At 41.3% G+C, this 144,179-nt stretch overlaps 3 pseudogenes; 1 reads left to right on the top strand and 2 right to left on the bottom strand.

The window, feature by feature from the left end:
• Positions 1–8,918: 8,918 nt before the first annotated feature.
• Positions 8,919–22,107, top strand: LOC129014537 (ATP-binding cassette sub-family B member 10, mitochondrial-like; annotated as a pseudogene).
• Positions 22,108–47,318: 25,211 nt separating this feature from the next.
• On the bottom strand, positions 47,319–82,360 carry LOC129014660 (putative HERC2-like protein 3; annotated as a pseudogene).
• A 3,200-nt stretch (positions 82,361–85,560) lies between these two features.
• Positions 85,561–125,912, bottom strand: LOC129014536 (uncharacterized; annotated as a pseudogene).
• Positions 125,913–144,179: the final 18,267 nt, after the last annotated feature.

The raw sequence follows: 144,179 nt of genomic DNA, 5'->3' as shown, positions 1-144,179 counted from the left end.
GGAGGAAGGAGGGAAAGAAAGCGAGTGGGCTATCTCAATAGAACAAACACGAGTACAACTGACAAACTATTTCAGTGAGTCTTGGAACATATGGGCAGTTTGAGGTTCTATTTAATGTGTCAAGAGCTACTGTGTTTTCAAGATATTTTAGTCAACTGGACTTAGTCATGATTCATACTCTCCACAGCATCATAAAAGTTTCAGTTTGTGCCAGGGAAGATAAACTATTTTGAAGTAAGTTTGAATTTCAATGCTACCTCTTCACCATGTCTGCATAGACACGACCTTATTGTAGTACAGGAATTTTGACACTTTCTTTGATTTTTGTCCATGCCATGCATCTCTCGAGTCCTACAGAATCAAACCATGTTCTACCATTAAAGAAGGGTTTCTTTTCTAGTTCATAAATATTTGGGTTTAGAGCAAAGGAATGGGAACATATATTTAGAAACAAGGCAATTCGTTTGACATTTATCTGATTGATGGCATAAAAAATAAAGGAGAGGTAAAGAGTGAAAGAATGAAATGTTTTACTTCAAAAGGTTATCATTAAAAATATGTTGTCCTTAAATTCTTAAAAATTCTATAATTTGAATGATGCTTCTCCAATATTGAACACTGATATTTTTAAGGAAACTCATAGGGCAAACTTGATGCTTAAGAATGTTTAATTTATATTCTCGGTAACTGCCTACATTTTAGTTTTATGCGTGTTGCTTAAGATTTTCAAAACATCTAATCTGAGGCAAATATTGAAAATGAGATATGCTCTTTACAGTTGAATTATCTTTCAGGATACATTTTAATTTATTTTATTATCCAGATAATTGGAATCCTCTTAATACCCTAAAATGAAAGTAGTTTAAGAGTATGAATTGTCTTTTTTGTTACTAGCCATGTGATTTTAATTGGCAGTATTTCAATTTTACTTTTAGCATCTAATTATCTCCTTTTTTTCTATTTTTAAGTGGTTATTTGAATAACCTGCCATAGTCATGACTGTTAATTGACTAAGTAGCAAGTCATAATTTTAGAATTGCATTCCAAACTTTTGCTAAGCAACAATTTTGTGCAAAGCTCTGTGCTACACACCAGAAGAAACATAAAACTTGATTAACGATCTTCATGTTTCTAACTATTTATAGTCACCGCTCTAAGAAAGACAAATATACACACAAAATTAGAAATTAGCCAAAATATTAAACTTTCATAATGGAGATATAAGCATGTATTACAGATTCATGAGGGAGGGAGAATATGTTGGGTGAAATACCACATGAAAAGTGAGTCACTGGAATTTAGCCACAAAAGGAGTTGAGTTTGGTAGGTGAAGGGTCAGGGACACTACAGGAAGAGGGAGAAACATGAACACAGACACTGAAATATACAAAGGCGTGATATATGTATGGAATGGCAAATAAACTAGTATTCTCTGCGGTCTTGGGAAGCTTGGCAAAATGAGAGGAAAAATAAGATTTCCCACACCTTGTAATAGTCTTCGGATACTGCTTTAAAACAACTGAGAAATTACTTACAGTAAATGTGTATAACTGCAAAGCTCTTAAAAAGGGGGGTCACAGTGCCAGAAGACATCTTTTGGAAAAAAACTGTAGTGGCTGGATGAAGAGTAGGTGGCTGGCCCAGCAGATTGGAGGAAGGGAGATACATTTGGAGGTGTATGAAATGTTTCTAGGGAAGCATAAGCTTTCCTGATGCAATGTTAAAGGAAAGGGGGAAAGAGCTGCCAAGGTAAAATGTAGCTCCTGTTGCCATGGCTTGATCACTAACTGGTGTAACAAATAAGGGAGCATATGAAGGATTAAAGATGAATGTGAACACGAAGTCTTCGAGGTTCAGTGGCTTCAGAGATAGTGATGCCTTTAACAGATAAAGAACACAGGATGATGATTAGGTCTGTGAAAAATACTGTTTTAGGCAGGGGAAAATAATATACATTTGAGGGTTTGGCATTTATCTGATATGAAGCCTCATGGTAGATGAGATTTTACCAGGATAGGAGGTAAAGGATAAGAGAATGAAACAGATGCTCCAGTAAAGTGCAGTGAGAAAGAATGAAAGGGATGTATGGAAAATGATATGAAAATCTTATTTTAGAGATTTTGTAAGAATAGAGTTTAAGGAAAAGCAGCGGTCATCAACAAATTTGGAAATTACATAAAGTCGAAGAAGGATGGAGATTGAAAAGAGGTTGACGGATTTGAAAAGCAGATCATCATGAGTTTGTTTTTAGCTTTGATTCCCTGGAAGCTGAGATTGGAATTCTTGCGCATGTGTGCTCTCTGCAGAAACTTCTAATGTTACTCGGGAATCAAGACAGGCAGAGGAGCAGGCTCAGATGGAGATGAGGTTCAAACTGATTCCAGTGGGACCTCTAGAGTGTGAATTGCACCTGAGTTTTCTCTTGAGCTAAAGGCCTGGGCTGTAGAACCCTATGGCAAGTAGGCATTGGCTATGGACAAACTCTGGAGTGGCCAGTGAGTGGGAATATAAACCTCAGGAGGCAGTTCTCTGCATTCAAGGGTGATCATCCACTGAAGGGTGCAGAAGTGAATCAAAAAGTCCTGGAAATTTAACCATCACCTCTCTTTTGGAATAACCTTTGATGGTGTGTGGTTTTTGTTTTGTTTTGCTTTGTTTTTGTTTTTGTTTTTTTAGACAGAGTCTCACTCACTCTGTCACCCTGGCTGGAGTGCAGTGGTGCTATCTTGGCTCATTGCAACCTCCACCTCAGGGGTTCAAGCGATTCTCCTGCCTCTGCCTCCTTAGTAGTTGGGATTACAGGCACCTGCCACCATGCCCGGCTAATTTTGTTGTGTGCATTTTTAAATTAATTTGAGTAAGAAAAAAATAAACTGTAATTTTCTGGAAACCCACGTCTTTTAATATTGAAAAGAGTTGTAATTAAATATTTCTGGGGAGAAGATTTGAAAAACACAGGACTTATTCATATAACCTAGCAAAATATGGAATTATCATTTTAGGGTAGCTCTAATAATTACTACACTGTGATCCTCCACAACAAAAGAATGCTAGTAATAAGCTTATGGATTCCTCTTTTATACTATCACAATTAATGCCTTTAATTTTTGAACTCTGAGATTCTGTTTGTATTTTTGTTTTAAATATAGTGCAACTTTTTAATTTATTGGCTTCTTAGTGTCACATCTTGACACACAACTGTTAGATTTGCCTTTAACCTAAAAATCAGTAAGTTTTTTTTAGTTGTTTAATCTTTTTCTATCCTTATTAAAATATAATTGACAAAACTACATATGTAACATTTACTGCTTAATGGCTTGATACACATATGTATTTCCATTGTGAAATGACTACTATAATCAAGTTAACTAACAAATCTACCACCTCACATATGTACCTTTTTGTTGTTGTTAAGAACACTTAAGATCTGCTCTCTTAGCAAGTTTGAAGTATACAATACAGTCTTATTAACTATAATCAACAGTTGTTTAGTCACTTAACCTTAATGAGTAAATATAGTTTGCCATAACCAGGAAGGCACAGACAAGGGCTTTTGGCCCTTCTTCCCCAACTTTGTTCCAGCACGAGAGTTAAAGAAGAAAAGAACCATTCCCTCAACAGTGTACAAAGCAGTAATAAAAATGTTAAACAGTATTACCATGTCTGAGTGCCTTTCCTGTATTTTCTAACTTAACCTAATAATAACCCTTTTAAGTGTCATCATCATTCCTAAAGAGATAAAACTTGGTTAAAATTTAAGATTTGTCACTTACTGCATGATTTGAAAACAGTTCTTTAAATTATCTTAGCTTTCGTTTTCTCATCAGTAAAATAGAGATAATAGTAGGTACCTCATAGGGGATTATTAGATCACGCTTAAAATTGGATCATAGTTAATACTTTAACTGGGGCTTTAACCATCATCATTTACATCATCCCTATCCCATTATCTTTCCTTTTGGCAGAAAGGCATATAGTGAAATCTATGCAAATTAAATGTACATATGGGAAACCCTTTTTTGCAGAAGGCATTGTGGGGCTCCCTCTACATGATCTGAAACATACCTATATGGCTGTAAGACACTTGACATGTCAGCTACTTTATACCCTGGCACGCCCATGTGACCTACTAAATCAGACAAACACACCAGGTTCTAATATACAGTCATATTCATTTTACAACTTTTCAATTAACATATAATCCTAAATTGCATGCTTTATGTTGAAGAAAAAAACAGCATCTAATATACCATCATAGTAACATATTAAATCTAGTTTAACCTGATTCTCCCAGTGTAACAATTTTGAGTTGCACGTAAGGGTTTTACTGAAATTTTCATTCTTTTATTGGTCATGGATTAGTAACTTAGTATTTCCTTAGAATTGATGTAAGCATGTAAACTGAAGTTGATGATCAAGTATACCTTTATAATAAGCTGAGCAGCTTTAGGCACCTAGATCTTTTGTGAAGTGCAAGTTCACCGAGAGAAGTAATTAGTAGTATGAGTAGGCTTCTCCATCATTGGCTTTTGAATGGCTCTTTACGAAGACAAAAGGAAGGAGGAACTCAGTGTAATTTCTACCTACTTGGATACCTCTGCAAGTATTGTCAATGGTTATTTCTCCTTCAAGCATTCTCCCATTTCCTTTCATCAAATTGGCCAATCTCATCTCAAATCCTCTATAGAAAATGTTGAAGTTACTCTAGGGTGAGATAACAGTTCTCAATGTTTATGGGAATTGAAGAGGTTTTGGGAAAATGGATAATATTAATGGGAAAAAATTAGATTGTTGGAGTGAAGATTAAGTTCAGAGAGAGAATGTATGCTTTACTATAATTTTGTGCAACTGAAATGGGTGTGAAAACATCATTGATGATTAGTAATAATTACTAGATGTAGTGAGTTTTGAAAGACTCCTTTAAGGATGGCCATTAAATAGGTTTCTGTATGTACCTTTATTATAATTATGTATATGTGTATATATGTTTATATACACACAGATTAGATAAATTATGGCCTTTACTGTAAGTACATCATAGAGTTTGATTGAAAAACAAATTCTGTCAAAGAGCAATGACGTAGAATTAGGCATAGTTTACTTCCTGTCAGCTGCTGAGTGTTACATTTCTGATTTAGAGGGGAGAAATGTTCTTTTTCCATAAGATTTGATGTAATATTTCTACTTTGGTTCCAAATTTCTAACCTAAGAATAAGAAGTAATTAATATCAAAAGAATAATGAGAAACCTCATCCCTGGTTAAAATATATATTTAGTAAATATTACAGGAAAGAGATACAGGATTATTTAGAAATAGAATAATAAAACAAAACTTTCCTTATCCTTTTTGGTTGTATAATCAGAAATTACATCTCCTGGTTAAATGATCTCTGAGATTAGTTTCTAAAGTAAGAGGTATTTTGACAGGAAATTTTAACTCATTTTATTTTCAAAATACATATCTTATAGTGACCATAAATCTAATTTTTGAAGAATATTCTTCATAGTCTTATAGTAGAAAATATAGCCTTGAGTGCTGTACTCTCCATTGCTTTGGAAAACATCATTTTAGTTGAGCAAAATACTTTTAATAGTGAGGTATTGATGTGGCCCTTGGCTGTTATTATGTAATCATGCCATGTAATTTTCTGTTCTTTGGAAAGTGATGAAATCAGTTCACAGTGATGGAATGGGCTGCTTCTTTTCAGTCCTAAACTTTTCATACACAAATCATAATTATTAATTGGAACTAATTCCAGACCATGTATTTAAATGCCAGTTTTCATGTGAATGCCAATTTTGTCCCTTATTCTCACCTTGAAAACATAACTTGCTCTACTCTATTAGGAAGAAAGCACGAGGCTGTACTGTGTCTTCTCAGTTCGTATGTTGGATAAATCTGGCCAACAGTTTGTTTATTTAATTATTGATTGAAATAATATTTATTGGATGCTATTGCACATCAAAAACTAGTAGTAGAAACTAGGAATTTAAAATGTAAGTGGGCTTAATCCTGTCCACAGAAGCCTATAGTAGTGAGGGAGAGTTGCAGTAAATGCAGTGGGAGAGACATACCTATGGGAATAGGCCTGGGAGGGGCTCCAGCCTAAAGGATGGTTTTCTGGGGGAGGTGGGCCTCTAAGAGTTAGAAGACCAGAAAGTGGAAATGGAGGAGAAAGAGAAAGCAGAAGGGAAGAAAGAAGAGGGTAGAAAAGAGGATGTTTTAAAGTGATTCAGCTTCTTTCGTAAGTGAGGTATATCTATTGTTAACTATATTTGGGAAATACAATATTTGAATTAATCTCTTAAACCATAGTAGCAAAGCTTTCCAATAGATTCTGAATAACATCATCTTGCTTCTGAACCAGGGACATTCTGATGATTGATTCATTAGGAGTTCTATGGACTTGAAAGTCAATTGTTATGCAATAATTTACAAGTTAGGACAACTTTAGCTTTGTATAATGAGTAACTTTAAGAAAATCAGATATTCCTGAAAATATATTGCATGCAGTATGGTTAATTCTACAACTTAATAATATAGATTGCTGGTATTTTATTTATCATCTTGAATCCCAGAATCCTTAAATGTGAACTGTTTTTAGAGGTGAGAGGGCAGATCTACAACTGCCATGGAAAAAATAGTTTTGGCTTATTGAAAGGAGGTGGTCAGCCCCTTTAGCTTATCCTAGTAGCTCTGCAACTCCTTCCTTCTACCTATGTGCTGCAAACCTATGGCTCTTTTTCTGATGTAGTAAAGAATGCATTGGCTTCTGCTGGGTTTCCACATACATGCCTGTTTCAAAACCATGTAATTTTTGCACACTGCTCCCTGCCCTTTTAGTATGATGACATGACATATATTTCTACACTCAGAATTACCAGGGCTTTGTGTCTGAATTTCCAGGCTTGTTTATCCCAGACACTGCTCTATAGAGGCACCGTCCTTCCTCAGAAGGCTGCCTTGGAAAGAAAAATGAGTGAATTTCCATCCATTGCCTATAAACCACACATGGTTTAATAGCTCTATGCACGTTTAAAAATATATTTTATACCTTGCAGTCTTTTTTTATATCTAGCCAAATTCTATATTCAGAGGTTTTTTTGGCCACACCTCAGTAAATAACATCATTAAAGCTTGTGTATTCTGTTTGAATTATTGGAGCTTTAGAGCCTTGCAGGCTTACTGCCCTTTAATGTATGCTCTTGAGTATCCATACAACACAGATTGAAAAGAGTTGCTTTAACTCAAAGAAATGCGAGTTTCTAATAGAACTTCAGGTACCTTCAAATGGCTATTGAGCTTTTGATCGAGGGAAACCTCCAAAAACTACATAATCTATACAAATCTTTTTATGCTTAATATCAGTTGTGGTACATTACGATGCCTGTATCAGAAGAGAGTGGTTATTTTTATTTTACTAACTTTGATATACACAAAATGATGTCATATGATCATGGAATATTAGAGCTATTATGGGACTAAGAAATAATTCACACCTTCAGTGTAAAGATGAGAAAAGTGAGGGAAAATATTGTAAAGGATATTGCTCGCTGTCTCACAGAGTAGAGGTGAAGATGAGTCAGGCATTGAGATTTCTTTATTCTCCCATCCAGTATATGAAACTGGCACTTAATTATAATCTTTTAAATGCTGATTACTTGTATCTTTCAACGGAGGTTTTTTGGATCAATAATGTTTGAAAGTTACAACACTATAGGCCGGGCGCGGTGGCTCATGCCTGTAATCCCAGCACTTTGGGAGGCCAAGGCAGGCAGATCACGAGGTCAGGAGATTGAGACCATCCTGGCCAACATGGTGAAACCCTGTTTCTACTAAAAATACAGAAATTAGTTGGACCTGGTGGTAGATGCCTGTAATCCCAGCTACTTGGGAGGCTGAGGCAGGAGAATGGCTTGAACCTGGGAGGTGGAGGTTGCAGTGAGCCAAGATCATGCCACTGCACTCCAGCCTGGTGACAGAGCAAGGCTGTGTCTTAAAAAAAAAAAAAAAGAAAGAAAGAAAGAAAGTTACAACACTAGTGTTTGATTGAGATACCATGACTCTCTCACCTTCAAAGGTTAGCGATGCTTAACCTTCAATAACCAATGATAATATCATTAATTGATGATAATTAGTATCATCAAATTTACAATAAAACCATCACTATATTTCTGACATCCATGCTTTTTGCCAAATCTGCCTGAAACCTATAGAACAACCCGGGGCTAATTTACCCCTCAGGTGACATTTGCTAATGTCTGGAGTAATTTCTGGTTGTCACAAGAAAGAGTTTTCTGGTTCAAACTGTCAATAATATCAAGGTTGATAAACCCACTAAAGGGATTTAATGCTGCCCTCTGCAACACTTATATGTAATAAAAGACATGTTTCCTATACTAGTTGAAAAGAAGTCTGATCTTCCCTTTTCTATTGTATTTCAAACTTTTAGGGTTGTCTCTAGATTACATTATGTCATATTTTCATGAAGTGCTTCAAATATTCTCATCTATGTTTTATAGAACTTGATCCTCTTCCTTTTTGTTCAAAGGTCTATTTTAAGAAGTCTAACCTCACACGAATGCCAGTGCTTTTCCTTTGTGACTTTTCAAGCTTCATTTGTTAGATATGTCTCTAGATATATAGAAAAAAGTGTGATTGTTGTATTTTAGATTCCACCATTGATCTACACAAGAAAAAAATTGTTTTGTGTTTTTTGCATTTCCTGGTATTTATTTGTGTTTGGGGCTCTATCCTTATTAACTATTAACAATTTCATGGGATGATGAATAGTAATTTTTTATACATTGAAGAAATATTGAGTCCAGGAAATAGAAGCTAGACACATAACTGCCCCTTTGGAGTTGAGCCTTCTGCAGGATATTCATAAGTGAATTTACAAACAAGATGTGATATGATGATAAAGAATATGGAAGGCATTACAAATGGACATAAAAGGGCCTATAATCAAGGCTTGAGCAATCAGGTGAGGTCTGAGCTGACACCTGACAAGTACATGGAGGTAAATATTGTTTCTGGCAGAAAAAAACGTTTTGAACACATCTCATTTAGAGATGAGATACAGCCAGTGCCCCAGAGGTACTGAATACGGTAAACAATTGTAGCAGGATGATAGGTATTTGTGTATGTAAACAGACCTAAACATGGAAAAATACAGTAAAAATAAAATCCAAAAGGTAAAGAGAAAATACACCCACATAGGGAACTTCCCATGAGCGGAGCTTTCAGGACTGGAAGTTGCTCTAGGTGAGTCAGTAAGTAGTGAGTGAATTTGAAGACTGAAGACATTACTGTACACCACTGTAGACTTTATAAACACTGTACACTTAGGCTACACTAAATTTAGAAAACGTTTTCTTTCTTACGTAAAAAATTAACTTTAGCTCACTGTGACATTTTTACTTTACCAACATGGATTGTTTTAATTGTCCTTTATATTCTTACTTTAAAGCTTTTTTCTAATTTTAAAAAATTATTTTTTGTTTATATTTTTATATTATTTTGTTAAAAACTAGGACTCAAACACACACATTAGCCTAGGCAGACACACGGTCAGGATCGTCGATATCACCGTCTTTCACTTCCACATCTTATTCCATTGAAAAGTCATCAGGGCCAATGACATGTACGGAGCTTTCATCTCCCATGATAACAGGACCTTCTTTCCAAATACTTCCTGGAGATCCCAGGTGTCACTTTTTTAGAAATATGTCCATGGTGGTTTACTTATTGTTTTTTTTTCTCTCCTTATAGATTTGCTTATAAGCAAATAATGCATCATGAACATTTCTCTCTATTAAGGAAAATCTGTTGCTGTTGGTGTCCATGTTTTAAAACTTTTCATGGAGCTTGTTGAGCTCTGCAAAAGTTGCACCCATCACTGCGTATTTTCTTGGGAGTTCGTCTTCTCTTTTTAGGTTTATTTACATCAGCCTCACCATAAACATGTGAATAATGTTTGAGCTGTAATGATACTTCAGCTAGGACCTCAACAAGCAATAGGAATTTTTCAGTTCCAGTATAACTTTAAGGGACCCACTGTGGTATATGTGATCCGTCGTTAGCCAAACATTGTTATGTGGGGCATACCTATACTTTTATGAGATAATGCAGAACTTGGAGAGCTTCATTTCAGATATTTTCATTATGAAACATTTGCTGAGTACCTACTCTAGGACAAGCACCATTCTAGGCTTCAGAACAACAGCACTGAACCAAACAACTGAAGCCTCTGCCGTTGTGTAGTTTACATTCTAGAGTGGTAGTTTATTAGTATTATTCATCTATGTATGCAACTTTTCATTAAGAGTTTTCACCCTTGTATATGGTCAGAATGGTAAGTACAAGTGTTTTCATGGACTGAGCAATGTAACGATTGGTAAATTAATGGAATTTTTTTAAAATTATAGAAATAATAAGTTGATATTAAGCTAAAAGTTGTCTTTAAGAACTTTGATACTCAGTCTCTAACTTTTCAAGTTATTCTTTTGGGGTTTCTCTTTCTCATCTGGGGGTATAATGCTTGATGTGGATGAGACTTTATGCTGGAAGAATTTTATTTCTTTTTTCATTTAAAATATCATAGTTGACGTGGCAGATACACTGATCAGCAGCATTTAGAGAAGGGTAACTTTTTAAATCAGCATGGAAAATTAAGGTACATCTTAGAAAAGTGATTACTCTGCCCTTATACCAAGACACAAGAAGACTTTACACTGGCATTGCAGCATGGAGAGATTTACAACAGCTTTCATTGGTTTAGATGCGGCTAAAGAATTAACAGATGATTGGTTGGCATTCTCAAAATGGAAAATTTAACAAACTCCTAGAAAGGTAATCAAGTTATTGTCTGTATATTCCTCACACCTCTGAATGATGAGTGTGCTTTCCAACATCAACATTCATGAAGCTGACTTTGAAATATTTAACTTAAAAGCATTTTACCCTTCTTTGAAACCTTATTTAAAATGCCCTGATATCAGCTTAGTCCTGTTAGAATAAAAAATAAAGTCATTCAAGAAATTTACACTAGAGATAACCGTTTCTAGGTCATAACGTTTTATTGGATACAATCAGAAAATGTGGTGTGGTTGGCAAACCCTACATTGGGTTTTGAAATTACTGTGCTACCAGTATGTTCCAGCCAATGAGAACCTTTCAGCCATCAGCTTTTATTGATTTGTATTCCTCAGAGTAACATAAATAGCTTTCCTTAAGTCTTCCAAGTTCACTATGGTTATTTTTTTCCTGAAATTTCTGCTGTTAGAAGGCTTATTTATTTATTTATTTATTATTTTTTGAGACAGAGTCTCACCCTGTTGCCCAGGCTGGACTGCAATGGCGCTATCTCGGCTCACTGCAAGCTCCACCTCCTGGGTTCAAGCGATTCTCCTGCCTCAGCCTTCTGAGTAGCTGGGACTACAGGAGCCCGCCACCACCCCCAGCTAATTTTTGTATTTTTAGTAGAGACTGGGTTTCCCTGTGTTAGCCAGGATTGTCTCCATCTCCTGACTTTGTGATCCGGCTGCCTCGGCCTCCCAAGGTGCTGGGATTGCAGGTGTGAACCACCGCGTCCGGCCTAGAAGGTTTATTCATGCACTTACTCCGTGGCTTTCCAAGCCCTTCATGGTTTGAGCTTGGAATTGGTAGCAACGTTCTATGAGCAAGCAGGAAAAAAAGAGGTGCTATAACCAATTATTCTATAAATACTTATAGTATGGAGAGTTCTGCAATCACAACAATACATTTTAGCTTTTTCAGAACAAATAAAGATATTGAAAATTTCTTCCTTTTCTATTTTTAGTTTCTGTGGGTGCATAATAGGTATATATATTTATGGGGTATATGAGATATTTTGGCACAAGCATGCAATAGGTAATAATCACATCATGGGAAATTGGGTCTACATCCCCTCAAGCATTTATCATTTGTGTTACAAACAATCCAATTAAACTCTTAGTTATTTTAAAATATACAATTGAACGATTGGCTCTAGTCCCCCTGCTGAGCTATCAAATACTATAATAGGTCTTATTCTTTTTTTTTTTTTTCCGAGACGGAGTCTCACTCTTTCGCCCAGGCTGGAGTGCGGTGGCGTGATCTCGGCTCATTGCAAGCTCCGCCTCCAGGGTTCACGCCATTCTCCTGCCTCAGCCTCCCAAGTAGCTAGGACTACAGGGGCCCACCACCACACCCAGCTAATTTATTTTTGTATTTTTAGTAGAGACGGAGTTTCACCCTGTTAGCCAGGATGGTCTCAATCTTCTGACCTTGTGATTCGCCTGCCTCAGCCTCCCAAAGTGCTGGGATTACAGGCGTGAGCCGCGGCACCCGGCCTGCCTTATTCATTCTTTCTAGTTGTGTTTTTTTTTTTTTGTATCCATTAACCATTTCCATTTCCTCTCTTCTTCCCCCTCCCCAGACTACCCTTCCTGTCCTCTAGTAACTATCCTTCCATTCTCTATTTCCATGAGCTCCATTGTTTTGATTTTGAAAGATACTGAACATTTCAACCAAGAAAGGCAAAAATAAGCAAGTACTCCCTCATCCAATCACACTAGAAATTAAATTCATTTTTAATAAACAACTGAAATATTTTTATTGCTTATTTTCACTTTTAAAATATATATGTGAAATCTAACCCGCAAATTTATACTGTTAATAGACATGTTTTCAACATTTGTTTAAAAATATGAGTTAAGTTTCTGGACTTACCATATGGTGGTTAAAATGAGAATTCGGCACTTTCAAGTCACACTTGAAAAATATGAGTTAAGTTTCTGGACTTACCATATGGTGGTTAAAATGAGAATTCGGCACTTTCAAGTCACACTTGATTTTTTTCTATTCTCTAAGATGTTAACTATTTTATTTTACCTGGAAATGTGAATAAATGTATTAAATAGCAATCTCATTGCATATACCAATTGATGGTAATTAAATTGAAGCATGTCTGTTACTATTTTTAAAAGATCCTCATTTGAATTTTTTTTTTTTTTTTTTTTTGAGAAGTCTCACTCTGTCACCCAGGCTAGAGTGCAGTGGCGCGATCTCGGCTCACTGCCAGCTCCGCCTCCGGGGTTCACGCCATTCTCCTGCCTCAGCCTCCCCAGTAGCTGGGACTACAGGTCCTAGGCTAATTTTTTTGTGTGTGTATTGAGTACAGACAGTGTTTCATCGTGTTAGCCAGGATGGTCGCCATCTCCTGACTTGTGTTCCGCCCGCCTCAGCCTCCCAAAAGTGCTGGGATTACAAGTGTGAGCCACCGCGCCTGGTCTGTCTTATTCATTCTTTCTAATTTTTATTTTTTTTGTACCCGTTAACCATTCCCACTTCCTCTCCTCTTTCCCCTCCCCAAACCACCCTTCCTGTCCTCTGGTAACTATCCTTCCATTCTCTATTTCCATGAGCTCCATTGTTTTGATTTTTAAAAGATACTGAACATTTCAACCAAGAAAGGCAAAAATAAGCAAGTACTCCCTCATCCAATCACACTAGAAATTAAATTCATTTTTAAAAAACAACTGAAATATTTCAATTGCTTATTTTCACTTTTAAAAAATATATGTGAAATCTAACCCTCAAATTTATACTGTTAATAGACATGTTTTTAACATTTGTTTAAAAAATAGGAGTTTAGTTTCTAGACTTATGATGGTTAAAATGAGAATTCAGCACTTTCAAGTCACATTTGATTTTTTTTCTATTCCCTAAGATGTTAACTATTTTATGTTGCCTGGAAATGTGAATAAATGTATTAAATAGCAATCTCATTGCATATACAAATTGATGGTAATTAAATTGAAGCATCTCTGTTACTATTTTTGAAAGATACTCATTTGATTTTTTTTTTTTTTTTTTTTTTTGAGAAGTCTCACTCTGTCACCCAGGCTAGAGTGCAGTGGCGCGATCTCGGCTCACTGCCAGCTCTGCCTCCGGGGTTCACGTCATTCTCCCAAGTACCTGGGACTATAGGCGCCCGCCACCATGCCTAATTTTTTTGTATTTTTAGTAGAGACGGGGTTTCACCATGTTAGCCAGGATGGTCTCGCTCTCTTGACCTCGTGATCCGCCCGCCTTGGCCTCCCAAAGTGCTGGGATTACAAGCGTGAGCCACCGCGCCCAGCCTTATTTAAATTTTTTAATCCTGTTTTCAAACTTTATAGTCTAAATTTTGGAAAATGCCACGGTGAAATTTGATAAAGACAATAGCTACTAGATGTTGACAGACTTTATCTTCTATACCGGTGAGTTTTAACATGCTTTTCTAACTAGCTCCTAGTAACCATGGAATGAAATTATAGAACAGGTACAACTTCAAATTTCATTGGCTTTTCAGCTCTTAAGAGAATAGTCATATCTAAGCAATGAAATTTTGTTTAATCTACCTTAAAATATCTGTAAAATGTGTACTTTCCCACTAGCTATTAAAACCATGGCAATCTACATTCAAACATGCATATAAAATGAGTCATCTTTTCCTGCCATTACGGAGTTATGGAAAATTAGTCCTAATGCCTATTTTATACGAAGCATTGTACTTTCCTACTGTGAAAAAATAGTGAAGTTCTAAATGGAAATGTGAATGAGAAGCAAAATTGGCAATATTCTCTAATAATATGAAATTAACATGTAGAATCAAATCCTTGATTAATGCAACCAAACAAGTTACTGCTAGGACATAAGAAATAGAAAGCAGGCTGGTTTTTCATGATATAGTTGTCAAGTTTCATGGTATTTCAAAATGCCTTAACTCTGATGACGTCAATTCCGCTACTTCTAGATCTCTGATGCCGGCATGACCTATACCTTAAACATTATGATTTTCTTGGTCATTCAGTCTAGTACTGAGTTTTCAATTTTAGTTTTTTTATGTATTATGTATTGAGGGAAATTGTATATGAATGCATAGATTTTAGATATATAATTCAATGACAAATATATATAAATTCATGTAGCCAAAACCTAAATCAGGATATGCAATATTTCTACTTGCTAGAAAGTTCCCTTTGTCCACTTTCAGTCATTTCCCAGCTCCAATAGGCAACGTGATTTCTGAAGTCTATATCCATGTATTACTTTTGTCTGTTCTTGGACTTTGTATATTTTGTGTCTCACTATTATTGTTTAATATATATTCTTGAGGTCCTTTCATGTTGTGTGTATTGGTATCTCATTATTTTCATTGTTAAGTTCCATTGTTCATTGTTTTCATTGCTAAGTAGTATTCCATTGTGTAGATATACACATTTTTTAAAAATCTGGATTTTTTTGGATGAATATTTGATTTTTTTCAAAGTTTCTACTATCTTCAGTAATACTGCTATAAACAGGTATGTAAAAAGTCTTTTTGTGGTCATTCAATTGATCTTGTGTAAAGGCCTAGGAGTGAAATTGATAAATATGAAATATTTTTATGTTTAACTTTGTAAGAAACTGGATTAGTTTTCAAAAGTGTGTATTTTATTGTAGTCTTCCATCAGCAAATTATGAGAGGTTGAGTTGTTCACCATATGTTCATCATTTAGTGTTGTCATTTTTTTGCATTCCACAATTAGTAACTCTTTGTGGTTTCAATTTGTATTTACACACAATTAAAGATGTTAGGTGTATTTTCATGTGCATCTTGGCCATTTGTATATCTTTTTTTGAAGCATCTGTTCAAGTTAGACATTAGGATATCTTTTTCTTATTGATGTGTAGGATTTCTTTAGTAGTCAAGCTCTTTTTCAGGTATATATTTTTGAATATCTTATTCTAGTCTGTAGCTTGCTCTTTTATTTTCTTAATATTTATGATTATTTCTTTTTCATTTGTAAAGACACCTTGTGAATATAAATTTTTGTTCTCTATGTCCTAAGAAATATTTTTTTCTTGAAGATGGGGCAGATTTTCTCCTATGCTTTATATCAGAATCTTTATAGCTTTAGACTATACACCTAAATCTATTATATACCTGAAATTAATTTATGCATTACGATGTAGGGCTTAAGGTTTTTTGTTTTTTTTTTGACTTAGGAAGTGGTTCCATCATTTGTTAGAAAGATTTTTCTTTCCAATTTGAATTGCCTTGGTGCCTTTGTTTAAATTGAATGATCAAATATGTATTTGTACATTTCTATTCTTCTCTACTAGTGTATTCATTTTCCCTTACACCAATGTTGCTTTGTCTTGTTCAGGATAGCTTTTGACAAGTTTTCAACCAGGAATAATAATTTCTCCCAATTCATGCTTCATTATGGTTTTTATCTTTCTATTATAAGTCTTATGCATTTCTATATACATTTTTAAAAACAACCTATCAGTTTTTTCCAAACAGCAGATGGGATTTTGATTGAAATTTAATCTAATAACCAAATTGAAAATTGGCATCTTAACATGATTGAGTCTTCTAATTTATAACATGGGTTTAGGTCATATATAATTTTTCTCCGAAATGCTTAGTAGTTTTCAGGGTAGTATTATTGTATACATTTTATTATGTTTTAATGTTAGCAAGTACAATTTTAAAAGAAATATAATTTATTTTCACATTGGTCTTATGTCTTGTTTTATAAATTTCTTATGATTTTATACATAAGTGATTGTGTTGTCTGTGCATAAAGATTTCTATGGCTGTTTTTTTTTCTTCCAAATTTTGTATTTCATTCTTTTTTGTTGCTTTTTTATTACTGGCTCAAACCTCAGTACAACGTTAAATAAAAGTTACAGGGGCATAATACTTGCCTTGTTCCCACTGTTAGGAAGAACACATTCAATATATAGTCATTAAGTATGACATTTGATGTATGATTATGTAGATGCTCCTCTCCAATATAAGAAAAGGTTTGCCTCTATTCTTGGTCTACTCTGACATTTTATCAAGACTACTTATATAATTTTGTCAGTAGAATTTTGTACATCTATTCAGATCACTATATAGAACTGTCTTTTTAATGCTATTAATCAATTCAAATACATTGCTTAATTTTTGGATGTTAAAATAACTTTTTATTATCACAGTAAACCACAGTTAATCATTATATATTTCTTATATATTACTAGAATTGATTTGCTAATATGTATTTTTAAATTTTGCATCTGTGTTTATAAGTTATGGAGGCTTATTATTGTTTTTGGTAATGTCTTTACTAATTTTTCAAACGATGGTAATTTGATTACTTTATTTCCAATTTGCGTGTCCCCTTATTTCTTTCTTTTGACTGATTGCTCTAACTAGGACTTGCTTAGGACTTCTAGTACTATGTTGAATAGCAGTGATGAAAATGGGTATCCTTTTCTTGTTCCAGGTCTTAGAGGAAAAGCTTTCAGTTTCCCCCCATTTAGTATGAAACTGAGTGTCTGTTCTATATGCTTTCATTATGTTGAGGTGTGTTCCTTCCATACAGTTTTTTCAAGGCTTGGATCATGTAGGGGTGTGGAATTTTATCAAATGCTTTTTTAGCATCAATTGAAATTATCATACAGTTTTTGTGCTTCATTCTATTGATATGATGTGATTTGATGTGAGATGATGATAATGATTTGCGTATGTTTAACCATCCTTGCATCCCTGGGATAAATCCCACTTGGACATGATGAATGATCTTTTTAATGTGTTGTTGAATGCAGTTTGCTAGCATGTTGCCGAACATTTTTGCATCAATGTTCACCAGGGATATTGGCCTGTTGTTTTTTATTTATGTGTCTTTGGTTTTGGTATCAGAGTAATATTGTCCTTGTAGAATGAGTTTGGAAATAGTCCCCCCTCCTCTATTTTTCACAGTAGTTTGAGTAGGATTGGTATTAGTTCTTTTAAAAATATTTGGTAAAATTCAGGAGTAAAGCCGTCGGGTCTTGGGCTTTTCTTTCCCGGGAAACTTTATTTTATTTTATTTTTTTTTTTGAGAGGGAATCTCGCTCTGTCGCCCAGGCTGGAGTGCAGTGGTGTGATTTCGGCTCACTTGCAAGCTCCGCCTCCCGGGTTCACGCCATTCTCCTGCCTCAGCCTCCTGAGTAGCTGGGACTAGAGGCGCCCGCCACCACGCCCGGCTAATTTTTTTGTTTTGTTTTGTATTTTTTAGTAGATACGGGGTTTGACCATGTTAGTCAGGATGGTCTCCATCTCCTGACCTCGTGATCTGCCCGCCTGGCCCTCCCAAAGTGCTGGGATTACAGGCGTGAGCCACCGCGCCCGGCCTTTCCTGGGAAAATTTTGTTTCCATCTCACTACTTATTGGTCTTTTCAGGTTTTGGATTTCTTCATGGTTCATTCTTGCTAGGTTGTATGTGTCTAGGAAAGTATCCATTTATTCTAGATTTTCTAATTTATTGGTCTGTAGTTGCTCATACTAGCCTCTAATGATCCTTAGAATTTCTACAGTATCAATGATAATGTTGTCCCCATTTTCATCTCTGATTTTATTTAGTTTTTTTTTTTGTTGTTTGTTTTTTTTAGTGTGGTTACAGGTTAGTGGTTTGGTTTATCTTTTTTAAAAAACGCACTTTTCATTTTGTTCATATTTTGTATGTTTTCATTTCAATTTCATTAATTTCTGCACTTATCTTTATTCTTTCCTTTCTTCTATACTTATTTTGGGTCTGGTTTACTCTTGCTTTTCTAGTTCTTTAAGATGTATCGGCACCTCAGGCCCAGCAGAGCCAGGGCGGCTCCTGCCGGTAGCCTGCGTGCAGCCCGGCCAGCCGCGCCCCGCGTCCATCTCGCCGTTCACTGCCCTGAGGCTGGCGCCGCCATGGGGCGCGGGGCCGGTGCTGCTCTGGGGCACTGGAGCCGCGCGGTGCTGGAGAAGCCACGCGCCGCTGGAGGGAAGCTGCCGGGGCGGGGGTCTGGGCGGCTCAGGGGGCGGCGCGGGCCTCGCGCGGCTCCTGGGGTTGTGGGCTCGGGCGCCTGGCTGCTGCAGGTGCCGGGCTCTTGCCTGGCCGGGCGCTCCTCGGCTCCCACGCACCGGGTTCCTGGGCGCTCCCATCGACACTGCCTGGGCGGGGATGAGGCCTGGCGGCGCGGGCCGGCGGCGCCTCCGGGAAGGATGGGCGGCTACGACCTGCGGCGCCTGGACTCTCGGAGCCCGGAAGCTCCTGGGGCTGGCGTACCCTGAGCGCCCGAGGCTGGCAGCTGCGGTTGGATTTCTCGCGATGTCCACTGTTATCTCCATGTCTGCCCCTTTCTTCCTGGGGAAGATCATGGATGTCATCTGTACCAACCCCACTGTGTAGACTACAGCGACAACCTGACCCGCCTCTGCCTTGGCCTCAGTGGTGTGTTTCTGTGTGGTGCTGCCGCCAATGCCATTGGTGTCTACCTCATGCAAACTTCAGGTCAGCGCGTTGTGAAGAGGCTGAGAACTTCATTATTCGCCTCCATTCTGGGGCAGGAGGTTGCTTTCTTTGACAAGACTCGCACAGGAGAATTGATTAACCGCCTCTCATCAGACTGCACTCCTGGGGCGCTCAGTGACTGAAAACCTCTCAGATGGGCTCAGGGCCAGGGCCGGGGCCGGGCTTCTGTAGGCATCAGTATGGATGTTTTTTGTCTCACCTAATCTGGCCACCTTTGTTTTGAGTGTGGTGCCTCCAGTGTCAATCATTGATGTAATTTATGAACGATATCTGCTGAAACTGAACAAAGTCACCCAGGATTCCCAGGCACAAGCCACTCAGCTAGCTGAGGAATGTATTGGAAATGTAAGAACTGTTGGAGGTTTTGGAAAAGAAATGACTGAAATAGAGAAATATGCCAGCAAAGTGGACCATGTGATGCAGTTAACAAAGAAAGAGGCATTCGCTCGGGCTGGCTTCTTTGGAGCAACTAGGCTGTCCGGAAACCTGATTGTGCTTTCTGTCCTGTAAAAAGGGAAGCTGCTGATGGGCAGTGCCCACATGACCATGGGTGTGAACTCTCTTCCTTCCTAATGTATGCTTTCTGGGTTGGAATAAGCATTGGAGTTCTGAGATCTTTTTACTTGGAGTTGATGAAAGGACTGGGTGCCGGGGGGCGCCTCTGGGAGCTCCTGGAGAGAGAGCTCAACCTGCCTTTTAACGAGGGGGGAGGGTTATCTTAAATGAGAAAACCTTCCAGGGTGCTTTGAAGTTTAAGAACGTGCATTTTGGCGATCCCGCTCGCCCAGAGGCGCCCATATTTCAGGATTTCAGCCTTTCCATTCCGTCAGGATCTATCACCGCACTGGTTCTGGCGGTGGCCCAAGTGGTTCTGGCAAATCAACAGTGCTTTCGCTCCTGCTGAGGTTGTAGGACCCTGCTTCTGGAACTATCAGTCTTGATGGCCATGACATCCGTCAGCTAAACCCAGTGTGGCTGAGATCCAAGATTGGGACAGTGAGACAGGAACCCATCTGGTAGACAACATGAGAGACTTTAATGCAAAACAGTGTTGCAGAAAAAAAAAACTTCAGAGACTGTATGAAATATGTAAACCATATATCAAGTTATTTGAAAAATACCTATTTTTTCCAAAGTGTGTAAAATATTGCTTTGAAATGTACCTGTTCTCAAGATCTTTTTATTCAGAGTTTTAATAATTGTAACTTTTTAAATGTTTATAGCACTGAAGTTATTTTCAGGTTTTGTATTTTGTTTTATTGTGGAATATTTTAATTAATATAGCATGGCATCTCATTTTCTTTTGCCTGCTGTTAAAGATGGAAGCTATTGTCAAATGACAACTTAAAAAATGGAAGTATAAATAAAAAGCCTGATTATTTTAGGCCAGTTTACCAGTCACTGTGTAATTCTTCTGGTAATAGTCTACCTACTTTAAGTCTAATTTTACTAGATAGAGTAATGGAAAATGAAAATTTAACCCTTTATTCCGATAATCTCATGAAGCAAACCTAACTAACATCAGCTGGAAAGAAGAGAACATTTATGTTGCCCGTCTCCTGTGTCTTCAAAGGTGTAAGAGTTGAAGACTACGTGTTCCTATGGGAACTATGTTTGAATATGTGCAATTTTCAACATTCTGGCACAAGAAAACCTGATAAGTTTTTAAAAGGGCAGAAGCTTATTTTTTGAACAGGAAAACCTATTAAATTCACATGTGTGTATGAGTACTTCTGGGAAGCAAGGGGTGAACTGCTAGGTATTATTGAGAATGAATGATTTTTGCATATAAGTTGTTTGAAGGCATGTATTTTGAAAAAAAATCTGTTACAAATTTATAATTTCAAAACAAATTGAATCTTATGATACTTTTGGAATTTCATTAATAAGGCTAAAATCTGAGGAATATAACTAATTTTCAGCCTTAAGACATTTAAGTTTGGAAGTCCTTGCTATTCAACAGAATAACAAGAAAAATGTATCACTCTTCTGAAAAGATATTAATAAGCCCTTTTCTTTTATTTACGGTTATAGTTTTATTTACAGTCTCAAAATTCCTAAAGCAGTGCTGATAACCATTGAATTTGCCATATTTTGTATTCAGTGCTGTTAATGTGCTGTTGCCTCAGGAAAAATTGCTTTTTCTCCATTGATGAGGCTAGACCCTAAGAAGTAATTAAGTCAATGTAAATCAAATGGAAGTTTTGCCATGAACTAAGCATTTATTAGTTCCCTGATTAGACTGGAAGAAGAAACCGCTATTTCATGATAAGCATGGAATATTATATTTTATTCTTCGTAATTAATGAATAAAATTGAATGAATGAACGTAGTGTTTTCTGAATTAGTAAACGGTACATCTGTGACAATCATTTTAACAAGCTCTACTTGTGTTCTTTATAAAGTGTGATTTTCAGAAAGCAAACAAAACACAATTACAAGGTTGAATCTGAGGAAAATAATCCTTGTGCCATGGAGGTATTTACAAAATTGCATTTCATTGTTATGTTTTATTTTCTGATGCATGATGTTCAATTATATCTTTAGGTAATACTTTATATCATAGATTAAAATTTATAGTGAACTTTAAAAAAAGATGTATCATCAGGTTGTTTATTTGAGGTTTTTTACTTTTTTGATCTTGGAAATTATAGGTATAAATTTCCCTCTTATACTGCTTTTTGCTGTATCCCATAGGTTTTGGTATGTTGTGTTGCCATTTTCATTTGCTTCAATAAATTTTTCAATTTCTTCTTAATTTCTTTGTTGAAATTGTAAGGATCATTAGAGGCTACTATGAGCAAACATACGCCAGAAATTAGAAAACCTAGAATATATAGATACATATAGATACAGAAATATTCACATTATGAATTTGTTCTTAACCTTTGGTAATTTGTCTCTTTAAAGAACTTTCAGCTGCCAAATTCGTGGGTATGGAATTGTCCATAATAGTTATTATCATTTAAATATAGAGGTTCTGTAATGATATTTCTTCTTTTATCAGTCCTTTTTTCTTAGTCTTACTAGTATGTAACAACTTTATTGATCTTTCCAAAGGAATTTTCACTTTGTGAATTTACTATTTACTTTCAATTTCATTTATTTCTTTCATTACCTCTGTTATTTTATTTTTTTCAAATCATGTTTTGTTTATTTTTTCATTGACTTTTAAACCTATGTATTTTTCCAATACAAGAATTTAAAGTAATAAATTACCCTCTCAATTTAACTCTACACCACAAATATGTAGCTGTTATTATCAACATTTTGTTTTATTTTATTTTTTTAATTGGCACATAATAATTGTGCATATTTATGGGTACATAGTGATGTTTCAATACACATAGTGTATATATTGAATTACCCTGATGAGGTGATGGTAATTAGCATATCCATCATTGCAAACATTTACCATTTCTTTGTTTTGGGAACACTCAATATCCTTTGCTAACTGTTTGAAACTATATAATATATTATTGTTAACTATTGTCATACCATAGTGGTCTAGAGCATTAGAACTTATTCCTCCTATCTAGCTTTAATTTTGAATCTTTTAACAAATCTCTTCCTATCCCTCTCTTCCTCTTATACTTTCCAGCCTCTAGCATCCTCTGTTTTAACTTCTATAAGATCAAAATATTTTAGCTTCCACATATGAGTGAGAAGCTGTGATGTTTAACTTTCACTCACATAATACCCTCCATTTCTATGCATGTTGCTGTGAAGGACAGGATTTCCTTGTCTTTTATGGCCGAATAGTACTTCATTGTGTACTATTTCCCTCTCCTCCTTTTTCCCTCTCCTCCCCTCCCCTCCCCTCCCCTCCTTGAGATGGAGTCTTGCTCTGGAGTGCAATGGTGTGATCTTGGCTCACTGTAACCTCTCCCTCCCGGATTCAAGTGATTCTTCCACCTCAGCCTCCCGAGTAGCTGGGGAGGTGCCACCATGCCCAGCTAATTTTTATATTTGTAGTAGAGATGGGGTTTCACCATGTTGGCCAGGCTAGTCTTGAACCCCTGACCTCCAGTGATCTGCCCATCTCGGCCTTCCAAAGTGCTGGGATTGCAGGTGTGAGCCACCGTGCCGGCCTATATACCACATTTTCTTTAACCATTCATCTGTTGTTGGATCCTTAGGTTGATTCCATATCTTGGCTACTGTGAATAGTGCTGCAATAAACATCTAGGTGCAGATGTTTATTCAATATACTGTTTTCCTTATATTTTTTCTAAATTATCTTTTGATTTCTTTTATGAACTATGAGTTAAATAGTGTTTCATGTTATTTACAACTATTTGGGGGTTTCCTAGGTAACTCTTATGTCATCAATTTCAAATTAAATTTTATTGTGATCAGAGAATATATTCTATAAAATCTAAAACTTAAATTCATTTAAACTTACTCTTTGATTCAGCATTTGGCCTATGTTGGTGATGCTTTCAATACACAAGAAAACAATGTATATTCAGCATTTTAAGTGTAGTTTTTATAAATGTCAATAAGCTCAAGGTGATTTATAATGAAGTTGAAATGTTCTATAGCCATACGAATGGTTTGTCTTACTGTTCTATCAGTGATGAGCAGAGGGATGTTAAAATCTTTAATTATTACTGTCATTTATCCATTTCTCCCTTCAATTCTGCTTTTTCCTTCATGAATTATGAGGCTTTATTATTAAGTTGGTGTCCCTTTCATAATTCTGAAATGGGGGCATTTCAGAATTATGAAATAACCAATTCATCAGAGGACAATTCCTGATATTATTGTCCTCTGATGAATTGGTTATTTCGTGATTATGAAATGCCCCCATTTTCTCTTATAATGCACCCTCTTTTCCAGTCTACATTGCATTTTGCTAATATAGCCACACAAGCTTCCTAATGCTTGCTGTGTATGTGGTTTATCTTTTCTTATAGGTTTACTTTTCACCTATGTGTGTCTTTATGTTTAATATATGTCTCTGGTAGACAACATTAGTTGGGTCTTGTTCTTTTGTCTAATATGACAATCTCTACCTTGTAATTGGATAATTTAGTTCATAAATATGTTAAATGAAACGTGTTGCCACTTTTAAAAACTGTACAATCTCTTTCTTCTCTTCTCATATTTTTGTTTAATTGTATTTTAAGTATTCATTTTAAATTGCATAGATGAGTTAGTTGCAATGCTTTTGTATTGAGTTATTTGTATTACAATAATCATCAATTTATACTTAATCTAAATTTTACTTAGAGGTAATTTTTTACAACTTCATATACAATGTAAAAAACTGATGACATCCTTTTTCTATTTTTACATTCTCTCCAGTGATTGATAGTGTTGTCCACTTTGTCAAATCAAAACAAGGCAACATTTTCCTAAAAAGTGATCTGTGCTCCACCTATCCTATTCATTTGCACTTTTAGGGCAGAAAACTATTCTGCATGATACTATAATGGTATATGAATCTGCCCAAACTCATAGAATGTATGACAGCAAGCGTGGACCCTAATATAAACTATGGACCTTGGTGATAAGGATGTGCCAATGCAGGTTGATCAGCGGTAAGTTATGTGCCACTCCAGAGGAGAATGACAGCAAGGGGTCAGGCTGTGCCTGTGTGGACACGATGATGTATGAGAAATCTTTGTATCTTTCTTTCAATTTTGCTGTGAACTTACAGCTGCCCTAAAAATAAAGTCTATTTAAAAAACCCAAAACAACAACAACAACAAAAACTGATGACAGTAACATTTCCTTTATTCCTCTGTCTTTTGTGATTTTTTTAGTGTAAGTTTTTCTATGCACATCATAAACCCCACAATAAAATGATATCTTTTTCAAATTAAATAGTCAGTTTCCTTCAATGAAATTGACAGATTAAAAAAAGCATTTCTTGTTACTTATATACTTATCATTTCTATGCTTTTCATTTCCTCTAATTTGAAGTTTAGATTTGATGTTATTTCCCTTCAGGCCAAAAATTCTGATAGCATGTTTTGTAGTACAGATTTGCTGGTGACAAATTAGCCCATTTAATTTTTCTGAAAATGTCTTAATTTTACCTTCAACTTTGAAAGATACTTTAATAATATATAGAAACGAACCTGATGCTCTGTCATCTCCAAATACTTTAGTAGAGTGATTCTCAACCAGGAGGAGATTTGCCCTCCAGGAAACATCTGATAATATCTGAAGATATTTTTAGTTGTTCGCCTGGGGAAAGGTGTGAGGAAGATGCTACTGTCGTTTAGTTATTAAAGGCAAACCAAGTCGCTCAACATCCTACAACTCACAGGAAATGCCCACAACAAAGAGTTATATGGCCCAAATGTCAAAAGCGATAGTGCCAAAGTTGAAAAACCCTGTTTTCATATATATTTTCTACAAACACAATTGTGTCTATATATGTATATACATATATATAATTCTATATATTACAAATCTATTACAGTAATATGTGTGTGCCCCCCCCACAAACACACAATACATGCACAGTACAACTAACAAAACCAGAAAATTGATATTAATATATTGCTACATCTGATTTTCAAGCCCCCATTAAAATTTCACCAATAGTCAGCAGGGCACGGTGGCTCACACCTGTAATCCCAGCACTTTGGGAGGCCGAGGGGGATGGATCACGAGGTCAGGCAATCAAGACCATCCTGGCTAACACGGTGAAACCCCGTCTCTACTAAAAATAAAAAAAAAAAAAAATTAGCCGGGTGTAGTGGTGGGTGCCTGTAGTCCCAGCTACTCGGGAGGCTGAGGCAGGAGAATGGCATGAACCCAGGAGGCAGAGCTTGCAGTGAGCCCAGATCGCCCCACTGCACTACCGCCTGGGGGACAGAGGGAGACTCCGTCTCAAAAAAAAAAAAATTTCACCAATAGTCCCAATAATGTTTCATTGCAAAAGGATCAAGTTCCGCATCATGCATTGCCTTTCATTGTCATGTCTTTTTAATGTCCTTGTATCAAGAATAGATCTTTAAACCTAACTTGAGCAAGATTTCTGGCCCATATTTTCTTTCTTTTTTTCCTTTGCTTTGCCTCTCCTTCCTTTTCTCCTTTCCTTTCTCCTTCGCTTTCCCCTTCTTTTTTCTCTTCCCTCTCCCCTTCCCTTCCCCCTCCCCTTCCTTCTCCTTTCCCCTTTCCCTTACTTTTTCCTTTTCCCTTGCTTCTTTTTTGAATGGCTCCCTTTAGGTTTTCTGAGGTTTCCTTGTGACTAGAGTCAGGCAATGCATTTTGGAAAGAATATCACAGAATTGATGCTGTGTTTTTTTCATTGCATCCTATCAGCTGGTACATGATTTCAGTTTGTCTCATTACTGACGATGCTTATTTTGACAGGTTGATAATGGTGGTATATACAAGGCTTCTATCTTGTTATTCTCTATTTCTAGATTCTGTTACTTTATTTTATGTTGCTTTTCCTAAAGGGTAATAGGAATTTTATCTGTTTCTTTGTTTTGTTTTTATTTATTCCCCTACATAATTTTATTCCTTACTATACTTTTAGTACATAGTACCTAGTGCAAAACACTAATGTATGTTGAACACCAACATTTGTTGAACAAATGTCTGAAACTGAATCTGTCCTGCTACTACAAAATCATATATATATATGTTTTTTTTCCCTATAGGGATACCATCAGCTATGTAGTTGTCTAAGCCAAGACCTCCTGCTGGGACTGATTAAAGCCCATGCATCCTCATTATCCAGAGCCTGTGTTGCTCATCTAGAGCTATAGTCAGGCTAACCACTCCTTCTGGTTAATATCTGAGAGGAAAAATCATGCAGCAAGGAGATAACTGTGAGGGAACAAAAATGGCACAAACCCAGCCTGGATTTCTCTCTCCCCTTTTAAAGATTAATGAATGAAAAAAATTCATCATTAGATGTAGTTAGTTTCTATTACATAAAAAGGAAGCTGATGAAATATATAACTGAGTTATATACCTACATCCAATTGGTTCTATTTCTCTGGGGAAGTCTATTAAAGAAGTTATTGAGTATTGTTTACATGTACACTGACAAATATGTCTAAAGGTTATGTCTGAACACCTATAAATTTATATCAATGATTATATTTAGTTCATTCTTATTACACTGGATTCTAATTCTTATGAAGTTGATGTTTGGTAGAATTAATGATAAAAGGAGATTCTGTCCCCTGTTGAAATTTGTGTGTAGTTACATGCCAGAGTTTTGAAGATTGAGGAAAAGGTTGAGCTTAAGTAATGTTATGGGCAAACTCAATGCTTGAATGTAAGATAGTACTTTACTTTGAAAGATTTGGAGGATTTCATAATGACTTTTACTTTTGCTAGTTATTGATACATTCACACGTAAATTAAGGTTTACTTAGGTAAGCTCAAGGAAATCGTGCTTTTTCTCAGGCTTATTTTAAATCTGAATATTTTTACTGCCTTTGCTTTTACAAGAAAATATTCATCATTGTATTTTTTGTCTTAATTTTCAAAGTCAAATGTTAATTGTTTTTGTGGGATTACTTTGGCAAATATGGGAGATCCCCAAACAAATTTTAAACACTTTTTTCAGCCGGGCGCGGTGGCTTAAGCCTGTAATCCCAGCACTTTGGGAGGCTGAGGCGGGCGGATCACGAGGTCAGGAGATCGAGACCATCCTGGCTAACAAGGTGAAACCCCATCTCTACTAAAAATACAAGAAAATTAGCTGGGCATGGGGTCGGGCACCTCTAGTCCCAGCTACTCCGGAGGCTGAGGCAGGAGAATGGCATGAACCCGGGAGGCGGAGCTTGCAGCAAGCCCAGATCGCACCACTGCACTCCAGCCTGGGCGACAGAGCGAGACTCTGTCTCAAAAAAAAAAAAAAAAAAAACAAAGTTGTTTCTGTTCTCCTTTGTTTTCTACTTTCTCTTAAATAGAAATATATTTCTTTTACAAGTAAATACCATGAATTTAAAAAATAATAAATTATGACTTTCGTGAGGATCAGTTCTCCCAGACATTGGTTTAGCTAATGCCAGCTATTTGGTATAAAAATCTGTGTCAGTGGAGAGGTGAAAAAGAGCTAAAAAGGAAGAATACGAAAGACAACAGCATCTTTAAGAAGTTCCTCTTTTTTATTTTTTTATTTTTTGAGACGGAGTCTTGCTTTGTTCCCCAGGCTGGAGTGCAGTGGAACGATTTCTGCTCACTGCAAACTCCGCCTCCCGGGTTCACGCCATTCTCCTGCCTCAGTCTCCCGAGTAGCTGGGACTACAGGTGCCCGCCACCACGCCCGGCTAATTTTTTGTATTTTTAGTAGAGACGGGGTTTCACCGTGTTAGCCAGGATGGTCTTGATCTCCGGACCTCGTGATCCACCCGCCTCGGCCTCCCAAAGTACTGGGATTATAGGCATGAGCCACAGCGCCCGGCCAAGCAGGCTCTCTTAAAAGAAATCAGTTCTTGTTTTCTTACAAGTTATAACTTCACTACACTAAAGTCACATTTTTTAATAACTTAGGAATTTTCCGAAACTTCAAATACCCTATGGCCCAATGGTAAAACATCAGATGACATTTGTCCCTGATTTAAATCATTTTTCTTTTCCTCTTTCTTTATTTTTCTTATACTGTCTCCTCATTTCTTTTTCTCTCTTCCTATTTCTCTTTTTCTCTGTTTCTTCCTACCTCCCCTCGTGACTTTGTCTCCTCATCCCATCCCCGTGCTACTTAGATGCCACATCAATTTGACTAGCCTCAAATTTACAATGAATACTTTTTAAATTCATGCTTCTGAAACTTTTAAACGATGAAGAGGTGTAAATGTCTCAAATAATAATTTGCTTGATGGCTGAAATGAATGGCATTTCTCAAAAAGGCCAAGGGACTGAATACAGAAATTTAAACAATAACTTTCTGTTAGTGATATGGTTTGGATGTTTTGTCCCCTCCAAATCTCATGTTGAAATGCAACCTCCAGTGTTGGAGGTGGGCCTAGTACAAGGTGTTTGTTTCCCAAGGGTGGATCCCCATGAATGGTTTTGTGCTGCCCTCCTGGTAATGAGTGAGTTCTTGCTCTATGAATTCACAAGAGATATTGTTGTTTAAAAGAGCCTGGCATCTCCCTTGCTCCCTCTCACCCCATGTAATACGCCAGCTCCACCTTTGCCTTAAGCCATGATTGTCAGCTTCCTGGGCCTCAGCCGAAGCTGAGCAGATACTGGTGCCATGTTTGTACAGCCTGCAAACCATCAGCCAAATACTCCTCTTTTCTTTATAAATTACCCTGTCTCAGGTATTCCTTTATAGCATTGAGATGGACTAATATAGTCAGTTTTGACAACATGAACCTTTCATATTAAAATTTAATTTCTAAATTCACTCATTTACTGTGATTGGTTTATAGCTTTTCTGTAATAATGAGTTTTGCATGTGACTTTCTGTGTGCTTTAAAAATTGATTCACTTTTTAGCTCTATTTTTGGAAACTACCAGCTTCCACTGTTGAGGTAAAAGTATCATCATTGAGGCTCTACTGCTGAGGTAGCTGTTACCTGATTTCCCTTCAGTTCTACTGCTGTCCCAGTGGAAAAAGGGAATCTTCACAACTTACGTGACATGTTTGCCTGAACTCTAATCTTCCACATCTGCTGTAGAAAAGAGAGTAAAGTGGCAGTTCAGGGCAGTTTACCCATTTAGAAATGGTGTCTGCTCAATATTTTCCTCTGTGTCACTTACTAAAACATATAAAAGAAATCATGGACATTAAAAGAAAGAGAGGTTTAATGTGATATTTTAATTCTAACAAAGATTTATGGGCATGTGAATCCTCAAAAGCACATACCCCCTTAGTGTTTTTCATATCACACATATCACATCAGACACATATCACACATATCAGGCACATGTCACACAGAACTTACTATAATTATCAGTTTTTGAAAAAATATTATCATTTGCTTTTTCTATATAAATAATTCTTTTTTTACATATGATTTTCAGTTCTGGGATACACGCGTGGAACATGCAGGTTTGTTATATAGGTATACGTGTGCCATGGTGGTTTCTTATTTGTGTTTTTATCTTATGCCTTTGGCTAGAACTAGATTAGATAATAAAAATATGCATCAGTTTAAGATAGTTATTTTTAGTCATGGTAAGGACATATCTATAACTACTTTGTTAAATTTTATCAGTCACGCATGTTAAATATCATTAAAGAAATATCTGAAATTGGGCTGCTCTACCCGAATACCACAGTTCACCAAGGTACTAGTCGGTTTGGTGTCTGGGAGAAACCTGTGTTCAAAGAAGGCTGCCCTTTCTCTATAACCTCAGTTGGGGAAGGAGCAAGGGAGTTCCAGGGGGCTGCTTTAGAAGGGTGCTAAACCCATTAATGAGGGCTCCTCTCTCACGACTTAATTACTTCCCAAAAGCCCCACCTTCAAAAACCCTCAATTGGCGGTTAGCATTTCAACATGCGAATTTGAGAGGGATATAAACATTTAGTCTGTAGCAGTAAATGTACAATATAAATAAACAGCTTTATTGTTGTGTTGCCTTATATTAATATATATTTCCTAGTATTAAATCTTTGTATGCCAAATCACTGGGGTGGGTGATTTCTTAGTAAGTGTGGAATTCAGTTCCTTTTTCTTTTAAGAATATTTTAACTATGTTTATAAGAGACACTGTTTAGTAATTTTATTCTTTTTATATTCACTTCATCAAGAGTTGGTAATAGTTACATTTGCTTTGTAAAATGAACTGAAAGGAAGCCACTTTTTATAACTTTATCCATATTTCGTAGTTTGGGGTCCATTTTACAAGATTTTTTAAACAGATGCTTATTAAAAACACTGGTTATAGGGACTTTAATAAAAATTTTTAAAATAACGTTTTACTTTTCTTGCAAAAATTGATACATGCAACCTATTTACTATTTTTAAAATTAAGATTCATTTAAGCAGTACCTGTTTATTTTAGTGAAACGTATTTAATTTTCTAAGATAGTATTTTTTGTCTTTAAAACAATTGCTGCATGTTTTTTTTTTCACTTTAAATTTTATATTTTCTCAGTTTTTGCTTTATCACATTTGCTGTATTTTTCTGTATTATGGGTGATTTGTTAAAGAATGAACTTGTGTATGTTTATAAATTGTTACTGTTTTTGTTTATAATTTATTGCCTTTTAATATGTAATTAGTATTCATTTTAATTTTGCTTGTATGCTTTGCTGTACCATTTTGAAATTCTTGAGTTCAATGCTTAACTATTTATTTATAAAGTTTAAATATTAAATTAAATATGTCCCATGAGTTTAGTCATTTTAATATTCTCACTCATCAGACATTTTTTGGGAACACCATATGCCTTTTCATCAAGTCAGTTTCAAGAAAATGAAAATTTCTTTTTATATATATGTATACTCAAAGCTTGGATAGAGAAAGTCTCCACTTCCTTAAGTTGGGGAAAAAGGGATTTCTTCCAGGCTATAGTCAAAAGAGATACAATTATAGTAACTTTTTGTGTTTGTGTGGGTTGTTTTTGTTTGTTTGTTTGTTTGAGATGGAGTTTGGATCTTGTTGCCCAGGCTGGAGTGTAGTGGCATGATCTCAGCTCACTGCAACCTCTGCCTCCTGGGTTCAAGCAATTCTCCTGCCTCAGTCTCTCCAGTAGCTGGGATCACAGGTGCCCGCCACCACACTGGGCTAATTTTTGTGTGTGTAGTAGAGACGGGGTTTTGCCATGCTGGCCAGGCTGGTCTGGAACTCCTGACCTCAGGTGATCTACCTGCCTTGGCCTCCCAGAGTGCTCGGTTTACAGGCGTGAGCCACTGCAACCAGCCTATAGTAACTTTTTAAAATAGGTTGTGGTGGACAAAAGTTCGCAGAAATAATAAATAGAAAAATCAGTTTATTAACACTTTATATTTTATTCTCTAAACAAAATGTTTCTCATTTTTTAAATTTAAATCATGATGGCCTGTAACAGATGAAGCATCTAAAAATTGAAATAAACATATAAATTTTTAACATAAAATATTTTAACATTTTTAGCACAAAAACTTTTAAGATTTTAATTTATATCTTTTTATTACTTTCCATATACTCTCTTGATACATTACCCATTATGTTGATTATTAACATACACTCAAGTCAAGATCTTTTATTATGTGAGGTCATCAGTCAATGATAACAGATATTGATGAATTAGTCTCATCAGAAATTGAGCAACATTTTCATTCAAGACGATACATGGGCCTTGAAAACATATTCAATAATATTGAGTCTCAGTCTTCTCCTGCTGTTTTCTGAGTGTGCATTTAGACCTTTATACATCTATCTATCTACCCACCCATTTATTAAATTTTCAGCATTTACTTTCTACTCCAAGGACCAGAACCATGTTTGTCTTGTTCACTGCTGTACTCCTATTGCAAGGACCTAGAACATAGTAGGAGCTCATTAAACTCTGAGGACTCAAAATAAGTGAATAGAAGTTGTAGCAGGAAGAATTCTAAGCCCCTATGACCTTCATTTCCTCCTGTTACTCTGCTGATACTTCACACGGCAAAGGAGTCTTGCAGATGTCACTAAGGCTAATAATCCGTCAGCCTTAAGACAGGGAGAGTATCTGGGTAAACCTAATCTAATCACACAAAAACTGAACAATCAGGGAGTTTTCTACAACTGAGAGTAGAATGGAAAGTCAGAGAGTTTCAAAGTACAAGAAGCATTTATAGCACCCTTACTGACTTTGAAGACGATTTGCGTCTTCTTTTGAGTTCAGTTTGAGATTATCTTTCTAATAATTGATTAGATTTTATTCCTGTAAAAAAAGAAATAGTTTTAAAGGAATCTATTTTTAAATACTCTGAGGAGGGTGATACTATGGGTGCTGGTTGTCCTGTTTCAACTTTGTCTTAATTTCTAATGTAATTAAACTTTGAGTAGGTAATGTGACCTGTGTGGTTTTTATTTTAAAAAATATATTGAGGTTTTATATCATCTATTTTTAAATTTTTCAATGGAAACTTGAAAAAATACTGTTTCACATATTCTTGAATACATATATTAAAAATCTTTTTTTTTCTTGAGACAGTCTTTGCTATCAGTAAAGCTATCCTCAAAAAAATGGGAATTCCCTCCTCCAATTTTCTGAAAAAGTTTGTGTAGAATTGGTATTATCTGTTAGCTACATGTCTGTTAGAAATCACCAGATCTGGTCTTGGAGATTGGTTTCCAGGAAATTCAATTTCTTAGACACATCGCTAAGAGTATGTCCTTTGAGGAACTTGTCCATTTCATCTAAAAAGTCAAATTTGTCAGCATTAAGTTGTTCATTATACTTATTTTCTAATATCTGTATACTCTGGGGTGACAACAACTCCTCTATGCCTAATATTTTTATAATTTGTAATCTTTTTTTTCTTGACCAGTCTAGATAGAGATTTTAACAATTATATTGATCTTCTCAAAGAACCGGTTTTTATTTCCTTTGCTTTTTCTCTATTGTTTTTCCGTTTTCTATGTTATGGATTCTCCTCTACTCTTTCTTACTCCCTCCATTTCTTCTGTTTACTTTGGTTTGTATCTGTCCTTCTTATTGTTTTCTAAGATGGACACTAAGGTCATAGTTCTGAGACCATTTTTCTTTTTTAAAATAGGCATTTCATGCCATAATTTTCCTTCTAAGGTCTGCCTTTGCCGGATCCCACACATTTTGGTACACAGTTTTCTTTTTCACTCTTCAAAATTATTTGTAATTTATTTCTGATTCATTCTTTGATCCATTGTATTTGGAAATGTTTTACTTTCCACATACTGGGGATTTTCTAGGGATCTGTTATTAATTTCTAATTTAATTTTCCTGTGGACAGAGAATATATTTTACAAAATTTGAATCCTTCTGATGCGTAAGATTTGTTTTATGGTCCAAATCATGATCTATATTGGTAGGTATTCCTTATGCACTTGAAAAGAATGTAAAATCTGTCCAGTGTTCTAAAAAATGTCAATTAGGTCAAGTTAGTTGATACAGTTGTTCAAATCTTATATCAATTTTTTAAACATAGTTGTTCTATCAATTATTGAAGGAGGGGTATTCAAATCTCTAGTTACAACTGTGGATTTGTCTATTTCTCCATGAAGTTTTATTTTAGTTTCATGTATCTGGAAGATCTATTATGAAGGGTGCAAAGGTTTAAGACATTATGTCGTCTTGATGAACTATCACCTGCATTGTCTGGATACTATTCTTTTAGTCCCTGTCAGTATTGTTTGCTATGAATTCTACTTTGTATGACATTAACACAGGCATTCCAGCTTTCTTTTGATGCACATTAGCATGGTATGTACCTCCCTGTCCTTTTGCTTTTAGCCTATTTATTTGTTTGTATTTAAAGTAGGACCCCTGAAGGCAGCGTATGGTTTGATCTTGCTCTCATATCCATTCTAACAACTTCTGACTTTTAACTGGGCTGTTTGAATCATTTATGTTTGATGTGATTATTAACATATTTGGCAGCTGGGGTGCGGTGGCTCACACCTATAATTCCAGTGCTTTGGAAGACTGAGATAGGAGGACCGCTTGAGGCCAGGAGTTTGAGACTAGCCTGGGCAACACAGCAAGCCCCAACCTCTACAAAAAATAAAAATAAATTAGCTGGGTGTGGTAGCACGAACCTGTAGTCCTAGCTATTCAAGAGGTGGAGATAGGAGGATTGCTTGAGCCCAGGAATTCAAGGCTGCAGCATAACCTAAGGTCGGGAGTTTTTGAGCAGCCTGATCAACAGGGAGAAACCCTGTCTATACCAAAAAAAAAAAAAAAAAAAAAAAAAAAAAAAAAAAATTACAAAATTAGCTGGGCATGGTGGCTCATGCCTGCAATCTCAGCCACTTCCTAGGCTGAGGCAGGAGAACCACCCAAATCCTGGAGATGGAGGCCGTGGGGAGCCGAGACCGAGCCACTGCCCTCCAGCCTGGGCAACAAGAGTGAAACTCCGCCTCCAAAAAAAAAAAAAAGTGACCGGGTTTCATGATGTCGCCCAGGCCAGTCTGGAACTCCTAGGCTCATGAGATCCCCCACGCTCAGCCATCCAAAGTCCTGGGATCACAAGCGTGAGCCACCACTCCAGGTCGATCTATTCCTTTCTGATTAATAAAGTGGGCTGGTCGCGGTGGCTCACACCTGCAATCCCAGCACTCCGGGAGGCTGAGGCGGGCGGATCACCTGAGGTCGAGAGTTTCAGACCAGCCTAACCAACAGGGAGAAACCCCATCTGTACCAAAAACAAAACAAAACAAAACAAAACAAATACAAAATTAGTCAGGCATGGTGGATCATGCCTGTAATACCAGCCATTCGGGAGGCTGAGGCAGGAGAACCACCCAAACCCGGAGGCGGAGGCCGTGGGGAGCCGAGACCAGTCACTGCCCTCCAGCCTGGGCAACAAGAGCAAAACTCCGCCTCCAAAAAAAAAAAAAAGAAAGAAAAAGAAAAAAAAAAAAAGACCGGGTTCCACCATGTTGCCCGAGCCGGTCTGGAACTCCTAGACTCAGGCAATCTGCCACACTGAGCCGTCCAAAGTTCTGGGATCACAAGCGTGAGCCACCACACCAGGCCGATCTATTCCTTTCTGATTAATAAAGTGGGCTGGTCGCGGTGGCTCACGCCTGCAATCCCAGCACCCTGGGAGGCCGAGGCGGGCGGATCACCTGAGGTCGGGAGTTTGAGACCAGCCCGACAAACATGGAGAAACCCCGTCTACACCAAAACAGTAACAACAAAAAAAAAACAAAAATACAAAATGAGCTGGGCATGGTGGCTCATGCCTGTAATCCCAGCCACTCGGGAGGCTGAGGTAGGAGAACCACCCAAACCCGGAGGTGGAGGCCACAGGGAGCCGAGACCGCGCCATTGCACTCCAGCCAGGCAACAAGGGCGAAACTCCGCCTCAAAAAAAAAAAAAAAAAAAAAGACCGGGTTTCACCATGTTGCCCCGGCCAGCCTGGAACTCCTAGGCTCAAACGATTCCACGCGCTGGGCCGTCCAAAGTCCTGGGATCACAAGCGTGAGCCACCACGCGAGGCCGATCTATTCCTTTCTGATTGATAAATTGGTCCTTGCGAGCTGGCTCATCCATGAAATCCCAGCACCCCCAGAGGCCTAGGCGGGCAGATAACCCGAGGTCGGGAGTTTGAGACCAGCCTGACGAAAATGGAGAAACCCCATCTCCACCGAAAAAAAAAAAAAATACAAAATGAGCCGGGCACGGTGGCTCATGCCTGTAATCCCAGCCACTCGGGAGGCTGAGGCAGGAGAACCATCCAAACGCGGGAGGCGGAGGCCTCGGGGAGCCGAGACCTCGCCGCTGCACTCCAGCCTGGGCAACAAGAGCGAATCTCCGCCTCAAGAACAAAAAAAAAAAGTGGCCAGGTTTCACCATGTTGCCCGGGCCGGCCTGGAACTCCTAGGCTCAAGCGATCTGCTGCGCTTGGCCGTCCAAATTCTTGGGCTCACAAGCGTGAGCCACCACGCCAGGCCCATCTATTCCTTTCTGATTAATAAATTGGGCCTGGTGCGGTGGCTGACGCCTGCAATCCCAGCACCCCGGGAGGCCAAGGCGGACAGATAAACTGAGGTCCGGGGTTTGAGACCAGCCTAACCAACAGGGAGAAACCCCGTCTGTACCCTCCCCCCAAAAAAAAAATTCAAAATGAGCCGGGCTTGGTGGCTTAGGCCTGCAATCCTAGCCACTCAGGAGGCTGAGGCAGAACCACCCAAACCCGGAGGCGGAGGCCGCGGGGAGCCGAGGCTGCGCCACCGCACTCCAGCCCGGCAACAAGAGCGAAACTCCGCCTCAAAAAAAAAAAAAAAAAAAAAAAAAAAAAAAAAAAAAAAAATTGAGCGGGTTTCACCATGTTGCCCAGGCTGGTCTGAAACTCCTAGCTCCAGCGATCTGCCGCGCTTGGCCATCCAAATTTCTGGAATCAGAAGCGTAAGCCACCATGCCAGGACTATCTATTCCTTTCTGATTAATAAAGTGGGCCGGGCGCGGTGGCTCACGCCTGCAATCTGAGCACCCCGGGAGGCCGAGATGGGCGGATAACCTGAGGTCAGGAGTTTGAGACCGGCCTAACCAACAGGAAGAAACCCCATCTGTAACCGACCCCCCCCCAAAAAAAATTAAAAATTAGCCGGGCATGGTGGCCCATGCCTGCAATCCCAGCCACTCAGGAGCCTGAGGCAGGAGAACCACCCAAACCCGGAGGCGGACACTGGGGGAGCCCAGACCAAGCCGCTGCACTTCAGCCTGGCAACAAGAGCAAAACTCCGCCTCAAAAAAAAAAAAAAAAAAGAGACCGGGTTTCACCATGTTGCCCAGGCCCGTCTGGAACTCCTAGGCTCAAGCGATCCGCCGCGCTTGGCCGTCCAAAGTCCTGGGATCACAAGTGTGAGCCACCACGCCAGGCCGATCTATTCTTTTCTGATTAAGAAATTGGGCTTTGCGCGCTGGCTCACGCCTGCAATCCCAGCACCCCCGGAGGCCGAGGCGGGCGGATAACCTGAGGTCGGGAGTTTGAGACCAGCCTGACCAACAGGGAGAAACCTCCTCGCCCCCCACAAAAAAAATTACAAAATTCGCCCGGCATTGTGACTCATGCCTGCAATCTCAGCCACCTGGTAGGCTGAGGCAGGAGAACCACCCAAACCCAGGAGGCGGAGGCCTCGGGGAGCCGAGACCTCATCACTGCACTCCAGCCTGGGCAGCAAGAGCGAAATTCTGCCTCAAAAAAAAAAAAAAAAAAAAAAAAAAAAAAAAAACACTGGGTTTCACCATTTTGCCCAGGCCGGTCTGGAACTCCTAGGGCCCAAGCAATCCGCTGGGCTAGGCCATCCAAAGTCCTGTGATCACAAGCGTCAGCCACCACGCCAGGCCAATCTATTCCTTTCTGATTAATAAATCAGGCCTGGCATGGTGGCTCACACCTGCAATCCCAGCACCCGGGGATGCCGAGGCGGGCAGATTACCTGAGGCCGGGAGTTTGAGACCAGCTCGACAAACATGGAGAAACCCCGTCTGCACAAAAAAAAAAAAAAAAAAATTACAAAATGAGCTGGGCATGGTGGCTCATGCCTGCAATCCCAGCCACTTGGGAAGCTGAGGCAGGAGAAACATCCAAACCTGGGAGGTAGAGGCCGTGGCGAGCCGAAACCATGCCACTGCACTCCAGCCTGGGCAACAAGAGCAAAACTCCGTCTCAAAAAAAAAAAAAAAAAAGAGACCAGGTTTCACCATGTTGCCCAGGTTTGGTCTGGAACTTCTAGGCTCAAGCGACTCTCCACGCTCGGCCGTCCAAAGTCCTGGGATCAAAAGTGGAGCCACCACGCCAGGCCGATCACGCCTGTAATCCCAGCACTTTGGGAGGCTGAGGTGGGTGGCTCACCTGAGGTCAGGAGTTGGAGACCAGCCTGGCCAATATGATGAAACACCATCTCTAATAAAAATACAAAAAAATTGGCCGGGTGTGGCGGTGGACACCTGTAATCCCAGCTACCCAGGAGGCTGAGGCAGGAGAATTGCTTGAACCTGGGAGGCAGAGGTTGCAGTGAGCCAAGACAGTGCCACTGCACTCCAGCCTGGGTGACAGAGTGAGACTCCATCTCAAAACAAAAAAATAAATGAAATAAATTGGGCCATGCACGCTGGCTCATGCCTGCAATTCCAGCACCTCCAGAGGTCAAGGCAGGTGGATAACCTGAGTTCGGGAGTTTGAGACCAGCCTGAACAACAGGGAGAAAGCCCGTCTGTACCAAAAAAAAAAAAAAAAAAAAAAAAAAAAATCAGCTGGGCATGGTGGCTCATGCCTGCAATCCCAGCCACTCAGGAGGCTGAGGCAGAAGAACCACCCAAACCCAGAAGACAGGTTGTGGGGAGTCCAGACTGCACCACTGCACTCCAGCCTGGGCAACAAGAGCGAAACTCTGTCTCAAAAAAAAAAAGAAACTGGGTTTCACCATGTTGCCCAGGCCGGTCTAGAACTCCTAGGCTCAAGTGATCCGCCATGCTCAGTGGTACAAAGTCCTGGATCACAAGTGTGAGCCACCACACTAGGCCAATCTGTTCCTTTCTGATTAATAAATCAGGCCGGGCACGGTGGCTCACGCCTGCAATCCTGTAGTGGGATTTTTAAGGAATTAGAGAGACTGATGGGGTTTAGGAGGTTATTAATTATTTAGGTGCATCGGCCCAGTCGGATTAACATTTAAAGCACTGAGTTCTGAACAAAGAGTTATCTTTTAAGCCTTTTGTGGGGAGGGGGTAGATCTGTGCAGGGGGAAGCATATTATAGAAGCGAGAAACAAAGATAGTTGTTTAACTGAATCATGCATTATATTATTTTTTCCTTTTTTAGGAAAAATATGTTTTGTGACTTGAGTTTATTTGTTTAGTGACCCTGCAGTTGCACAGCTAGGGAATTAGGGTTTTTATAATGCCTGGGAAGGGAGGAGAGATAAGGCTCACTAGCCATAGAAAAACAGGTCTTTTTTTTAAAGGACTCCAGCTCTTTCCCTTTCTAAGGAGGAATTGGGTTGTTTTTTTTTTTTTACATATAACTGAGTTTTTGCTTACACATTTTTAAATTTATTTTAATTCTTGTTCCCATCCTAGCACCCTGAGAGGCCGAGGTGTGTGGATAACCTGAGGTCGAGAGTTTGAGACCAGCCCGATGAACATGGAGAAACCCCATCTCCACCAAAAAAAAAATATATATATATATATATATATGTATATATACATATACACATATATACATACACACACACAATTAGCCAGGCATGGTTGCTCACGCCTGCAATCCCAGCCACTCGGGAGGCTGAGGCAGGAATATTTTCTCCCTCCCTTAGACAAAAGACAGCATACACCATTGTGCACTTTATTTATTTTTTGACCTGGGGTGGGGTCTCACTCTGTCACTGAGGCTGGAGTACAGCGGTGTGATCTTGGCTCACTGAAACCTCTGCCTCGTAGACTCAAGCTGTCTTCCCACCTCAGCCTCCAGGGTAGCTGGAACCACAGGTGTGTGCCACCACACCCAGCTATTTTTTTTGTATTTTTGGTAGTGACTGGGTTTTGCCATGCTGCCCAGGCTGAGCTCTTGGGCTCAGGCGATCCACCTGCCTCAGCCTCCCAAAGTGTTTTCAAAGTGTTGGGAATTACAGGTGTGAGCCACTGCACCGGCCCATTTTGCACCTTTTTACACTTATCTCAGAGATCACTTCGTATCTGTTTATAGAAATATTCTTCATCTTTTTTTAAATTAGTACTTTGTAGTGTGGATGTACCACTTTTTTTTTTTTTTTTTTTTTTTTTGAGACGGAATCTTGCTCTGTCTCCCAGGCTGGAGTGCAGTGGCGCGATCTCGGCTCACTGCAAGCTCCACCCCCAGGTTCACACCATTCTCCTGCCTCAGCCTCCCGAGTAGCTGGGACTACAGGTGCCCGCCACCACGCCCAGCTAATTTTTTGTATTTTTAGTAGAGACGGGGTTTCACCATGTTAGCCAGGATGGTCTCCATCTCCTGACCTCGTGATCCACCTGCCTCGGCCTCCCAAAGTGCTGGGATTACAGGCGTGAGCCACCACGCCCAGCCGTACCACATTTTTACTCAGCTAGTTTTTAACTGACATTTGAGTGTTAGGCCTTCTTTTCTGACATTATTAGACTAAAATATGAAAAGGAAATCTTGCAAAAAATTTAAAAGAAAATTTACCTAACTGTCTTTGTGATCTTGTTGTAGGGAAACTTTTCTTAATGATTAGTATCCAGGATATGAAAAATAGCCTAGTAATGAAAAGGAAAACTTAAGACAAAATGGGCATAGGATGTGAAGAGTTACTTTACAGAGGAAGAAATTGGAACGGTCAGTAAACACGGGAAAAGATAATTGAATAGAAACTAGTGGATAAATGAAAGTTAAAATGAATGTTCTATCATCTTCAGATTGGTGAAAATGTAAGTCTGACAGAATTGCTGGCAGAGATATGGGCCAGTGGAAACTCAGCTAGGTAAAGTGGAGTGCAATTTTATACTCTCTATTGAAGTTGAAGACGCACATACCTCAGCCAAAAAATACATGTGTACAAAGAAATTTGGAAAAACTTTATCACAGTTATCACACATATGCAGTAACATAAGACGATGCAGAATGTAAGTTAACCAACAAGAGATTGGATAATTAAACTCACATCCATGTGGTGGAATATTATACAGCAATTAAAAATGAACATACTAGATTGAAAAGAATTAACATAGGTAAATCTCATAAAGAAAACTTTGAAAAAAAGCTGCAGAAGGATATGCACAATATAGTAACATACGTGAGTAGTTCATTTCCATATTTATGTTGTTTCAATGTTTTTTTTAAAAAAAGAGTTATCAGCTGGGTGCGATGGCTCACGCCTGTAATCCTAGCACTTTGGGAGGCTGAGGTGGGTGGATCACCTGAGGTCAGGAGTTTGAGACCAACCTGGCCAACATGGTGAAACCTCACTTCTACTAAAAATACAAAAATTAGCTGGGTGTGGTGGTGCACACCTGTAATCCCAGCTACTTGGTAGACTGAGGCAGGATAATCACTTGAACCTGGGAGGCGGAGGTTGCAGTGAGCTCAGATTGCACCACTACACTCCAGCCTGGGTGACAGAGCAAGACTCCATCACCAAAAAAAAAAGAGTTGTCACCATATATGTATTGTTTTCTTATATTCATTAGCATGTGGATATAGATATTATTAATACTGTAAATTATTTTGTTTAGTGGTCTAAAGATACACTTTTTGTCTGGATAAGTAAAATACAATTGTTTAAAAATATAAATCTTTATATTTCTTATGGATACATGATTATGTAGTAAAAAATATCTGTGGTGGTAACCCACCAGAGCCAGAGCATGATTGCTTCTGAGGCTAGAGGGAGGGCCGTGGGATTGGAGAGAGCTAGAACAGAGGCTTCAGCTGTGTCTAATTCATTGTTTCTTAAAAAGAATTTGGGCTTACAAGTTCAAATATTAAGATTTGATAACGTGAAATGGATTTTAAAAAATCACCCTACTTTATCTTTGAAATGTTCCATAATTTAAATAAAAGGATTGATATTATATATGTACTTGAGTTGCTATAATGTTTTACATTTTTCTTTGCTTCACTCTGAATTTTTCAATGATCTCTGGGGAAGCTTCAGTCATTTTCTCTCTGAGGGATTTGTGTGTGGTGGTGGTAGTGATGGTATTAGGTATTATAGTCTTCCTACCACATGAGCAGATTTTACTCACACGCAGTGTGATTGGAAAGGAAAAGCACTGTAACATCTTACAGATATTCATGATTTTTTGTTGTTGGAAGTGAGGGACAGTTCTTATTTCAAACCTTATGTGCTTTTTTGGTGTTTACTTATAGTATTAGTAATGATAGAATGTACAAATCATTAATTTACATTTACTGAGTTTTGCCATCATTTGTAATTCTAAGGTCCTTTTGTTGTTTAGAAATGTGTTTGAATATAAAAACACTGCGACAATGCATTCTTTCTTATTTCATCCTATTTCTCCTGAAAGTTTACATTTTTTTTTTGGCAGTCTGATTATGATGTACCTTGGTGTGATTTTACTTTGCTTCTTCTGCATAAGGCTCACTGAGCTTCTTAGACCTGGAATTACCAGTTTTCATGAATTTGAGGCTGCAGTGAGTCATGATCATGCCACTGCACTCCAGCCAGGGTGACAAAAGAAGACCCCAGCTCTAAAAAATGTGTGTGTGTGTGTGTGTGTTACGTTTAAATCTGTATCTTGCTATTTATTTGTTCTTTGTTGTCATTTTCCTCTTGCTTTTCTTCTGGATGAACTGATTATGTTTTATGACTTCACTTCAACTTTTGTTGGTTCATCAGATAAAACTCTTGGGTTATTTTAGTGATTGTTTTGGGGGTGTGTAGATTACATCTCTAACTTATCACAGTCTATTCTGAAGTCATATGCTACACCTGTATAAGAACTTCACAAGTCTACTTCCACTTCCTCCCCCAGTCTTTGTGTTACAATTAACTTCTGTGTAGGTTTTAAACACCTTAATTTATTTGTATTATGTCCTTGAAATATTCAATTATCTCTTTCAAAGATCTAGGAAAAACGTCACGACATTAATGTTTCTTCATGCCTTTGATAGACTGATGATTCCATCTGGTATAATTTTCCTTCTATTTAAAGATATTCTTTTAAGGTTTTGGTTGTGCAGGTCCGTGGTAATGAGTTCTTTCAGTTTATCTAAACAACTCTATTTCAATTTCATTCTTGAAAAAATATTTCTGCTGGGTAAAAAAAAAATATGTCGACAATAATTTTTCCTTATAGAAAATCCACTGTCTTCTAGCTTGCATTGATTCCTAAAAGACATCTGTATCTATGCTTATCTTTCTTCCTGTATGGAACATGTTTAGTACCCCCACCCCTGCCCTCGCCCCCACCCTCGCCCTCGCCCCCGCCCCCGCCCCCGCCCCCGCCCCCGCCCCCGCCCTCACCCTCGCCCTCACCCCATCTGCTTTTAAAATATTTTTCTCTTTATCTCTGGTCTTGATCCATTCACCTTAGTATAGTTTTCTTCATGTTTCTTTTGCTTAGGGTTTTTTAAACATCTTGAATCGTGGATTTATTGTTTTCAACAAATTTGGAAATTTTTTAGCCATTATTTCTTCAAAACCCCCCAGGTTCCCCTCCTTTGGTGGCTCCGATTATGCATATATTAGGACATCTGAGGTTGTCCTACAGCTCACCTCTCTGATGTTCTGTTCATTTGTACAGTCTTCTTTCTGTTTCATTCTGGATAGTTTCTTTCATTATGTCTTCAAGTTCACTGATCTTTTTTTCCTGCAATGTCTAATCTGCCATTAATCCCATCCAATGTATTTTTCATCTTTAGAACTTTGATTTGGGCATTTAAATATCTTCTAGGCTTTACCTAACACATTCAAATTCTCTTCTAGCTTCTTGAAGATACGGCATATGGTTAAAATATTTTAATAAAGTTCTTGTCTAGTAATTCTACCACTGATACCATTTCTTAGTCAGTTGCAACTGATGATTTTTCTCCTCGTGTTAGTTGTATTTTCCTGCTCCCCCCTTGCAAGCTTGGTAATTTTTTATTGGATGCAGGAAATTGTGAAATTTACCGTATTGGGTGGTTCATGTTTGTATTCATAAAAATATCCTTCTACACACTGCTTTGAATGTGTCCCAGAGATTCTGGTATGTTGTGTCTTTGTTCTCATGGGTTTCAAAGAACATCATTATTTCCGCCTTCATTTCGTTATGTACCCAGTAGTCATTCAGGAGTAGGTTGTTCGGTTTCCATGTAGTTGAGCAGTTTTGAGTGAGTTTCTTAATCCTGAGTTCTAGTTCGATTGCACTGTGGTCTGAGAGACAGTTGGTTATAATTTCTGTTCTTTTACATTTGCTGAGGAGTGCTTTACTTCCAACTGTGTGGTCAATTTTGGAATAGGTGTGGTGTGGTGCTGAAAAGAATGTATATTCTGTTGATTTGGGGTGGAGAGTTCTGTAGATGTCTATTAGGTCCGCTTGGTGCAGAGCTGAGTTCAGTTCCTGGATATCCTTGTTAACTTTGTCTTGTTAATCTGTCTAATGTTGACAGTGGGGTGTTAAAGTCTCCCATTATTATTGTGTGGGAGTCTAAGTCTCTTTGTACGTCTCTAAGGACTTGCTTTATGCATCTGGGTGCTCCTGTATTGGATGCATATATATTTAGGATAGTTAGCTCTTCTTGTTGAATTGATCCCTTTACCATTATGTAATGGCCTTCTTTGTCTCTTTTGATCTTTGTTGGTTTAAAGTCTGTTTTATCAGAGACTAGGATTGCAACCCCTGCCTTTTTTTGTTTTCCATTTGCTTGGTAGATCTTCCTCAATCCCTTTATTTTGAGCCTATATGTGTCTCTGCACGTGAGCTCGGTTTCCTGAATACAGCACACTGATGGGTCTTGAGTCTTTATCCAATTTGCCAGTCTGTGTCTTTTAATTGGAGCATTTAGCCCATTTACATTTATGGTTAATATTGTTATGTGTGAATTTGATCCTGTCATTATGATGTTAGCTGGTTATTTTGCTCATTAGTTGATGCAGTTTCTTCCTAGCCTCGATGGTCTTTACAATTTGGCATGTTTTTGCAGTGGCTGGTACCGACTGTTCCTTTCCATGTTTAGTGCTTCCTTCAGGAGCTCTTTTAGGGCAGGCCTGGTGGTGACAAAATCTCTCAGCATTTGCTTGTCTGTAAAGTGTTTTATTTCTCCTTCACTTATGAAGCTTAGTTTGGCTGGATATGAAATTCTGGGTTGAAAATTCTTTTCTTTAAGATTGTTGAATATTGGCCCCCACCCTCTTCTGGCTTGTAGAGCTTCTGCCAAGAGATCCGCTGTTAGTCTGATGGGCTTCCCTTTGTGGGTAAGCTGACATTTGTCTCTGGCTGCCCTTAACATTTTTTCCTTCATTTCAACTTTGGTGAATCTGACAATTATGTGTCTTGGAGTTGCTCTTCTCGAGGAGTATCTTTGTGGCATTCTCTGTATTTCCTAAATCTGAATGTTGGAGTGCCTTGCTAGATTGGGGAAGTTCTCCTGGATAATATCCTGCAGAGTGTTTTCCAACTTGGTTCCATTCTCCCCATCACTTTCAGGTACACCAATCAGACATAGATTTGGTCTTTTCACATAGTCCCATATTTCTTTGTTCGTTTCTTTTTATTCCTTTTTCTCTAAACTTCTCTTCTTGCTTCATTTCATTCATTTGATCTTCCATCACTGATACCCTTTCTTCCAGTTGATCGAATCGGCTACTGAGGCTTGTGCATTCATCACGTAGTTCTCGTGCCATGGTTTTCAGCTCCATCAGGTCCTTTAAGGACGTATCTGCATTGGTTATTCTAGTTAGCCATTCGTCTAATTTTTTTTTTTGAGGTTTTTAACTTCTTTGCTGTGGGTTCAACTTCCTCCTTTAGCTCAGACTAGTTTGATCATCTGAACCCTGCTTCTCTCAACTCATCAAAATCATTCTCTGTCCAGCTTTGTTCTATTGCTGGTGAGGAGCTGCGTCCCTTTGGAGGAGGAGAGGCACTCTGATTTTAGAGTTTCCAGGTTTTCTGCTCTGCTTTTCCCCCATCTTTGTGGTTTTATCTACCTTTGGTCTTTGATGATGGTGACGTCCAGATGGGGTTTTGGTGTGGATGTCCATTCTGCACATTCAAAGCAGTGTGTAGAGGGAAGTTTATAGCACTAAATGCCCACAAGAGAAAGCAGGAAAGATCTAAAATTGACACCCTAACATCACAATTAAAAGAACTAGAGAAGCAAGAGCAAACACATTCAAAAGCTAGCAGAAGGCAAGAAATAACTAAGATCAGAGCAGAACTGAAGGAAATACAGACACAAAAAATCCTTCAAAAAATCAGTGAAGCCAGGAGCTGGTTTTTTAAAAACATCAACAAAATTCATAGACCACTAGCAAGACTAATAAAGAAGAAAAGAGAGAAGAATCAAATAGATGCAATAGAAAATGATAAAGGGAATATCACCACCGATCCCACAGAAATACAAACTACCATCAGAGAATACTATAAACACCTCTATGCAAATAAACTAGAAAATCTAGAAGAAATGGATAAATTCCTGGACATATACACCCTTCCAAGACTAAACCAGGAAGAAGTTGAATCTCTGAATAGACCAATAACAGGCTCTGAAATTGAGGCAATAGTTAATAGCTTACCAACCAAAAAAAGTCCAGGACCAGATGGATTCACAGCCGAATTCTACCAGAGGTACAAAGAGGAGCTGGGACCATTCCTTCTGAAACTATTCCAATCAATAGAAAAAGAGGGAATCCTCCCTAACTCATTTTATGAGGCCAGCATCATCTTCATACCAAAGCCTGGCAGAGACACAACAAAAAAAGATAATTTTAGACCAATATCCCTGATGAACATCGATGCAAAAATCCTCAATAAAATACTGGCAAACCGAATCCAGCAACACATCAAAAAGCTTATCCACCATGATCAAGTGGGCTTCATCCCAGGGATGCAAGGCTGGTTCAACATATGCAAATCAATAAACGTAATCCGGCATATAAACAGAACCAAAGACAAAAACCACATGATTATCTCAATAGATGCAGGAAAGGCCTACTGACAAAACTCAATAACCCTTCATGCTAAAATCTCTCAATAAATTAGGTATTGATGGGACGTATCTCAAAATAATAGCTATCTATGACAAACCCACAGCCAATATCATACTGAATGGGCAAAAACTGGGAGCATTCCCTTTGAAAATTGGCACAAGACAGGGATGCCCTCTCTCACCACTCCTATTCAACATAGTGTTGGAAGTTCTGGCCAGGGCAATCAGGCAGGAGAAGGAAATAAAGGGTATTCAATTAGGAAAAGAGGAAGTCAAATTGTGCCTGTTTGCAGATGACATGACTGTATATCTAGAAAACCCCATTGTCTCAGCCCAGAATCTCCTTAAGCTGATAGGCAACTTCAGCAAAGTCTCAGGATACAAAATCAATGTGCAAAAATCACAAGCATTCTTATACACCAATAACAGACAAAACAGACAAACAGAGAGCCAAATCATGAGTGAACTCCCATTCACAGTTGCTTCAAAGAGAATAAAATACCTAGGAATCCAACTTACAAGGGATGTGAAGGACCTCTTCAAGGAGAACTACAAACCATTGCTCAATGAAATAAAAGATACAAATAAATGGAAGAACATTCCTTGCTCACGGGTAGGAAGAATCAATATCGTGAAAATGGCCACACTGCCCAAGGTAATTTATAGATTCAATGCCATCCCCATCAAGCTACCAATGACTTTCTTCACAGAATTGGAAAAAACTACTTTCAAGTTCATATGGAACCAAAAAAGAGCCTGCATTGCCAAGTCAATCCTAAGCCAAAAAGAATCAAGCTGGAGGCATCATGCTACCTGACTTCAAACTATACTACAAGACTACAGTAACCAAAACAGCATGGTACTGATACCAAAACAGAGGTATAGACCAAGGGAACAGAACAGAGCCCTCAGAAATAATGCCACATATCTACAACTATCTGATCTTTGAGAAACCTGACAAAAACAAGAAATGGGGAAATGATTCCCTATTTAATAAATGGTGCTGGGAAAACTGGCTAACCATATGTAGAAAGCTGAAACTGGATCCCTTCCTTACACCTTATACAAAAATTAATTCAAGATTAATTAAAGACTTAAATGTTAGACCTAAAACCATAAAAACCCTAGAATAAAACCTAGGCAATACCATTCAGGACATAGGCATGGGCAAGGACTTCATGTCTAAAACACCAAAAGCAATGGCAACAAAAGCCAAAATTGACAAATGGGATCTAATTAAACTAAAGAGCTTCTGCACAGCAAAAGAAACTACCATCAGAGTGAACAGGCAACCTACAGAATGGGAGAAAATTTTTGCAATCTACTCATCTGAAAAAGGGCTAATACCCAGAATCTACAATGAACTCAAACAAATTTACAAGAAAAAAACAAACAACCCCATCAACAAGTGGGCAAAGGATATGAACAGACACTTCTTAAAAGAAGACATTTATGCAGCCAAAAGACACATGAAAAAATGCTCATCATCACTGGTCATCAGAGAAATGCAAATCAAAACCACAATGAGATACCATCTCACACCAGTTAGAATGGCAATCATTAAAAAGTCAGGAAACAACAGGTGCTAGAAAGGATGTGGAGAAACAGGAACACTTTTACACTGTTGGTGGGACTGTAAACTAGTTCAACCACTGTGGAAGTCAGTGTGGCGACTCCTCAGGGATCTAGAGCTAGAAATACCATTTGTCCCAGCCATCCCATTACTAGGTATATACCCAAAGGATTATAAAACATGCTGCTATAAAGACACATGCACACGTATGTTTATTGCGGCACTATTCACAATAGCAAAGACTTGGAACCAACCCAAATGTCCAACAATGATAGACTGGATTAAGAAAATGTGGCACATATACACCATAGAATACTATGCAGCCATAAAAAATGATGAGTTCATGTCCTTTGTAGGGACATAGATGAAGCTGGAAACAATCATTCTCAGCAAACTATTGCAAGGACAAAAAACCAAACACCGCATGTTCTCACTCACAGGTGGGAATTGAACAATGAGAACACATGGACACAGGAAGGGGAACATCACACACCGGGGACTGTTGTGGGGTTGGGGGAGGGGGCAGGGATAGCATTAGGAGATATACCTAACATTAAATGATGAGTTAATGGGTGTAGCACACCAACATGGCACATGTATACATATGTAACAAACCCGCACGTTGTGCACATGTACCCTAAAACAAAGTATAATAAAAGAAATACAAAAATTAAAATATATATATATATATTCTTGAGCTTTGATCTCTGTGATAAGTTACTTATAAGTAGTTTAATCCTTTCGGGTCTTGCTTTTAAGCTTTGTTGCTGGGATGAGAGCAACAATTCGTCTGTCGCTAATTTTTCACCAATACTGGGTAACATCATTCTTAGTACTTTAATCATTGCCCTGTAAATTGAGGTTTTGGGAGCAGGCTCCATCTCCCTGCTGTGTGAGCTCTCGGGACTATTCCTTGTCATCCCTTTGGGTGGTCTGTTCCTCAACCTCACAGCTGTGAGTGCCATATTAGGCTCTGCAGGTCTCCGCAGTCCTCTCTGTGCAGCTCTCTCCGCTCTGGTACTCTGTAGACTCTGTATGTCTTGGCCTCCCTGGACTTCCAGTTCTGTCTCCTGTATAGTAAGGGAGTCTGCCAGGATCTGCCTGGTGTTCTCCTTCCTGTGTCACAGTCTGGAAACTTTCTACAGGAAATCCATTGGGCAATTTTTAGAACTTGCCTTGTTTTTTTTTATTTTTCATTTAAAAATTTTTTAATTTTTAATTTTTGTGGGTACTTAGTAGATGTATATATTTATAGAGTATATGAAACATTTTGATTCAGGCATACAATGTGTAGTAATCATATCAGGGTAAATGGGTTATCCATCACCTCAAGCATTTATCCTTTCCTGTGTTACAAACAATCCAATTATAATTTAGTTACTTTAAAATGTACAATAAGTTATTGTTGGCTATAGTCACCTGTTGTGGTATCATACTTGATCTTATTCCTTCTATCTAACTATATTTTTGTACCATTAACCATCATCCCTTCGAACTCTCCTTGTTTCCCATGACTCACAGAACACTGTATTTTGTTGCCTGATATTCAGTGGCTTTGGGACCATTTCATTTCATCATTTCATTTCATTATTCATTTCATTATTTCATTTCTTTCGACAGGATCTCACTCTGTCACCCAGCCTGGAGTGCAGTGGCACAATCTCACTTCACATTTCATCATTTCATTTCTTCATTCATTTATTTCATTTCATTTCATATGACAGGATCTCACTCTGTCACCCAGGCTGGAGTGCAGTGGCACAATCTCAGCTCACATTTCATCATTTATTTCATTTCATTTCATTTCACTTCATTTCATTTCATTTCGTTTCATTTCATTTCATTATTTCATATGACAGGATCTCACTCTGTCACCCAGATTGGAGTGCAGTGGCACAATCTCGGCTCACAATTCATTCCATCATTTCATTTATTCATTTCATTTCATTATTTCATTTCATTATTTCATATGACAGGATCTCACTCTGTCACCCAGACTGGAGTGCAGTGGCACAATCTCAGCTCACATTTCATTTCATCATTTCATTTCATTTATTTCATTTCATTATTTCATTTCATTTCTTTCATTTCATATGACAGTATCTCACTCAGGATCTCACTCTGTCACCCAGACTGGAGTGCAGTGGCACAACCTCAGCTCACATTTCATCATTTCATTTCATATGATAGGATCTCACTCTGTCACCCTGGCTGGAGTGCAGTGGCACAATCTCAGCTCACATTTCATTTCATTCATTTCATTTCATCATTTCATTTCATTTCATTTCATTTATTTCATTTCTTTCAACAGGATCTCACTCTGCCACCCAGGCTGGAGCGCAGTGGCACAATCTCAGCTCACATTTCATTTCATCATTTCATTCATTTAATTTCATTTCTTTCATTTCATCATTTCATTTCATTTCATTTATTTCATTTCTTTCAACAGGATCTCACTCTGCCACCCAGGCTGGAGTGCAGTGGCACAATCTCAGTTCACATATCATTTCATTATTTCATTTCTTCATTTCATTCATTTTATGTCATTTCATATGACAGGATCTCACTCTGTCACCCAGGCTGGAATGCAGTGGCACAATCTCAGCTCACATTTCATTTCATCATTATTTCATTTCATTTCATTTCAATTTCATTTCATATGACAGGATCTCACTCTGTCACCCAGGCTGGAGTGCAGTGGCACAATCTCAGGTCACATTTCATTTCATTTATTTCATTTCATTATTTCATATGACAGGATCTCACTCTGTCACCCAGGATGGAGTGCAGTGGCATGATCTCAGCTCACTGCAACCTCTACCTCCCGAGTAGCTGGGACTTCAGGTGTGCACCACCACATCTGGCTAATTGTTTTTCTATTTTTCATAGAGATGGGGTTTTGTCATGTTGCCCAGGCTGGTTTTGAACTCCTGAGTTCAAGCAATCTGCCCACCTCAGCTTCTCAAAGTGCTGGGATTACAGGCGTGAGCCACCATGCCGGACCTGTTTAATACATTTTATATAGTGTTTTAGTTATTCCTAGCATAGGAAGGCCCCTGTTACTCCAATCTGGCTGGTAGTTCCCATTAATTTTTTAATACTTGTGAGTTTGGTTCGTTTGTTTAAAAAATGGTGTTGAGTGTGTGTTCTTTCTTCCTCACCCCTGCCGTTTCCGCTGTATTTGCAGTTTTACTATCTTGAGTGTTACACAAAATGCCAAATGTGATTCAGTGGATAATTTAAGGGAGAAGGACAAAAAAACACTTACTTAGTACTTGTCATCAAAAACACAGAGGTGACTTTTTTTTCCTCTCAACAGAGGAGTCATATGGGTAAGCCTTCATATTGCAACATAAAACTATTTCTGACAAATGAGTCATTAACATTATTTAGTTTGAGCAGATTATTTTAAATGTTGTCTTGAAAAACAAAGCACCAATAGATTGTAGCAGCATTAAAACAAACAAAAACAAAGACAAATAGAATGTTGAAATAATTTTTTCACATCACACCTTCTGTTGCCATGCCCCAACTTCCCATCTTCTGCCTCACCCCAAGAGTAAACTTCTCCTTCTGAAGACAGGGCAAGGCAGTGCTTTCCTCCCGAGTTTATAGCTACTTTCTTAATAAACACATGCTGAATGGATTCAAGCAATGTTGGGGTAGACACCGACTCTGTCCCTCCAATGCCTAGTCTGCCACCTGCAGCATACCCAGTGGCATACAGCTAAGAAAAGAAAAAGCAATAATAACATCAGTTTTTAATCTCCATATCCCCTAAATTTAGTAATTCATAAACCTAATCCATGCTTTAGACATTTTTACCACATAGAAATAAAATGTAAAGTTAAAAATCACAGGAATGTTTATGCCTTTATACATGCTCTATCAAAGTTCTAGAAATGAAATAAAGACATGACTATTAGAAATTCCAAATTCAGAAAACATATTGTGAAAATAAAGTCTCCCTGGAAGCTCTTCCATTTTTGTGTAGAATACCAACTACAATTAACACCAAGAAAAGCAAAAAACAATTTAATTATCTACTATATGCAAATCTGACAATAACAGCCACAAAAACATACCCATAAAAGAACACAAATACATTTTAATATTTCAGCAGGGCAGCATATGAACCACACAGGAAAAAACGCTTTTATTTTTCCATCTAAGTGGGAATGTTTTAGGACACAAAACATCTATGATTAATTTTTAAAAAAACATGATTAATTTAAAAAACACACACACAGTCAGACTGCCGTTTTCCAAATGAAGGCAAACATCCCTCCTGATAAAAACTTAAATGCTGTTCCATGCTGTTTTAGACATCTTTCAAAGGTGCTGCTGCACTGACATAATGTAAGGAAGCCACAAGCGCCAACGCAGGACGTGAAACCCAAACTCAGGTGGATAAACAAGCCCCACCCCCAAAGCCAGCTTCTGGGTGCTGGGTGAGGCTCTGGGGTGCACAGGGTGCAGGGTAATGCAGCGTGCCTCCAAGGACTTCCTGTAGAAAGTGGGGCTCCAGGGGTTACCCCTCAGTGCCTGTGAATAAGAAGAACACCACAGAAAGCTGCCTTTCTCAGCCTCAGCACTGACAGGGAGACAGAGGCTTGTCCCTGAGAATTCATAACTACAACAGGAGTTGGCAAATTATGGCCCATGGGCCAAATCAGGCCCATCATTTGTTTCTGTAAATGAAGTTTTATGGGAACACAGCCACACCCACTCATTTATAATATGTCCAGGGCTGCTTTTGTAGTTGCAACAGAGACCATATGGCCCAAAGCTGAAAATACTATTGTGCCCTTTACAGAAAGTGCTTACCAACCCCACCCTAGAAAAAGGACAAAATAAAGATATTTTGAAACAAACAATCAGAATTAACCAAGGAAAGAATTTCACTAAAGTAAATTGAGAAAGATATGCTAAAGAAGAAGGAAATGATTTTATAAGATCTGAGAAGTAACAAATGATGGTAAGAAATGATAGTAAGCAAAGATATGCAACATTTGGCTAACTCCAAAAAAAAACCACGGTCCATATAAAAGCACCAAAACAACAACAATAATGTCTACGGCAGAGGGGAACAGGTTAGAACCCAAACACTGGGTAACAAGGGGTCACTGATTGGGAGGAGGGGAGAAATACTAATTAACTTTAGGTTTTTAAGTACCTATGTTAAAATAACCAGAGAAACAATGAAAAGAAACAGAATTCTCCTGAGAATTGTCAAAGAGGGGCTATATTTCAAACTTTTTTTTTTTTGGAGACGGAGTCTCACTCTGTCATCCAGGCTGGAGTGCAGTGGCATGATCTCGGCTCACTGCAAGCTCCACCTCCCGGGTTCACACCATTCTCCTGCCTCAGCCTCCTGAGCAGCTGGGACTACAGACGCCCGCCACCATGCCTGGCTAATTTTTTGTATTTTTAGTGGAGATTGGGTTTCACCGTGTTAGCCAGGCTGGTCTCAATCTCCTGACCTCTTGATCCGCCTGCCTCTGCCTCCCAAAGTGCTGGGATCACAGGCGTGAGTCAAGGCACCTGACCCTCAAACCTTTTTATGAGGCTAGACCACTTCGACACCTGTGCTAGCAGTCCGCCTCTGACACGGTTCACAATGACCCCTGCTTCCAAATATGCATGCTCCTGTACACAGGCACACCCCATTTGACTGTGCCTTGCTTTACTGTACCTCGCAGATACTGTTTTTTATAAACCAAAGGTCTGTGTCAACCCTACACTGATCAAGTCTATCAGCGCCATTTTTCCACCAGCATGTGCTGACTTACTGTCTCCATGTCACGTTTTGATAATTCTTGCAATATTTTAAACTTTTTCATTATTATTTTATCTGTTATGATGATCTGTGATCAGTAATGTTTGATGTTACTGTTGTACTTGTTTTGAGGCATCAAAAACCACACCCATAGAAGACGGTGAACTTACATGATAAATGTTGTGTATATTCTGATTGCTCCGCCAACCAGCGCTCTCCCATCACTCTCCCTCTCCTCAGACCTCCCTATTGTGTCCCTGAGACACAACTTATTGAAATTAGGCCACTTAATAACCCTACAGTAGCCTCTAAGAGCTCAAGTGAAAGGAAGAGTTGTGTATTTCTCACTTAAGTCGAAAGCTAGAAATGATTAAGATTAGTGAGGAGGGCATGTTGAAAGCCAAGACAGGCTGAAAGCTAGGCCTCTTGCACCAGTTACCCAAGAAAAAGTTCTTGAAGCACAATTAAGTGCAACTCTAGTAAACACACAAATGATAAGAATGCAAAACAGTCTTACTGCTGATAATAGAGAATGTTTGACCGGCATAGACAGAAGATCAAAACTGACACAACATTCCCTTAAGCCAAAGCCTAATCCAGAGCAAGGCTCTAACTCTTCAATTCCACGAAGGCTAAGAGAGGTGAGACAGCTGCAGAAGGAGTCTGAAGGTAGCAGAGATTGGTTCCTGAGGTTGGTTCCTGAGATTGGTTCCTTAAAAGGAAAGATGCCATCTTCATAACATAAAAGTGCGAGGGAAAGTAGCAAGTGCTGATGTAGAAGCTGCAGCAAGTTACGCAGAAGATCTAGCCAAGATCAGTGATGAAGGTGGCTACACTAAACAACAGGCTTTCAATGTAGATGGAACAACCGTCTATCGGAAGAAGACACCAGCTAGGACTTTCATAGCTAGAGAGAAGTCAATGTTTGCCTTCAAAGCTTCAAATCTTTTGTTAGGGGCTAATGAAGCTGGTGACTCTATTAGTTGAACTCGTTGAAGTCAATGCTCATTGACCATTCTGAAAATCTTAGGGCCCTTAAGAATTATGTTAACTCCACTCTGACTGTGCTCCAGAAATAGAACAAACCTGGATGGAAGTCAGCACATTTGTTTACAGCATGCTTCACTGAATATTTTAAGCCCACTATTGAGGCCTACTGCTCAGAAAAAAAGATTTCTTTCAAAATATTACTGCTCATTGACAATGTACCTGGTCACCCAAGAGCTCTGATGACCATGTACAGAGATTAAAGTTGTTTTCCTGCCTGCTAACACATCATCTTTTCTGCAGCTGCATGGATCAAAGAGTAATTTCAACTTTCAAATCTTGTTATTTAAGAAATACATTTCAGTCTCTACTAAAAAATACAAAAAATTAGCCAGATGTGGTGGCGGACACCTGTAGTCCCAGCTACTTGGGAGGCTGAGGCAGAAGAATGGCATGAACCTGGGAGGCAGAGCTTGTAGTGAGCAGAGATCACGCCACTGTACTCCAGCCTGGGTGACACAGTGAGACTCCGTCTCAAAAAAAGAGAAAAAAAACAAAGACATACATTTCATAAGGCTATCGCTGCCATAGACAGTGATTCTTCTAATGGATGTGGACAAACTAAATTGAAAACCTTCTGGAAAGCCATCACCATTATAAATGCCATTAAGTACATTTGTGATTCATGGGAGGAGGTGAAAATATCAACATTAACAGGGATTTGGAAGAAGTGGATTCCAACCCTCATGGATGACCTTGAGGGGTTCAAGACGAGTGGAAGAAGTGACCTCAGATGTGGTGGAAACAGCAAGAGAACTAGAATTAGAAGTGGAGCCTGAAGATGTGACTTAATAGACTATAGTATACACATACTTTTATATCCACTGGGAAACCAAGAAATTTGTGTTACTTGCTTTGTGAAGACACTTGCTTTATTGTGTTGGTTTAGAACCAAGCCTGCATACCTCCAAGTATGCCTACAGCTCCCGCTCCCTGAGTGTGGGCTGGACTTAATGACCTGCTTCTGATGAGCAGAATAGGGCAAGAACAATGGAGTGTGGTCACTTCTGTGATTCAGTTACACAGGACCGTGGCTCTGTCTCGCTCCACTCTCTCTTGCTGGTGCTCCCTCCTGCGCCTCCCTTGCTCTCGAAATAAATGGGGGGAAAAAGCAGCTAATGAAAAGTGAAAATGGGCCAGGTGCAGTGGCTCACACCTACAATCCCAGCATGCTGGGAGGCCGAGGCGGGCGGATCAATTGAGGTAAGGAGTTTCAGACCAGCTTGGCCGACATGGTGAAACTCCAACTCTACTAAAAATACAAAAATTGGCCCGGTGTGGTGGCAACCACCTGTAATTCCAGCAGCTCGAGAGGATGAGGCAGGAGAATTGCTTGAACCCGGGAGGCAGAGGCTGCAGTGAGCCAAGATCATGCCACTGTACTCCAGCCTGGGCAACAGAGCAAGACCCTGTCTCAGAAAATAAAATAAAATATTCATAGTCTTAATAATGGAAAATAAAAACATTTACTGAATGCCAAAAAATCTCCCTAAAAACCCCAATCAGTTGTGATCTACATAAAGAACAATTATGCTCTGCTTTCTAACCACAATTTTAAAGAACAAAAATATTCATCAAATGTGGGCCGGGTGCGGAGGCTCACGCCTGTAATCCCAACACTTTGGGAGGCCGTGGCAGGCAGATCATGAGGTCAGGAGTTCAAGACCAGCCTGGCCAATATGTTGAAACTCCGTCTCTGCTAAAAATACAAAAATTAGCTGGGCGTGGTGGAGGGCACCTGTAATCCTAGCTACTCAGGAGGCTAAGACAGAGAACTGCTTGAACCCGGGAGGCGGAGGTTGCAGTAAGCCAAGATCAGGCCACTGCACTCCAGCCTGAGCGACAGAGCAAGACTCCCTCTCGAGAGGAAAAACAAACAAACCGAAAATTCATCAAATGTAATAAATAAAACATATAATTTGGATTTTTCCATGTACTTAGCTTTTCTTAGAGCATCTTTTAGAATTATTGCTTCACAAAAAACACTTTGGGAAATGTTTTAATTTATTAACAAATACTGGAGGGCTAGGAAGAAGAGGTTAAAACTTTTTAAAATATACACAATGAATTACGGATACGTGAAAAAAATACAAAATTAGCCAGGCGTGGTGGCACACACCGTAATCCCAGCTACTCAGGAGGCTCAGGCAGGAGAATCGCTTGAACCCGGGAGGCAAAGTTTGCAGAGGGCCGACAAGATCCTGCCATTGCACTCCAGCCTGGGTGACAAGAGCAAGACTCCATCTCAAAAAAAAAGAAAAAGTATATATAGTAAGTTTGCACTTGGGCTACATGAAAATAATGTAAATGGCTCCTTCTCCCTGTGCATCCTTGATTCATAGGTTAAGATAACAGTAGCTGCTACATTAAGTCATGTCACTCAAAACAACTAAGCATTTTCTACATGAAGAAAGGCTGTTTTTCTAAAGGTGTTTAAACATGTTGAAGTTTTTTTAAAACTTGAGTTGTTCAATAAAAAGTACACTTCATAAATTCACATTTTAAAATAATTAGAACTACCTCATAGATGCACGGTACCTTCTAGGTTGCTAAAGACAGGCCCTGCTCAGCACAGAAGCGCAAGCTCACACAGCTTCCTGGAAGGCAAACTTGAAGTACCAGAATCAAGTTCTTTCAAGTGCTAATGCTGGTGCTCCGTTCTAGTGAAAAGCCAATTTCCCTTATCATACAGTAACTGAGCACAAGTTCACCTACTGGTTTCAGCTGATTCATTGGGCAAACGCGACACGTTCGCATGTCAGAGAACTGCACGGTGATTTTGCCCTTCAGGGTGATGCGAGTCACGGTGCCTTCTCCAAACTCATCGTGCACAACTTGGCCACCCAGGCGCAGGCGACCATCGATGCCTCCAATCACGGCCAGGACCGCCATGAGGCCCCCCACTTCAGGGTTCTCGGAGTCGGGGAAGTAGTAGTCCTCTAACTGGGCCTAGTGCAGACCAAACAGCGAGCTCGACCAGGGACACTCACGGAGCTGCCCAATCCCTACAGGTTTACCGTTCAACTAAATTAATTCTGAGACCACAAACCCACCCCTTCTGAAGGCCTTCCCGCAAAGCTGTGGGTGATGGAGCGGAGCTGGGAGTTGATGTACTTGTTGATGAACCCATTCCACTGAGTCAGGGAGTGCAGCGTGTGCAGCAGTGCCACCACCTCCTCCACCAGTGTGCTGCTGTGGGTGGCAGTCAGCGAGGCCTGAGGGCGCACCCTGCGCCGCCTCGGCGTGGACTCTGAGGAGGAAACAAGGGGAGAAGCTGCTGCACCGCTCTTCACCAGGGCATAGGGAAGGGAGACGGCCACCCACTTCTGAGTGACGGCACTACGCCGCTCTTCACCAGGGCACAGGGAAGGGAGACGGCCACCCACCTCTGAGTGACGGCACTGTGCCGCTCTTCACCAGGGCACAGGGAAGGGAGACGGCCACCCACCTCTGAGTGACGGCACTATGCCGCTCTTCATCAGGGCACAGCGAAGGGAGTCAGCCACCCACCTCTGAGTGACGGCACTACGCCGTTCTTCATCAGGGCACAGGGAAGAGAAATGGCCACCCACCTCTCAGAGACGGCATGTCAGAGGAGCAGGTAGTGAGCAAGCTCCCCAAGAAGTCAAACAGCTTCTCCATGAGGCATTTCATGTCCCTCGCCCTTTCGGTCTTGTCCCATGACGGAAGGACTTCTTGCAACAAATGCACAGCTAAGATCTGATAAAAGAAAGTTTAAAACGACAAGCATTAAAAAAAAATCTGATTAGGAAACTACAGATTGTTATTTTCTCTTTTTCTTTTGTTTTTGAGACAGAGTCTCACGCTATCACCCGGGCTGGAGTGCAGTGGCATGGTCTCGGCTCACTACAACCTCCACCTCCCAGGTTCAAGCAATTCTCCTTGCTTCAGCTTCCTGAGTAGCTGGAATTACAGGCACCCACCACCAAACCCGGCTCATTTTTTTTGGATTTTTAGTAGAGACAGGATTTCACTGTGTTGGCCAGGCTGGTCTCAAACTCCTGACCTCATGATCTACCTGCCTCGGCCTCCCAAAGTGCTGGGATTACAGGCATGAGCCACTGCACCCAGCCTCTCATTTTCTGTTCTCATAATGCTAGTAATCATGTGAAAATTTTGAGATTCATTACTTTACAGCCAAGTAATTACACTCAAGTTGATTAGTGATTAGGATTGTCAGGGATTTTAGAAAAAAGCAACACTACAGATGCATGTGTTTAATTAAAAAAGAATTATTTTTAGTTTAATTCTTAAGACAATTACACTACAGATTCTGTGAAGCAGATGAGTGAGTAGTTACAGGATTTACCACTTAAGAGAAAAGCAGGTAAACTAAAGGTTAGCAACTTACCAATTATCAAGGACCTCTGCCCCTTGCCTCCAGAAAATCTACCCTGTCACTTCTAGACCCTTTCTGCACTCGTTACTGAATAAAGGCCCCTGAATCTGAGGGCAGGGAACTTCAGTACATGGAGGCCTCTCTCAGGGAACTGGTTTTGCCTGGCAGCACATTACCTGTCTCTGCAGCGAGGCAGCAGTGAAGGGTGCGTGCCCTTCCACGACCTTCATGAGCAGCGTGATCCGCGCTGCAGGGAGCTGAGGGCGCCGCACACCTGCGGCGTGAGAGCGATGCTCCACACAAACCCCAGCGTGCACCAGCTCTGGTGTTGCTCCCTGTACACCAGCCTGTTTGGAGAAGCTGCAGGAGGGAAAATAGACATGCTTGGTAACAAGTCCCTAAAGACAAATCTCTCAAGATAAATCCTTATTTTTTTATCAACTTATTTTATTTTCTACAATAAGCTCCTTTAACATACATTGCAGTTTGTAAATTAATTCAAACTAATTCAAAGTGAGAAGTGGGAGAAAGCTTTTAAGTTAGTTCAAGAAACAATTCCGAATTTTTCTTTTTTTTTTTTTAGAGATGGGCTCTCACTATGTTGCCCAGGCTGTTCTAAAACTCCTGGGATCAAGTGTTTCTCCTGCCTTGCCCTGCCGAATAGCTGGGACTACAGGCATTTTTAAAACCTCCTAAGGATGTGTAGTAAAAGTAGTTAGGGAATTTTAGCTATGCATTGTTTCTAGGCAATAGGAAAATGATCTATAATTCAAATAGCAGTACTTTGCAACAATGCATCTATTATATTTTTAATTTCATGTTTTAAATATCTCCACAATCTTACTTATATTTAATCTGCATCACTTACTTTTTTTGTATTTTCAGTAGAGAGTTTCCAATCCAAGTTTAATACATCTGCATTAACAAAATGAGTTTTTCACTAGGTTTACACCATTGGATTCTGGCACCAGTGGGCCCACCTCTGCTCTGCCTGGCTCCAGGACTCCACTACTCCCTGAATGGAGGCTGAGGCTTGGAGGCTGGGCCCCCCGAGGGACCCCGCCCACAGCCCCACAGGACCTGCTCTCCCTCCCACCTCCCCCACCCTGCCCTCAGCTATCCAAGCTTATGAGGACACCTGCCTTCCTTCAGCACACTCACATGAGCTCACACACACACACTCTCACACCCTCATATGCATCCTCACACTCACACCCATACTAAGTTATTCAGACACACTCATGGGCACTCACACACCCATCCTCACACTCTCAGGTGCACTCACACCACTGTCGCAATCACACACACACAATCCCAGTCACACGTATGCACACACAACCTACGATGCAAGCTGACACACACTCCTATGCACTCTCACATACACTTACCCCTCCCAATGCATACAAAAACTCACATATGTACTCACGCTCCTAAACACTAGTCACAACTGATTACTCACCTACTCACACCTTTACCCACACACTTTCTCACTTTACACTCACACCTATACTGTTATAACCTCCCACTCACTGACATGAGCAAAATGCTCACATTCACTCACACGCATTCACAATAACGTCACTCGTGCTCACACTGACACAAGGCACTCATACACATTTACACAAATGCTTGCAGTCAATCGCACACTTACACACTTGTGCTGCCACCCACTCATACTTCCTCACACTCACCAAGCCTGACTCACACTTCATCTCATTCGCACACCCAGTAATCCCCTCACACTCATGCCCCCCTCGTGCTCACCCTCACACACACACACTGGCTCAATGCACTGATGCTTTCACTCCCACTTCACCTGAATGTAGTCACCTGCCCACTCACACGCTCTCATGGACATACACACTACTCACATAAATGCACGCATACACACACCCACACAACCACATGCTACAAACACACCATCACACTTGCAACACAAACGCTCAGCCACTTGCCCATCGACTGCTAACACACTCACTCTCATCAATATGTGCGGACTCTCCAGCACACCACTAATACACGCATGCTCTCACACACACTGGAGCACGCCCACATACCCACCCACACTCACATGTGCTCACTCTCAGTCACAGGCACACTCACCCCACTCCCTCAGCTCACATTTCTCATACTTACTCTCCACACACACAAACACTTTATGGATTAAACTGTGCCTGTTCCCCGACCTCACATACATTCGGAACCTCAGAATATGATCTTATTTAATGAGGTCTTTGTAGACGTCATTAAGGTAAGAATTTAGGTGACATCAAAAGAAACTCAATGAAAGAGTCCTTTCAGAGACAGAAAAGGACATGCAGAACACAGGGGCAGAGGCCATGTGAAGACGCAGGCAGAGACTGGCACAATGCATCCCCACACCGAGGAAGCCTGGAGCTCCCAGAAGCTGGACGAAGTAAAGAAGGACCTTCCCCTAGAGCCTGTGGAGGGAGCATGGCCCTGCCCGCACCTGAATTTGGGACTTCTGGTCTCCAGAACTCTGAGAGAACAAATTTGTTGTTTGAAGCCAGTGTTAGGCGTTGAATTCAGAATTGCAAAATTCGTATGTTGAAGCCTTAACCCCTACCATACCTTAGCAGGTGACCTTGTTTGGAAATAAGGTCACTGCAGATGTAATCAGTTTGATGAGGCTGAATGACGTCCTTATGAAAAGGGGAGATTTGGAGGCGACTCACACACAGGGAGAATGCCATGTGAAGATGACGGCAGAGATCGGGGTGTCACCTCTACAAGCCAAGGAACAGTAAAGAGACCAGCAAACACCAGAAGCTGGGGCAGAGCCCTGAAGCAGCTTCTCCCTCACAGCCCCAGAAGGAACCACCCTTGATCTCAGCCTTCCAGCCACCAGAACAATGAGAATTTCTACTGTGTAAGCCCCCAAGTTTGTAGTACTTTATAACAGCAGTGACAGGAAATGAATCCACACACATCCACACCCACCCACCCACACGCACACCCAGACACGACAAGCTTGCGGCCCCCAGCGCAGACTCCCTGGGCCCTCGATCTCTCATTCCATACATGTCTGTCGTTCCGCTTTCCACTAACATTTGCAGCAGTCCACATAAAGTCTTGGCAGCTTCGCTCTGCATGATCTCAGCATGAACTCCAGCAGACAGACAAAGAGACTGCAGTAAGTTAACAGTGCTGGTAAACATCATTGCAGTGGGGTGAATGTTCCTTTCAGTTTGTTCGGCTTCTAAAAAAAAAATCAAAATAACAAATGATATTGGGAGCCCCAGCCTCTTGGATGGTCTTACCAAGCCCAGCCATGTGAAGCTTCACATGTCTTTTAGGAACAGCTAAGAAATGTCACGAAACCTCCTCCCACAACCTGGATCTCCACAGATAGGATCTAGCTTTCTTGGTGCACCCCTAAATTCTCACCTCTGCTTCCCTAGAAGTGATAAAGTGCTGACTAACTCCACATTACATGAAGAGTTCAGAGTCAGGGACCGCAGAGAAAAGGTAAAGGCAGGTAGAAGGTGGGGTGTGCTCCGGCGGGGGCTCTCACTGGAGGAGGAGGTGATGGACCGAGACTGCAGGGCAATTCCACCAGGCCTCGGCTCACTCGCTCAGATGCAGGCTCAGCACCAACCACATGAGACTCACTGGTGGTGCAGCTGCCCCCACCTGGCCACCACATTCTCAAAGAGGGGTGGGTGCACACATGAGAGGAAAATGCAGAAAGTCAGTTCAAGCCAGATTGTTGGATCCCACAGCCACTCCACACACCTGCATCGGAGGTGCTTGGGAGCTTACTTAAATTGCAGGCTCCGAGGACAGAGCGCCAGCTGCAGGTGCGTCCTGACATCCCATTCTAAGGCCCAGATGGCAGTGGTGGCAGCCAGCACCTGCACAGTTTGTGGGCTGCCTTGGACTAAATGCCTTCCTGAGTCACCCACCAGAGTCGTCCTCTGTGTCCGAGTCCTCTGCTGAGGGCTGTGCAGCGACTGGCAGCTCTGCCACCTTGAGGTCATATTTTCCTTCTTTCCCCATCCTGTAGGAGTTGGTGCTGTCCGTGTCCCACTGGACTCTTATCCACCCGTCCTCTCCCAGCTCACCAATCACTCAGCCTAGGCCTGGAGGAGGCCCATCCTGAGAAAGCCAAAGGAGAGATCAGTTAGGAGGGTGCGTGCCCCGCCCTGGTCCTTCCATGGCTCCCAGCAGACCTGCCACACAGATTTCGCCATATGCCACCCTGTCTGTCAGGGGCTGTCCCCAGAAACAGATTTCACCTCTCCTACAAAATGTGTGCTTGCATCATTTTAAATTAAATGGCATAAAATAACGTGATCATGCTGCTTTACCAAGGAAGTCAGGGAAATCTCATCTCAATGAGGATCCTCTAAGTCAATGCAGAGACAGGGCTTTGCAGCAAGTCCTGACCCCTCAGTCCCTCACAGGCCTTGCAAGAGCAGAAACCTGAAACAAGCACCAGCACCTCCACATTCCCTTTGCTTCAGTTTCCCCCGGGCTCCAGGGGGAAGCTCTGTTTCTCACTTCTGCAGGAGAAAGCTGTTTCTAGAATGGATGCTGCTGTCTCCAGACACTGCTATTTCTAAGATGACTGTGACAAAGCCGGGGCTTACCAGCATGGCTGAGAAAAGCTAGACAGACCACGGGAAGGTGAACACTGCCCTAACTTAGCTAGGGCTGTGGTAAGTGACTTCCACCTGGGGGCACCTGGCAGAGATTTAGAAGAGGCCTGCGATGAGGGAAAATGGAGACATGGCCACAGGCCCATGAAGTATATCCCTAACTACTGGGTTCAGGGCACTTCGCAGCACATGCCATCAGCTCACAGGGGCAGCACCTGGGCTTCCTGCCGCAGAGCCTTCACTACACCAACTTTCAGGATGAGATTTACTCTCTTGCTCACTCTCACTCTTGTTCCAGTGACCCATCAAACTGAGCCTCATGCCAGTGAGTTTCCTGAAAAGAGCTGCCTCTCTTTCCAGACTTGATTCTGCTCAGATGCCCTACTTATGATTCCCTACTTGTGTTCACTCCCTTCAGCTGCTTGGGAACCAACACCTGTGTCATCGATCAACCGACACATCCTGGATTATTCCAATTTCCACCCACCAATATCATACACACCTGTGCAGAAGATAACTAATGTGTGGCTAATGTGTTCCCATCAAATCTCTGAGTACCTGACCACCCCATTTCCAGTCCACACCTCTCATGACCCTCGTTCCAATCTTCATCATGGCAGCCAGTTCTGGCCCTGAAACAGGGAGCTGCACAGGAGCCGTTTCCTTCCTTGTTTCTTCCAAAACTGTGGCAGAAGCACCTTGAGCAGAAGCGTTCATATCTTCCTCAACATTGTCACAACTGGGGCCTGACAGAGCGTCAAAAACAATAGCTGAGCCAACAAGTAGCTGCAGTGTCCCCTTAATACACACAAAACATTTAAAAAGTACTAATGAAGATCATAATTTTGAAGAATCCATACTATATGCTTTATCAATTAATATAATACTATCAATATTTTACTGATGTAGGATAAAAAGAAGACAAACTGAAGAACGAAATACATAAATAGGCTAAGAAGATATAAAAGATATTAAAATGCTCAGTAAAGCTACTTTCTCTACTTCTAGGAGTTACTCCCCTGAAAAAGCAAAATAACTGAGTTAGAAAGATACTCATCACATTTTTTACTAATAGAAAAACAAAGATAACTACCTAAATATCTAACAGTGGGAAACTAACAAACTTTAATCATGGTTCTGTGCAGAAGACAGCTAACAGCTGGCCCGAGATACGACCTCAGACAGGATTGCTGCAGGCTAGCCCTCGGCTGGAGTCTGGATCTCAGGAGGACTCCCCCACTCCCTAGGTGGGAGGTGTGGTTTGCTGTGCCTGAACTGTCTGTACAAACAATGTGTTCTGTGCTGAAACCTGTTTTCCTTGTTCTGGAACTTGGTACGTGCCAGGCAGGGGGTACCTGTGTGATCAGCCCCGATGGAAACCCTGGGCCTGGAGTCTCTACCCAGCTTCCCGGCAGACAGCACTTGACACGGCTCAGTGCCAGGGCAGTTAAGCTCGTCCTGTGTGGATCCTGTGGAAGCTTGTACCTGCTTTCCTCTGGACTTTACCCATGTCCTTTTTCATGATTTTGCTCTGTGTCCCTTCACTGTAATAAACTATAGCCCTGGGTACAACTACATGCTGAGTCTTGTGAGTCCTCCTGGCCAACCATCAAACCTGGAGACCCCTGACAGTTGGTGCCCTGGGTGGCTACAGAGTCACCCATAGCATGAAACAGAAGCTGAGCTGCTGTCACCTGAGAGAAGTAAAACTTACCAATGGATTTGAAAATAGGAGGCTAACCCTAGGAGAGTAGGCTAGATTTTTAACCCCCCTTTTCCCACTTGCTAAACTGAGAGGGGGTGGGAGTGCGGTTCTGCTAACTCCCTTGATTTTAGTTTCTCCTCCAGGTGGGAGGGGAGAAGATCCAAACAGTCCCAAAGGGGGGCTTGGGTGGACCAAAAAATGTAAAAAGTTTGTGTTTCTCTCTCTTCCAAGAGAGCAAAAAAGGATATTCAGTTCCCAGGGCTGGAGCAAAACTTTAGATAAACTAGTGGAGGAAATAGCCTTTCCTTTAGCCTAGCCGCTACTTTAGGGCCCCCAGGAAGGGGCCCCAAGGAAGGGACAGGAGTTGCATTCCAGGTGGATCTCCCAGTATCCCCTGGGCAGCTATACTGTTAACTCTGTAAAGACTGAATTTATTGTTAAGGGCTTGAATACATTTGCAGCCAAAACTGGGGGGAATTTTTTATTTTACATAGCTTTATGTTTTGTGGCTGTTACATGTGGATGTATACATTACGCTGGTATAAAATATTATATGCTTATAATTTCTTAAATGATAAGAAGGATACCCTGATCAGGGCAAGCTGCAAATATAGACAGATATTCATGAGACACAACCTCCTTGCTTTTTGCAGCTAGTGGGCCAGATGAAATTTAAACACATGAATACTATCAACAGAACAAGTCCCCATACTTAATGATTTGTGCTGTGATTTTCATTATTGGAACCTCCGGGGAAAAAGAAGACAACATAAAAAGGCCATTTCTCGATGGAGATATGCTTTTGTAATTTTTAAATGCAACTTTTCGTTGTTAATGAGGCCTCAAGAAATGAGATGTAACTCTTACTAGATGATTCTTTTCAGCTGTAATACACATATTAAAATATATATTTAACACAACATATAAATATATAAATTAAAAAATAATTATATATATATATATATACACACAGAGAGAGAGAGAGACAGACAGACAGACAGATAGATAGAAAGATTCCCCCCACCCCCAAGACAGGATTTCACTCTGTCGCCCAGGCTGGAGTGCAGTGGCTTGATCTCCGCTCACTGCAACCTCTGCCTCCCTGGCTCAAGCAATCCTCCCACCTCAGCCTCCCAGGTAGCTGGGACCACAGGCACACACCACTATGCCCAGCTAATTTTCATATTTTTTGTAGAGACAGGGTTTCGCTATGTTGCCCAAGTTGGTCTCAAACTCCTGAGCTCAAGCAATCCACCCACCTCAGCCTCCCAAAGTGCTAGGATTACAGCCTGGCCTGATACATATTTTTGAATGGATTAATGTGAACTCTAAGACTGATGTGATTAAAAGAGCTTGGGAAAACCTTGCTTTTTCACTGTGACTTTGACAACTGGCCCTGCAGCATCTCAGTTTTAGCCAAAGAACACCACCATAAACCAATCAGATCTAACAGACATATACAGAACATCTCACCAAAAAGAGCAGAATACACAGTCTTCTCAAATATACCACAGAACACTCTCTTAGACTGAACAGACCATATGTTAGGCCACAAAGTCTCAAATTTAAACAGACTAAAATCATACAAATTACCTCTCCAACCAAAAGGAAATGATGAGAAATTAATAACAAAAGGAAAAGTGGAAAATTCACAAGTATATGAAAATTAAACAACATACGGTAAACAATCAGTGGGTCAAAGAAGAAATCACAAGGGAAATTAGAAAATACTATGAGATGAATGAAAACACAACATACCAAAACTTCTGTGCTGCGCCAAAAGCAGGGCTAAAAGGGGCAATTATACTATAAAAGTCTGAATTTACAAAAGATGATCTCAAATCAATAATTCTACATCTGGAAGAACAATAAGAACACAATAAAAACCAAAGTTAGGCCAGGTGTGGTGCCTCACACCTGTAATCCCAGCATTTTTGGGAGGCTGAGGCAGGTGGAAAACTTGAGCCCAGGAGGTTGAGGCTGCAGTGAGCCATGACTGCGCCACTGTACTTCAGCCTCAGGGACAAAGTAAGACCCTGTCTCAAAACAAAGACAAAAACAAAAACAAAAAAATACAAAGCAGAAAGAAGGAAATGATAGAGATTAGAACAGCCAAAAATTAAATAGAGAATAGAAAAATAATCTACAAAACCAAAAGTTTGGTTTCTGGCAAGAACAAAAAATCTGAAAAGCTTTTGGTAAATTAAGAAAAAAAGAGGCCAGGCAAGGTGGCTCACGCCTGTAATCCCAGAACTTTAGGAAGCTGAGGTGGGCGGATAACGAGGTCAAGAGATCGAGACCATCCTGGTCAACATGGTGAAACCCCGTCTCCACTAAAAATACAAAAAAATTAGCCGGGCATGGTGGCAGGCACCTGTAATCCCAGCTACTTGGGAGGCTGAGGCAGGAGAATCACTTGAACCCGGGAGGCGGAGGTTGCAGTGAGCTGAGACTGTGCCACTGCACTCCAGCCTGGCAACTGAGCGAGACTCCATCTCAAAAAAAAAAAAAGAAAAAAAGAGAAAAGATGCAAATAACATCAGAAATGTAAGTGGAGACACTACTACCAACATAAAAATAAAGAGTATAAAAGAACACTGTGAACAACTGTATGCCAACAAATAAAATAGCCTAGATAAAATGGTCACATTCCTAGAAACATACATTACCCAAACTGACTCAAGAAGAAATAGAAAATCTGAATAGACCTGTAACAAGTAAAGAGACTGAATCGGTAATTAAAAATCTTTCAGGCCAGGCACGGTGGCTCAAGCCTGTAATCCCAGCACTTTGGGAGGCCGAGGCAGGTGGATCACAAGGTCAGGAGATCAAGACCATCCTGGCTAACACGGTGAAACCCCGTCTCTACTAAAAATACAAAAAATTAGCTGGGTGTTGTGGCGGGCGCCTGTAGTCCCAGCTACTCGGGAGGCTGAGGCAGGAGAATGGCGTGAACCTGGGAGGCGGAGCTTGCAGTGAGCTGAGATCGCACCACTGCAGTCCAGCCTGAGCAACAGTGTGAGACTCTGTCTCAAAAAAAAAAAAAACAAAAAAACAAAAAAACAACAAACCTTTCAACAAAGAAAAGCTTAGCTGGTCAACTCTACCAAACATTTAAAGCAGAATTGACACCAATCCTCAAACTCTTCTAAAAATAGAATATATGGGAACACTACCTAGTTCATTCCATGAGGCCATTATTACCCTAACTGTAAAACAATAAAATATTGCTGAAAGAAATTAAAGAGGACAGAAATAAATGGAAAGACATTCCACATTCAGAGAATGGATGTTAACATTGTTAAGATGGCACTATTCTCCAAAACAATCTACAGATTCAATCCCTAGCAAAAATCCCAATGGTCTTCTTTGCAGATATGGAAAAGCCAGCCTTGAAGTCCATATGAAAATGCAAGGGACCCAAAGTAGCCAAAATAATCTTGAGAAAGAAAACACACTTCTCAATTTTAAAACAGTACAAAACTACAATGTTTAAAACAGTGTGGTACCTGCATAATTATCAACATATAGAATGTGATAATGTAATTGAGAGTCCAGAAATAAACCTAAATATCTGCAGCCAACTGATTTTTGCCAAGGGTACCGAGAACTTCAGGGAAAGAACAGTCCTCAACAAGTGGTATTGAAACAATCAGATCATCCAAAGAAAAAGGCTGGACTCTTATCTTACACTGTGTAAAAGAAATTACCTAAAAATGGACCAAAGATCTAAATATAAGAGCTAAAACTATAAAACTTACAGAAAAAAACATGAGATGAGGATAATCTTCATCAACCTTGTATTTGGAAATGGCTTTTTCCATCTATCAAAAGCATAGACGACAAAAGAGAAACAGATAAATTGAACTTCATCAAAATAAAAAACTTCTCTATCAAAGGAAATACAATCCAGAGAACAGGAGAAAATACCCTCAAATTATATATCTGATAAAGGTCTACAGATCTGTGAAGGTCTAGTATACACGAAATTTTTAAAGAGTCTGAGGACTGGTGTTAATTCTTCTTTAAATATTTGGCACACTTATATAGTGCATTTATTGGTACAACAAGAAGATGATGACAAATAACCCTATTTAAAAAGGAGAAAGGGGCTGGGTGCAGTGGCTCACACCTGTTATCCCAGCACTTTGGGAGGCCAAGGCAGGCAGATCACCTGAGGTCAGGAGTTCCAGACCAGCCCGGCCAACATGGCGAAACCCCATCTCTACCAAAAACACAAAAATTAGCCCGGTGTGGTGGTGTGTGACTGTAATCCCAGCTACTTGGGAGGCTGAGGCAGGAGAAGCGCTTGAACCCAGGAGGCAGAGGTTGCAGTGAGCCGAAACCCCATCTCTACCAAAAATACAAAAATTAGCCCGGTGTGGCGGTGTGTGACTGTAATCCCAGCTACTTGGGAGGCTGAGGCACGAGAAGCGCTTGAACCCAGGAGGCAGAGGTTGCAGTGAGCCGAGATCGTGCCACTGCCCTCCAGCCTGGGCAACAGAGTGAGACTCCGTCTCAAAAAAATAAAATAAAAAATAGAGAAAGGGACTTGAATAGACACTTCTCCAAAGAAGATATACAAATGGCCAACAAGCACAAACATGTAAAGAAGCTCAATGTCATTCGTCATTAGTGAAATGCAAATCAAAATCACAATGAGATACCACTTCACACCCACTAGGATGGCCTTAATCCAAAAAAAAAAAAAAAAAAAAAAAGAAAACCACAAAAAATAGTGTTGGCAGTGAAGTAGAGAAACTGGAATCCTGCAATCCTGCCCACTGGTGGTGGGAATGTAAAAATGATACGGCACTGTGGAAAAGTTTGGTAGTTTCTTAGTAAGTTACACACAGTTGTACCATATGACCCTGTAATTCCAGTCCTAGGTGTATAATCAAAAGAACTAGAAACAAGTGTTCAAACAAGTATTTGTATATAAATGTTCCTAGCAGCACTATTCACAAAAGTCAAAAGGCAAAACCAACCCAAATGTCCATCAACAGATAAATGAATAAACAAAATGTTATTACATATTCATACAATGAAATCTTTTTCAGCCATAAAAATAAAGTACTGATATATACCAAATGAAATAACCCAGACACAAAGGCCACAAACGGTATGATTCCATTTATATGAAATATCCAGGATATGCAAATCCATAGACAGAGAAAGCAGATTTGTGACTATCAGGGGCTGGAGAGCAGGGTGAGTCAGGACTGATGGCTAAATGGGGTGCATTTATAGTGATGAAAAAGTTCTACAACTAGACAGTGGTGATGACTCTAGAAAATTGTGAATATATTTAATACCGCTGAATTGCGATGTTAAAATGCTACACTTTCTGCTATTTGTGTCTTACCATAATTTACAAAAAGCTTAAAAAAAAAAAAAAGAAATCAAAGCAAAATCTTGACGTTTTCCCAAAGGCTCTCAAGCCGGTGCAGACCTACCAATCAGGCGCAGTGCCGTCTGAGCGAGGGCCAGCGTGCTGGAATTGAGCAGGAGGTCGACGTTGTTTGTGCCGTGCTGCAGGGTGAGCATGCTGAGCATCACCAGGAGGAAGCGGGCTTGCGGGATGGTCCCCAGGCTCGGTCCTGACACGTTCTCATTGGTGATGGTTTGCAGGGGAACCGGCTGGATACCTAATAAGCATTGACACCCACTGACATTTCTTGTGCGTGGATACAAGAATAAACATAATGCAGAAAGCACGGGTGATTACTCTAAACTTCTGACTATTTTTCAGTGGTTTCCACAGAGTGGGCAGCTCTGTCATGCTGCACGATGGGTCTACCCCCTGTATTCTGTGCACAGGTCGTTCCATCTGTCTACAGGACTTAGCATGGTGCTCTCTGAATACCCTGGTGCCCTATTCCATTCCTTCCATTTCAAATATAAAAGTTATGCCTCACTTTTCCTCCACAAAACCAATCCAATCAACTCTCTGTAGATGCTCAAACTATACAGGAAATAAATATTAATATAGGACACAGACACTTTAGGATATGTGGTGATACACATAAAAATGTAAAAATGTAAAAATGTTATACTAGAGTACTTCAACATTGTGTCTCCTGCTAAATTTTAAAGTTTTGTTTAAAATCTGAGAAAGCTGACAGCAGCATAGATTATACAAGTACAAAGTACAAACACAGTCTTCTCAAAAGCAAAAATTGGCATTTGCAAGTTTCCACAACATATAATTAAAGGCAAACTATAAAATAACATTGATGCAACTGTTGACTCACCAAACTCTTTAAATTTGGCACTGGCATCCATCAAAACATTTCGAATGTTCTGAACAGCCCAAGCATACAGCTTGCCAAAGGTGACTTCCAGCAGCATCCGATTAAAAGGTGGGATCAAATCAACATCCTTTAAACAATCAGTAAGAGGTTCCCTTTCAAATAAAGATAAAGAATTTGACTCGGGACACTGCCAGACTTCTAACTGTTACAGAACAACATTTTGTTGCCGCAGCTTCCTTAATTAAGAAAAATATGCTAACGTTTTACCCTATATCGATTCCCTCAGGAATAAGTCTTTGCCATCCACAAAACATCGCATACTGCACAGATGGAAGTAAGAAATTCTTGCTCACCAGTTTTAAAATTGTATCTATCCCTTCCAGGCGAATCCCTGCTCTCTCCAACTGCAAAATATCAATGCATACAGTTAAGTGTTATGTATATTACCCAATGCAGACATGCGTTTCTCATCAAATGTTACCTGTTTTAGTAGACACTTTCTCATTTTTTCCACATCCACCGGTTCCGCCTTAAGGGCAAATTCAGCAATTGTACTGAGGAGTGGAGACTGCGGATAAAGACCCTGCACATTCTGCTTCAACCACTTGTATTTGTGAACACCTGTAACAGTACTCAACAGCAGCTGCCATTTGTCCTAACAAAGGAAAACCATTTTCATCATTTGTCTACCCTATTTAATATTAAACTGTGCTCTAAAAGTTATTCAAGTAAAATATAAATAATGCTCATAGGTTTAAATTGGTTAAAATGTTAAATTTAGTCATTAATACATGGTTTTAAAACTATGCTATAAATATAAGTGAATTTCTAATCTCTATACTAATATATGTTGGAACAGGCTAGCTTGGCATACAAAGTTAAGTTATGGTTCAATTTAATGGCCACAGGGCCCAGCACTGTTTCTGGAACAAAGAATATATTTAAGGAATGAATGGTGAATAATTAATGATACAATCTAGTACCAAAAATAAAAGGAAACCCTTCTCCAGCTACAGCTCTGACCAAGACATCATAAGTCAAGTTCATGAAGCATCACTGGGGCCATATTTCTAACAATCGCCCGTCCCTCCCTCTGGATGCTCAGGTACAGAGGTACGAGACTGTGGATTCCTTTGCTATGTGCTATGATTCTATTCAGCCAACCTCAGAATCACAGAAAATACTGCACCTTGGGTGATTTAATTGCAATGGGTCTCTTGTCCACATTTATTGGACTGTGAGGCAAAATGCAAGCTTCTTCTAAATCACTCCATTTCCAATTTTTTCTTCATCATCTATAGATTCTGGCTTCTTAGGAACTGTGTTTTAAAACATCATTCACTATAAAAATCATATACTTAAATATTAATTTTAAATTAAGAAATACTTAGATTTACATGAAGGACAAATATTTCATTCAAATAAACATCTGAACAACATTATAAATTGCAATGCTCAACAACAAGAGTGAAATGATCACCCTGGCAGAACAAAAAGACAAAGTGAGAGTGCGACGAGGGGAGAAGCCCCGAAGCAGGGGAAGCCCGGCAGCCAGCAAGCTCTTCCTCAAGTGCCAGAGAGTGAACATTTGAGTCTTTCAGGCCATGCAGTCTGTTGCAAATACTCAACTCTGCTGCTGCAGCACAAAAAGTAACCACAGATAAAGCAATAGGTGTGGCTGTGCTCCCGTAAAACTCTATTTATGGTGCTACAATTTTAGCTTCATGTAGTTTTCATGTGTCAAAAATAATATACTTCTTTTAATTGTTAAAAAAACAATTTCAAACTGGAAAAAAAAAAAAAGGTCTTAGTCCATGGGCAACACAAAGCAAGCAAGAGGTGGAATTTGGCCCACAGTTCCTGGCTTGTCCACCCTGGTCCAGTTCAGTGGTTCTGTTAGTGTGTAACTGAATCAATTGAATTCACTGTGATATGTGGAATTTCCTCCCTATATTTTATCTTTTAAAATTTTTGGTCTAAATCTCCTCAGCATATAATATAAAAAATAAGCAACATGATAATACACCTGGGCAGTAAAGAGCTAACAGAGCAGGCCGGGGTTGCTCAGACCCTGCAAATTCCCAAGGAAGGTCTGTCCCTTCAGGATTGGTCCTTCTTCTAGGAGCTGAGCTCTGAGCCCTTGGAACACCCTGCCTGATAAGTTTTTTGGTATACCTGACACCCAGGACCTTGTGGCAGTGGTCTGGCCAGGTAGTTTATGCTAATGATGTGACTTGCGAGGGACCACTTGTTTTTGCACCGGGGCACTGGAGTCTGAGTAATTGAGGTCAGTCACATGGGCACTGCCTGCATATGTGACTGGCCCCCAACAAAAACTCTAGACTCGAGGCTCAGGTGCGCTGGCCCGGTTAACATTTCTTCACACATGATGTGACACACTTGCTGGGAGAGCTAAGCACATCCACGTGACGCCACTGGGGAGAGACACCAAAGCTTGGGCCTAGTTTCCTCTGGACTTCCCTCCATTCACCCTTCCCTTTGCTAATTTTAATCTGTACCATTCTTGCGGTAAAAAAAAAAAAAAAACACAGCTGTGAGTTTAACAGCTCTTCTGGGTCCTTTTAGTGAATCATCAAGCCTGAGAGAAGGCTCAGGGATCCCTGACACAGCAACAGGAATATTAATCACTTAATCTTTTCAAGTTACTTAATTTCCAAAAAAAAGAAAACCAGCTTGAAACAGCACACAATAAATCTATAAACCCACAAGAAACTCTAAGAGTGACAGTGTGGGCTCAGCACCCACGGATATGAGATGGCAAATGGTGGATTCTCTCTCCCTCATGCTGAGACAGCCTGTCTCCTGGGCCCGGGCTGAGTTCCTGCGTGCCTGGGTTAAAGGAATCGCAGCAGTGTGACTGCTGTTACTTCCTGATCCAGAGCACCCCTCGGATCCAGACAGGCTGTTATGGTGTAGGGTTTGTTCAGGAACAATCAAATTAGGATGGCTTCTATCACACTTTAGTCTTTCATAAGCTTATTGTTCAAAACACCCATCAGAAACTCAGTAATTAATACTGTTCAATAAGCAGGTTTGTGAGTAAATCAGTATAAGTCTTAAGAATATGATCAGAGGCCAGGCACGGTGGCTCACGCCTGTAATCCCAGCACTTTGGGAGGCCGAGGTGGGCAGATCACGAGGTCAGGAGATCAAGACCATCTTGGCCAACATGGTGAAACCCCGTCTCTACTAAAATACAAAAATTAGCCAGGCGTGGTGGCACGTGCCTGTAACCCCAGCTACTTGGAAGGCTGAGGCAGGGGAATCGTTGGAACCCATGAGGCAGAGGTTGCAGTGAGCTGAGATCGCGCCACTGCACTTCAGCCTGGCGATAGAGCAAGACTCCGTCTCAAAGAAAAAAAAAAGGATATAATCAGAAATTTCTGTAGTTTATTTATAATCACAAGTGACTAAATTCTAAGCATTTTTATTCAAATTTGGATTTAATGCAAAAAGATTTTTCTGTACCCTTACACAGCTACTTCCAGGAAAATGTCAGTAACTCTTTTAGCTTCCCTTTATAATTCTCCATGTATCAGAATACTCAATATTTCCAAACAAAAAACATTTCTTTAGAAGAATGGCAATAAGTTTAAATGTTCCCATTATATCTCATTACCAGGATAACTAATAAAATAAAAACACTTCCTTGTTCCCATCAATTTAGTAAAGATTATTTACATTTTCAACATCAATTTACTAGTAATCAAATCATACCACACTCAATTCCTAAACTGCCTCTTGGAAAAATAAGCGAGATTTCTGTATTTAATCATAACTATACATAAAAATGATGGCAGCAGGTAGAAATGTCACATGGAATTAACAGTAGAGAAACTTCACTCTGAAATCACAGGTCCAGCGCAGCAGGGTGAAGCACATGCTTTAATAGTATCTTCTGTCCTTTTACATTCTTACCTCTCTTTTTCCTTCATTCTCGAATTATCTTCTGAGCTATCCTCCTCCAACGGGGCAAAGAACTTAACGATTTAAACTTAGACATTATAGAGAGGTCATTACAAACACCAGGTCTCAGTTCATTAAAGAGGAATCTCAAACGTACCATGACAGGAGCACAGACCTCCTTGTAAGAACGGCCCTGTTCTTGATGAGTCTGCAAAGTTAACCAGGAAAAGACAACTTTAACAACAAATATTTCAGCAACTGTCTGCAAAGCACAGAATAAAAAGAATTAAAATCTATCACCTTAATGAGCGAACATTTTGCTTGGCAGACAACTCTACAAACATCCACCACTGACTTAGGCAACGTTCTGTGCTTTACTTGCTCAATACCAAGTGCACCTGCATGAACTAAAGATAATGCCACATGACCTGCAAAAAGACATTTAAAAGAAGGGCAGGGAAGGAATGAATATGTACTGCAGGTTAGTCGAGGGATCTGCAGTGTAGCTAAAGTACACAGATATTGAGCTCCTTACCTAAATCTTCATGTTTCGAGAGGCAACATAACAGCAAGCGACCGACCTCTTCCACGGGATGCTCGGGGGGAAACATGATCAGTGTGGTCAAATGGCACTGCCTACAGTACCTTTCTATTTGACACAAAAAGTCCTGCAACAGAAACAGCTGGAGGTAACTTCAGGGCCACCCAGTGAGTCTTCACAAATTTTAAACATGCCACAGCTTCTGGTGCACTTGCAATCAGTAATGCTTCTGAAGCCTCGCTAGCATGTTAACACAATCAGGTTCTCACCTCAAAACTCTCCACATAATACATGAAACAAAGTCTGTGCTATGTTAACCAAAGAGCACATAAGTATTCCCATGTCAAAGTCCCCAGATAAACAAAAGCACTGAGGTGGCAGTGGGGGCAGGCCTAGCTCACCTTCACGTTGTGATCCTGAATGTTATTGTCTGCAATGGCTGGCAGAAATGCCTGCGAATGGTCCCCCAGGGCCCGTCTGTGGGAGCAGGGTCGAGATTTGCTGGCAGGTGTGCCCACTGGGAGCTGCAGTGGTCCTCATCTTTCTCCTCGTTGTAGCTGTAGTGGATCTGGCTGGTCTGCAGGCCTCCAGAGAAGATGGATGACTGAAGCCATTCTAGAAAATGCACATGCAAACATGAAACAGAAACTCAAGTGCACAACTCAAAATAAATGCTAAAAAAAAAAAAAAAAGATGCTCAACTAAACACTCAATTTAGAAGGTGAAATTCAGCATCATTCATATGAAAGAGCTCCACCTAACATGTTTACACAGCTTGACTTATAATTCCTGTATCTACGTGAACACACTTTCTGGTGATTCCACTCACCTCAGGCATGGCATCAGAACTCAGGATCATAGTTCCAGTCCAACATTCTCTGGATACCTGTGCTCTGCCTGCAACTGCCTGGTTCCACATATACCGCGTGAAGACTGAGTTGCACATTCTAACAAGGAGGGCAGCAAAGGGCACCACTGACACAATTAATCACAGGATTTCGAGTCTGAAACTATGTGCAATGGATGACTACGGGGGTACCAGGGAGACTGGAAGACAGACCACCGCTATTCTGAGGGTCAGTAAGGGACTTGTGGAAGCAACAACTGAGCTAAGATGAGGAATAAGACCTAGACGCTGAGTATCCAGGCAGGGAACAGCACCTCTGAAGGGTCTCTACAAAGAATTACACCCTCAGGGTAAGCTACGTATTCCTAGAGCCCTTATAAAGGAACAAAAAGGAGAAAATATTTAACAAACACACAATCTTTAATGAAGGATAGATCCTTGGAGATGGGAGGGCCGATGAACTGGAAAGGAGACCTGTGCGTGGTGCAAGGCACGGGATCGGCCAGTGCGAATGTTAATTACAACTGCTTATGGCAACTTGAGGGAGTGCACCACTACAGATCTCTAGTAACGATCTGTGTTATCAAATACTGCTCCAAATCCAAGCAATCAAAGCGGGCATGCACTTAGTGTTCTTTTACTGGACATTTAGATTTTAGAGCACTCAGGAGCATTCCCCAACCCACCACATTCGTTCTTCTGAAACACTAATCAAATGCCGACTCTCTCTGGCCCTCTCGCTTTAAGCACAGGACAGCCCCTCCTTACTGTTGCAAGATAAGCCTCTGAGCCTCCTGTGGATCGGACCCACCTGCCAGGGCCCATGGCACCCTCTGCCCTGGAGCTCGCCAGCCCTGCCCTCCTTGCCAATTTAAACAAAGCCCATCTTCTGGCAAGCAATGAGCCTTGAGGAGGAGGGAGGGAAGCAGACACCTCACAGGACACCACAGGCAGCCCAGCACCCAGCACTGCACAAAGGTCCACCCAACAGGGGGGCTGTGTGGACACCAAGATCCTCCTTCCCCGCAAGCCTCTGCCACACCCACTCTCGCAAGCAGCAGGAAAGCCCTGCTCCTCTCAGCAGTGCCCTTGACACTCCTGTGTTTTCTGCCCAGAATGCTCCCTCACACAATTTCAGGACTGCTGCCAATGCGAAGCCTTTCTTCTCCCAGAATCATGTATGAACGTCTCCATTTCACCATTCACCACCTTGTAACGTGACCTGCTTAGAATGCTGGCTCATCAGACAAGCAGCAGCTGAAAGCAGAGGTGTGTCCTATCCATCACTGCATCCTGAACACCTCGCATGGTAACGGCACCAGAAAGCAGAGGCGTGTCCTATCCATCATTGCATCCTGAACACCTCGCATGGTAACGGCACCAGAAAGCAGAGGCGTGTCCTATCCATCACTGCATCCTGAACACCTCACATGGTAACGGTACCAGAAAGCAGAGGCATGTCCTATCCATCACTGCATCCTGTACACTTCGCATGGCAACGGCACCAGGCAACTGCTCAACAGAAGCTGCTCACACGGACGGACAGACAGACAGATGGGAAATGCACAACTACATGAAGGAAAATGTAAACCCATCTTAGGAGACAGGAAGAAGCTTATTATTTTAGGTGGTTACAAAGGCTGCCATCCTGAACTATAACTGACTTGAGCCTGGTCTGGTAAAAACGCAGTCCTCAAGTAGAATGCTGTTCCCTGAGAGGACAGCTGATCCACATTCTGTGCAATTTCTGGGCATGCAGGCAGAAAAAAGCCATGCTGAGCCCATCAGGCAGAGGCTGCAATACATGAGAACACCACAGGGTAGACGGGTAGACATTCCTGCACACTTTTTAGCTTCCTCTGCAGCAACAGACCATGAGGGCAAATGACAGCCACTCACAGCTGTTTCTACCTGATTCAGTCTCACTATCCTTATTATTATTATTTTTATCATCATCAACTGTGTTGAATCCTCCTCTCTTTTTTTTTTATTGAGATGGAGTCTCGCTCTTGTCACCCAGGCTGGAGTGCAATGGCGCGATCTCGGCTCACTGCAACCTCCGTCTCCTGGGTTCAAGCAATTCTCCTACCTCAGCCTCCCGAGTAACTGGGATTACAGGCACCTGTCACCACGCCCAGCTAATTTTTGCATTTTTAGTAGACATGGGGTTTCACCACATTGGCCAGGCTGGTCGCAAACTCTTGACCTCAAGCAATCCACATGCCTCAGCCTCCCAAAGTGCTGGGATTACAGGCATGAACCACTGTGCCTGGCCCTCTCCCATTCTTAATGGCACTTACAGTTCAAAAAAAATAATCTGCTGATCAGCAAAAAGCAAAGATTTTCTTACTGGCACATTCAATCTTGACAGGAGACAGCGGTGTGCTCATTGCTAAACAGGAAGCATGTAATCCGAGAAGCAGGCCCACATTCCTCTCTGTGTGTATCAGAGGTGAAGAGAGACTCCCCAGATCTGGTATGGTGACAACTTCTTGGTGAGGCTGGAAAAATAAATTCCATCATCAATCTGAGGAAACAGAATTAATTAAAAACATAAAACCAAAAGGACAGCTCTGTCCTGCAGCTGTACCTCCATGTGAGCCCAGGGGTGCTCTGGGCGTTCTGCCTCTCCATAGTGTAGTGAGTTGATGCTGCTGTGCCCAAGTAACAGCAGATACCACATAAACCCACATGCCCAATAAAGCAGGCAGCAACCGCACAGCCCTACTGCAGAAAAACTAAAGCACAGATACGTGATTTGGCTAGAATATTCCTCAGGAATCAGTTTCCAAAGTGACTGTACACCACGCTTCAGAAAGTATAATGAATTGTTACATGCACAAAGAACACACTGGGCAACAAAACTATGACAAGTATTCGATGACAAGTATTAGCGGACTGTGACCACACATGTAGAGGAAATGAAATTTATTCTAACAAAAATCTGAAAAAAGCAAGAGTTCAACTTTTCCAGTCACAGAAGATATTTACAGCAAAGTTAATTCTCCCCTTCATAAAATGCTTTAAGCCCTGCCCTAATGGCATTTAATACATTTTATTACTTGTGGATACCTAGAAAGCTAATCCCAATATATAAATTCTATGTGTTTGTGAATACATAGTAAGGACAAATTTCTATTGTAAAGAATTACACTTGTACATAGTTCTTCCCAAAAAATACGTACCTCAAGATAATAAGCCATTCCAAATTTCTACATAAGACCAAAGTTTAACCTCTTTTCTTGTGGAACACTGTCTATATTTCTCACAATTGATCATTTAAAAAACAATCTTTCAAGACCAGTACATCACAGATCTCAACAAGAATAAATGTAAATTCATTTATGACAAAACTTCTAAAGGATCTTTATATTTATCTCTAATGCCCCCCAAAAGACTCAGATATCAGTACTTCTAGATCCAAATATTCCTATCACAAACACACAGAGGGTATCCCCTGCTATCCTCTGCATCACTCAAGGCATACAGCCTCACCTCCAAATATTGGCCAACACAAAACACGTGCATGGATTCCCGAGTGTCTTCAAACTGCAAAGCAGCTTCCAAAGCTACCACTGGGTCTTCCCCTGCAAACTGAGCTGAAACAAAAAGGGAAAAAGCAACATGAGTTCAATTCAGCTTGCCTGGAGAGCTATAGGAGAAATAGTGAGTAGGAAATAAGTTAGGTGCTTAACTCAAAAGTGAGGGTTACCAGAGTATAATGACCTCCCACTGTCTCCCAGGGTTGCCTGGGCCGACTCAGAACTTGAAATGAGTTCCAAGTATTAAAACAAAAATGCATAATGAAAGGAAATTCTTCAAATGTGCTCAATTTGTTGATAAGACAGACACCAAAGCCACCGATACATTAAAGTATGCAGGGGCTGGCACAAAACTAAAGAAATCATTTATAAGCCAAATACTCTGCTTAGAATGATACAGGCTGTAACTTTTAACCAGGAAATAAGAAGTGTAATCTTACCAAGAATACTATTTCCTGTTAACGACTGTGTCTGGAAGTCCTTTATATCATACACTTTCCCGTCAATCACAGTCCAGAAGCCTCCATCTTTATTATGGTTCTCCAAATCAGCCTTGTGTATAAGTGTCACTTCCTCATTATTTCTACAGTTCTGACCTGTAAAAAATGACTCTGTATATACAGAAACCAGAATCAGTCCATCGATCAATCAATAGGTAAAATGAAAAGAACTGTGTGAAAGAACTACAGCAGAAATAAAAAAATCCACAATCACAATGGGAGAAATACATATCTAGCTCTGAAACTAATACCACACATACAAATTCTATTAAATATAGAATGCTTTAAAAAAAAATCTAGGCAGCATGAGTATCAAATCGGGCCATGCCAGGCCACAGAGCAAATCTCAACAGATTTCAAAGAAATAAAGTTACAGAGCATGTGTGCTGACTACAATGCAGTTAAATTAGAAATAGGTTTTCAAAAATTCATTCAAAATAAAATAAAAATGACTGTATATACAGAAAATAAAAATATTCATCCACATATTTGAAAATTATAAAATACACTCATAAGTAACCCAAAATTCTAAGAAAAAATGACTATGAAAATTAGAAAATGTGTTCAATTAATAATCAAAATACTGCAGATCAAAATTGGTGACATAGAACTAAATGCATGCTTGAAGGCATTTATGCCTTTAAATGTGTATATTAGAGGGAAAAAGCTAAAAAAGAAAAGAAACACCAAATCAATAAAAGTCTATTAGTTCATAAAAATACTCAAAAAAAGAAAACCTGAGTGGTGGTCACCTATGCAAGTGCTAGGATACCAACTCAATATTACGAAAAATAGTTAAAGGGAGGTGGCAGTTCAAGAAGTCAAGCTTAGACTATGTCCTTCCTGTACAGATTGTACCTCCTGCTAACCAGACAGCAGAGGGCAAGGTTGGTGGGGATTTTATAGGGGACACGCAACACATGAATTCCCTGGTCTAGCTTCACAGAACTAAAGCGGGAGCCACCAAGCACTACAGGCCTCCTGAGCCAACAGAAAGCACGCAGCATGACTCCAGACATAACACCACCCTAATGAGCCTGAATTCAAATCCAACCAAACCTCTAGATCTAACCAGCAGATTAATGGAACTAACAGAAGAACATGTTGGTCTAGAATAAGAGAAAGCAATCAACCAAATTCAGAAAATGTGAAGTTCTCCAAAATAACCAACCTGCTTCTTTGAAAAAGAAAACGGTATGATCAGAGACAGGGAGAGGAGGGCCTGGAGCCATGCTGTTTGGAGAAAGAGACTAGAAGCACATGTCAAGCAATGCCAACACAGAGAACGTGCTCAGGTCGTAATTCAAAATTACCACCTAAAAAAGGCATTTTTGAGATAGTCCAGGAAAATGTAACACGGACTGCATGTTAGATTAAGGAATCACTGTTAATCTTACAAAACAGGATAATGATATTGTAGGGTTTTTTTTTTTAAATCCTTATCATTAAGAGGTAAAATGCCTTAAAATATTTTAAAGACAGAGTTATGCTTTAAAATAATCCAATCAGGCAGGTGCGGTGGCTCACACCTGTAATCCCAGCACTTTGGGAGGCCGAGGCGGGCAGATCACGAAGTTAGGAGATCGAGACCATCCTGGCTAACACAGTGAAACCCCATCTCGTACCACGCCGTATTACCTCATTTAACAGATATGATGAAGCAACTGAACAGGCTATTTTTCCATTTCCATTGCATTTCAACAGAGCCCACTAAAAAGTAGTATAAATGGCCCTTAAATACTAATATATTTTAAAACGCTCAAACTATATCGAAGTCACCACTTTCTGCCTTAGCAGGCAAAATCCCAAAAGCCCACACACAAGGCTGGGAGGCCAGCAGCCCTATTGGTGGTGAGAGAAATCAAGACGTACAGGAGCAATCTGGTGACAACCAGCCCACACTACATGCATCCCCACCTGTGCATGTGCACAGGCACACACACATGCACACATGGAGGACACATGTTCCAGGTCAGGCCTTGCAGAACTATTTGTGTTTTTTGTTATTGTTGTTGTTGTTGTCGTTTGAGATGGAGTTTCACTCTTGTTGCCCAGCCTGGAGTGCAGTGGCACGATCTCGGCTCACTGCAACCTCTGCCTCCCAGGTTCAAGCGATTCTCCTGCCTCACCCTCCCGAGTAGCTGGGATTACAGGCATGTGCCACCATGACCCGCTAACTTTTGTATTTTTTAGTAGAGACGGGGTTTCTCCAAGTTGGCCCGGCTGATCTCAAACTCCCAACCTCAGGTGATCCACCCACCTTGGCCTCCCAAAGTGCTGGGATTACAGGCATGAGCCACCACACCCGACCCTCAGCACTATTTGTATAGCAACACTGTGGCAATAAGCCCAAGTGTCCACCAATAAGAGACTCACTAAAGAAAGATACATAAAAGACACATCCACACACTGAAGACTAAGCTGCTTTATAAACACAAAGAGCGACACTCTGATAAAATACTCCAGTATATATGGTTAGTAAAAAAAAAAACAAGCAACAGAAGTAATGCAACATGCTACCACTAGCGTACTCATTCCAGAGATCAAGGAGGTTACAGAGGAGACTGAAAAGTCAGAGGCAGCAGGTGGGAAATGGGTGGAAGGCGTGGGCGGGGAAGCGACAGTGTGTCTCTGCCTAGGTTTGATTTTTGAACCACGTGACTGTATTCCTTTTTTTTTTAATGACTGTAAAACAAAATAAATGCTCTTCATACTAGAAATAAAATGTTAGCAAAATCTGCATTCAAAACTAGGATTACTGTTCTACACTGACAAAGTTCACTACCATTAGCAAAAGCAGTTTTCTCATTGACATAATGAGATACAACAGCGTGCATGAGGTCCTCAGCAGGCCTGCACCCTACAGGTGCTCCACACGTGCAAATCACTACTATTACCATTACTATTACATAACAGATATAATATATAATTATACTGTCACTGCTATAACCAGCATTACATACTAACACAGCCCACGTTCAGAGTATAAAGAAGGCTGTGGAACCCCCTGCAGAAGGTGGGAGGGCCTGGGACTGTGGATAAAGGGGAGCTCTTTGGGACTGTGCCACCTGAACCTGGAACCTGGGCCCCCAGGTTGGGTCCCCAGGCCTGTGTGCCTCAGCTTGCTCATCATTCACTCTCAACACGGATAACACCTTCAACTGCAAACATGTTTAAAAACCACAGGCCAGCTCCCCCTACCAATATCAGAAAAAGCAAGTCTCCATACAGGCCCAGGATGAGAACCTACAAGTGGTACTAGCTACAAAACACATGGAGAACAGGGTTCTTGCACACACACCTTATGAGATGTTGGAGAGCTATACGGCAAAGGCATCTACAGGGTGTAGCCAGATGGTCTAAAAGGGCCGTGACAAAAACCGCCATTTGTTGCAGATCAATGGCAAGCTCGTTGTCTTGCGGAAGGGTGAGGTACCTCAGGAAACTCTCACTGGGGCTCAGAGGGCCAGACAAAAGCTAGAAAGGAAAAGTAAACAAACATTCAGAAATGGTGGGAAAAATTAAAGTAACACAGTTAGCCTTTACCCACTCTTTATATGTTGGTATTGACTCATTTGACCCATCAAGTGACAATGCTGATGATACAGTTATACTATACAGCTATGTATTTGTGCAGCATATAAACTGTGTAAATGTCTAAATTTGCGGTATACATGTACACAACATTGACTGTGCGTGTATACATTTATGATACCACAGGTAAGTTGAATCCACACAGATTACTAACATGAGCAAACCACCCTACAGGCCTAGGAGCCCTGGAGAAAGGCAGAAGCACCTCTGTGGGAACCCAGCACAGCATATCAAGCTGGCCTTGAAATCTAAAACCAAAACCTTTATTTTAATCTAAACATTGCCCACTCTGGAGAACGCCGACTTTCATTTGCAAATTAAATCATAGTTCTAATTCTTCTAAAGGCAGAAGAGTCCTATTATCATTAGCTTAAAGACTGCCAAATAATAGAAAAATTAAACCAAAGCATGATATTGAAATGCCTAAGACTTTCCCAAAAAGATGCAAAATCCAACTTGTACTTGACCTGTAAAGACCAGCAGTCCTGGAGGTTTAGGCCCAGGGCCCCACACGCCTGCTCCTCCCCCAGCTCGGCATCCACACCTGTTAAGGGGGGAGCTGGTACTAAACAGAGTGACAGCTCAAGTGATATGCCCTTCACAGAGCCCAGTACATAGGAAGGACCAACAAAGCAGGCCGCTCTTTTCGTCATTCTTTTCTGGTATTGATTTAAAAGTGCGTGTTTCAAGCTTGGTTCTGTGCTGACAAGGAAGTCGGTGCTCACTGATCCGAGTCTTCTCCACAAACAAGTGACCTCCTATACCTGTCTAATCTGACTCGCTGCTGTTACCACCAAACACACACATGCCAGAGAAAAACACTGCCGCGGACACACACGCTGGTCTTGCGTGAAAAATAAGTAGACTCAAGTGCCACCTACACACAAAGTTCCATCATGACACTCACGTACATATCGCCGTTGGAGTGAGGCATATCCTTCCTGCAAATGATGCTCTGGAACCTTTGCAGCAAGGGCAAAAGTGGGGCACTGGTGCCCTGGGCAGAACGCTCATTGTCAGTCTCCTGTGCCCTGTTGTCCCACAGCTGAAGCAACAACAGGATGGCAGACAACATTTGGCTAAAGGAGAAAACATATTTATTCCTTGTAAAAACAGATTAACTTCTTTTCTTCATGGTTGATCAAAAATAAAAGCAAACAGCTAGATAGAAGTGAAGCAATACTTGGGATATTAAAGGAAATGAAAGTAAAGCCGTGGTAATTAAATCACTGAATTGACACCGAGACTTTAGCATAAGACATTGCCTTCTGCTGATAGGAAAGACCAGTTAAGAAGCTCAAAGAGCACGTTTACATGGAACTTCTAGGATCTTAAATTCATGGAATAAAAATAATTAAATGAGAAAAACTGAAAGAAAAAAAAAAGAACAGTTCCCAGGCTAGAAAACTGAGCATAAAAGAGGAAGAGAAGAAAAGGTAAAGAGAGAGCGAGCTCTGGGACATGGTTCTCTGGTTACAGAGCACCACATCTGCTGCAGTCACACACGATTTAGTGAAATGCACACAACGCAACAGGTATTTGGACACAGAGGTGCTTCCCCAAAGCATTTCCAGTCTGCGGCAGCCCTCACCTCAACGTGCCTCTCTGCACAGCCAGCTCCAGCAGGATGGCCAGGGCCAAGTGCTGGTCCTACAGGGGGATGCTTCTGGCCCTTTCGTGCCTGGTGTTCCATGAACATCCCTGAAATGAAAGCAGTGGATGCAGGAACAAAGCGACCTCCAGAAAGACAGTATGCTTACAATCACACTTAACATGTTTACTACACGCTCCCTCCCAAGGAAGGATATATTTTTAATATTTAGAATCAAGTTTCTGAGACTTGCTACTCAAATTTTTCAGAGATTTTTAAAGTATACAATTAACTTACAGAAATGTATTTTATTTAAAGTGTTCATTCAGATACTATATTACAGTAGATGACATACTCCAAGTGTGTGAAGCATGAAATAATTTATCTCATTATCCAAAACATAAGCAGAAGAATAGCTATCTTTTCCAGTTTCAATGATGTGTAAGACTATACCAGTATCAACCTCCTCCTACAGAATTAGAGAACCAATTTCTAAAACCACCTGAGGATCTGGAGGCAAAATGTCTATACTAATTTCTATCTCTGATCAAAGATTACCTGGTTGCTTACTCCATACCCAGCTCTCCAGAATTGACTTGGCCCTATATACAGGTGCAGGAGTTTCATCTTTTTTCTCTTTGTCATCCAGATCTTCTTTCTTTGTTCCACTTGATTCGACACTATCATCTGCAGAATTAAAAATTTTTTAATCTGTAATCGCTTTTCAGAATGCTATACCATTAGTCTCTGCAAATGTCCCTCCCCGAAAAGTTACAACACACATCATTAACTGAATGTTTGACAACTTAAAAATAAAATACATCAATCATACCTGTAACAGATCCAGTATAATTTTCATAAACAAACCAATATATCGGCCAGGAGTGGTGGCTTACGCCTGTGATCCCAGCACTCTAAGAGGCCGAGGTGGGTGGATCACGAGGTCAGAAGATGGAGACCATGTTGGTTAACACGATGAAACCCTGTCTCTACTAAAAATACAAAAAAATGGCCAGGTATGATGGTGGACGCCTATAGTTCCAGCTACACGGGAGGCTGAGGCAGGACCATGGCGTGAACCTGGGAGGCAGAGCTTGCAGTGAGCTGAGATGGCACCACTACACTCCAGCCTGGGAAACAGAGCAAGACTCCATCTGGAAAAAAAGAAAAAAGAAACCAATATATCAAATTATTTAAAGTGTGTCTTCCAAAATGATATTTCATTAACTTCCTAGTAGATTTCACAACTGAGAAACTTAGTTTTTGATATTTACCTACTTCAATTTCACACCAATTGCTTTTATCCAGTGAGTCCCAGTGCTTGCGTACCCATGGGAAAATGGAGGGTGTAGAAAAGGAGTACAATTCAAAAATCTTTTAACTCTTTACAAGGCCCTACTCCACTGCCAACCGGGAAGCACTGCTATGCAGGGGCACTGTCACTGATAGCATAATTCAAGAGCACTGGGACAAAAAGGAAAAGCTGAGAAAAATGACTTTAGGCCACTGAATGTAAAGTTTCAGTCAAAAACAACTGTCATAAAACCCCTTACATAGTAAGCGAAGAGAAGAGAGAAATAACCTGAACCTTGAAGTCTAAACACCTTCCATCACAGAAGGCTGTGACTAAACATCTAAACAACATAATTAGAAAAATGTATCTCAGTCGGTGAAAGACATGATATCCCATCCAGATTACAAATAATGAGTATCTAAAAATCTCTAAGGAAACAGTTCCTCTGTTTACAACATTTCTGACACCAAATGTATGGAATTTTGCACCAAGCAATTCTCCAGTTCTCTGCGACACCCAGCTGTGTGTCCCACAGTGCAATTCAATTTTGAAACTAACTACCTAGAATTAGCACAGACCCCACATGTTAATAACAGCAGAGAAAAGGTGAATGCTGAAAAAAATATCCAAAGAACTAATGGCTGAAAACTTCCTAGGTTCGGCAAATGACATAAACCTAGGCAGATTGAAGAATCTGTGCAAAGCCCACACAAGATATATCCTAAAGGAAGCCATGACGAGGCACATCATAATCAGCTGCTAAACACTAAGGACAAAACCTTTTGAAAAGTGCCACAGAAAGTAGATATAGAAGAATGTCTTGTGTGGCCTGAAATTAAGACCAAATATTATGTGCTGCCTTGAGATCGGTAAAATCAAGAAGGCCTCAATAGCCTAACCACAAGGTCTCCCTGGAGCTCTGCTCTCAGGTATAAGATCCCAAAGCCAAACAACCTCCTTATCATGGAGACCCGACCCCAGCCTGCTCATCCCTGCCGGCCCAGAGATATTCAAACAAGCCAATCACATCTTCCCATGGGAAGCAAGGTCACCTCACCCTCCTGTTACTACAAAATATGTCTCCCACAGCCCCTGGTGGTTCACTCTGTTCCCAAGTGCAGCCCCCATGTGGCATGCGGTGTCCCCCACCCCCAGGGCTGTGAGCATGTGTGACTAATAAACCGCTATTTCATCTGTGCAATGTCAGTGTCCTATGTTCAGCCATCCCATATCCCTAGGGCAGGAATCTTCTAGGGTTATAAACAGAACTTTAATCAACCTCTCCTTGGTTATTTTACTGGTTCCATGATACAGCTTTTTCTGTGCAAAAGATCTGAACAGGAACTTCACAGAGGATACAAGAGTGGCAAAGAAGAACATGATATTCAGCATCGTTAGCCATTACGGAAGTGCAATTAAAACCGCAATGAGATCCCACTAGACTTGTTAGAATGGCTCAATTGAAAAACACTGATAACATCAAGTGCTAACAAAGACACAGAGCAACAGAAACGTGACAGATTGCCAGTGGGAATGCAAGCTAAAACAGCGTCCAGTTTACCAAGGTAGACACCTCATGTCACAGAATACAGAGTAGAACCCAGCCAGGAACACAGCTCAGGTGAGAACACAGGTGCTGGCTCTAAATGCCACACTCTGCCCTATGTGTGTGTGTGTGTGTGTGTGTGTGTTGTGTGTGTGTGGTCACTAACCACAGCCCACTGGCCAAACCCAGCCCACAGCCTCTTTGTGTATGGTCTGAATGCAGAGAAAGTATTTTACTTTTGTTGTTGTTTTGAGACAGAGTCTTGGCTCACCACAACCTCTGCCTCCCAGGTTCAAGCGATTCTCCCAGGTTCAAGTGATTCTCGTGCCTCAGCCTCCGAGGAGCTGGGATTACAGGCATGCATCACCATGCCCGGCTAATTTTTTGTTTTTAGTAGAGATGGGGTTTCACCATGTTGGCCAGGCTGGTCTCGAACTCCTGACCTCAGGTGATCCACCTGCCTCGGCCTCTAAAAGTGCTGGGATTACAGGTGTGAGCCACCATGCCCGGCCACCGTATTTTATATTTTTTAATAATTGAAAAACAATCAAAAGGAAAACAGTGTTTTGTGACTTGCAAACATTCTGAGGACTTCATCTTTTGTGTCCATAAATCAACTTTACAGAATGAACGTCCCCTGCCCGCTGACGCAGTATTGTCTGTGGCTACTTTGGCACTACAGCTGCAAGGTCCCATGGCTATGACAGAGACCATAGGGTCCATTGAGGCCTTAAAATATTTACTATCTGGCCCTTTAGAGAAAGTAGGCCACCCCTACCCTACATCTGGCTATAAATTTTACACATTTGACAAATTCTGAGACCCTGTCTCAGAAAATAATATAAAATATTCATAGCCTTAATAATGGAAAACAAAAAAATTTATTGAATGTCAAAACATCTCCCTAACACCCCGAATCAGTTGGGATCTACATAAAGAACAATTACGCTCTGCTTTCTAACCATGATTTTTAAAAGAACAAAGGACAAAAAAATTCATGAAATGTGAGCCATCCATGGTGGCTCATGCCTGTAATCCCAGTGCTTTGGGAGGCCAAGGTGGGCAGATCATGAGGTCAGGAGTTCAAGACCAGCCTGACCAAGATGGTGAAACTCCATCTTTATTAAAAATACAACAATTAGCTGGGCATGGTGGAGGGTGCCTATAATCCTAGCTACTCAGGAGGCTGAGGCAGAGAACTGCTTGAACCCGGGAGGCAGTGGTTGCAGTGAGCCAAAATCATGCCACTGCACTCCAGCCTGAGCGACAGAGCAAGACTCCCTCTGAAGAGGAAAAAACAAAAAAATTCATCAAATATAATGAATAAAACATATACTTTGGATTTTGCCATGTACTTAGCTTTTTTTCTTAGAGCACCTTTTAGAACTATTGTTTCACAGAAAACACTTTGGGAAATGTTTTAATTTATAAACAAATACTGGAGGGCTAGGAAGAAGAGGTTAAAACTTTAAAAAATATACAGAATGAATTACTGATACAATAAAAAAAAAAAAAGGTTGCTGATTCCTGTCTTGGAAGACACTGTCATATGGACACTCTTAGCCTCAGCATCCACAGGTCCAGAAAGGGAAAATTTCAAGTCAGAGAGAATTCTCTATATATATACCATTTATTTGGAACATTCAGCCCTCAAGATCCCAACATCATGACCTCAGTTTCAACACAATTGTCCTTAGTCCTCATGTCACTGCTTTTGGTGCTGCCTGTTGTCAAGGCAGTGGAAGCCAGTGATGCAACTGCTCTCTCGTTAAAGGTGTGGTTCTCAGTATTACAGGCATTTGTACTTGCTTGCGGGTATACGCACAAAAGAAAAAACTGAACAGATGTGACTTTGAAGGGCCTAATGAATGAAACCTCACCCTGAAAACCTTTGTGCTACTGAAACTAAATGTAAGCTTTGGTGTCTGAAAGTTTCCAAGAATTAGTAAGTAGGAGAGTTTTACTTTCTGAGTTGTTTCCATGAAATGGGAACAAATTGGTACACAAATGGATTTTGCCCAGAATCCTAGGAAATCACCACTGTTCAGTTGTAATCACTGCCTCCTAAATCACTGAGTCTGTTCTCTGTATTTTATTAGACTTCTGTCATCTCCCAAGTTAATATTGTATTTAGATATCCAATAGTCAGCTAAAAAGGGAAACATTTATCTCTGGGAAGAAAAAAAATCATTTAGAAAAATGTATTCAGTGTATCTAACACTGAAATGGAGAAAAGACTTAATGTTAAAGGGAAAAAAAAAAACACTACAGACATTGACATAGAAAAGAGATTTAATGTTAAAAAAAAAACTTTATATTAACTGAGTAACACCTCCTGATGAGAAGTGCTATATTAAATATAAACCCAATATGTTGTTTAAAAAAAAAAGATGAAAATCAAAAGCACTACGCAGAGTGAAAGAAGCCAGACACAGAAGAACCTGACTACATGATTCCATTTATGGAGTTCTAGAACAGGCACAATTTGTCAGTGCTGGAGAAACATCAGGCCAGCTATTGCCTCTGGGAAGAAGGGGCAGGACACCAGAGAACTTTCTGAGCAAGAGTCATGATAAAGATGTGGGTTACACAGGTTACATTTGTCAAAACTTGTGAAATGGTAAACTCAAAATAGATGCGTTTCATTATATATAAATTTTACCTGAAAGTCAAAAACAAAGTTGAACTAGAATCAATTACATACATGAGTGTCTAAGGAGCTAGATGAGACAAACAGTGGATGGACAGACAGCAGGATGTGGAGCCAAATACAGTGGCAGAACATGGAGGTGGGTCTGCAGCCACTCACTGTACACGTCAGTTATTGTGTGTGTGTGTATGAATGTTTTCAAACAAATATAAAAAATAAATTAAAAAAAAACACGGGTAACTCTGCTTGACACTGAAACTGTAAAGGGAGACTAATACTTTTTCCCATGGTTTGTTTTGTGTTTTTTGTTTTTTTTTTTTTGAGATGGAGTGTCACTCTGTCGCCCAGCCTGGAGTGCAGTAGCACAATCTCTGCTCACTGCAACCTCCACCTCCTGGCTTCAAGCAATTCTCCTGCCTTGCCCTCCCAAGTAGCTGGGATTACAGGCGCCCACCACTATGCCTGGCTAATTTTTGTATTTTGTAGTAGAGATGGGGTTTCACCATGTTGGCCAGGCTTGTCTCAAACTCCCAACCTCAAATGATCTGCCCACCTCAGCCTTCCCAAAGTGCTAGAATTACAGGCATGATCCACCGCACCTGGTCCCCATGTATTTTCAAGTGGACACCATTCCAATTCATTCCACAAAAGAAGAAGAAATACTTGCTGGGTGCGGTGGATCATGCCTGTAATCCCAGCACTTTGGGAGGCTGAGGCGGGTGGATCACGAGGTCAGGAGATCGAGACCATCCTGGCTAATACAGTGAAACCCCATCTCTACTAAAATACACAAAAAATTAGCCGGGCGTGGTGGCGGGCGCCTGTAGTTCCAGCTACTCAGGAGGCTGAGGCAGGAGAATGGCGTGAACCTGGGAGGCGGAACTTGAAGTGAGCCGAAATCATGCCACTGCACTCCAGCCTGGGTGACAGAGCAAGACTCCATCTCAAAAAAAAAAAAAAAAAAGAAGAAGAAATACTTTCTTCAGTCTAACGCTCTCCCAACTGAGCTATTTCAACTTAGAATAAATACTTTCTAAACTGGTAGCTTTATCCACATTGATGACTCTCAAGTAGGGGGACCAACAAACTTCAACAATGGTTCTCAACCAAGGATCTTTTCAGATTCAACAAGTTTAGGGTGTATACAAGCACCCATTTCTTTTAAACCTCAATGGGGACTCTGAAACACAGCCACTGTTATGAACAACCTAATGATAGTATTATTGAGCATTCAAAATTACAATGCTAAATAACATCGTTCAATGGCATTTCCTTGCAGGCCAAAGGCTTCCAAAAAGTGTTTAATACACCCCCAAAGAACACCACAAATGCAGCAAGATGGTTTTGCAATAAAAATGCCTTCAAATCACATAAAACAATAAAATCCAGGCAGCTTGTATTAACTACCATTTTAGACAACAATCTCCAAAGTAAAAAGCAAAACTTCAAAGAGTTAAGCTCAAAGCTCTTGTTCCTATAGCACATTACAAAATTTCTATAAAATGCATTTTATAATGGTCTTTACAAAATAAAAAACACTAGTTAAAGTCCCTTACCTTTTCTAGGAGGGAGCTCTCCATTCTGGGTTGATTCAGTTCCAGTGTATACAATTTCTCCATCTTTAACCATTTCATTCCACAGACCACACAGCCCATTTCTTGAGAATACAAGCTGGCAATGATAAACGAGATAAGCTTACAGAGTGCTCACACTCACATTGCAATTTTTAAAGAATGATATGGAAAAAAAATCTCAATCCCCTTATGTATTCAATCATTCGGTAATAAAATCAATGATTTACTGAATTAGTGACTTAATCATTTTACATTTCATGGAAGTCATTCAAGAAATATAAATGAAAAGGTGCATAATAGTGTAAATACTATGCTACCTCTTATGTAACATACAAGAAAAAAGACACATGGTCGGGCGAGGTGGCTTATGCTTGTAGTCCCAGCACTTTGGGAGGCTGAGCAGGGCACATCACCTGGGATCAGGAATTTGAGACCAGCCTGGCCAACATGGTGAAACCCCGTCCCAACTAAAAATATAAAAAAATTAGCTAGGCATGGTGGCGGGTGCCTGTAATCCCAGCTACTCAGGAAGTTGAGGCAAGAGAATCGCTTGAACCCAGGAGGCATAGGTTGCAGTGAGCTGAGATCGCGCCACTGCACTCAGCCTGAGTGACAAGAGCGAGACTCGGTCTCAAAAAAAAAAAAGAAAAAAGAAAAAAAAGACAGACACACAAACACACACACGTGCATGTGCTCTGAAAAGATAAACCAAAAGCAAGTACCAATGACTACCTTTGGGGAAATGGGGAGGGGACATGGACAAAGGCAGCAGGACCAGAAAAAGCAACAACATTGTGAGTATACTTTATAAGTCTTTACTTCTGAAACATACATGACTTTCATCCTCAAAAATTAAAATTAAATCATAAAAAAGCAAAACCTACAACTGGCAACAAGCAAATTAACCCATGCATATACAAAGAAAAGTAGGTCAAGGGACTTTTGAACTATATATCATTAATAGAATATACTATAATGAAAAATAAAATCTTTTATTTATTGGTATTGATAATATTGTCACAATTTTAGAACTACTTCATGTTGCACAATAAAGTAATGTAAATACAACAAAACATGTTTATGATAAAGTATTAAATGTTATTAGAAATTAAGGTTTTAGGCTGGCCATGGTGGCTCACACCCGTAATCCCAGCATTTGGGAGGCCAAGGCAGGTAAATTACTTGAGGTCAGGAGTTCATGACCAGCCAGGCCAACACGGTGAAACCCCATCTCTACTAAAACTATAAAAAATTAGCCGGGTGTGCTGGTGCATGCCTGTAATCCCAGTCACTCGGGAGGCTGAAGCAGAAGACTAGCATGAACCCAGGAGGCAGAGGTTTCAGTGAGCCGAGATTATGTCACTGCGCTCCAGCCTGGGTAAACAGAGTGAGACTCCATCTCAAAAAAAAAAAAAAAAAAAAAAAAATTAAGGTTTCCAGTGGAAAAGAGGAAAAAAATCATAGAAATTTTGAAAAACAAGTTAAATTGGAAAGCTATGAACTTTATTTTTGAATATATTTGCTTACTCTGTTTTTTGAAAGGACTAGAATCAAAGGCAATCGGACAGCACGCACCCAGATTTTGGTTTCTCAGAACCATTTCCCAATAAAAGATGCTAGGGCTCTTGGGAAAATAAATAGATTCAAGGGCTAGGGCAGACAAAGATGAGCCTGGAATATCTTGTTTCCTCAAAGAAAAAGCTGTTAATGTCCAGGTGCGGTTGCTCATGCCTATAATCCTAGCACTTTGGGAGGCTGAGGTGGGCAGATCACTTGAGGTCAGGAGTTCGAGACCAACCTAGCCAACATGGTGAAACCCTGCCTCTTCTAAAAATACAAAAAGTAGTTGGGCATGGTGGCAGGTGCCCATAATCCCAGCTACTCAGGAGGCTGAGGCAGGAGAAGAGCCTGAACCCAGGAGGTGGAGGTTGCAGTGAGCCAAGTCTATGCCACTGCACTCCAGCCTGGGTGACAGAGCAAGACTTTATCTCAAAAAAAAAAAAAAAAAAAGCAGCTGCTCAAAGACTGATAGGGACTCCTGGCTAAATTTATAATAATTATAATATCTGTGAGCATCAAAATCAAAAACGCCTTTGCTTGCTAACATCTGTGAGTCAGAAAAGGCTTCCCACAACAGGAAAAGGGAGCATTTCAGACACTGGGGGAAGGCATCCATTCTGAAAACTGCGTATGTGACAGAAGCTCCCTTGTCTGGCAAAAAAAAAAAAAAGCCATTTTTAATCAAAAGAGGCACAGATGTTTGCCCATCTTTTTTTTTTTTTTTAACTTCTGTGGATACACACTAGTTGTAAGTATATATACAAATGGGTTACATGAGCTATTTTCACACAGGCATACTATGCGTAATAATCACATCACAGTAAATGGAGTACTCAATACCTAAAGCATTTATCCGTTGCATTACAAATAATCCAATTATACTGTTATTTTTAAATGGACAATAAATTGACTGTAGTCACCGTGTAATGCTGTCAAGTACTAGATTTTATATATTCTATCTAACTCTTTTTTTTTTTTTTTTGAGACGGATCTCGTTCTGGCACTAGGCTGGAGTGCAGTGGCACGATCTTGGCTCACTGCAACCTTTGCCTTCCGGGTTCAAGGCAAAGCCTCAGCCTCCTGCCTCAGCCTCCCGAGTAGCTGGGACTACAGGCTCACACCACCACACCCAGCTAATTTTTGTATTTTTGGTAGAGATGGGGTTCACCATGTTGGCCAGGATGGTCTGGGTCTCCTGACCTCATGATCCACCTGCCTCGGCCTCCCAAAGAGCTGGGATCACAGGTGTAAACCACTGTGCCCAGCCCTATCTAACTCCATTTTTATACCCATTAACCATCTGCACTTCACCCCCACTTTATCCTTCCCAGTCTCTGATAACCATCATTCTACTCTATCTCCATGAGTTCAATTACTTTCATTTGCTTAGCTCCTACAAATAAGTGAGAACATGCAAAGTTTGTTTTTCTGGGTCTGGCTCATGACATTCTGTTCCTGACTTAGCATAATGACCTCCAGTTCTATCCATGTTGTTGCAAACGACAGTATCCCATTCTTTTTTATGGCTAAATAGTACTCCATTGAGTATATATGCCACATTTTCTTCATCCATTCATCTGCTGGGAACACTTAGGTTGCTTCCAAATGTTGGCTATTGAGAATAGCGCTGCAGTAAACATGAGAGTGTACATATTTCTTCAACATACTGATATTCTTTCCTCTGGGTATATACCTACCAGCAGTGGGATTGCTGAATCATATGATAGTCCTATTTTTAGTTTTTTGAGGAACCTCCAAGCTAATCTCCATAATGGCTGTGCTAATTTACATTCCCACCAACAGTGCACAAGGGTTCCCTTTTCTCTATATTCTTGCCAGCATTTGTTCTTGTCTTTTGGATATAAGTCATTTTAATTAGGGAGAGACAATATCTCGTTGTAGTTTTGATTTGCATTTCTCTAACGATCAACCATGTTCAGCACCTGTTCATATTGCCTGTTTGTCATTTGTATATCTTCTTTTGAGAAATGTCTGTTCAAATATTTTGCCCATTTTCATTGGATTATTAGATTTTTTTCCTACAGACTTGCTTGAGCTAATTATATATTCTGGTTATTAATCCCTTGTCAGATGGATAGTTTGCAAACATTTTCTCCCATTCTGTGGGTTGTCTCTTCATTTTGTTGATTGTTTCCTTTGCTGTGCAGCTTTTTAACTCGATGTGATCCCACTTGCCCATTTTAGCTCTGGTTGCCTGTGTTTACGAAGTATTGCTCAAGAAATCATTACCCAGTACAATGTCCTGGAGAGCCTCCCCAATGTTTTCTTTTAGCACTTTCATAGTCTGAAGTCTTAGGTTTAAGTCTTTACTCCATTTTGATGTGATTTCTGTATATGGTGAGAGATAGCGGTCCAGTTTCATTTTTCTGCATATGGGTGTCCCATTTTCCCAGCACCCTTTATCAATGAGGCTATCCTTTCCCTCATATATCCTCCGGGCACCTCTGTCAAAGATGAGTTCACTGTAGATGTATGGATCTGTCTCTGGGTTCTCTATTCTGTTCCATTGGTCTACGTGTCTGTTTTTATACCAGTACCATGCTGTTTTGGTATACCTTTCTAGCAAACTTTGCACTTGATCTAAGCCAAAAAAGACTAGGAAGTGATTGTAGTATAACTTTAAGTCAGGTAATGCTATTTCTACAGTTTTGTTTTTCGCTCAGGATGGCTTTGGCTATTCTGTCTCTTTTGTGATTCCATGTAAATTTCAGGATTTTTTTTTCTATTTCTGTGAAGAATGTCATTGGTATTTTGAAAGGGATTACATTGAACGTGTAGATTGCTTTGGGTAGTACAGACATTTTAACAATATTGATTCTTCCAATCCATGAACACGGAGTATCTTTTCCTTTTTTGTGTGTCTCCTTCAATTTTCTGCATCAATGTTTTACAGTTTTCGTGGTAGAGATCTTTTCACTTCTTGGGTTAGGATTATTCCTATGTATTTTACTTCATTTGTAGCTATTATAAATGGAATGATTTTTCTTGATTTATTTTTCATATTGTTCACTGTTGACATATAGAAATGCTACTGATTTGGCCAGGCACAGTGGCTCATACCTGTAATCCCAGCACTTTGGGAGGCCGAGGCAGGCAGATCACCTGAGGTCAGGAGTTCAAGAGCAGCCTGGCCAATGTGGTGAAACCGTCTCTACTAAAAATACAAAAATTAGCCAGGCCTGATGGCAGGCGCCTGTAATCCCAGCTACTCAGGCGGCTAAGGCAGGAGGATCGCTTGAACCCAAGAGGCAGAGGTTGCAGTGAGCCGAGACTGCGCCATTGCTTTCCAGCCTGGGCCACAGAGTGAGACTCCATCTCAAAAAAAAAAAAAAAGAGAGAGAGAGAGAAATGCTACTGATTTTAGTATGTTAATTTAGTATCCTGCAATTTTACTGAATTTATCAGTTCTAATCATTTTTTAGTGGAGTTTTTAGGTTTTTCCAATTATAACAATCATCTGCAAACAAGAATAACTTGGCTTGTTCATTTCCAATTTGGATGCCCTTTATTTCTTCTTTTTTTTTTTTTTTTTTTTTTTTTTTTTTTTCTGAGATGGAGTCTTGCTCTGTAGCCCAGTCTGGAATATAGCGGCACAATCTCAGCTCACTGCAATCTCCACCTCCGGGGTTCAAGTGATTTCCCTGCCTCAGCCTCCCAAGTAGCTGGGACAACAGACACCCGCCACCACGTCTAGCTAATTTTTATATTTTTAGTAGAGATAGCATATCACCATGTTGGCCAGTCTGGTCTCAAACTCCTGACCTCAATTGATTCACTCACCTCAGCCTCCCAAAGGGCTGGGATTACAGGTGTGAGCCACTGCACCCGGCCTTTCTGTCTCTTATCTGACTCCTCTAGCAAGGGCTTCCAGTATTATACTGAATAATAGTGGTGACAGTGGGCATCCTTGTCTTGTTATGGATCTTAGAGGAAAGGCTTTCAGTTTTTCACCTTTCAGTATGATACTAGCTGTGCGTCAGTTGTATATGACTTTTATTGCGTTGAGGTGTGTTCCTTCTATAACCAGTTTTTTCGAGTTTTTATCATGAAAGGATGTTGAATTTTATCAAATGCCTTTTCAGCATGAATTTAAATGATCATATGGTTTTTTATCCTTCATTCTACTGATATGATGTATCAAACTGATTGATTTGGATATGGTGAAACATCCTGGCATCCCTGGGATAAACCCCACTTTGGTCATGATGAATGATCTTTTAATGTGTTGTTGAATTCGGTTTGCAGGTATTTTCTTGGGTATTTCTGCATCAATGTTCATCTGGGATACTGGCCTGTTTTCTTTTTTTTGATTATGTTTTTGTCTGGTTTTGATATCAGGGTAATACTGGCCTTTTAGAATACGTTTGGAAGTATTCCCTTCTCCTCTATTTTTCAGAATAGTTTCACTAGGATTGGTAATAGTTCTTCTTTCAATGTTTGGTAAAATTCAGCAGTGAAGTTATTGGGTCCCGGGCTTTTCTTTGCTGGAAGACTTTATTATTACAGTTTCAATCTCACTACCTGTTACTGGTACGTTCAGGTTCTGGATTTCTTCATGGTTCAAACTTGGAAGGCTGGATGTGCCTGTGAAATTATCCATTTCTTTTTTTCTTTTTTTTTTTTTAGACACAGTCTCACTCTGTGACCCAGGCTGGAGTGCAGTAACATGATCTCAGCTCACTGCAAACTCCATCTCCCAGGCTCAAGTGATTCTCGTGCCTCAGCCTTCCAAGTGGCTGGAATTACAGGCATGCAACACCATGCCTGGTTAATTTTTGTATTTTTAGTAGAGATGGAGTTTCACCATGTTGGCCAGACTGGTCTCGAACTCCTGACCTCAAGTGATCCACCCGCCGCAGCCTCCCAAAGTGCTGTGATTACAGGCATGAGCCACCACGCCCAGCCTGCAAACTTATGCATTTCTTCCAGGTTTTCCAAGTTATTGACATATAGCTGTTCACAGCCTCTAATGACCCTTTGAATTTCTGCAATATCAGTTGTAATACCTACTTTTTCACCTCTGATTTATTTGGGTCTTCTTTTTCTCTTAGCCTGCCTGAAGGCTTGTCAATTTCATTTATCTTTTAGAAAAACCAACTTTTCATTTCACTGATCTTTTGTATTATTTTCTTCATTTCAACTCCATTTTATTTCTGCTCTGATCTTTATTATTTCTGTCCTTCTAATTATGGGTTTGGTTAGCTCCTTCTTTTCTAGTTCTTTAAGATGTATCATTAGGTTATTTATTTGAAGTTTTTCTACTTTTTTCATTTTCCTCTTAGTACTGCTTTCACTACATCCTACAGGTTTCGTATGCTGTATTGCCATTGCCATTTGTTTCAAGAAATTGTTTAATTTCATTCTTAATTTCTTCACTGACCTGTTGGTCATTCAGGAGCATATTGTTTAATTCCCATGTGTTGGTGGAGTTTCCAAAATTCCTTGCTATTGATTTTTAGTTATAGTCCATTGTGATCAGAGAAGATACTTAACATAATTTTTTTAACTTATATATGGCAAAAGACAGGAATCTACCTTCATTCTTTTGCATATGAATATCAAGTTTTCCCAGCACCATTTATTGAAGAGTCTGTCTTTTCCCCAGTGTATGTTCTTGGTACCTTTGTTAAAAATGAGTTCACCGTAGATGTGCGGATTTGTTTCTGGATTCTCTATTCTGTTCCGTTGGTCTATGTGTTTGTTTTTATGCTAGTACTATGCTGTTTTGGTTACTATAGCTCTGTAGTATAATTTGAATTCAGGTAATCTGATTCCTCCAGTTTGTTTCTTTTTAATTACGAGAGCTTCGGCTATTATGGGTCTTTTGTGGTTCAACATGAATTTTAGGATTTTTTTTTTCTGTTTCTGTGAAGAATGTCATTGGTATTTCACTAGGGATTGCACTGAATTGGTAGATTGCTTTGGGTAGTATGGACATTTTAACAATATTGATTCTTCCAATCCATGAAGATGAAATATTTTTCCATTTTTTGTGTCCTCTTTAATGTCTTTCATCAGCGTTTTAGAGTTTTCATTACAGAGATCTTTGTAATGATCTTCTTTGGTTACTTCCTAGGCATTTAATTTCATGTGTGGCTACCGTAAATGGGATTACTTTTCTAATTTATTTTTCATACTGTTTACTGTTGGCACACAGAAATGCTACTGATTTTTTATGTTGATTTTGTATACTGCAACTGTACTGAATTTATCAGATCTAATCATTTTCTTCTGGAGTCTTTAGGTTTTTCCAAATATAAGATCATATCATCTGCAAACAAGGATAATTTGACTTCTTCCTTTCCAATGTGAAGGCCTTTTATTTCTTTCTCTTGTCTGACTGCTCTAGGAAGAACTTCCAGTACTATGTTGAATAACGGTGGCCACACTGAGCATCCTTGTCATGTTCCAGATCTTAGAGGAAAGGCTTTCAGTTTTTCACCATTCAGTATGATACTAGCTGTGCGTCTGTCATATATGGCTTTTATTATGTTGAGATATGTTTCTTCCATAACCAGTTTTAAGAGATTTTATCATGAAAGGATGTTGAATTTTATCAAATGCCTTTTCAGCATCAATTGAAATAATCACATGGTTTTTATCCTTCTGTTGACACGATGTATCACACCGATTAATTTGCATACGCTGAACCATCCTTGTACCCCAGGGATAAACCCCACTTGGTCACGATGAATGATCTTTCTAATGTATTGCTGAATTTGGTTTGCTAGTATTTTGTTGAGGATATTTACATCAATATTCATCAGAGACACTGGCCTGTAGTATTCTTTCTTTGATGTGTCTTTGTCTGCTTTTAGTATCAAGGTTTGAATTTTTAATGACTTATTTTGTGGCCTAACGTATGGTCTAACCTTGAGGATGATCCATGTGCTAAAGAGAACAATGTACATTCTGCAGCCATCAGATGAAATGTTCTAGAAATATCTATTAAATCCATTTGGTGTACAGTGCAGATTAAGTTTGATGTTTCTTTGTTAATTTTGTCTGGATGATCTGTCCAATGCTGAAAGTGGAGTGTTGAAGCCTCCGTCTATTAATGTATTAAGGCCTATCTCTCTCTTTAGCTGTAATATTTGTTTTATGTATCTGGGTGATCTAGTGTTGAGTGCATATACACATATATTTATAATAGTTACAGCCTCTTGCTGAATTGGCCCCTTTATCATTACATAATGACTTTTTTGGTCTCCTTTTATAGTTTTGGTCTTGAAATCTATTTGGTCTGATATAACCACTATGCTTTTCTTTGATTTCCATTTGCCTCTCCCTTTTTCCATCCCCCTGCACCGTCCTGAAGAGGTGGTCTCCAATTTGAAGAAGCATGCAGCCAATGAACTGCCTGTAGGGAGGGGCAGCCTCCAAGGGCCCAGGGTTTCAGTCCCACAACCACAATGGATCCAATTCTACCAACGAGGACCTGAGCTCCAGGTGATAGTGTGCCCTAGCCAACATCTTGACTACAGTCTTGTGAAACCTGAAGTAGAGGACAGAACTAAGCTATGGCCAGACTCCTGACCCACAGAAACTGTGAGAGTGTAAATGCTTGTTGTTACAAGCTGCCAAATTTGTGGTTGGTAACTTGTTCTGTAGCGACAGCAAGCAAGCCAGCATCCTTCAGTTTTTGTAGAAGGAACAGCTTTCTCTCAGCACTCTTATTTTTTCTGTTCACATCACTAACAGGATAACTGCCATAAACATACTTGAAACCAAAACATATGACTTTTGGTAAAAATATCAGCTGGTGGGGGAGAGGTAAACTCCTTCCTAAAAAGTGAGCCCTGGCCAGGTATAGTGACTCACATCTCTAATCCCAGCACCTTGGAAGACTGAGGCAAGAGAATCACTTGTGCCCAGGAGTTCAAAACCAATCTAGGCAACATAGCAAGACCCTGTCTCTACAAAAAAATTGTAAAATTAGCCAGAAGGCTGGGCATGGTGGCTCACACCTGTAATCCCAGCACTTGGGAGGCCAAGGCAGGTGAACTGTTTGAGCTCAGGAGTACAAGACCAGCCCTGGCAACATGGCAAAACCCCATCTCTACCAAAAATACAAAAAATTAGCCAGGGGTGGTGGCGCACGTGTACTCCCAGCTACTTGGAAGGCTGAGGTGGGAGAATTGCTTGAGATCAGGAGGTAGAGGCTGCAATGAGTTGAGATCACTCCACTGTACTCCAGCCTGGGCAATAGAGCAAGACCCTATCAAAAAATTTTTTTAATTTAAATTTAAAAAATTAAAATAATATAAAAAATAAAATTAAAAAGGAAGCTGAAAGCATTCAGGGCCCCTGAAGTTTAACCAGTGAATGGAAAGGTTTGACTCTTCTACTCATTCAGTCAGAGGAGGGCAGTGAATACGTGCACTGGGGTTCAGTCCAAACCCTACCACAGTGCACATGATAAGAGTTGCTAACAGTGGCCAGAACTCACAGCCCCATGTGGGCCATGCTGCAGGAGTTACAGACTATCTTTAGGCACTCAAGGGAATATGATACTTGATCTGCGTCTTAAAGTGTTTCAGAAAACAGAAACAGAGAAGATGAATTAAGAAGCTATTACTGGCTGGGCGCGGTGGCTGACACCTGTAATCCCAGCACTTTGGGAGTCCGAAGCGGACGGATCATGAGGTCAGGAGATCAAGACCATCCTAGCTAACACGACAAAACCCCATCTCTACTAAAAATACAAAAAATTAGCTGAGTGTGGTGGCATGCGCCTATAGTCCCAGCTACGTGGGAGGCTGAGGCAAGGGAATTGCTTGAACTTGGGAGGCAGACATTGCAGTGAGCAGAGATCCCACCACTGCACTCCAGCCTGGGTGACACAGTGAGACAGCATCTCAAACAAAACAAAACAAAAAAGGCTATTACCAAGGGTCCAAAAAAGAAAAGATGAGAGTCGAAGTCAAGACAGGGAAGTACAGTCTTTAAGATTACTTCAGGCAGGGCACGGTGGCTCACATCTGTAATCCCAGCACTTTGGGAGGCCAAGGTGGGCAGACTGCTTGAGCCCCAGAGTTCGAGACCAGCCGGAGCAACATGGTGAAACCCAGTCTCTACAAAAAATACAAAAATTAACCAGGCGTGGTGGTACGCACCTGTAGTCTCACTACTCAGGGGACTGAGGTGGGAGGATCACCTGAGCCTGGGGAGGTTAAGGCTGCAGTGAGCCGTGATGGTGCCACTGCATTCCAGCCTGGGCAACAGAGTGAGACCCTGACTTAAAAAGAAACTATTTCAAATCACATCAGTTAAATCAAATGTGAAAGGGAAAATAAGGGAGGAAACAGAAGAGGAATGAGAATTAGTTCTGTTTTAACCACTAAGATTTGCACTAACTACTGAACATAAACATGGAGCTCCTCCCCACTCCACCAACCCTCAGTAAATATAGATCCAGATCTTAGCAGAGTGTTCAGGGCTAGAGACTCAAATCTGGGAGTAGTCAACAAATGGACTGTAGGTGATGTCCTGGAGAAGATGCCAACACCCAAGCAGAGAGAGGAGACCCCTGCCCAGCCCTGAAAGCACTCTGAGATCACCCCAAACTGGCTGGGATCCACACACCAGTGTTCTGTGGTACAGCCTAGATTGAGAAACATTGGTGTTACAGAGGTACCATTTAAAAAAAAAAAGCCAAAAGATGAAACATTTAAAGACTAAGCCAAGGAGGAAGCCCAGTTTACATGGAAACAAGAATAATTACCACCACCTTTCAATTATTACCTGGGAAGGAAGAGGATAGGCCAGACCTTGTCCTTCTGAGTGACAAGGAATTCTTTTTTGGAAGGTGGAGACTGGACTCCTGGAGGGACAAGCACTATGGAAGCCTCCTAGGAGCTGATGACCGAAATAAATGGTAAGCACCATTCAAAAAACAATTTGGGCACCTTAAAGGTGGAACATTACTAAGGCAATAAAGCAAGCCTCACTGGAGGAAGTCTCCAGAGAGTTAGACTGTGAACAAGCAAAAGTGAAGCCCAGGAGAAGAGCTCTCCAGATGACACACAGTACAGGATCCTGACTGAGGAAGCAGCAGCCTGGGAACAACTGGAAGACAGCCATGGCACTGATAAGAACAGGGACTACAGGCAGGGCGTGGTGGCTCACGCCGTAATCCCAGAGATTTGGGAGGCCAAGGCAGAAGAACTGCTTGAGTCCAAGAGTTCAAGAGCAGCCTGGGCAACATGGTAAGACCGTGTCTCTACAGAAATATAAAAATTAGCCAAGTACATGGCACACGCCTATAATCCCAGCTACTGGGGAGGCTACAGCAGGAGGGTCACCTGCACCCAGGTGTTTGACTCTGATCACACCACAGCACTCCAACCTGGGTGACAGAGACCCTATTCATTAAAAAAAAAAAAAAAAAAGAAAGAAAGAAAGAAAGAAAGAAAGAAAAAGAAAAAAAAGAATGAGACTTTCCATTTGTAAAGTGAGAGTATTTATTTCTACAACTGTCTCCAATTAGCTTTTTATTAGTAGCTGACTTACCTAAACGTGCCCAGTAGGTTTTCAACTTTTGACTTTTTTGGTTCAGATCCCAGATGCTTCTAATTAGGTTATTTGGGCTGAGAACTCTTTTCCAATTTTTTCCAATCTCACATTCCTATCTCACACCTCTGAAATGACATGCCAAGTAAAGGCACTTTCATCATCAAAAGACCCCAGCAAAAGAGGCAGTAACAGGCTCACTTTTTGTAAGTTAGTAAACTGAAGCTCAGAGGTTCAATGACTTGACCAAAGGCCACACAACACTGAGGCTGTGAGAGTTGGGATTTGGGAAGAGGCCCAACTCCAAGGCTTATTCGCTTCCTACCAACACCATAACATGCACCCACACCTGCAGCACGGCAGCCAGGGCAAGCCTTCACGCTCCCATACGTAGGCCACCAATACTTTAATACCAATCAAGACTAGGCAAGCAAACCGTTAAGGCATTTTTTTTTTTTTTTTGAGACGGAGTCTCGCTCTGTAGCCCAGGCTGGAGTGCAGTGGTGCCATCTTGGCTCACTGCAAGCTCCACCTCCTGGGTTCATGCCATTCTCCTGCCTCAGCCTCCCAAGTAGCTGGGACTACAGGCACCCGCCACCAGGCCTGGCTAATTTTTTGTGTATTTTTAGTAGAGTTGGGGTTTCACCGTGTTAGCCAGGATGGTCTTGATCTCTTGATCTTGTGATCTGCCCGCCTTGGCCTCCCAAAGTGCTGGGATTACAGGCGTAAGCCACCGCACCCGGCCCGTTAAGGCATTTATTAAAGTGCCTTCAGAACAATAGAATCAGGCAGTAAAATCCAAAACTGAATAATGTAACAAATGAATATCTGATTAATGTATAGGTTAGAAAATGTTTCTTTTTCATGTCCTTACAATTTGACAGAAAAGTAATATCTTCAAATATTTGCAGATGAGTAGAGGTATATGGCTTTTTTTCTGAAATCTACAGAAAAATACTAAACACCTACTGAACACAGGACAACATATGAAAAAATGTTAAGAACAGATTCCTGGAACAATTAGAAAGGTCAGACAGGAACATTAAGTACGTCGATTTGAAGACATCTGAGAAGCAGCAAGGGAGTGACGTCTTCCTATAGCCTAAGACCTACGAGAGGAAGAAAGAGGCCCAGAGAACCTAAGCAAGCAGGGATGAGACTGAGAAGCAAAACGGAGCTTCTGAGAGACTCCCAGGGCCCTCATACAAGAGAAAGAGGCCTGGAAGACCCCATGCTCTGAGCTGGAACCTCAAAGGGCCACACAAAAGAAATATAGGCGAGTTAGAAGTAGACCAGTCTTCACAGAAAACCAGCCCAGTTCCGCATTCTCTCAATTTCCAGCAGGACTGCAGTGACCTAGGATTGCCTAGAACATCCTCTCTGGAGGAAGATATTGCTCCTCGATTTATTGCTACAATATTGCATATACAATATCTGGAAGTCAGGCAAAAATAATAATGACAAAGATACAAGACCGCATCATTGAAAAATGAAAAAAAAATAGAAGTCAATAGAACAGACCAAAAGTGGATCCTGAAAACAGAAATATAAAGACTTCTGTCACGAAAGAAGAGCCTGAGGAATGAACTGAAGTGTTGACACTCTGCTCAGCAGATGCCAGCTTGGGGCAATGGGGTGAGGGAAGTGGGAAAGCAAGACAAGATCAATGAAGCAATGGTATGTGGTATATGACTTCACAGTCAGCTAAGCGTGATTTTAGCCTACTCTATGTAGGAGCCATTCTTATTTCCTTTAATTTCCTAAAAAAAGAAAAATATATATTAAAAAAGAGTGATTTTATATTTTTCAATAGTTGAAACATACTCAAAAGAATCATATGTCAGCCAAGCACAGTGGCTCACACTTGTAATCTCAGACTTTGGGAGGCCGAGATGGCTGGATCATGAGGTCAGGAGTTCAAGACCAGCCCAGCCAACATGGTGAAACCCCGTCTCTACTAAAAATACAAAAAAAAAATTAGCCGGACATGGATACATGCCTGTAATCCCAGCTACTCCGGAGTCTGAGGCAGGAGAATTGCTTAAACCCAGGAGGTGGAGGTTGCAGTGAGCCAAGATCGCACCACTGCACTCCAGCCTGGGCAACAGAGCAAGACTCCCTCTCAGGAAAAAAAAAAAAATCATATGTCAACACATGAAAATTATATGACATTCAAATTCTGGTATCCACAAAGTTTTCCTGGAATATAGCCACACACACGTTTGGCGGCTTCTCACAGGACAATGGCCAAGGTGAGTTGTTATAAAAGAGCACGTATGGTCCACATAAACATTTACTAGCTGGTGCTTTACAGAAAAAATGTGCTGACCCCTATGTTAGTGCCCCCTCTTCTCAATGAGCTGCAAATACAACCAACTGTTCAGCCAGCACATTCACTAGGCATATGTAGCTTTTCCAGAAGGTTTGCAAGAAGAAACTACACCATAAAATAGTCCAAGGAGGAAAGAAAAAGGGAGGAATAAAAACACTCAGTTCCCTCATGTCTCCTTGTAAAGTGGTGAATGTTCATACCACAGGGAATTCACACCCACACTCGCCACACCTTCCAGGCTGTGTCACTGACTCCTTGGTAGGCAGTCAGGAAGCCATACTCCAACTCTCTTGTGTGACATCACAGAGGAGACTGGAGCCGAAGGGCAGCTCACAGGCATGAGTCAACCAAGAGGGACACAGAGAGGCAGCTAAGGAATCTATGGGGTTGGACGAGGTTTATAAATACACTTTTAAAATAACTACTTTTAATAGGGTCAAGCAATTAAAAGATCCTATTAACAGCCAGGCACGGTTCACGCTTGCAATCCCAGCACTTTGGGAGGCCAAGGCAGGTGAATCATGAGGTCAGGAGTTCAAGACCAGCCTGGCCAATCTGGTGAAACCCCATCTCTACTAAAAATACAAAAAATAGCCAGGTGTGGTGGCAGGCACCTGCAGTCCCAGCTACTCAGGAGGCTGAGGCAGGAGAATTACTTGAACCCAGGAGGTGGAGGTTGCAGTGAGCCAAGATTGTGCCACTGCACTTCAGCCTGAGCAACAGAGCAAGACTCCTTCTCAAAAAAAAAAAAAAAAAAAAAAAAGATCATATTAACAATTCCAACACAGAAGTTTCAACTAGAAAAAAGTACCTAAAGTGGCAGTTAAAGAAACTGTCAAACATTTCAAACTAAACATTTTAAAGGGATGTGTTTAATATAATTATACCTCAATAAAGTTGATATTTTTTAAAAATGGAAATTCTGGAATAGAAAAATACAATAATAAAATTTAAAACTCAATGGATTTGATTAAAAACAGATTGGGAAGGCCTGTGCTTCCTCCACCTATAAAGGATTAATTTTGTAGAAATTACTTCCTTGCTATAATCAACTAGAAAATGGGACAGAATATACCAAAAAGCTGTTACCAAAAACTGGACAACAGAAAGCCCAGAGCTGGGATCCCTCAGAGAAGCAAAACACTGCCCAGAAGCAGCTTCCAGGCTGCAGCACAGGAAAGGGGAACCCAAATAGAGCCCAAAGAACTTGCTGAGCTCAGGAGACAGATCAGCTATACGTAGGCCAAATGACAAGAATACAGCAAGCTCCAGAGATGAGTTGAGGGGCCCCTTGAGTATCTGTCTGAGTACTGCTCTGAGCATAGGTTAAGAAAACTACAGAATACTGGGGAAAGAAGCACTAGAAAGTAATAAGCAGCATCACCATGATGCACAGTCTGGGAAAAGCCTGTGTTTCCACAAAGAAGGACAGAAAGATCTTCTCATACACCAAGCATCAGGTGGAGTCCTGAGAAGAGTATTGCCTTCGTAGTATGGATAAATGAGCCCAAGGGTAAAGGCTGTGTGGATCAGCCCTAACAAACCTCAGAATCAAGCTTTGAAAACATCAAACTGATCCCATGTAACTTACATGTATGGCAGAACAAAACTAAGGCTCTTTAAAAAAATAAAACAAAATCCTGCACAGAAGATAAAATTAACGTCTAGCATTCAATCAAAAATTAGCAGGCATACAACCACGCTCCCATAACTAGGGCAATCAATCAATAGAAATGACAGAATCAATCAACAGAGATGGATCTAGAAGTGATCAGAGATTACGGAATTCACAGACAAGGACATTAAAACCTCTCTTACAGAAATGCTCCCTATGCTAATAGAAGGAAAGCATGAATGTTATAAAGAGTGAAACAGAAGATATAAAAAGGACTCAAATGGAATCTCTAGAAATGAAAATACAAAAGTGAAAATTGTGATGGATGATATTAACAGAAGAAACACTGCATAACAGTTACAACCATAATCTACAATGTCTAAGCACATAGCTATGCCATGCTCTCTCCCTTAACACTCATGCAGTCTAGGTTTAACAAATAACTGTTTCACGCCCATCATCAGTTGCAGGTTGATCTACAGTCATCCAGTTGTCCAAAGATCTTTCTCCACTCCATTCCTAAGGAAGGGCTCATGAGAACAATACTTCCAAAGTTACAGCTCATTGAGAAGTTTACATGTTTTTCATCTGAAAAGTTGGTTTTGCTAGAACAAAAAATGTTTTACTCACATTTTCTTTTCTTGAGTGTCTTAAACAGGTTACTCAATTTCTTCTTCATAAAGAATTGTCATCTGCTGGGCTCAGTGGCTCACTGCTGTAATCCCAGCACTCTGGGAGGCCAAGGTGGGTGGACTGCCCGAGCTCAGGAGTTCAAGACCAGCCTGGGCAACATGGTGAAACCCTGTCTCTACTAAAAATATAAAAAATTATCTGGGTGTGGTGGTGCATGCCTGTAATTCCAACCACTTAGGAGGCTGAGGCACAAGAATGGCTTGAACCTGGGAGGTGGAGGTTGCAGTGCGCTGAGATAGTGCCACTGTACTCTAACCTGGGCAACAGAGTGAGACTCTGTCTCAAAAAAAAAAAGGAATTGTCATCAAAGTCCTATGACTAAACCCTTTTCCTTAAAAAAAAAAAAAAAAAAAAAAAAAAACTAGTATTACTAGTCTTTTCCAAGAACCAAAGTTAAAAGTTAGTTCTTTAAAACACCAGGCCAGGCACAGTGGCTCACGCCTGTAATCCCATCACTTTGGGAGGCTGAGGCAGACGGATCACGAGGTCAGGAGATCGAGACCATCCTGGCCAACATGGTGAAACCCTGTCTCTACTAAAAATACGAAACAAATTAGGCGGGTGTGGTGGAGTACACCAGTAGTCCCAGCTACTCAGGATGCTGAGGCAGGAGAATCGCTTGAACCCGGGAGGCGGAGACTGCAGTGAGCCAAGATCACGCCACTGTACTGCAGCCTGGTTGACAGAGCCAGACTCTGTCTCAAACCAAAAAAAAAAAAGAAATTCTTCTAGTCCCTCCCGCACTTTCCATTAAACACATTTCAACTGTGTTATAGAAACACAAAGAGGAATCTAAGAGATATTTCATTAAACATTCTAGGATATTTCTGCTAGTTAACAATATGAAAGCTGGAGTTTTGAAGACTGCCTCAGTGAGCTCTTTTTTTGACTGCCTGATTGAGTTGGAGAAGCTCTGCCATCAAAACTGCTCGCAGCCTAACACTATAAGACAACTTAATATGAGCACAACAGAAAGGTTTGAAATTCTCATAAGCTGGAACACTTCCACAAAATTTATAATGGATAAAGTTCATGTTGTAGGTTTTATTTTAAAAACGAAATATAAAAATAGAGGAAAAGAGCTGATGTTATTATTATTACTACTATTATCTTAAGAGACATTGCCTCTTACTGTTGCCCAGGCTACAGTGCCTGGTGTGAGCAACAGCTCACTGTAGCCTCAACCTCTCCGGCTCAAGGGATCCTCCCACATCAGCTTAACAAGCAGCTGTGACTACAGATATACACCACCATCCCTAGCTAATGTTTTTTAAATTGTAGATAGAGACAGGGTCTCACTAAGTGCCAAGCCTGGTCTGGGTGGAACACCTGGCCTCAAGTGATCCTCTTATCTCAGCCTCCCAAAGCGCTGGCATTGCAGTTGTGGGCCACCATGATCGGCCTGATATTCTTTTGAAAGCAGCCTATTTTTAAATCTTACAAGAAAATTGACCAACCTATGGGATTACAATTGCCACACGGCTAAATAAGCTAACATATTGCTAGATTTACTTGTTAGAAAGTTTAATAATCATAGGTCATATGAAATATCATCTTCCCATGATACTCTTTGCTAGCACACCATGTCTGCTGCAGTGTGCTCAAATTTGGAATAATATTTCAAAAATGACACTAATCAATAAATGGCATTGGCAGACAAATGAAGAGTGGAAGACAGAAGTGGCATGGAGGAAACCTGGGGTGGATAAGAAGACAGGAATATGACCATGAAATTGGTCAGATGTGGATTTAGTTCCCTGATCTTGCTACCTTGTTCATCTTCACATTTCTTCTAAAAAACAGGAATACTATAGATAATAACCGAACTCTCTGTAATGCTTTCAAGAGATTACAGGTAGCATTCCTACTAAAAGTCCTAGTAGAGTAGATGTTCAATTTATGAATGTTTTATCTGTTTCAGGAAGCAGATTTTGGGCAAACCAGTTTGAAAACTTGTACCTCACTGGTCTGGCTTACACATGAAACAATTTTTGTGGTTAACGGACAAAGTGCTTCAAACTTACTACTGTATTACATTTTTTAAATCTCAAAAATACTCACCTCCACCAAAATCTTTTAATAAGATGTGGCACAAGATTCAGTTAGTCCATTCTCCAGGTGACCAGCTTCATAAGCACTACAAATAAGTGAAAACAACACCATTTACAGAGGAATGAAAAAAATAAACCCGTTACCTTATATGCCAAAGTCTGAATCATCAGCCGCCATGGATATACACTTTTGACTTGTTTTAGCAATTAAAAAAATCAACATGACCACAGTAAGGGGTTGAACAGAAACTTCAGGAGGAAAAGGAAACAGATTTAAAAATGCTCCAACAGACCAGGCACAGTGGCTCACATCTGTAATCCTAGCACTTTGGGAGGCTGAGGCGGGTGGATCACCTGAGGTTGGGAGTTCAAGACCAGCCTGACCAACATGGAGAAACCCCGTCACTACTAAAAATACAAAGTTAACTGGGCATGATGGCACATGCCTGTAATCCCAGCTACTTGGGAGACTGAGGCAGGAGAATTGCTTGAACCCGGAGGGAGGAGGTTGCAGTGAGCCGAGATCACACCATTGCACTCCAGCCTGGGCAATGAGAGAGACTCCATCTCAAAAAAACAAAAAACAACAACAACAACAAAAAACTCCAACAGACCTGTGAACACCACAATAAAGACTGGCCAGAGATTTCCAACATATAGACTATATAGACCAGATACACAATGCTTTCTGTGACTGAAGTAGAGAAAGAGAAGGGATATGTACCCAGAGACCCACAGGTTCAATGTTATCGCACTCCACCCTGTACTTAAAATCCAACTTCCTGGCCAGGCACGGTGGCTCATGCCTGTAATCTCAGCACTTTGGGAGGCCAAGAGGGGGCAGATCATCTGAGGTCAGGAGTTTGAATCCAGCTTGGCCAACCATGGCCAACATGGTGAAACCCCGTTTCTACTAAAAATACAAAAATTAGCTAAGTGCAGTGGCACACGCCTGTAATCCCAGCTACTCGGGAGGCTGAGGCAGAATTGTTTGAACCCAGGAAGCGGAGGTTGCATTGAGCCAAGATTGCGCCACTGTGCTCCAGCCTGGGAGACAGAGCAAGTCTCAAAAAAAAAAAAAAAAAAAGAAAAATAATCCATCTTCCTACAATTGTATTCACAGCTATTAGATTTGACACAGACCTGTATACTTGGTGAACTGTACATTAAACAGTTCTGAAATACTGAATGGCATTCCAACTTAAAATGACTTCAGATTAATCCAAATTAAAGCAACATTAAAACTCAAAACAAATACTCAACATCAGGAGTCTAATCAAGGGCCAAACATTTGATTCACCCACTACTAATACTTGTACTTGTATGAATTAGTTCAACCCAAGCAAATGTCTTTTCCTACAAGAATGATAATATTCCTCATCATAACTGTAAAACAACATTTAGTGGTCACAAAAAGTCAATACAATAAAGGCCCTTCTGTCCGGGCATGGTGGCTCACGACTGTAATCCCAGCATGTTGGGAGGGTGAGGCGGGTGGATCACCTGAGGTCGGGAGTTCGAGACCAGCCTGACTACCATGGAGAAACTCCGTCTCTACTAAAAATACAAAAAATTAGCCGGGCATGGTGACACATCCCTGTAATCCCAGCTACTCGGGAGGCTGGGGTAGGAGAATCGCTTGAACCTGGGAGGCGGAGGTTGTGGTGAGCCAAGATCACGCCATTGCATCCAGCCTGGGCAACAAGAGCAAAACTCCATTTCAAATAAATCAATAAATAAAAAATAAAGGCCATTCTTGCTGTAGAGTTCCTAATGTTTGGGACTAAAACAAAATAAAATACAGCTGTGAATTTCTCAATGCTCATTTTATCATATTAATAAATCATAAGACTGCAATTCTCCTCATGTTCAGTATATATCAGAAGTCTAACCACGTGAAGTAAAATGAATGGGCAAATGTTAGGTATCCAATTCAACAAAACGAGACTCCTAGACAAATCACAAAATACATTTCCGTATTTTTTTTTAAATACCAATCATTTTATTTAGATAACAAATTAGTTCACTGTTTAACAGTTACCCAAAAACTGTGGAACAAAATAATTACAATGCTCCCCAAACTACAGTCAGAGAATAATGCAGGAAATATTCTCATTTCTATTCTGATCAATTTTATAAATTAAAATAAAAATTAACAGCACACACACACACACCCACACACACCCACACCCATGCACACACACAAGAATCATACCATATGAATAAAAATCAAACTGTTCTGTTTAGAATGAAAAAGACCAAAGAACTTCTTAGAGGATGTGACTAAGAGGCCAGTGACTTACTGTGTATATATAGTCTAGTGTGGATATACATTCAGCCAGAGTACCCTTAAAGCACTACCAGAACAGATCATCTCTCATTCTGTTACTGATTAATCCACCTGCAGACAGGGTGGTGGTGTGCCTGGTAAACTAAAATGGAACTGAATCATGGCTTTAGCCTTATGACAAAATATACCTCAGGGTAACCAGGACTTCAACAATGAAGTAGACCAGGTCAGATGGCAAGACAGACTCCCAAACAGACAAGAAGGCACTTTTCTCCAGAGTTTGGTGCTAGCCATAACCAGTAATTCTGATTTTCTCTTGCTCTGATCCCAAATTTAATGGCAATCCCCTCTCCCCCAAAGTAAAAATTCAACAGTGACAAAGAGTTATTAAGCATAATTAATACTTAAAAGAGATTAGGAGTCTGAGAGATGGTGAGGATAAATATCAGGGAATTTTTTTTTTTTTTTTGAGAGAGAGCGTCTTGCTCTGTCGCCTAGGCTGGAGTGCAGCGGCGTGACCTCGGCTCACTACAACCTCTGCCTCCCAGGTTCCAGCAATTCTCCTGTCTCAGCCTCCCAAGTAGCTGAGATTACAGGCAGACACCACGACACCTAGCTATATATATATTTTTTGTATTATTAGTAGAGATGGGGTTCACCATGTTGGCCAGGCTGGTCTCCAACTCCTGACCTCAAGTGATCTGCCTGACTCGGCCTCCCAAAGTGTTGGGATTTACAGGTGTGAACCACCGCGCCCAGCCAATATCAGGAATTTTTTGGTAAATGGTGGTAAAACAACTGGACATCAACATGGGGGAGAACAAAACTCCGTCTCAAAAATTCAAAATGGAACAAACATCTATATGTGAAATCAGAACCAAAAAGCTCCTAAAAGAAAACACAGGAAGAACATCTTTGTGTCCATGGGGTACACAGAGATTTCATTGACTGATTGATTGATTGAGACAGGGTCTTGCTCTGTCACCCAGGGTGGAGTGCAATAGCGCACTCATAGCTCACTGCAGCCTTGACCTCCAGGGCTCAAGACATCCTACCACTTCAGCCTTCTGAGTAGCTGGGACCAGACACACAGCACCACACCCGTTTCCTGGAGTTTTTTGGCATTCTTTTTTGTTGTGTAGAGACGAGGTCTCCTTTATTGCCCAGGCTTGTCTCAAACTCCTGAGCTTAAGCAATCCTACTGCCTCAGGTTCCCTGAGTCCTGGGATGATAGGCTTGAGCCATCACACTAGATTTCTTGAATAAAACACAAAAAGTATGAATCACGTAAAAAAATTGATACCCCGTCTCTACCAAAAAAATACAAAAAATTCTCTGGGGAGCCTGGGAGGCAGAGATTACAGTGAGCCAAAATTATGCCACTGCACTCCAGCCTGGGTGACAGAATCAGACCCTGTCTCAAAAAAAAAAAAACAAAAGGGCTACGACAACATGGCAATAGGATAGAATACACTAGTGATGTTTGAGAGAGTAGTTTAGCAGAAAACAGGTAAGAGGATTTGAACCCAGAAAAGAAATTATAACAAACACAAACTTAATCTTAAAAGCATTGAAACATTTTTTTCACTTGGAAAGGACACCTGAAACCAGTTTATACACATACATGGTCACACAACTGCAAAACAGCCTTTCCTGTAGGAAATCTCAGATCATGTATGCCTGCGGACACACACACTAATTTCTATATGTATGTACATCAATGTTATAACTACTACTCAAAATGTCACTTTTAAAATTCCTCATTTCCTGAGTTTATTTCTTTTAGAACTTACAAAAATAACATACCTTTTTAGAAAGGCCAAGGTCCCCCTTCTTGGGCATAAATCCAGGGTCTAAATCTTTGGATTCAAGAAGTTTCTTAGTTGGTTTTCTTTGACATTTACTTTCATAAAGTCCTGAAATGCATGTATCTTTACATTAAATGATTTAGAAACTGGGCACAAGTTAATTTTTTAAAAATCTGTATACCACAAAAAATGAATGTCAATGTTTTTGATGTTTTCTCCATCATCTTATGGGAAGAGGCAGGATGGTAATTTGATTATAAAATATTAGTAAACAAAACAAGTAAATAGTTCTCAATGCAAGCACAAACTAATGTGAGGGATGTGTGTGTTGACTTTAAATCACAAAATAACTAAGGGAGAAATCAAAGGGACAGAACTATCTTTATAACAACTGATTTTTGGGAGGACAAAATAAGGAGAAAAGGAGTGAAACAGAGCTTGAATAATGGTCATAAATGGACCAAACTTACACTTTCTGCTCTGCCCCTAAGTAAATAAAATTCAATAGGTAAAAGATAATTCAGAGGATGACTCAAGAATTATATAAAAGAGCTGACTTAATAAATCGAGTTTGGCACATAATAGGTACTGAAACAACAACTATCTTTACTATTCTTTCAAAAATCTTTTTTATTATACCCAACTAGTTTAAGCACAATTGGAATCATTTCTTTAAGGAACAACATCAAAAGCTCCTGTTGATAATGTAAAAAAGTTACATCCAAAATTTAAAGGGGTACAGAAAAGAGGATTCTTCCCATTCCTTGACTGCCTATAATATTCAATAGTTACAAGGTGAATTAGAGACAATGTGTTTAGATCCAATTCTCCCCAGGTGATATATAAAGAATGATCAAGTGAGAAGTAACTGGTAATTAACTTCAAATGAACTGGTAATTACTATGTGGTCAGGTATACAACATCATACATTAATACATTATGATCTCCATTTTATAGATGAGGAAACAAGTTCAGAGACTAAACAACTTCCCAAGTAACACAAGGACTGGTGGAGCCAGCACTTGAAGCACAGTGCTTATTCCACTAATGTGCGGTGCCCCTCTTGAAGCCCTGTTATCCTGGTTGTAATTTACACAGTGGCTGATCAACAATCATGAAGAGCAACACTGGAGCAAGGAGCATAGTTATCAAAAATATGTCTTCTTGATAGCGTGCCACAATTCATAGTTAGTAACTATATCTAATTAGCCATCATTGTAAGTATTTCCCAGGACAAAAGGGAGTAGTTTATCGTATATAGATACTATGTTGGCTTTACATCAAAACATACTAAAATCTCCTGCTTCCTCTAATCATACCTGCTCAAATACTGAGACCCCAACCCCACCTTACCTGGCATTTTAACCAGCAATTCCTCAGACTCAAGGGCAGGCCGTGGAGAGACTTCCGGAGTCACAGGTACAGACAAGGTCAGCTGCGGCAACTCAGCATGTCCACCTCCAAGTTCTGACTGAGCCAAGGGGCCTTCCAAAAACGGAACTTCCTTTTTTTTTTTGAGATGGAGTCTCGCTCTGTCACCCAAGCTAGAGTGCAGTCGCAGGATCTCGGCTCACTGCAACCTCTGTCTCCTAGGTTCATGCCATTCTCCTGCCTCAGCCTCCCGGGTAGTTGGGACTACAGGCACCCGCCAACACGCCCGGCTAATTTGTTGTATTTTTAGTAGAGACGGGGATTCACCATGTTAGCCAGGATGGTCTCAATCTCCTGACCTCATGATCCACCTGCCTCAGACTCCCAAAGTGCTGGGATTACCAGCTTGAGCCACCATGCTTGGCCAACGGAACCTCCCTTTCAAGAACCGGAGGCTCTTCCTTGGTTGAAATCAAAGAATTCTCATCCACCTGCTTGTTCTGAGCACTAGATCGACCTCGGGCTAGAAGGCTTTCCTCTTCACAGCGGGAACTTACCTAAGAACAAAAAATAAAAATAGAGTCCACAGGCCAAAATTGTTGCAATTTAAGTGTCAAAAAGAATAACGCCCTTTAAAAGGAATGAAATTCTGACAAAGGCTACAAAAAGTGGATGAACCTTGAAGACATTATGTATGCTAAGGGAAATTACTTAGACACAAAGAACAAATATCATATGATTTCAAGTATATGAGGTATCCAGAATAAGAAAATTCTTAAGATAGAACATAGAATGGCAATTGCCAGGGGCTGAGCAGAAAAGGGAGTTATTGGTTAATGGGTATTGACTTTTAGTTTGGAAAGATGAAAAAAATTATTGAGATGGATGGTGGAGATGGTTGCACAACAATGTAACTGTGCTTCATGCCACAGAACTGTACACTTAAAAATGGATAAAACAGGCCCAGCGCTGTGGCTCACGCTTATAATCCGAGCACTATGGGAGGCCAAGGCGGGCAGATCACGAGGTCAGGAGATGGAGACTATCCTGGCTAACACGGTGAGACCCCATCTCTACTAAAAATGCAAAAAATTAGCCAGGCATGGTGGTGGGCACCTGTAGTCCCAGCTACTTGGGAGGCTGAGGCAGGAGAACAGTGTGAACCCGGGAGACGGAGCTTGCAGTGAGCCGAGATCATGCCACTGCACTGCAGCCTGGGCAACAGAGCGAGACTCTCTCTCCAAAAAAAAAAAAAAAGGGATAAAATAATAAAATGTTATATATATATATTTATATATATATATGGCATATATATAACATATATATACAAATACATATAACTATATATAACATATAAATATATATAACATATCTATATATATATAACATATATAACATATGTAACATACAAATATATATAACATATACATATAACATATATAAATATATATAACATATACATATAACATATATATAAAACATATAAATATATATATTTTAACCAAAATTAAATAAAGAAAACAATGAAGTTGACTGAGATACACTGAAGCTATAATATTGATAAGTCCACAACAGTAATTCAAAGGCAGGGGCAAAGAATGCTCTAATGTCTCCAATTAAAACAACTACTAATGAACTCCTTAATGTTACAATTGGTAATTAATGGGAAAGAAAGAAGCACTTATTCTGCCTTTCAAGTATTTCAGGACAATAATAGAGTCCAGTTAATGAAAGAGACTATCACTTAATAAAAATAGAGAAAATAATAAAACCTGAAAGTCTGCATTTTGTAACCTCTAATAAAATTATTAATATAGGTAAAGATCTTCAACTGGCATTTTCAAGAAACCATCAGGGAAGCTGGGCGTGGTGGCTCACACCTGTAACCCCAACACTCTGGGAGGCTGAGGCAGAAAGATCACTGGAGCCCAGGAATTCCAGACCAGCCAGGGCAACACAGTGGGACATTGCCACTACAAAAAACTTGTTGTTAAAAATTAGCCAGGTGTGGTAGTGTGCACCTGTGGTCCCAACTACTCAGGAGGCTGAGATGGAAGGATTGCTTAAACCCAGGAGGTCAAGGCTGCAGTGAACTGTGTTCATGTATCTCTGCACTCCAGCTTGGGCAAGACCCTGTCTCCATTTTAAAAAAAGAAAAAACAAACTGTCAGGGAATGGCTGATGGGAATAAAATATTCCTTTTTTTAACCCTCCATATGCAATATGTTACACATTATCATCTCTGGTATAGTCTAGCTAAAAATGTTCAACTTCAATCTATCAAACTGATAGGTTCTATCTTCCACTTCACAGAGAACAGGAGATAGAGAAAATCTAAGTGACACCTATGGGGAAGCAATTACACAAATATAGAGAAGTAGATAACTTTACATGTCACTCTCTTAAAGACATGATCTTGATCAGGAAAAAGAGATTGCTCTGAATTCAAAGGGATTTGAGAACCATAACAACCAGTTACAATGAGTAGTCCTAGACTGAGACCTGGTATGAATAATCCAAAGGTAAAGGTTAGGGGATAACTGGTGAAATCTGAAAGGCAGTTGATGTCAGATAAACAGATCTTATATAAGATGTAAGTCTGTTAAATTGATTATAAAGGAAAATGTTCCATTTTTTAACTACATATTAACCTATGTAGGCGTAGAATGTCAAAATGTCTCTAAATACTTCATTTTAAAAAAACCGAATTAAAAAATAAGACAAATAAGATGTATTTATTTTTGAAATTAGGGTCAGATTATATATATTTCACTTTATATCCCATATTTTTACTTAAGATTAAATCATAACAATATTCCTAAGTCATTAAATACTCTTTGAAAGCAAAGAGGGAAAAATATATACATAAAGAAATATAATATGTAGACTCATTTATATATTTCCTGAATAACCACTAAATCCTAAGTACTGTGCTAGAAGCTGAGAATAAAAAACAAGATCCCAGTTAAGGAAATTACTGTTTCATGAAGCTAAAGTATGACACTGAAGATAAAATTGCAGTTTCCTAAGGACCAGTGAAAGTTTGCCGAAATTTTGCAACACACCTTGTGCACCTGCTCCTGTACCTTCTTTTGTTTTTTCTTAGGAGTAAATATCTGATCATATTCTTCTGTATATTCCAAAAGCCACTTGCTTGGCTTCCTAAGGCGTTTCTTCTCTGACCGCACAGCTAAAAGATGATAAACAAGTTCAATATTATAAAAGATGATAAACAAGTTCAATATTAATCCAAAAGTTTCAGGAAAACCCACTGTTTTTATGAGACCATCTGGTACTCCCAAAAGTAACCAGATGGGAAACCACATAGTAAAATAGACTATGGCTTAAGATGCAAGAGGCACAAAATGGCTTATGTTTTCTCATATGCAAAAGGAACTGGGGGAGACAAAAGGACTTGTGTTACCTTATATACACATACAACAGAATATATGTGGCCCATCCAATATTAAGGAAAAGGTTAAATTTAAAGCCAGGTCTTATAGTCACTGACACCTGTACATATAAAGCTAATATATACCTAACAAAAATATAGCATCTAGATCAGGTAAACGGGTAAAATACATCTTGAGTTACAGATTAAGTATGCCTTATCTGAAATGCTTGGGATCAGAAGGGATTCAGAATTTTTCATATTTTGGAATATTTGCATACACATAATAAGTTATCTTGGGGATGGGACCCAAGTTGAAACAGCAAACTCATTTACGTATTATATACATCTTTTATACACATAGCCTGAAGGTAATTTTACAAAACATTTATTTTCTACATTACACAAAGTTTGTGTACAGTGAACCGTAAGAAAGCAAAAGTGTCATTATCTCAGCCACCCACGTGGAATATCTGTGGTTGTTTGGCATTACCATCATTCCTGCCTCTGAATTTATATGCTACTGATAGGCAAACATTTCCTTACACTTATTCACACATAAGTACTTAACAGTAAAAATATGACATACCCTTAACACAGTGAGAAAGTAGTGTGTTCAGGGTAGCTAAGCAGCACAGTACCATCACTAGAATAGTTGTATCAGCTGATAAAAAAACAGTAATAACAACGTCCGGCTTTGCGTCTCCATCTATGATGCTGTGTTTTGATTGTAAGGTTACTGTAAACTGTTTTATTTGATAAGGTAAGCAGAGGCCAGACCCAGTGGCTAACGCCTGTCCCCAGTACTTTGGGAGGCCGAGGCAGGCAGATCACAAGGTCAGGAGATCGAGACCGTCCTGGATAACACGGTGAAACCCCATCTCTACTAAAAACACAAAAAATTAGCCAGGCATGGTGGCAGGCGCATGTAGTCCCAGCTACTCCGGAGGCTGAGGCAGGAGAATGGTGTGAACCCAGGAGGCGGAGCTTGCAGTGAGCCGAGACCATGCCACTGCACTCCAGCCTGGGTGACAGAGCGAGACTGTGTCTCAAAAAAAAAAAAAAAAAGACTTTCTAATCATATTGTAAATGTGTAACAAGGGCCAAGTACTGTGTATTAAACTTAATAAATCAAAACAACAGGCCCTCTAAGACATAAATGGTGCTTCACTGTATGTTTATCTGCCTAACCCATCACAGGAACTCAATTCAGCATTAAACTGGTTTTAGATCGACACTAGAACTCATGTTTAGCAGTTATTAAATTACAATTATTAAGAAAAAAACTTCATTAGGTAAAGTCCTTTACTCCAAAAAGTTTCTCTAAATACATAAACACTAATATAAAAACAATTATTAAAACAACTTTGCCAGAATCTCAGGATTTCAGAAATATGAAAGTACTCATCTCTCACCTCTCCCATCCACTTAAAATGACAAAAACAGACCATTATAGCTAAATCAAAGGACATGTTTAAAGAGAAACAAACCCAAAGAGTAACTACACCAATTCTTGACCCAATTCTCTGTGCTCTGTCTTATGTAACATTACACTATGAATAACAATCCCATCATCCACAACAGCTTTTTTTTTTGAAACAGTTTTGCTCTCATTGCCCAGGCTGGAGTGCAATGGCGTGATCTTGACTCACTGCAACCTCCGCCTCCTGGGTTCAAGCGATTCTCCTGCCTCAGCCTCCCGAGTAGCTGGGATTACAGGCATACACCACCACCCCCGGCTAATTTTGTATTTTTAGTAGAGATGGGGTCTCACCATGTTGGTCAGGCTGGTCTCCAACTCCTGACCTCAGGGGATCCACCCACCTCGGCCTCCCAAACTGCCGGGATTACAGGCGTGAGCCACTGCGCCCGGCCACACAACACAGTTCTAAACACTGGACTCTCATATCTACCAACACTCAATACCTGTTTAAAAAGAAAAAGAAAAATTAGGAAGGGGCAATAACATTTCAGTTTAAGTATCCATGATCAACTACTGCTTAACAGCCTACACGACTTTCGATGAACAGTCAAGGCAGATTACTTAATACTTAAAATGGTTAACCTTAGGGAGTAGTAAAATACGCAGACACACACAAGATATTTCAAACACTTCTTTTTGCTGCTGATAAGGAGTTCCAAAAGTAGTTTTTCCAAGCCATTTCCAAATAAAAGTAGATTGGGTGTAAAGAATTGTCTATCGAAATATTACTGTTAGTATTTACTTAATAATGTCCTGACAAGCTTGCAATTACCACGTTAAATAAAAAAATTAGGATCTAAGGCCAACACGCTTTCCTCATATTCTTGATGTGAAAATCTGAGCACTCCTCTCAATAAGGAGTTACAAATACAAAACAAACAGCTCAACTGAACTAACTCTTCTCTCTCCAGAAACACAAACACAAGACCTCATAAAATGAGTGAGTTCCTAGCGGCCATAATTACTGCAACTTACTTCTCCAATTTTCCCCTCCACAGCTAACTAAACAGCTCAAAAACTATCAGTAACAAACAGCAGTCACCATGATATGGTTAGGAGTGTGGCAGATTTCTTAACCAGTAATAATAGGAAAAAAATTTTGCCTATTCATAGATCTCAAGTTTCGTGCACTTGCAAGAAACTAATTAAAAGGCAGCCGTGCACGATCTACAAAAACAGCCATAAAAACTGTTACATTTTAAGTTACAGGAAACAAACCTGCTCCTCTAATTCAGCAAGATACAACTGATCTCCCTTTACATACCCTAAAAAAAAAAAGCCTTACACAAGAAATTTAAACATGGAAGCAGAAACACACCAAGAAAAAGACATGTCAAACCTCACCTGTATGTCTGTTTTCAACCATTTGGAGTCAAGGCGAGCCTGGGCAGCCAAACAGAAAGATTCAGAGGGCATCTTTTCTCCAGCTTCCTCCCAGGTCTCAGGCCTGCAAGTAAACGTACATGTTGAAGACCTAACGCTTTTTAATAGTTTACAAAGACACTCCCGAACGGTTTAATGCAGAAAAGGAAAAAGAGAGCGAGAGAACAGAAACGGGGGAGAGAAGAGCTGGGGAGGTGAGTGAAGGGGGGAGAGGGAAAGAGGGAAGAGATGGAGAGGGAGGTGGGGAAGGGAAATCCTCCTTCCAAGGTAGACAGGGTGTGCCGAGTTTCTGCACCACGCTGACGACACCTTGAGAATGGACGGTCACAGGAAGCCAAGTCACAATGTCATTCCCCTGCCCTCAAATCCAAAAGGTACACACACACGACAGGGAGCCCATCGTTTTAACGACAAATGACAGCAGCACGAATCTGCCGCTTTACCCCACAGCAGGGCACGTGCGTGAAACAAATCACTCAAAAGGATCGCCTGCAGAAAAACCCACAGCCACCACCACTTAAGAGATGGACAGAGGCCCGAGGCTGCGCCGCGGGCGGTCGGCGCAGGCCGCGGTGCGGCCGCCGCGCCCACGCCCGCCTCCCGTGCTCCGCCGCCCGCCAGCCCCATGCCCGCACCGCCCCCGCCACCGGCCGCCCAGGTGCCCCAGGCCAGGACCTGAAGCGCAGGGCCCGGCCGCCTCGCCCCGCGGGCGTCCGGACGCAGCCTCCCAGGAGCCGCTTGCTCAGCCGGCGCCTGCGATCCCGGCGTCTGTCGCGGCCCGAGGGGCCGACGCGGGACAGCCGCCCTCCGCGTACGGCCAATCGCAACGAGGCTGCTCCGCGGGCGCAGCCAATGGGGAAGAGGAGCCCTTCGCTGCTCCTCCCGACTCTCCCGCTTCCAGCAATCCCGCTTATCTTCCTACTTGGAGCGCCCTGGCCGCGCCAAGGCCAACAGCGGGAGCCGGAAGGCGGGATTTCCGCCACACGCACGCACGCCCTCACTCCCACGGAGACTGCTTGGCCCGGAGCGCTCTTAATCACGCGGCTGCGGGTGGTCGCGCTCACACAGACTGGAGCTATCCAGGGCGCGGGTCGAGTGGCGAGACCAGCTCCCCTGGGTATGAGAACAGATCTTTGTCTGGTTGGCTGACTCGGGCCTGAGAGCTTCCTTCCTCTGTGTTGAACTGAATGCAGCAGAAGTCTTGAGCAGATTACATGGAGCAGCTGTAGAAGCACGGTGCGGGGAATCAAAGAAGGAAACAGATCTCCAGCGACCACAAAATAAAATTGAAGAAATATAAAACAATATAGGCCAGGCATAGTGGCTCACGTATGTAATTCTCAGCGCTTTGGGAGGCCGAAGCGGGAGGATCCCTCGAAGCCAGGAGTTGGAGGATCCCATGTTGCCAGACTAGGCAACATAGCAAGACTCCATCTCTAAAAAATAAAAATAAAAAAATTTAACAATTACCCAGGTGTGGTGGCACACACCTGTGATCCCAGCTGCTCGGGAGGCTGAGACAGGAGAATCGCCTGAGCCTGGGAGATCAATGCTACAGTGAACTGAGATCGTGCCACTGCACTCCAGCCCAGGCGACAGAGTAAGATCCTGCCTCTAAGAAAGAAAACTACCGGCCGGGAGTGGTGGCTCACGCCTGTAATCCCAGCACTTTGGGAGGCCGGAGCAGGTGGATCATTTGAGGTCAGGAGTTCAAAACCAGCCTGGCCAACATGGTGAGACCCCTCCTCTACTGAAAATACAAAGATTAGCGAGGTGTGGTGGCGCGCGCCTGTAATCCCAGCTACTTGGGAGGCTGAGGCAGGAGAATCGCTTGAACCCAGGAGGCAGAGGTTGCAGTGAGCCGAGATTGCACCACTGCACTCCAGCCTGGGGGACAGAGGCTGCGCCACTGCAGCCTTGACTTACCGTGTTCAGGTGGTTCTCCACCTCAGCCTTGCCAGTAGCTGGGACTGCAGGCACATGCAACCACGCCTGGCTAATTTTTGTATTTTTTGTAGACAGGGTTTTGCCATGTTGCCCAGGCTGGTCTCGAACTCCTGGGCTCGAGTGATCCGCCCGCCTCAGTCTCCCAAAATGCTGGGATTACGGGTGTGAGTCACTGAACTTGGCTAATAGTAATGAACTTTGAACAGAAGGAAAGATGTTATTATTTTCTTGGTTATGTTTTATCTATATTTTCTAATTTTTCTAAACATGTAAAGATAAAATTCTAAAAACTCAGTAAAACCTCAGAACAAAAAAGTTAGAGTATAAATATTTATTTTAGTTAACTTGTACAAATTTGGTTTCTGGAAAAAGAATGGAATAGATTTTCTGAGAAAAAAAATCCACCACTTTGGCCAGGCGTGGTGGTTTACACCTGTAATCCCAGCACTTTGGGAGTCCAAGGCGGTGGATCACCTGAGGTCAGGAGTTCAAGACCAGCCTGACCAACATGAAGAAACCCGTGTCTCTACTAAAAATACAAAAATTAGCCAGACCTGAAGGCACGCACCTGTAATCCCAGCTACTCAGGAGGCTGAGGCTGGAGAATCCCTTGAACCCAGGAGGCAGAGGTTGCAGTGAGCTGAGATCGCACCATAACACTTTTTGCCTGGGTGACAAAAGCAAAACTCTGTCTCAAAAAAAGAAAGAAAGAAAGAAAAGCAGACTGGCTGAAAGGATTAAAGAACAAAATATGATCCACCAATGTGCTATCTACAAGATAAACATTTTAAATACAGAAACAGATTGAAAGTAAAAGGATACAAAGATACAATTAAAATAGTAACCAAAAAAGAGCTGAAGGGGCTGTACTAATATCAAATGTAATACACTTTAAATTAAAGCAGGGCTGGGCATGGTAGCTCACGCCTATAATCCCAGCACTTTGGAAGGTGGAGGCAGAGAGATACTTGAGCCCAGAAGGTAGAGATCAGCCTGAGCAACATGGCATAATCCCATCTCTACAAAAAATACAAAAATTAGGCGGGCATGGTGGTACCCACCTGTGGTCCCAGCTATTTGGGAGGCTGAGGTGGGAGGATCATGTGAGCCAGAGAAGTTGAGGCCGCAGTGAGCTAAGACCGGGCCCCTGCACTCCACCCTGGGCAACAGAGCAAGACCCTGTCTGAAAATAAAAAAAAATAAAACACGGGGTTGAGAGACAAAAAAGGACATCCTTTTTTTTTTTTTTTTTTTTTTTTTTGAGATGGAGTTTTGCTCTTGTTGCCCAGGCTGGAGTGCAATCGTGTGATCTTAGCTCACTGCAACCTCCGCCTCCCGGGTTCAAGTGATTCTCGTGCCTCAGGCTCCTGAGTAGCTGGCATTACATGTGCATGCCATCACGCCCAGCTAATTTTTGTATTTTGGTACAGATGGGGTTTCACCATGTTGGCCAGGCTGGTCTCGAAATCCTGACCTCACGTGAGCCACCATGCCAGCCGAAACCTTCATTTTAAAAAAGGCCGGGTCAGGCACCATGGCTCATGTCTGTAATCCCAGCACTTTGAGAGGCCAACGCAGGCGGATCACCTTATGTCAGGAGTTCGAGACCAGACTGGCCAACATGGTGAAACCCCGTCTCTACCAAAAATATAAAAATTAGCTGGATGTGGTGGCATGCACCTGTAATCATAGCTACTCAGGAGGCTGAGGCAGGAGAATTGCTTGAATCTGGGAGGCGGAGGTTGCAGTGAGCCGAGACTGTGCTACCACACTGCAGCCAGAGTGACAAGAGTGAGATGCCATCTCAAAAAATAAATAAAGGCTGGGTGCCAGATGTGGTGCATAGGCCTAGTTTGTTCACTCCTGTACTTAAGATATAAAACTCTAAAGAACAGTGGGAGGAGGGAGCTTCCCTCTAGAGGCACAGGAGCAGGCAAGTTGGTCCCTGAGCAGTGACTTTATAATAACATGTTACACTGTGTTTTTTTGTTTTTGTTTTGTTTTTTGTTTGAGACGGAGTTTCGCTCTTGTTGCCCAGGCTGGAGCACAATGGCATGATCTCAGCTCACAACAACCTCCACCTCCCAGATTCAAGCGATTCTCCTGCCTCAGCCTCCCAAGTAGCTGGGATTTCAGTCATGCAACACCACGCCTGGCTAATTTTGTACTTTTAGTAGGGACGGGGTTTCTCCATGTTGGTCAGGCTGCTCCCGAACTCCTGACCTCAAGTGATCTGCCCGCCTCGGCCTCCCAAAGTGCTGGGATTAGAGGCGTGAGCCACCACACCCGGCCTATTTTTTTTTTCTTTTTTAGACAGAGTCTGACTCCGTCACTCAGGCTGGAGTGCAGTAGCGCAATCTTGGTTCACGGTAACTTCTGCCTCCCAGGTTCAAGCGATTCTCCTGCCTCAGCCTCCCAAGTATCTGGGATTACAGGCATGCACCACCACATCTGACTAATTTTTGTATTTTTAGTAGAGATAGGGTTTCACCGTGTTGGCCAGGCTGGTCTCAAACTCCTGACCTCAAGTAATCTGCCCGCCTCAGCCTCCCAAAGTGCTGGGATTATAGGCCTGACCCACCGGGCCTGGCCCTGTGTGTTGTTTTATGTACGTTTCTATATATGTTATATTTCACAATAAACTAAATATTAAAACAAAGAATAACTGATAGCTATGCACAAAGGTATTTAAATTTCACCCTCACAAATAATTATTTATTTTTAAACAGGGTCTCACTCTGTTCCCCAGGCTGGAGTGCAGTGGCACCACCTTGGTTCACTGCAGCCTTGACCTCCCAGGCCCAAGTCGTCCTTCTACCTCAGCCTCCCGAGTAGCTGGGACTACAGGTGCACTCCATCACACCCGCCTAATTTTTGTGTTTTTGGTAAAGATGGGGTTTCACCATGTGGGCCAGGCTGGTCTCAAACTTCTGGGATCAAGGAATCCACCAACCTTGGCTTTCCAAAGTGCTGGTATTACAGGCGTGAGCCACTGTACCCGGCCAAGAATTGTTTCTTCTCCTTACCTAGGTAGAGACCTCTGCAGAAATGCTGGGAGATCTTTGGAGAGGGGAGATTTTTCAAATAAAAAATTTAATACTTGGCCGGGCGTGGTGGCTCACCCGTGTAATCCCACCACTTTGGGAGGCCAAGGCGGATGGATCACGAAGTCAGGCGATCGAGACCATCCTGGCTAACACGGTGAAACCACATCTCTACTAAAAAAATATAAAAAGTTAGCCAGGCATCGTGGCGGGCGCCTGTAGTCCCACCTCCTCGGGAGGCTGAGGTAGGAGAATGGGGTGAACCTGGGAGGCAGAGCTTGCAGTGAGCCGACATCAGGCCACTGCACTCCAGCCTGGGCGACACACCAAGACTCCGTCTCAAAAAAAAAAAAAAAAAATTTAATACTTTGGGATGCCAAGGCGGGTGGATCACGAGGTTAGGAGTTCAAGAACTGCCTGGCCAAGATGGTGAAAACCCGTCTCTACTAAAAATACAAAAATTAGCCGGGCTTGGTGGCAGGTGCCTGTAATCCCAGCTATTCAGGAGGCTGAGGCAGGAGTATCGCTTGAACCTGGGTGGCAGAGGTTGCAGTGAGCTGAGATAGTACCACTGCACTCCAGCCTGGGCAATAAGAGTCAGACTCTCTAAAAAAAAAAAAAATTGATCTAGTTCTAAACCTTATTTTGAATCCACCCGTATTGCTCTGAAATACATTCATCTTTTCTGTGGCTAAAACCTTAAACCCTAGCCAGTAACTCCTATTGCACTTAAGGAAATCCAGTCTCCTTGCTGTGGCCCCTGAACAGGCTGCTGCTTGCCCATCATGGTGCCTCTAGTTTGTGTAAAATGCATATGTTATTTTATAATAAATCATACAAGGCTTTTTTAGTTCTAAAAGGCTATTATTCACTAGTTGCTGTGTGAATCAGTATTTCTGGGTGCATTAGAAATTATTAGAGTTGATGCCCAAGACTCATCTCCACCAGCACAGGGGAGGCATCTGCTTGTTTTATGGTCTGTGACTCTGGGCCTCCTTCTGCTGGGCTCAGTCCTGAGGTGGGTCTGACTCAGCTCAGAGCTGTGCACCCCAGCCGTCCTCCCCAACTTACATGAGTGCTCTTTAGGATGGAGCTGAACAGCGGCTTCTCAAAACCACTTGGCCCCATCACAGGCCCTGAGAACTGATTGGGTCACTCTGGTGGGCTCCCCAGCCCTAGCCAAGAAGGGTTTCTCTAGGGAGCCTGGCCCCCACTCATGAGACCTGGAGCCCCAAAGATCCTGACCAGGGGCCTGCCTCCTCCAGAGAGGGGCCACTCACCCCCACCAAGCTCCCTTCACAGAGACCCATCCAACAGAGCTGAGGAAAATCATGCCTCATAAATGAATAAATACATAAATAAGGATGCCGGGGACCTATGGATTTTGTAATTCCTGAAAGAGGGCAGAGTGGCTGGCTCACAGCAAGCGCAGTAGGAGATACTGCTCACTGGCCAGGCTGTGCTCTGTCTCTTTGCAGGGAGCCCTAGGGGACAAGAAAAGCCAGAGGAGACCAGCTTGCCTAGAAGGTACCTCTCCACCCCTTCTCTGGAGTTTCTGGGACATGAAGCCCACCCGAGGGACACGTGCCTCCTTGGGAGTTGTACCAGGCCTCCTTCCTGATCTGGCCATCCAGTGGTTTTCAGTGCCAGAAACAGATGAATAAAATAGGCCCTTTATTGGATGTTCTTCAGGAACATGCACACTTCTTTGGATATTTCCATCGGTTTATCTGTAGTTAAAGTTAAATGCTGTGTTATACCGAGTATTGGTGAAGATGTAGAGCTACAAGAACTGTCAAGCTGGCAGTAGCATAAAGTTGTATAAGCACATTGGAAACCTGTTTGGCAGCTTCTACTAAAGCTATATCTATGCCTACCTTCAGAAATTCCATCCTAAGCATGTACACAAGAGAAATGAGTGTGTATGTCCACAAAAGGACATATAAAAATGCTCATTGCCATTTCTATTCATAAGAGCCCCAAATGAAAACAACCTAAATGTCCATCAACAGGAGAGTGAATAAGTGGTGATAGTCACATCATGGAATACTACACAGCCAAAAAAGAAAAATGAAGTGGTAGGAACGTTCAACGACATGGGTGAATAGAGGGAGCCAGGTATGAGAGACAGTGCACTGTACCAGCCCACTTAGATGAAGCGCAGGAAGGCAGAACTGATGATGATTGGTCAGAAGAGTAGTTTCCTTTGTGGGAAAGTTAGATCAGGAAGGAGCTCTCTGGGGTACTAGAAATCTGCCGTATCTTGGCTGGGTGCAATGGCTCACACCTGTAATCCCAGCACTTTGGGAGGCCTAGGCGAGAGGGTCACTTGAGCCCAAGAGTTAGAGACCAGCTTGGGCAACATAGCGAGATCCCATCTCTACAAAAAATTAAAAATTAGCATGGCATGCTGGTGTGCGCCTGTAGTCTCAGCTACTCAGGAGGCTGAGGCAGGAGGATTGCTTGAGCTCAAGAGTTTGAGGCTGCAATGAGCTATGATTGTGCCACTGCACTGCAGCCTGTCACTTCAGTGACTAAGTCAGACCAGTCACAAAAAAAAAAAAAAAAAAAAAGAAAGGAAAGGAAAGGAAAGGAAGAAAGAAAGGAAAAGAAAAGAAACGGCTGAGTGCACTGTTTCACATCTGTAATCCCAGCACTTTGGGAGGCCAAGGCAGCTGGATCACTTGAGGCTGGGAGTTTGAGACCAGCCTGGACAACATGGCAAAACCAAAAACACAAAAATTAGCCAGGCATGTTGGTACATGCCTGTAATCCCAGCTACTCAGGAGGCTGAGGCATGAAAAATCTCTTGAACTCGGCAGGCGGAGGTTGCAGTGAGCCAAGATCGCATCACTGCACTCCAGCCTCTGTGACAGAGTAAGCCTCTGTCTCAAAAAGGAAAAAAAAAAAAAGAAATCTGCTATATCTTCACCTAAGTGAGGCTATCACATACATTGATATATATTGGAATATGTGTGTGTGGGTGTCTCAGTGTATATACCAAAATGCACATTAACAAAGATTCTGGCTGGGCGCTGTGGCTCATGCCTCTAATCCAAGCTCCTTGAGAGGCTGAGATGGGTGGACCACTAGGTCAGGAGTTCGAGAATAGCCTGGCCAATATGATGAAAGACCTCTCTGCTAAAAACACAAAAATTAGCCAGGCATGGTGGTGCGCTCCTGAAATCCCAGCTACTCAGGAGGCTGAGGCATAGGAATCGCTTGAACCAGGCAGGCTGGGGTGGCAGTGAGCCAAGACCGGGCCACTGCACTCCAGCCTGGGTGACAGAGTAAGACTCTATCTCAAAAAAAAAAAAAAATATATATATATATATATATATATTCCATTAGTAAACGTAGAATTACTGAACTATAAAAATCAGCATTTTGGCTGGACGCCATGGCTCCCACCTATAATCCTAGGATGACACTTTGGGAGGCTGAGGAGGGCAGATCTCAAGGTCAGGAGATCGAGGCCATCTTGGCCAACATGGTGAAACCCTGTCTCCACTCAAAATACTAAAATTAGCTGGGTGGGGTGGTGCGTGCCTTTAATCCCAGCTACTCAGGAGGCTGAGACAGGAGAATCAATTGAACCCGGGAGGCAGAGGTTGCAGTGAGCCAAGATCGCGCCACTGCACTCCAGCCTGCCAACAGAGTGAGACTCCATCTCAAAAAAAAAAAAAAAAAAAAATCACCATTTTGTGGTATTTAATTAATTTATTGAGGCAAAGATGGCAATGGATGAAAATACCGTATTAGATGAGAGGATGATGGGGGATGTTTGCAGTGAAGGAGTCAGTTTCTCACCACCTGAATTATTTGAACTTAGCACCACTAAAAGTGGAGCAATCAGGTACAGAGCGCCTCCAGACCTGATGCAATAGAAATCACTGACACCATCTAGTTTTTTTTCTTTTTTGAGACAGAGTCTCGCTGTGTCACTGAGGCTGGAGTGCAGTGGCATGTTATCGGCTCACTGCAATCTCAACCTCCCTGGTATAAGTGCCTCAGGCTTCCGAGCAGCTGGGATTAGAGGAATCTGCCATCACACTCAGCTAATTTTTGTATTTTTAGTAGAAACGGGGTTTCACCATGTTGGCCAGGCTGGTCTCCAACTCCTGACCTCTAGTGATCCGCCTGCCTCAGCCTCCCAAAGTGCTGGGATTACAGGGGTGAGCCACCGTGCCAAGCCTATTTCATGTTTTAAATATTAAAAAGTAGAACCTGGCCGGATGTGGTGGCTCACACCTGTAGTCCTAGCACTTTGGGGGGCTGAAGTGGGAGGATTGCTTGAGCCCGGGAGTTCAAGACCAGCCTGGGCAACAGAGTAAGACTCCCTAGCAGGGGAAAAAAAAATTAGAAATTTTGTCTAGGATGCTGTTCAGAAGAATTAGAATAGCAGGTCTGAGACTACTGTCCTCAGAGAGGGCTGCTTGCAAAGCTGGCATCTGGGAACTTGGGTTTAGAGAGGTGTGTCACCATTCCCTACCTAATAAAAGTGGCTCACTGTGCCTAAACCGTTTGTACACACAACACAGTTTATGTTGCTTTCCTTTATTTTATTTATTTATTTATTCATCGAGACAGAGTCTCCTTCTGTCACCCAGGCTGAAGTGCAGTGGCATCAACTCAGCTCACAACAACCTCTGCATCCCAGGTTCAAGCGATTCTCCTGCCTCAGCCTCCTGAGTAGCTGAGATTACAGGCATACAGCAACACACACAGCTAATTTTTGTATTTTTAGTAGAGATGGGTTTTCACCATGTTGGCTAGGCTGATGTCAAACTCCTGACCTCAAGTGATCCACCCGCCTTGGCCTCCCAAAGTGCTGGGATTACAGTCGTGAAGCACTGCGCCTGGCTGCCGCTTTCGTTTGGAATGCTGCTGTTCTTTAGAGTGAGACAAGGGTGAACACTGGTGAACACTGTCTGGGGCGGCCTGGTGGACAAGAAGGCATTGGCCCAGGCCCTGAAGGAGGGTCAGATCCGCGGCAAGGCCCTGGTCATGCATGAGTCAGAACCCTTTAGCTTTAGCCAGGGCCCCTGAAGGTTGCACCCAATCTCTTCTGCACCCCCCATGCTGCGTGGTACAGCGAGCAGGCATCCACCGAGATGCCAGAGGAGGCGGCGCAGGAGATCCGCAGAGCCGTATCCCAGACAGGCTGAAGAACTGTGTCAACAAGGACCATCTGACGGCCGCCACCCACTGCGCCAGCGTGGACCCCGCCATCGTGCACCCTGAGCTCAACGGGGCCACCTACAGGTACCCTCAGGGCGTGGTGGGAGTGGCTCCCCCTGACATCCCAGCTGCTGTGAAAGGTATCCTGCACATCGCCGTGTCCCTATCCCACAGCCTGCCCCCTGTGGCCCACCCGCCCCACAGGGGCCCCTTCTCCTGGCCAAACTGTCAAGCCCCAGGCAGATAGAGACCACGCCAGTGACCAGTTGTAGCCCTGGAGGATCTCTCCAGCCCGGGCACCTGGGCAGAGGGCCTGGAAACCCTCGGACCAGATTGTGTGGAGGAGGCACCTGTGTGGCAGCCCTGGCACTGCAGAGACTGTCCGGGCTGTCAGGAGGTGGGAGGGGGCAGCGCTGGGCCTCGTGTCAGTTGTCGTCTTCAGTCTTATGGGCACTCTGCCCTGTGTCCTTTGCCTTCCTCATTAAGCAGAAGTCAGTAGTTATTCTCCCACGAATGTTCTTGTCTGTGTACAGTTTTTAGAACATTACAAAGATCTGTTTGCTTAGCTGTCAACAAAAAGGAAACCTGAAGGAGCATTCGGAAGTCAATTTGAGGGTTTTTTTTTTTTTTTTATGTTGGAGCATGCCCCGGAATGAGGCAGTTGGCAAACTTCTCAGGACAATGAATCCTTCCCGTTTTTTTTTTATGCCACAGAGTGCATTGTTTTTTCTACCTGCTTGTCTTATTTTCAGAATAATTTAGAAAAACAAAACAAAGGCTGTTTTTCCTAATCTTGGCATGAACCCCCCCTTGTTCCAAATGAAGACAGCATCACGAAGCAGCTCCAAGACGAAAAGCTTGGGTGCTGCCCAGCTTGCCCGCAGCCCATCGGCTTCTGTCCTGGGGACACAGAGGGTAGCAGCATCCCCGATTGCACCAGTGCCATCCTGCTGACGTGGTAGGCTAGCAAGATTTTGGTTAAAATCATGTTTGTGATTGTAACCATCTGTATGAATTATTTTAAAGAAATAAAAATCTGAGAAAAACAAACAAAAAAAAGAGACAGACAGTGAGGCTACTAAGCAGGGTGGCCTCAGGCAGTGGCCTCACAGAACTGCCTGTAGACCTCTTAAGAGCGACTTGGCCACTGCAAGACAGGACACAGTCAGCTGGGTGGGCCAGGCCCAGGACAAGTTGAGGCTGAGACAATGGAACTTGCACCAGAGATCCAGAACCCTTGAAGGAGTGGACATCTCAGCCAACACCAGCATCCAGGGCTGAGTAGGCACAAGAGAAGACCCCACACAGTGTGGTCAGAGTGAGCTGGAGGACCTGAACTCAGGCCCCAATGCCGCTCCACCTCTGCCAACCTCACTCTGGTCTAGATCCATATTGAGCTCTTGGGCTGTGAAGTGTTACTATTTCACAGAGTAGACAGACAAAAGCAGTCCACTGTTGGCCGGGCACGCTGGCTTATGCCTGTAATCCCAGCACTTTGGTAGGCCGAGGCAGGCAGATCACCTGAGGTCAGGAGGTCAAGACTAGCCTATCCAATATGGTGAAATCCTGGCCCTCTAAAGATTCAAAAATTAGTTGGGGATGGTGGTGGGTGCCTGTAATCCCAGCTACTCAGGAGGCTGAGGTGGGAGAGTCACTTGAACCTGGGTGGAAGTTGCAGTGAGTCAAGAAGGCACCACCGCACTCCAGCCTAGGCCACAAGAGCGAGACTCCGTCTCAAAACAAAAAACAGCAACAACAAAAATTCCACTGTCAAGACAGCAGCGTGACCACATGCTACATCTCTTTCTTCTATAGAACATCATTAGACATACTAAAATCAAAACAAAAAAAAATGTATTTTGAGACAGAGTTTCGTTCTGTTGCCCAGGCTGGAGTGCAATGGCGCGATCTTGGCTCACTGCAACCTCCACCTCACAGGTTCAAGCGATTCTCCTGTCTCAGTCGGCCGAGTAGCTGGGATTACAAAAAATACATATATTTTAAAGTGGAATAACAGATTCATAACTAAGCATGGCATGAAAGAGGGGACCCCCAGGGACTTGAAATGGTAATGTTTTTCTTAAAAAAAAAAAACAAAGAAAGTGTGCAAAACGGATGTCTTCCTGTCACTTCGCACAGCCTACTGTCATAGCACCCCAGCCCCAGACCCCAAACTCACTATCCTGCTCGGGGACCCCCAGAACACACTGAACATTGAGGACACACCAAGTACTCTCCTATCCTCACCTCATTCCTGCAGTAAATGGCTAAAAGAATAACTCAGAAGCCAAAAAGAAAATGCACACAGGGAACAGGAGAGGCGAGCAGAGGCCACAGGCTGGAGGCCTGGGCTGATACGCTGTGAAGACATGTCTCTGGGGGCTGCCTGCGGGGAGCAGTCTGCCATTCAAAACACACCTAGACAAGCCTCTCCTAGCAGACAGGGGCAGAACCAGAAATTAACACATGTGGGGGAAGTTATACACCAGAAATAGACAGTAAAATCCGTGGAAGAACCAAGGGAATGGTGAAGCAGAATGTCAGGAAAGGACTTTATAATGCACAGACCTTAGAGAAATAGAGAAGGAACTGAGACAAGAATCAATTTGAATCCTTGGAAATAAAAAATGTCATGACTGAAATTAACAATTTAGCAATTACTGAACTGACACCTGAACAGAACTTGTAAAGCGTTGTGTGTGTATGCCTGTATACACATGCTCACACATACATACAGAATGAAACTTCAGAATATCAAGGACAAAGAAAAAGAGAAAAAAAGTGCCAGGGAGAAAAGATGATGAATGATGCATATAACAATGAAAATCAGGCCAGTCTCAGTGGCTTCTGCCAGCACTTTGGGAGGCCGAGGCATGTCGACTGCTTGAGCTTAGGAGTTCAAGACCAGCCTTGGCAACATAGCGAGACTTTGTCTATACTAAAAATAAAAAAATTAGTCTGGGCGTGGTGGCTCATGCCTGTAATCCCAGCACTTCGGGAGGCCAAGGCGGGGAGATTAAGAGGTCAGGAGGCTAACACGGTGAAACACTATCTCTACTAAAAATACAAAAAAAAAAAAATTAGCTAGGCAGTGTGGTGAGCACCTGTAGTCCCACCTACACAGGAGGCTGAGGCAGGAGAATGGCATGAACCCAGGAGGTGGAGCTTGCAGTGAGCCGAGATGGTGTCACTGCACTCCAGCCTGGGTGACAGAGCAAGACTCCATCTCAAAAAATACATAAAAATAAAATTTAAAAAATTAGCCAAATATGGTGGTTTGCACATGTAGCCCCAGGCTAAGGTGGGACAATCGCTTGAGCTCAGGAGTTTGAGGCTGTAGTGAGCTATGATCATGCCACTGTACTCCAGCCTAGGCAACAGAGTGAGACCTTGTTTCAAAAAAGACCCCAAAACCAAACAACAAAATAAAATCACAAAAATGAAAATATATCAGATTTCTTTTCATTTCTTAGATGTATTCTGCATATGAAAGACACACATTAAAATTGCAGGTCCAGGCCAGGCGTGGGGGCTCACGCCTGTAATCCCAGCACTTTGGGAGGCTGAGGGAGGTGGATCACCTGATGTCAGGAGTGGGAGACTACCCTGGCCAACATGGTGAAACCTCGTCTCCACTAAAAATATGAAAATTAGCTGGGCATGGTGGTGGGAGCTTGTAATCCCAGCTACTCAGGTGGCTAAGGCAGGAGAATTGCTTGAACCCGGGAAGCAGAGGTTGCAGTGAGCCAAGATTGCACCACTGAACTCCAGCCTGGGCGACAGAGTGAGACTGTCTCAATAATAAATAAATAAACAAACAAACAAACAAATAAATAAAATACAGGTCCAGGTAGCACTCCCAGTGGTCCCACACATCTGTCCCTTGTTTCAACAGTGTTAGGACAGACCTGAGCCCTCCCTCTCTTCCAGCCTCTCCTAACCTCCAATCTCCTCTCCAGTTACAACCTCCAGGACCATCTTCTCAGCCATCTCCTGCCTCCAGGACCAGCCAACCCCATTGTTGTTAGAAATAAGGTTAGCTCCTTATTGCAGAACAACCACGACCTCCCAGATTCGTCAGAATGATTCCACCAAGAAGGAAACTGTGGTCAGCTGCCTGGTCCATGTGTATCGGTGGGTCTCCAGAACTTACAATTCCCTGGGCTTCTATTTCAACCACAATGATTGGCTCTGGAGGGCTTTGGCTGCTTCTTCCATGAGTTGGTTCAATAGAAGCACAAGGGCACAGTGTGTCTTTTGGAAGTGCAAAACGAGCTGCACGATCTTCCAACGTGCACAGAAGCCATCTCTAGATGAGGGGGGAAAACCATGGATGCCATCAAAGCCACCATCGCCTGGAGAAGAATCTGAATCAGGCCCTTATGGATCTGCATGCCATGGGTTCTGCCCACACAGACCTTCATCTCTGTGACTTTCAGGACAGCCATTTCCTAAATGGGAAGATGAAACTCTTCAAGATGACGGGCAACCACTGCAGTTACCTTTGCTGGCCAGCCAGCCCCCAGGCCCGCCTGCACCAGTCTCCTCTTTTCCAAAAGCCTACCCGCAAGCACAACCAGGGCCTCCAGAGCCCAGCAGTCTTTGAGGGGCTCCTCTGCACCTCCTGGTATCAAGGCTTCTGCCTGACCCTCTCCCTCCAGCCAGTAGGCAGCTTTTTAACCACCCTCCAGCCTTCTCCCAAGCCTTGGACCAAAGGGGAAGAAAGTTTTTAAAGCAAAACAAAACAAAACAAAAAAAAAAAACAAAAACAAAGAAAAATAGGATATGGAAAAATTGACAGTAATACAACAGAGAGCTCAGAAATAAATCCAAACATATCTGGTCAACTGACTTTTGACAAGGGCATCAAGAGGACACAATGGAGAAAGAATAGTCACTTCTTGGCTGGGTGCAGTGGCTCATGCCTGCAATCCCAGCAGTTTGGGGGGCCGAGGCAGGTGGATCACCTGAGGTCAGGAGTTTGAGACCAGCCTGGCTGACATGGTAATTACGTTTTTTATTTCCAAGAATTCAAATGGATTCTTGTCTCAGTTCCTAATTTCTCTAAGGTCTACACATTATAAAGTCCTTTCCTGACATTCTGCTATTGCCATTCCCTTGGTTCTTCCATGGATTGTACTCTCTTTTTGTGGTGTATAATTTCCCACGTGCTAATTTCTGGTTCTGCGCTTGTCTGCTATGCTAACGTTGAAGCAAGGATGATAATAGAACCTCCCTAAAACTGATCCTGTCCTTGTCCAGGAGCTGAACCCACTTTTGTAAGATGAATGAAAGGCCACAAGATTAGGATTTGGGGTGGGGATCCTGAATTCTGTGAAAATACAGGCATAGTTTCTGTAATCCCTTACTGCTCAGGAGTCATGTGGCCAGAGGTCACAAGATTTGTGTCTTCCCCAATGACTCCTGTAGATAACGTCACTCTTGTCTAAGATTGGCCTTTTGGGATGTTTTTCAGACTCACCCCACCTGGACTCAACCTGTGGCCTCATCCAGACATGGACTCAGTGCATGAGGACCATTTCCACACCCCTATGATTGCATCCCCAACCACTTGGGATAACATCATTCATTCTTTTGCACGTGGAAATCCAGTTTTCCCAATACCATTGTAATTCCCCAGTGGGTTCTTCCTGCTTGCTGCACAGACAAAACCAGTTCACTGAGGCCATGGTATTGCAGTAAGGAGTTGAATTAACTCAATGCCAGCCACATGGAAGGACTGGAGTTATCACTGAAATCCACCTCCCCAAAGGCTGAGGTTAGGGTGTTTCAAGGCAAGTTTTGTGGGCAGGGAGGGGACTCAGGAATGGGTGCTCTTTAATGGTTAGGGCTTCTCTAAGTGTGTTCTGAATGGCAGACTGCACCCCGCAGGCAGCACCCAGAGACATCTCTTTGCAGCATATCAGCCCAGGCCTCCAGACTGTGGCCTCTGCTCGCCTCTCCTGTTCCACATGTGGATTTTATTTTTGTTTTTGGCTTCACTTCTGATTTATTCATTTAGCCATTTACTGCAGGAGCGAGGTGAGGATAGGAGAGTACTTGGGGTGCCCTCAATGGCCAGTGTGGTCTGGGGTCCCCGAGCAGGACAGTGAGTTTGGGGTCTGGGGCTCAGGCGCTATGGCAGTAGGCTGTTCGAAGTGACAGGAAGACATCCACTGCACATATTTTCTTTGGTTTTAAAGAAAGACGTTACCATTTCATGTTATATTTGTTTTATGAGACAGAGTTTCATTCTGTCACCCAGGCTGGAGAGCAATGTTGCCATCTCAGCTCACTGCAACCTCCACATCCCAGGTTCAACCGATTCTCCTGCCTCAGTCTCCCGAGTAGCTGGGATTACAAAAAAAAGTACATTTTAAAGCAGAGTAACAAATTGATAACTAAGCATGGAGTGGAAAGAGGGGACCCCCAAGGACTGGAAATGGCAACAATAGACTATGAACTAAATTTCTCCCATGGTTGATTTGGCCTATGCCCAGGAATGAGCAAAGACAGCAGGCCTGTGAGACTGGAAGCAAGATGGAGTCAGCCATGCTAGACTTCTCTCACCGTCGTCATCTTTGCAAAGCTGGTCTCACCATTTATTGAAGTGAATTTTTTTTTTTCTTTTTTTGAGACAAAGTCTTGCTCTGTTGCCTAGGCTGGAGAACAATGGTGCGATCTCAGCTCACTACAACGTCTGCATCCCAGGTTCAAGAAATTCTCCTGCCTCAGCCTCACTATGCCTGGCTAATTTTTGTATTTTTAGTAGAAACGGGGTTTCACCATCTTGGGACTCACAACACACATCAGCCCATCTCCTCTCCTTCTTGGCAGGGATGGTCACGATCCACATTTCCCAGTGAAAGAAACCAAAACTCCATTATAGGGTTTCACCATATTGGCCAGGCTGGTCTCAAACGCCTGACTGCAAGTGATCCAAGCGCCTCGGCCTCCCAAAGTGCTGGGATTACAAGTGTGAGCCACTGCACCCAGCCAATTAGGAGGAAATATCCAACATTTAGCCAGGTGCAGTGGCTCACTCCTTAATCCCAGCACTTTCAGAAGCTGAGGTGGGAGGATCACTTGAGCCCAGGAGTTTGAGTCCAGGCCGGCCAACATAGTGAGACCCTGTCTCAACAAAACATTTAAAAATTAGCCAGGCATGGTGGTGTGCGCCTGTAGTCACAGCTACTTGGGAGGCTGAGATGGGAGAGTGTTTCAGCCCAGAAGGTCAAGTAAGCTGTGATTGTGCCACTGTACTCCAGTCTGCATAACAGAGCAAGACCCTGTCTCAAAAAAAAAAAAACCCAAAATATATAAATAATTGATACAACTCAAAACAAATAACCCAATTTTTTAAATGTTTTAAAAAAAGAACTTGAATAGACCTTTCCTTAAAGAAGATATAAAAATAGCAAGTGGGTATCTGAAAGGTGTTCCGCATTATAGATCATTAGGGAAATGCAAATCAAACCCACTGAGATACCCCCTCACACCCCTTATGACCATTATCAAAAAGTCAAAAGATAAATATTGGCAAGAGTGCGGAGAAATGGGAACTTTTGCATACTATGGATGAGAATACAGATTGATACAGCCATTCTGGAAAAGTGTATGAAGATTTCTACAGAAATTAAAAATAGAACCACCATATGACTCAGCAATCCCTCTTCTGGGCATACACTCAAAGGAAATGAAATCATTACTTTGTAAAGATATCTGTATTCTCATGTTCATTGCAGCCTTAATCACAATAGCCAAGATATGGAAACAATCTAAGTGTCCATCAAAGGATAAATGGATAAAGAGACTGTGGCACACATACACAATGGAATATTATTCAGCCCTAAAACAAACAAGGTCTTGCCATTTGCCGCAAGATGGATGAGGCTGGAGGACGTCATGCTTAGTGAAATAAAGCATACACAGAAAATCAAATATTGCATAAACCCATTTATATGTGGGATGTAAAAATGTAAATAAATAAATCTACAGAGATAGAGAGTAAAACATTGTCTACCAGGAGAGGTAGGAGAGGGGAGGAATTGGGGACATGGAGGCCAAAGGATACAAAGTAGCAGGTATGAAGGATGAACAAGCCTAGAGATGTAATGTATGACATGAGGACTGCAGGGAACAAAATTGTTCTGTATGTGAAATTCATGCTCAATGAGTAGATTTCAACTGCTCTTGCCACAAAAGCAATAAGGAAATGGGGAACTATGTGAAATGATTGGTGTGTTAATTTCTTTCAGTATAGGAATCTTTTACAATCTATATATAACCTTTAACATCATGTTGCAAGCCTTAACTATACACAAGAAAATTTATTTTTAAAAAAGAAAAATTGACAGTCAAAGACTGACAAAGCAAAGACTAAGTAAATAAAAACAGGGGTAACTGTATTTATATCTGTTAAACAAAACAAAACAAAACAAAAAATGAGCCACCCACTAAGGCAAGTGCCTGCATCAATAGAGCTTTGTGGAGGCACAATTTGACAACACCCCCAGAAAAAACACAAGCCACAGAAACTACTGTAACCATGCTTTCCAAAGAGGGTTTTGGGAACTCAGCATGTAAAGGGAGAAAGCAGGCAGGAGAGAAGAAAGGGAGGGGGAGCAGGCAGTGAAGGGGTGGTTACATTCTTAGGAAGCTCTAATTAGTGCTCAGTAAATCTTCTTTTACAAAGATAAGGTAAACATTTGAAAAGAGGGAGGAAAGAGTCAATTATGCAGCCATCTCAGGGTAGCCTGAAGAGTGACTGATCTCATTTTCTTGTTCTGTACCTGGGAAGATAAGCCTATAATCAACATTGTCAGTGTCAGATTGAATAGAACTCAGTTTTACGTCTTAAACTGAGGTTGCAGAGCCAGGGTTACAACTGGCATATGCTTATTTTATAGGGGGACATGGATCCTGAAATATTTAGGGGCTAGCAAGGAATGTCCCTGTGAACAGTTTGTAAGGGGGGCCATATGGAGAGGTACGT

This window comes from Pongo pygmaeus, chromosome 16 (genome assembly GCF_028885625.2).
Source record: "Pongo pygmaeus isolate AG05252 chromosome 16, NHGRI_mPonPyg2-v2.0_pri, whole genome shotgun sequence".
In the NCBI taxonomy this organism is placed as follows: Eukaryota; Metazoa; Chordata; class Mammalia; order Primates; family Hominidae; genus Pongo; species Pongo pygmaeus.
The sequence above is the reverse complement of the archived record's forward strand: the minus strand, read 5'-3'. Positions and strand labels throughout refer to the sequence as shown.